Genomic DNA, 140,783 nt, shown 5'->3' with positions numbered 1-140,783 from the left:
CAACTACTGAAGCCCTCGCGCCTAGAGCCTGTGCTCCACAACAGGAGAAGCCACCACAATGAGAAACCCACACACCACAATGAAGAGTAGCCCCTGCTCGCCGCAACTAGAAAAGCCTGCATGCAGCAACGAAGACCCAATGCAGCCAAAAATAAATTAATTAATTAAAAAAAAAAAGAAAGACCATGGAAAGTATAGTTCCAGAGGAGCCGGACTGAGGGACAGAAAGGATACATCGGGGATAGAAAAGCTACATCGACCTGCTGAAGAGCCCAGAATGCCACATGCTGGTCATCTGAGATGTTCAGCAAAAATTATGTTACCTAGTCAGCCAGCAGTCCATACTAGTGACCCAGGAGGGCCTAACTCCTGTTTGCCTTCCACCATAAGCCTGCCAAAAGGCTTAACTCAACCACTCACTATACTTGAGGCTGGACGCAATTATTTGGAAATCTTTTGAGTGATTCAATTTCATTAAAATTACATCATGGAAATGTGACATTATGAAGGATTGCGAACTAATTACAGAAATACAGGGAAGCTCTGACAAGAGCACTCACATCTGAGTCACTTCCAATTCTTGTACACTAATCAGGAACTCTCAGTTCACTGGTGTTATGAATTAAAATTTTATCTCATAACAACAAGAAAGAGGAAGAAGATAGGAAAGAAGTACAACAAAGTGTTGACAGGACATTTTCAGATAAAGAAAGTGGACTGAAGCAGAATTAGACTTAGCCTTCCCCGATAACTGATGAGGCAAACACAAAAAATTCAATTGTTTTCAAAGCCAAAAATTCATCAGCAACAACCAAATAAGAAAAGGGAGACAAACTTATTCCAAAGATTCTGAAAAGAGTCAGTCAGGGAAAGAAATAAGAGATTCTTCTGCCTGTACTCCTGAAAAGTAGTAATCAGGAAAGGAGGAGTGTCACCCAGAGAATTCTCACAAATACCCTCCAATTTTGAGAAGCCAACAAGGGGAGTGGGTGAACAGCCCTGAAGAAGTTAAGGAGAAGCCCTTGAAGACAGAAGCCCACACACCACAGGCGCTCAGGAGTGGCAGGTCAGGGTAATAGCAACGACCACCTTAGTTAGGTGGAGGAACACAGGGCCATGACAGGGATCAGGACATGCTACTCCAAAATAAGGCACCCTGGCATAATGAGTATTTCAAGTTGAAGGAATGTGAGAAACGGCAGGTGCAGGAAGGACTTTCTGACATTCCCCTGAAGTGGGTCATAAGACTCTCAAGTGAGAGGTCCCCTCCGTATACCTGGAGGAAAGGAACATCTCTACTTTCATGAAAGAGGGACACCCAAGAGGAATCTGAACGAACAAGCCTTGCTAAGTCTCCCCTAGTTTACTACACTGAGCTTATACTCATACCCCTTTTGTCCGCTCACATTTTCCCACAACTTTCCACTCTTTATCAAACCTAGCCTAAAAACGCTCAAGGTAACCCCTTCTTCAGGTCTTCATTTCCCTATAAAGGAAATGTCATGCAGAACTTATATTAAATAAATTTGTATGCTTTTCTCTCGCTAATATGTCTTCTGTTATAGAAACCCAGCTGAAAACGAAAAAAGGTATGAGGCTCTTTTCCCTCTGCTACAGCTATACTCAGGGGCTACCCAGGGCCTGGGGTGGGGGTAGAGGGACACCACTGGCATGGAGTCTCGGAAGACAGAACAGAAGTCAGCCCTCCCACAGGGGCTCACTCAGCATGAGCTGAGCCGGTGTTCTCTCCCACACCCTCAGCAGGCTAGAATAAAATGGAAAGAAAGCAACCTAGCACTTGGGATGGGGAAGATGACTGGTCCCACAAAGGTAGGGAGAGTGACAAAGAGAATCCACTTAGTCCCACAAAGGTAGGGAGAGTGGCAAAGAGAATCCACTTACACTGTACCCAAGCAAATAAAAGGTAAGGTCAATGCAGGTTCCAACGTTAAGCGTGGATTTGACAACAAGAAATGGCACAGAGACTATGCAAACATACACAACAAATGGAAGGAGAGAAAGAAGGGAGAAAATATAATCCAAGAAGGGCTTCTCCATGGTTGTCTCAGCTATAGATGCTTCAACAGAAATAAGAATCCAAGAAAACAAGAGCTCAAACACAAGATAACAAATCAACAGAATAAGGTGAAAAGATTGCAGAGCTGAGGAAACAGACTGAGAGCCAAATGACACCAAGACAGCACTAATAAATAAATTAGAGCAGTAAAGAACAGAATAGACAGGGCTCAAAACTGAATAAGGCACAGAGTAAAGGTCTGAGATTATTTCAATGGATGCAGGAAAAAATCGAAAAACATCACCTCACTTACTCAGGAGAAATGTGACAGATATGGAAGGCAAAGGCAATGAAATAAAGAATAACTAGTTTCCTGAAACAGAAAATCTAGTAAGTGTAACAGAGAAAATATTCAGAAATACAAATAAAAAAATTTCCCTGAACTGAAGGAAGGAGTAAATCCGGCCTCAGTATTCTCCAAAGCCATGTTCAAAACCAGAAGGCAATGGAGCAGAATTGTCTAAAAAGATCTGAGAGAATTAGTCTGGCCCAAGAATAGTAAATAAGTCATGATCTTTTTCAACTATAAGCGTAACTGGCAGAAATTCTCAAACATGATTGAGTTTGAAAATATAACACACTCCAGCCCTTGCAATGAAAACCACTCAACAATATATTCTGCCTTCTACCACTTGTGAATAGAAAAGCCTAGTGGTGAGCACTGAACCCTCTGAAATGTAGAATCCACACTGTAACTGAGGGACTCACGGGTGCAGAATGGAAAATGCTGTAAACTCTGATAAGGAAAAATAAAACTAACAACAAAAAAGTGGGAGCAAGGGAGGGAGGACAGGTGTGAAATAATAGAAAAAAAGATATATCTATATATACATATATATATAGAGAGAGAGAGAGAGAGAGAGAGACATATAGATGCCCCTGGTTCCTGGCACAGAGCCTCTAAAACCCTTGTAAATTCCTAAGTGGTAAGAACACTAGGAGCGTCTCTTGTTCTAATATTTGGTCTTTGACCCTATCCCTGACACAGGGCTCCTGAAATCCTTATAAATTCCTAAGTGATTAGAGCACTAGGACCATCTTTTGTTCTAATGAGGTGACTCTGGGTGGAATCCTGGATGGGGGCTGGTCACCAGAAAGAGCAAGTCATGATTAGAAGCTTGGAATTTTCAGTGCCTGCCCCACCCCCTTCTCCAGAGAGGGAAGGAGGGGAGAAAGGCTAGAAATGGAGCTAATAATTGATCATGCCTACATGAGGAAGCCTCTATAAAATCCCAATAGCACAGAGTTTACAGAGTTTCAAAGCAGACGAACATATCCACCCTGGGAGGGTGATGCACCCCACCTCCATGGGGATAGAATTTCCCACTCTCAGCACCTTCCCAGACCTCACCTGAAGCATCTCTGTTCGTCTGTACCCCTTACAATATCCTTTAATAAACTGGTAAATGTAAGTAAGCACTTAGGTGTCCCTGAGTTCTCTGACCTGCTCTAGCAAATTAATCAAACACAGCTGGTGTCACAGGGAGCTCCTTGTTGTGGGGAAAAAATTCCATACATCTGGTGACCAGAAGTGTCAGTGAAGTGTTCTGTGGGAGCATATAAAAGTAAAGGAAAAACCCAGGAGGGAAGAACTGAGTTTTTCCCAACACAGGAAGCAAGTAAAACTAAGTTTTTCCTAAACAATAAGAATGGGTAGAAATTTAAGTACTAATTGCCTCATCTTTCATAGCAGGAAGTCAATTTTTCTGCTAAGTATATACAAAATTAAATAAAATACTTTTTGTTTTAGAAACAATAGCATGCATGACATAGCCTATTCTCTTGAAATTATTTCCATCTAGCTAGTTATCCATCCTTTTAACTAGGTATCTGAAAAGAAAGATGTCTAGAATAATGGCCACCAAAAGTTAACGTTCATCATTTCTGAGAGGTGGGACATTGGGGGAATAGCTAATGGTGGTTAGGAATCTTTAGGAGGTAAACTTATGAGTGATTTTTTTTTTCTTTTCTTTTCTTCTTTGGCCACGCCGCACAGCTTGCGGGATCTTAGCTCCCCAGCCAGGGAGTCCTAACCACTGAACCATCAGGAAATTCCCTCTTATGAGTGATTTTTTTGTTCTTTTTTTCTACTTTCCTCTATATTCTATATTTTGAAATGTGTCCATATATATTTAAAAAATAGAATGCCTCTTCGTCATAAAGGATAAATAAAGGACAACTGAGAATGACAAGGAAGAAAAAGACTGAGAAAAAACTGCCACCGAGAGAACCAAGCTTACTTAAAGGCAAAAGAGCAGGAATAGGAATTAGCAGAGAGAAAATGCAGACTGGAAAGCAAGGGCCCTTGAAACTTATAAATGTTGGCATCTACCAATTTCACTAATAAATCCCAACTAAACGATGATAACTCCCAAATTCATACCTACATCTCAGACCTTTCCATGAACTCCACACTCATATCCCATTAATCAACATTTCCACTCTCTTTCCAATCTCTTTCTCTCACACGCCTGTCCTTCCCGGCTTCCAACCTCAGCAAATCCCACTGGCTCCATTTCTATCAAAATGTAACCTGAATCCAGTCACTTCTCACCACCTTCTCTACTATCAGGCTAGTCCAACCACATATATCTAGACTGGATGACTACAGCAGCTTTCTAACTGGTTCCCAGCTCTCACTCTTGCCCCACATCATCTAGTCTCCAAACAGCAGTCAGAGTGATCTTTTTTTTTTGGCTGTGCCACACAGCATGTGGGATCTTAGTTCCCTGACGACCAGCGATTGAACCCGTGCCCCCTGCAGTGGAAGCACAGACCCCTAACTACTGGACCGCCAGGGAATTCCCAGAGTGATCTTTTTAAAGAATAAGTCAGATCATGTCACTCCTTTGCTCAAAACCTTCTAATGGCTCCCATCTTATTCAGAATAAAACCCAAAGTCTCTACTATGCCCTACAAGGTCCTACATGATCTCCTATGTAGGCTCCTGCCTCACAGCCTCTGGGTCTACTCTTCCCTCCATGGGAATGTTCTTCTCTCAGTCACAAGGTTCATTCCTTCACTTCCTTCAGATCTCTGTTCCAATCACATCTTTCAGACAGGACTTCCCTGACCTTTCTACTAAAGTCCCATCCCCACATCCTTTTCCTGCTTTATTGAGAGCAGGAAGTTTGGGTTTTCTTTTTTTTCGTCTAGGCACAGCCATATCCCAGAGCTCATAAAAATATATGACACAAGGCAGGTGCTCAGTATTTGTTAAATGAATGAATCAATCTAAGAACTCACTATTTTCTTTTCCTCAAAACACTGCAAATGTCCTTCTTTACTCCTGATTATCCAGACTACTCTATGCAGTACTATAATTCAGGCAAACATTATTTGCTCTTAGAAAGCAATACACAGAAGTTATGAGAAACTCTATAAAGTCCGGGAGTCAAGATTGGTTTCTGTTCAATTCCACTTGTGTGTGTTTGGGGAAGGGGGTGTGCTAGCAAGGGCAGGAGTAGTCACCAGAATCAACTAACCCAGTCCCTGGTATATGGAAGAGAGCCCTGACTACCTTCTACCCAGTTATAACAGGATGAGGCTTCAGAAACTAACGTTGACTTAACTGTACCTGTCCCTGTTGGGTCACCTCCCTGGATCATAAAGTCTTTGATGATTCTGTGGAATTTGGTGCCATTGTAGTAACCTCGACGAGCCAATTCAGCAAAGTTCTTACAAGTCTTTGGAGCATGCTTCCAGTACAGCTCCAGCACGATGATCCCCATGCTGCAGGGGGAGAGGACAGTAGAGCTCCAGTCAAGAACAAGGTCACAGCAGACAGAAACATTATGGGACTGCTCCATGACTCTTCCTTTCCAAGCTTATAAATCATGAAATTACGATAAATATCAGATTTCATGCTCAGCAAAGGAAAACAACACAATGCAAATAACATAAACACAGATACCTCCTTTGAGTAAAACATGCAGGGGCTTCCGGTACTTCTTTTAAGCAAAATAACCATGGACAACTAAAAATTCTAACACTTTGTACACAAGAAATCACTCTACCAATATAACCAATATAACCAACCCCTGAATTAGGGGAAAAAAATCTTACGCTTAATTTGTAATTTTTTTTAAGTTGGACATTAAAATATTGGGAATTCAAATTTATTTATACATACATAAGTTTCTGGGTGGGGGTGGAAAGTGGGTAAATGGGAGACAGGAAGGTTTTCAGTGAATATCTTTTTTAAGCTTTTGTATTTTTGAGCTATGTAAATTACTACCTATTCATTAAAAAATTTAATGGGAAAAAAAAAAAGGTACAGTTTGTGTGTATTTAGGAAGGGTACAACAAAGGCAAAATCTGATTACTTCAAAGCTTTACACCTGCCCAATGTGATGAGTGCTTTTCCCCTTGAAGTAGTGCTAAGGAAAAGGAAGAAGTAAGACTTAGGACAGGTGCCTTCCCCTCCATTTCATCACTCACCTAGACTTTAAGCTCCAAGAATGTGTGAGCTGAGTCAACTCTGTATAGCCTGAATACCCAGTGCCAAGCACAGTGTAAGCACTCTATTAACAAATGTAGTATGTGCTAGAACATAGTTTTCTAAAAGCCTTTCTACTGGCAATTCATCCTTCACACTCCTAACATTCAACACGGATTAACAACTACTCTGTGCAAGATACAGTTCTAAGTGCTTTTCCTCTCACGGAGCAACATTCTGGTGGATATTTGTAAAATACAGGGAATAACTTTTTGGAATGGCAACCAGAAAATACCTATACAAATTTGAAATGTGCATACCTTTTGACAGCAATTTCAACTTCTAAGTTTCTAGTCTATGGAGAAACTTACAAAAATGCTTAAGGATACAATATGTGCAAGGATGTTTATGCCAGTATTTGTCCTAACAAAAAAAAATATGAGAAGCAATTTAAGTCTTCAAAGAGGGAATGACTAAAATATGAAATATCCATACTACGGAAGGCTGCGTGTACTAGTGTGCGAAAGAAAAGCAAATTACAGAAAAAATATATATACACAATATGGTCATACAATCTTATTACTGTTTAAAAATAGAACATAAAAGAGATGCCTATGTGTGCAGAGAAAAAGATCTGGATGGTCATCCAACAAACTATTAATGGTGTTTTTACAGAGAGGACTGGCTTTCACTTCTTATTCTATACACTTCTACAACTGCTTGGATTTAAATTTTGATTTATGCTGTAATTAAAAAAACTAACAGGTGAGTTCAGAAATAACATACTTTCAAGTTGAGGCCAGAAAGAGTAGAATTTTCTCATTAAGAAGGTGGGGAAAATGGCCAAGGGGCAAGAGCAGCATCTGAGAGAACTGTGCTCTGATGGAAAAGCAGCATGGGCAAGAATAGAAAGATGCAAAAACGATGGCTGGACCTTGGCTGCTGGTGTGAGAACAGCAGATGTAGGGAGAGAGGTAGGCAAAGGCCAGGATGAAGATCAGACTACAAAATTTCAATTTTACACTGTTGTAGTAGTAAGAAGTTACTTAAGGTTATTTGTCCTACTTTGGAAAGATCACTTTTAACTTTTTCCAAGGAAGCAATGGAATGAATGGGGCTAAAGAACCTAGCACATAAGGCAGACAGACCAGGCTCCAAATGAGGTTCCCCTACTTACTAGCTACATGGGTTTAATCAAGCCATTTACTCTGTAAATTTTGACATTTCTCCTGCTAAAACTGGAGAGAAGCTGGAATTGTACCTACATGATCTGAGTTGCTAAGAGGATTAAACTAAATGTGATGCTACACATCAGGGGCATGGCACTAGCTGTTTGGTGCTCAATATTACCACTCTTCGATAGGAGAGAATAAATGTGCTTCTTCCTGTGTTCTCCTAAAAATCTGTTTATACAACTGTGCTACTTACAACCTTAATATTTACAAATCTGTCTCCTTCACTATACTGTAAGCTTCTAAAGGCAAGGCTGTGTTTTACCCACCTCTGACCCTCAGATCCTACGTCCCCGGCCTGTAGATTCAATACACGTTAGTTGAATGAAAGGATGAACGAACGGAGGGGTGAGAGGAAGGCAATCGGGCCTCTGTCGCTAAAGTCTCAGCGCGAGTCGGTGCGGAGCTCGGACGCGGGCAGTGGCGGTCCCCACTCAGCCCTCAGGCTGCCGCCACGACCGCGGCTCCACGAGGAGGTCCGCCTCCCGAAGGAGCGCGCCGGGAACCCAGCCCCGCGGCTAAGCCTGGGCTCCGCGTCGCCTCCGCCAGCCCAGCCCCAGAGGCCGGGCCCTCACCTGGTCTCCAAGTATACGTTGGGCGGCTGCCAGGAGTCTGGAGGGATCGCCGCCATAGCGAAGCTGGCGGAAACCTCCCGTAGCAATTGCTACTTCCGGCGATTCGCCTGGGACCCGATTCGCCGGGGACCCGCCGCCGCTGCACACACTTCCGGTTCCCGCCATTCAACTCTAGCGATGCTAAAATTTGGGGGCTTGAGACAAGGAAGGGGAAGGACCCCCACCTCCAAGGACGAGAATCTGGGGTGCAAGGCGAAAGCAAGCTGTCCGCAAGGACGGAGAAAAGTGCAAGCTCTATAAAAGGTGATCTCCAAGTGGAGAGATACCGCGCCACTCTCCGGACGCTCTGATTGTCTTTTAGGCGTGGAAGGCGTGACCAACTAGCAAATCTGCACTTCTATTGGCGTTAAATCCTAACCTTTCATTTGGAAGAATTCCCTAGTCCCACAATCTAAGGAGAGGAAGAGTGGAAGGGAATAGAGATGAGAGACGCCAGTAACTAACGCTTGTAAGGCGCTGTATATTTACAGAGCACTTGAACATTATAATCTACTCCGCAAAACAATCCTATAAAGTAGATGTTATTATTTCCATTTTTCAGATGTGAAAACTGAGACTTAGCAGTTAAATGACTTATTTGTCCATAGCCATACAGCAAATCAGAGCTTCTAGACTCCAAAGGCAGAGTCTGGAGAGACGGGAGAGGGAAGGACAGGGAAGAAAATGAGAGATAAGGAAAGGGAGAGACAGGAGAGTGAAGATCAAATAGATCAAGGCTAGAGCAAGGCTTAGAGTGACTGTGGCTGGGATAGATGATGCCCCAAGGTTATTAGAGTTTGCTCAGGATCAAAGAGAAGCAAAGTAGAGGCAATGTGATGAGGTTTGGAGGGAGGACAAAAAAGAAATGGGGTAAATAAACATATTGTAAATGCTCTGCACACCGCTTAATAATGATGGCTAAATGAATGCTTACTTTGTGCCTGGCATCCAGCTAAGGACTATTGTGTACTTTCACATTGTTAAAAATCAAACACAAATGGAGCCCAGACTTGGAAATTCTCTGAGCAGACAAATCAGTTTAGTCATACAAGTAAAACTTAATTTGGCTTATTCTGTAAAACAAGCAAAACTTAACTTGGGCCACTTCTTGTTAATGCCTCTGAAAATCATAAACGAAACTTAAACTTCCCCAAAATTAATGTGAGGTAACCACTTTTAACCCATTCCCTATCACTAGGAAAACTCTTAATAGTATAACCAACCACTGTGAAGAATAAACAACCACTGCCTTCTCACTGTGTAAGCTGCTTTATAAAAATATACCTTTGAGCCTCTTTCCATGTTCTGAGTGCCCCCAGTTTGCAAACTGTTTTGTGTGTGTGTGTGTGTGTGTGTGTGCAATAAACTTTTACTAACTACTATTCCAGTGATCCAGTGTTTTACTTCTGCTATTTCTGAACTTTTTTAAAAACTGAGGTACAGGGACTTCCCTGCTGGCACAGTGGTTAAGAATCCGCCTGCCAACTCAGGGGACACGGGTTCGATCCCTTGTCTGTGAAGATCCCACATGCCACAGAGCAGCTAAGCCCACGTGTCACAACTACTGAAACCCCTGCGCCTAGAGCCCATGCTCCGCAACAAGAGAAGCCACAGCAATGAGAAGCCCGCGCACCGCAACGAAGAGTAGCCCCCTCTTGCCGCAACTAGAGAAAGCCCGTGTGCAGCAACGAAGACCCAACGCAGCCAAAAATTAAAAAAAAAATTTTTTTAAACTGAGGTACAGTCGATTTACAATATTTTGTAAGTTTCAGGTGTATAGCCTAGTGATTCACAATATTTAAAAGTTTTACTCCATTTATAGTTATTATAAAATATTGGCTCTATTCCCTGTGCTATGCAATATATCCTTGTAGCTTATTTCTGAACTTTTGACAACACTTAATCTTCAAACCCACAGGAGGTAGATATCACTATCCCCTTTTTACTTTGAGGAAACTGAGGCTTACAGAGATTAAATAATTTGCTCAAAGTACCACAGCTGTGAGCCTGTGCTCTTGACCACAGTTCAATCCTAGTTTCCTTAATTGCCAAGCAGGAATAAGGGTATACAAGGTTGTAAAGGTCAAAGTAGACAGTGAGCTCCTTAAGAGAATAACTGTGCCTCCTTCATCTTTGTGCCCTCTTCGCAGAGGGCTGAACATAGGATGCTCTGGTTTCACTGAATGACTAATGGACAGAAAATAACGTTTTAGACTGATGAGTGCTGTGCTAATGTAAGGTATAATTAATTTTATACTTCCTGCAGTTTTGTGTTATGACCCTTGAGCTGGATGGAAAAGTTTTCATCGTTGGTCCTTTCTGTCTGTTATCTGAGTTTCCTTTCTTTGGACTTTATGTAGTTCCTTACTGTATATCTTGGGAGGCTTAGGGTACAGTGAGGATGTATTGGGGTTTAACGCAAGAATAAGACAGCGTCTTGCTGGCTCATTCCAAATCCTTCCTCAAGAGGCTCAGTATTTGTTGGCCTTTTTGTCCCCAAGAGAACATTAGGTGTCAGTGACTTCAGGACAGAGTTGACAAAGAGGCGTGGATTCCTTTTCTAAATTCACTATTAAATTGTAGCTTGTATAATACTTACTTCATTTATTCTGTATCTAAGCTTAATGTGTCTTCTGAATAAATGTCCCTTATTAAAAACAAAATTATAAACTTTTACAGAAACATCATTTTTTGAGCGGGAAACCTGAAGATCATCCTCTTTCTCTCTGCTCCCTATAAGTGACACATCAAGACGTGTCAGTTCTTTTTTCCAAAGATCCCCAAATTGTATCCCTTCCTTCCCATTCCCACTGCTGTTTCAGACCTTTAACACCAGGATTATTTCAGAAGCCCCTTTGCTGGGTTCCCTGCCTTTTGGCTTCCGCCCACTAATACATCTTACACACAGCAGCCAAAGCCCTCCTCCCGAAATACTACAAGATATTGCTATGAAGTATTAAATGGTTTCCCTTTGCCCATTAAAGTCCCAAATCACTTGGCCTGGGCTTGAAGGCCCTTCATCATTGACCACTCACTGACTTCTCCAGCCTGATTTCCTATTATCTTATTATCCAAGCCTTAAATGTGGCACCAGCATTCCCACTTCCAGACCTCTGCCCAAGCTAGTCTTTTTCCTTGCAATGCTTTCCCAAACTTCGCCCATGTCCTTGTTCCAGCTCCTTCAGAAAACCTCTCTACTCTTCCTGTCTACAGTAGACTCTCTCCCCTTCTCTCTTCTTGGTCTTTAATTCGGTGCCACCTTCCACCGTTGTCTAACTGCTCGTGTCAGATTTTCTTTTCACCAAGAAGATTGTTAACAGCCCATGTTAGGGACCATGTCCTAATTCAGTTCAGTTCAACATTCACACAGGGCCTGTTCCAGACCAGAATCTGAACAGAGGGAGCTTCCAGTGTAATCTCGAGCAATTTAACCTTTTCATAAACTTCAGCTTGGTTGGTATGAGGGTAAATGGAGGTTGTTGAAGCATTTTCGCGAATATAAAGTCCTTTGTAATGTCTGGCAAAGAGTAAACTCTCAATTAACATTAATGAGTGGGCCGTGTGTAAATCTGAGTGATTTGTTTGCCTGCCTTTCTTTTATTATTTTTTTTATTTTAATTAATTTTTTGTTATCAATTCTTTATTACTGCCTTTCTTTTAGAAAGATATTATTATATAAAGATATATTATATATATAATATATAAGATATAAGATATATAAAGAAAATATTATTTACTGCCTTTCTTTTAGATCCCAAGGGTAAGGGCCTGCCCACCATTTACGTTATCCCTCCCACTCCCACCCCTTAATGCCTAACACGCTGCCTGGCACGTAGTAGGAGGCTCAACAAACGCTCATTGAATGAATCAGTTCAGCTATGAAGTCTGCTGTAGCCCACGAAGAGGAGGAACCCTGGCAAGAACTGAAGAGGACCGAGGAGGAAGAAACGACGCCAGGGGGAGCAAGAACCCGTTCTCTCCAGATCTCGCGAGAGTTCCCGAGCGCTCCGAGTCTTTGTGCTGTCGGCTTCTGGCGGAAGCGTGGGGCGGGAAGAAAGAGCGCAGCCTCGCCTTTGGCGTAGGAGTTGCTTCCGGGTTGTGCGCCCGGAAGCAGGAAGTTGTCGGCCTATATTCCACGCCCGGCGGTTTACTGTCCCCGAGGCGGGAGGAGCCCGAGGGGGCGCGGACCCCGCATGTGAGTGACTGGGGCACGAGGCCGGGAGGGGGGAGGCAGCTTCGTGACAGCCTCGTCACTGCACCCGTCTATGACATCCTCGCGCAGCCCACCTTTCGGGGCCACTGCCACTCCTGCCCCTGCGCTGACCCCTTTTCTGAGCCTTTGGCGTTTTGCAGACTGACGGCATCCTCCAGCAACTCCCCCGGGGTCGATTCCCTTGTGACTTCTCTTTTTTTCCTTGGCTCTGCTGGGGAGAGCAAAGCGAGTTCGACCCTAACTGAACTTGTTTCGCGGGCGTCACAGCAGTGTCCAACACAGCGGCGCTAGCGAAGTCTGGATTTCACTGCCCTTTTGACAGATTTCTAATTTTTTTTCTTTTTGGTAGGTTGAGAGTAGATTCCCCGCCCCCTTACGAAACATCTTTTTCTAATAATTGTTAGGGAGGGAATTTTTTTTTAAGTGTGATCTTGGTATATGATAAACATGGCATCTCGGATTTTAGAAAGGAATATGACTTGGTTTATTGACCCAAGTAAATGAGCTGTTTGTAATCTCCTTTTAGAACAAGGAAATTTGCCTGCCTCGTGTTGCGCGTACTATTTTAAGACCATTAACTCTGCAAGCCACACTTTTTCTCGTCTAAGAGCCTGCATAGCCTTGGTATTCGCCAGTATACTTCTTTTAAAGTATTTGGTCGTCTTCTTATAATAGAGACTATTCCCAGATACTTATTATTCTGGCTTTTTCTGTTTGCTCATTTAGTTGTTCCCATGGTGAAATGTTCTTTGGGCATCTCTCCCTTAATAAGCTTGCTTATTTGAGTTTGAGTTATCACAGTTTCCCTCTAAGGAACAACATGCCTTAACGAAATTTAGCTTTGCTACATTGAAGTTTTGACTGAAGTTCACGTCGCCCAGCTTGAATACCACAGGCCCTGTTTGCCCTTTCTGCTTTGGACCAAAACAGTTTTCAAGACCCAGTTTGAATCCCTATTCTTCCACAGCTGCTCTAAAACTCCAGAAAAAATATCCAAGTGTAAAGTTCCAAACTTGCTCACCTAACCTCTTATTAGGCTGATGTATTTTTAAAAAATAAGAAGAAAAAGTAAAATAAATGAACCATGAGTTACATCAAATTAGTTTGAGAACAGAATGATCACTTTAGGTCCTTTCTATAAATTTGTTCAACAGACACTGATAAGGTTCCATGTCTCTGAGGTGAATTTCCATGTCTGTTATTTGTGTTGTTACTTTCTCCACTTATCTCTGCTTTCAAGAAACAACTTAGTGTGAGAGGAAGACAAGGAAATAGATGTAATACAAAATGATAGAGTTGTGTTTAAGGTTCATAGGGCAAAAATGAAGGTTGGGATAGCGTTCAGTCATTGGACAAAGCACTGGGGGCTACGTTTTGTAAGCAAAGGAAATTATGTGTACAAAAGCAAAAAGATGTGAAATAGTATGGCAGTGAAGACTGTGAGGGAGGAATGGGAAATGAGACTGAACAGGTAGGCAGTAACCAGATCATAAAGGGCCATGCTAAGTAATTTGGACTTCATCTTATAATAATTATTAAGTATTTAACTTGGGTATTGAGACAAATGTTTTCGATACATCACCTTATAATCCTTTAACAACATGGTTGGAAAGACACAATTATCCTCATTTTATAAATGAAAACTCTGAGGCTTAAAGAGGGTAAACAGTGACTCATGGCCACGCAGTAGATGGAGAATCCAGTATTTGCATTCATCTTTTTCTAACTCCGGTGACTGTGTTCTTAACCACCATGCTAAATTGTTCCCTAGCAGGGCATGGGAAGTCAAGGAGGGTGCTTTAAACAGATGAGCAATGTGCATCAATTTGTGTTTTAGAAAAATAACTTGTAGAGGATGGATCAGAAAGGAGAAAGAGGATTGGCAATATAGAGATTAAGTATATCTTTGTGATGGTCTGTGGGAGAGATGTTGAGGGCCTTGACTGCCGCTCATGTAGAGCTGAAGAGGAGGTGATGAATGTGAGAGCTATACAGGATGTAGAATTGAGGATTTGGTGATTGGTTCGTTAGTGGGGATGAAGAAGCAGGAGGAGAGGTTTTAAATTTGGAGAACTGGTGTTTCCATTAATTAAGAAAAGGAATATAGTAGGCGAAATGGTTTGCAGGGGAAAAATAATAAGTCAGTTAGGAACACATTACATATAGGGGACTATAGGAAATTTGGGCCAGGGTGTCTGGTAGGTAGTTAGATAGATGGGTCTTGAGTTTTGGAGAGAGTTATAGACTGGAGAAGAGATTTGGAAATCACTAATAGGTGGTGGTTAAAGCCATGGAGGGAATGAGACGGTCAAGGACAACCGTGATGAATACCGACATTCCGGGACATAGACTCAGAAGAGAACAAAAGAATTATGCCAAGGTTTGAGAGCCCTTGAGGGAGATAATGGGTAGCAATGGCAGCTGCTGCAGAGAGGTCAGATAAGGTGTTAACTGAAAAAACGTCCTTTGGACTTGGCATGTGTAGAAAGCCTTTGGTGACCTTAGTGGGAGCAGTATCAGTGGCATGAGGGGGTCAGAAACGAATGGTGACCTGAGAAACAAGAAGGTGAAGTGATACCTTTTTTTTTTTTTTTTTTTAAGGGAGCTTGGCTCTGAAGGGAGGAAGAGTATGAGCTCTGGAAATCTGAAGAGGAAGGATTTTTTTTTTTTAATGGTAGAAACTAGAAGTGGTGAAGATAGGAATAAGTAGAAATATGTTTAAAGATGTGGGGATTCCTGCTTCAAATATATCAATGTCATAAAAGGCCAGAAAGAAAAAAAAAAAAAAAACCACACCAGCATCTATTGTAGATTTAAGTAGACCAAAGAGACATGACAGCTCACTGTGATAATGTGATCATTGGTTGGATCCTAGACTTCTAAAAAGCTACATGGCTTGCCTTTCTTTCTTTCTTTCTTTTTTTGGACCTTTGGGGAAATTTGACTGTGGACTAGATATTAGGTGATGTTAGAGAATTATTCATTTTAATAGCTATGATTCTGGAGCAGAATCACCCCAGTTGAGATTCCACTGTTCCACAGCAATGTCTCCTAATTGGGGGTTGTGTCTGTAATCAACAGGGAAGAGGTTTGAAATCTTCTGCACCTGGGTCCCATTCCCAAGGTTCTGGCAATTCAGTATATCCAAGGTGGTGCATGATACCTTGATTTTTGCAACTCTGCAAGTGATTCTGCCTGTGCCCTTGCAGGTATAAGCCACTGTTAAGAGTCAAGCTCACTCATCGGAACTTCCCTCTGTGGCAAAGCTCATTTCTGCCAGAGCTGGACCTTCTTTCTGGAGGTAAAGGGATTGCCATCAAGCTTCAGCTGATTTCACTCAGTCTAAATGAGTATACTTGATGCTTAGCCACGACTTTGTGTTTTTCTTTAAGGGACAAGTTTTTTGTTTTTTTTCTTAATACAAACTGTCGTGTTGAGGGTTGACTTTCAGCAGATCGCAGCAAGGGAGCTGCTCTATAATCTGACCTAAAGGGACAAGATTTTTTTGTCATTTAATTAACATCATAGCCACTAGATGCCAGTAGTATCCTCAAGTGTGACAATCACAAATGTCTCCAGACTTTCCAAATATCCCCTCAGGGGCAGAGTTGCCCCCAGTTGAGAACCACTGATCTTACCAAAGGCAAAAGGAAGGCTTATTATCAAGACCTCCACGTGCTCTTGGAAACTTCACTAAATTATTAGTAACTACCCTTCTGATAACTTGAGAAATGTGTCAGAATCTCAGAGAAGAAGGATGTACAGCTTGCAAAAAATGTATGTATTCAATATCATATTATCATTGTGTACTTGAATTAAAAAAAAACCCTATTTGCAACACAAACTGGGAGTTTAATGAGATTTTTATGTGTATCAAAAGTGGGCAGAGGTTTACAAAGATTGTGAAACAGTCTTCAAAACCGATGATAGTTGGTTCTCCTTTTAACCTCACCTGCACTTCTTTCCCCTTAATGGTGCCCCTAAGTGCACACCAATGTGACGTTCTCTTCTCCCTGAGGATACCTACAGGTGCCCCCATCTCTCAAAACTTTAAAGTTTTTTACTGGAATTTTTTTCTAGAATTCCCACTGCTTTCCTTTTCTGGTCCTCTACTGAGTTTTAATGGATTTTGACTGGGTATTGTTGGATAATTTATTGTAGCTTGCTTGCTTGCTTGGAATATCTTTGTTCATTTAAACAGGAAAATGCTGTGTCTCTGGCAGTGAAAGCACTGAGTCCCAACCACTGGACCGCCAGGGAATTCACAAAACTACACATTTTAAAATAAGAGTTTTCACCATCCTTTTACCTGAACCTTGAAATGAAGGCCTTTGTGGTCTTAAAAAAATAGTTTGAGCAACGGCAGAGAGTTTGGAGAAAGGATGTGTCCCCTTTAATGTGGGGTTCCTCCCTCCCTCCCCCAATCCCCAAAGTCTAGATTACCTGCCTGTTAATCCACCATTAGAAGTCTGATTCTGATTTAGTTGGTCTTGGGTTGGGGCCCTGGTATAAGCATTCATTAAAAGCGCTCTAGGTGATTCTAATGTGCAGGCACAGTTAAGAACTAGTGAAGTAAAAGGTTAATAGTCAGAAAGAGGACCAAAGGGAAGGAGTCATTAGAGGAGGCATTGTTAGAAGAGGAGCTATGCCGGGATGTGTGCTGGTTTGTGGCAGTGCAGACCTCTTCTTCTGCTGGAGCTTCATGACTGTTGTCCTCTGTTCTACAGGGGGCAGCATCTCCTTACTGAAGAAATAGTTGTACCATGTCAGTGCTTTTTGATCTTAGCAACACCTTGGGGATGAACTATGTGAAATAAGAGGACCCTCTGCAATGTAAAAACAAGAAAATAACAACAACAACAAAACCCAACCAACAGAAGAGAGCATAGATCCCAAGCACTGCTTTTCCTCCTATAAATGAAGAAAAACATTGTTCCGTAGCACAAGCACTTTTTAAAAATAACTTTTTTATTTCATTTTACAAATGATACAGAGAGAATTCTATTTTGCCTTTAGTTTTCATCTTTTATTCTGTAGCCACTGTGAAACATGATACAGAGAGAATTCTATTTTGCCTTTAGTTTTTGCCTTCAATTCTATGGCTACTGTGAAACAATCTGGCTTTAAAATAACTGTGAGAATGCAAATTGAATTTTGAAATGAGTTATAGATCTTAGGCCTTTAAGTATGTAAAATACAAACAGAATGCCCTTTATTGTCTAAGACTGTATTTGCAGAAAAGCATGAGGACTGCAACCTGCTAAGTCTGAAGTGCTACCATGCCATGGTTTTGTGTTGTCTGAAATTCTTGCTCTGTCAGGAATAAAGCATATCAGTGTGTTCCTCAGTAAATCTTGCCTTCCGTGATAAGTTCCTCCCCTTGTGTTGCTAAAAGGTTCATCTGATGTGAAAGGAAAGAAATAATTGATCAACAACACTTTCCATATTCCATTTTTTTTTATTTTAGTAAATTACCGGTAGCGGATCTCCTGTGATTGGTTTCAGAAATCATTTTGGATGGCACTAGTGTTTCTGAGTCCCATTAGGGATTTATTGTGCTCTGGACAGGTATTCCTCAAAGTGTTTGGGAACCAGTGCTGGCCTGTGAACCATTTATTACTAGCCCACAATTAAAAAGCACTTAAATACTTGTATTGTATCTTGACATTGTCTCAATGTATTCATTGTGTTTTACAGAAGAATTGGTCCTTCCCCACAGGTGGTCAAAAAGCTGGTCAAAAAGCACTGTTCTAAAGGAAGTAACTTTGTGGAGGAAGTACTTTAAAGAAACCATCTTTCTTTTTGCATTCATTTTCTTTCTCTCTCAGGGATTTTGTGTTAGAAGACATGGATCTTGCTGCTAATGAGCTCAGCATTTATGACAAACTTTCAGAGACTGTTGATTTGGTAAGACAGACGGGCCATCAGTGTGGCATGTCAGAGAAAGCAATTGAAAAATTTATCAGACAGCTGCTGGAAAAGAATGAACCTCAGAGGGGGCCACCCCAGTATCCCCTCCTTCTAGCTGTGTACAAGGTAAAAATGTGTTCTGACTTGGAAATAGCTTAGAGCACAAACTCTTCAACATTCTCCCCAAATATTACTGTTGACTGATTCCACCACTGAACCTTGGTTTTTCTATGAATAAATTGGCCTTTACTCTTTGTTGCGATGTGTTATTAACAAATTTGACTACTTTGTTAAATGTTCTAGATGAAAGCTGTGTATTTGTCATTAACTGTATCTGTGTATATTTTTAAATGATGAACATAGCCCCTGGTCTGTATGATAAAAACTTGGTAAGCCTTGCAGTCCTCACAGTTCTCAAGCTTTAAATGCTTTCAGAAGTGAATGTCAGTGGCTTGTTTATGTAAATGGATTAGTTCTTAAAGCACACTGGAAATAGTAGAAGATGCCTGTTTTTTTTCCTTGGCCTAAAAGTATTTTGTTAGCTGTGACAATTATTAATCCATTTCCTGTCTTTCCTTGTAGGTCCTCGTAACCCTGGGATTAATCTTGCTCACTGCCTACTTTGTGATTCAACCTTTCAGCCCATTACCACCTGAACCAGTGCTTTCTGGAGCTCATACCTGGCGCTCACTCATCCATCACATCCGGCTGATGTCTTTGCCCATTACCAAGAAGTATATGCCAGAAAATAAGGGAGTTCCTCTGCATGGGGGTGATGCAGACAGACCCTTTCCAGGTAGAATACTGCATTTGTTACTTATTAGTTACGGCTTTCTTAGCAGTATATCATGAGAAAGGAAATAACATTTACTGACATCTAATGAGAGACACTTTCCCTGTGTTGCCTCATTTAATTCAATCCTTAGTGAAACTCTATGGGATGGGTTTTATTACCCCATTTTGCAGATTGAGAAACTGAGGCTCAGAGGATGAAGAAGCTTGTCAGAGAAACACACCGGGTGGAGCCAAATTCAAGCCCCTTGATTATAAAACACACGTGATGGGGATGAGTGTTTTTGCTCATAGGAGGGATTTGAGTGTATCTTACTCTACTGTTTTCTCTCCTGTGATCCCTATCCATAATAGATATTTTAATAAATAGCTATTGGTTTATTGAAAGCATCTGAGTCCATATCCTCTAATAGTCCTTAGCCTGTTGGCTAGGTTTTTGTCTGGGTATATCCTTCTCTTTCAATTGAGTCTTTTTTCTCTCTGTTTCACAGTTCACTACGTAGTGCTCCTAAGTGTACAATTTTGCCAATAAATTGAATTTAAGAAGCACTTAAATTTAGTAACAATGCATCAATGATAGCATAGGAATTCCTGGTCCAATAGACCATTTGAGGAGTTCCCTTTTGAGAATAGTGTAATGTGGTAAGATTCGAAATTTACTTTTGAGAAAGAATAAAGGGATATTATTTGGGGATTTTATTTTATTCATTTCTTATTGTTTTATCTTAGTCTTTATCTTATTTGCCTGTATGAAGGAATATGTAAGTTAATATCACAAATGGATTATAGAACTTTTTGTGTAACTGTGTTCTGAAACCTTTAGGCTTCAGCATAACTGTTGAGGAAGTATGTTTTCTCTTCAGTGTTGTTTTCAAAAAAAATTTAGCAGTTGAAACTAAGCTTTATAATCATAATGCTACTTTTTAAGCCAAGACCTAATCAGTCATAAAAATCATCACCTTGTTTGGGTCTCCTTTGAAAGCTATTTTTGTACACTTGAGGAAATCATGGAAAGGTTTCCAGAATTATATCAAAATCAGAGGAAGGGAACATTGTAAAACAAAAACCCAGCCTCGTAAGTTTTTTAAAAAAATCAACTTATGTATTTAAACTTTTAAATTCCAGATATATAACTTTCTTGTATTTACTGGGGAGGTTGTTTCTGAAACAACAAAGCTCAAAAAAATGAAGTTTCCAACTCCTATCAGGAAGGTCCAGAGCATGTAGGGGAAAGAGCCAGAGAAACGTGTCAGTCAGGCCAGCCTGTGCTGCTTCCTCGGATGCATCAGCCTCCTTTCCTGTCTTCCCCTCACAGCCTCCCTAAAGTCATTTTCTACTCTTTGGCACATGAGATGAAGTCAACAATTTTTAGGACCAGGTTGATGGCACTTTCTTTCTCCCCATCTTATAAAGTACATCTCCACAGACTGCTGAGTTAAGCAATAATAGTCAATGGACAGTGATTGCTCATTCTGTGCATCGGAGTTTAAAAAGTCAAGAAACATAGGTGTCTTGTCAACAAGCCAGGTTGTTTGGCCACTCCAAATGAATATTTTGCCTTGCAGGTGGAAATAAAAATGAGTCCTTAGAGCTCACTTGTAAAGAGAGAGCATTGGAAGGGTGTGGTTTTAGGTCTTTAATGTTGTTGATTCTATTAAAGTGCTGCTTTTACTTGTAAATGGAGATACTGCACCCTATTTTCCTATGTGTGATAATTCTGGGAAGCTGTAGACATGTAAAACTAACAGCATTTTACATAGCACTTGGAAGGAAACTTAAGAATGCATAATAATGTAAGTGGTGAATAGAAACATATTGGGGAGAACTAGGTATAAGAAGGGCAAACTGCTGGGCCTGAAAGAGGGCCAGAAAAGTAAAAAATATATAAATCATTCCTATTGTCATGGTACCCAAAAGCAGCTGCCTTTCAGTTAGGACTACTTAGCAATACCTTTAAAGTAAATGTCGAGGGAGAATGTAAAGTGAATGTAGCTCCCATGGGAAAGCCCTCCACCATATTGTTTCCTTAAGGGCTGTCCTAATGCTCCCGGGGATCATCTGACACTCCTTGCAGGGAGCAGCAGTGACCTACCAGATTCACCACCTCCAGTGCTGCTAGGTTTCTTCCTGACCACTGGTGGGTTTTCCGCTTGACTCTAACCAGGGAACAAAAGGCAACAGAAGTTGTTCTTTTTCTAAGTTTCAGCCTTGGGTAGGATACCCTGCCCCTAACTCCTCTTCATGGAGTGAATGAAGTGACTCTGCAGTGAACATCCCACTCTGCAGCAGAAAATAAATAAGCTGACTTATTTAGTACTTACCAGATGGCAGGCCCTGTTCAAAGGGCTTTCCATATATTGGTTCATTTGATCTTTACAATATCCCTATGCAGTAGGTTCTGGTTTTATGTCTGTTTTACAGATGAAGACACTGAAGTAGAGTGAGATTAGCTCACTTGCCTGATCTAATAAGGCTAGTTAGTCATGGAACCATGATTTGAACCTAGGCCACCCATCTTCAGAGTCTGAGCTCTTAACCTCTGATATGAGTAGTTTGTAGCTACATGGTATACCTGAAGAGTCTGGCTTTAAGTTTGATTTTGGAGTTCAACACTCTTTCTTTCAGGTCACCAGATGCCTTTTCTCTCAGCTCCCTAGTCCCCGAAGAAATAGGGTTCTTTCTGGCTGGTACTGCACGTCCAAAAATAAATGGTCCTCCAAGCCATTGGCCCTTTAGAATTTTCCTGAACTAGTCTTTTCTAGGCATTCAGCCCAGTTCATCCTCCCAGTCTGCATCCTTATAGGTAAGGTTTGACTTACTGTTTGACTAAGTCCTTTCTCTTATTAACCTGCAGTTTTCTCTTCACATTCACATTCTTAGTTCTTACCCACCCCCGCCCCTGGCCTCATATCTTTATATCTGCTTTGACCCTGCCAGCCACCCTCTTGGCTTTCACCCTTCCGTGGAATCATTGAGTCTTAGAGCTCAAAAGGAACTTTATAGAGTTGATCTGGTACATACCCCTGTTTTTGTTTTTGTTTTTTTAATTAATTAATTTATTTATTTTTGGCTGTGTTGGGTCTTCGTTTCTGTGCGAGGGCTTTCTCTAGTTGTGGCAAGCGGGGGCCACTCTTCATCGCAGTGCGCGGGTCTCTCGCTGTCGCGGCCTCTCTTGTTGTGGAGCACAGGCTCCAGACATGCAGGCTCAGTAGTTGTGGCTCACGGGCCTAGTAGCCCCGCGGCATGTGGGATCTTCCCAGACCAGGGCTCGAACCCGTGTCCCCTGCATTGGCAGGCAGATTCTCAACCACTGTGCCACCAGGGAAGCCCCATACCCCTGTTTTGTAAAGAGGAAATTGAAACCAGGAGAGGTGAAATAGCTTGCTTACCCAGCTAAACGTGACAGACTTGAACCTTAGTTTCTTTACTCTAGTCTAGCATATTACATTTACTGCCTGCTGCCTCTGCCCTCATTCAAGCCAGGTTCCAGAATGTTAGGCCCAACTATTTTGTTTACTTGGGGCATTTATAATTTGTAATTGTAACATCCATATATACTGAGGAGGCCTGGGACAGTTCTCACATACAATGAGAAGCTGCATCTCTGTATCTGTACTGCATAATTGGAACTTTATGTACCCATGAACTTTCAAGGGAAGGTTGAAGTGGATCTACCAATATCAAGGAGTTTGGGGAATAGCAGATCATTCACTGACTTAGAACTAAGGTAAGGACCTAATCAGAATTAGAGTCCAGGCCAGTGCTCAAAGTGAAATGCTAGGACCTGTTTATTTACAAATAAAAGAGTAAAGTGATAACAGCTCTGTCGGGCACTTACAGTATACTTGGCACTGTGCCGTATACTGTGCCGTGCATTCCTCAGTCTTCACAGCAGTCACGTAAGGTAGTTAATATTTTTATGTCCATTTCAAAGATGAGGAAGCTGATGAGCAAGGGGGTTGACTAACTTGCCCAAAGTCTCACGTTTAGAGACAAATTTTTATACAAGGAGAACTTATAAAAATAGATGGACTCTCTGGTTTGGAATGGTTCAAACGTGTTGCTTCCTGAAGGCACAGCTGTTGGCGAGATGATTTCTTGGGTTCCTTCCATCCCTACGGTGTACGAAAGTGGCTCTGGGCCTGTTACCACCCATGCAGGGGGCCTGGCCAAGGTCAAGACTTCACTCCTGCCTCATGCCCAGGATGCTAGAAGTGCTAAGCAAAACAAGCTGCTGGAGAGTAGCCTGATTAAATACCGAGCAAGTACCAGCGAAAGTCACAGAGACTTTGTCGTGGACTTCTGCAGGGTTTTCTTGGATACGTTTCTAATATGAGAAATCTAAGAAATCATGAGGTTATATTTATTTAATCCTTATTTTGAGGTTTCTCCAAGTTCAGATTACTTGTTTGATTTTTCTCCCCATGGACTTAATCCTATTGTTAAAGCTTCTGAAAAGTCAAGGTTTCATTCATTCATTCATTCAGTGAGTGTGTATTCAGACCCTGCTGTACACCAGGAACTGTTCTCAACAGAGCAGTGAACAAAACAGTCCCCCTGCTCTTGCGGAGCTAGTCTTGGCTTTGTGCCTTTCTTCTTCTCTATCCTTTTTACCCAGAGGGAGGTTTTTTTGGTCCTGGAAAGAAATCTGTTTTTTATTTTTTAATTTTTTGCTTTTTGCTTTTCACCAGATTAATAGTCTGTGTAAAAGGACTCTCTCCACTTAGAATTCTGGAGTATGTTATGGTTGTCCACAGCGAGCCAGCCTGAGTGCGTTTTCTTTGTAAACAACTCTCAGGCACCAGGAAGCCTCCTGACAGGCTTGGCTCACCATTGTTCTGCAGAGTGCCCAACTTGCAGAGAAGGCTGGGCGGTTACAGTTTCTGCCTTTCTTAACTTCAAGGCTGTGTTTTGTCTGCAAGACCGTTTTTGACACCTCAGACAGCAAAATGATTCCATAATCACGGTGAGAATTTGGAATACAGACCATGGCGTTTTATTGAACTCTTAGACGTGGAGTTTCACTTCTTTGTCACACATTTTTTTAGTATGAAATAGCTAGTATAAGAAGGATATCTTGCATAAAGAAGCCTTGGAAATCAAAAGAAAGTTAGGAAATCGCTATCCAACTTCCACTGGCCTTTCTGTCTGGTGCTGGAGGAGTGGATAGAAGCAGAGGAGGGCTGCAGAGAAGTGAGCTGCAGCATGTTAGGTGATTGAAGAAAAGTTGTGGCCTGGGGTGGCATGGGATGGTCTGCCGTGTGCTACTGGCTGTTTTCTAGCATGGGACTTTGATCACTCTGTGGTATGTTGGCTTCAGCCAGTTGTATAGTGCACACGTCAGATAAAACCTTTTCAGATAGATGGAGGCCAAGTTGAAGTCGGGGCACTTCTTGTTTTTGGAAATTCTGTGAGAAGGGGAGAAAGAGCCCCAACTGTACACTGCCCCCTACTCACTGCCTGGCCATTCCTCAGTCCCTCAGACCAAATATGAGCACATTCTTTATCCACCTTGAGGACGAAGCCTGCAGAGAAATCAAAAGTAGCTCTTCCTCTTGCAGTGTGCTCCCCTAATTCAGATGGATGGTATAAACTACCCCTTTCCAGTGATCCTTTTTCCTCATCACTCCCCTCTTCCTTGGCTGGCCGCCAGCCTAGCCACAGTGCCTCTTCTCCTGTCAGGTACCTCTCCAGGAGCCTGCCTTCCAAGATGACTGAACTCTACATTAAAAGTTAACAATCTCTGCTTGAGTTTTCATGGTCTCCAAAGACCTTTTTTTTTTTAAATTTAGTTTATATTGAAGCATAGTTGTTAACAATGTTGTGTTAGTTTCAGGTGTACAGCAAAGTGATTCAGTTATACATATACATATATCTATTCCGCCCCTCTCCCCCGCCATGCCGCGCGGCTTGCAGGATCTTAATTCCCTGACCAGGGATTGAACCCGGGCCCTCGGCAGTTAAAAATGTGGAGTCCTAACCACTGGACCACCAGGGAATTCTCTCCAAAGACATTTTTATTTGGAAAATACATAAAACATTTACATAGAGGAACTTCCCTGGCGGTCCAGTGGTTAAGACTGTGCTTCCAATGCAGGGGGTGAGGGTTCAATCCCTAGCAGGGAACTAGGATCCCACATGTCGCGCGGCACAGCCAAAAAAAAAAAAAATGCTTACATACAAAGACAAAAAAAGAGGTATGAGATTTTTGATTTTTAAAAATATACTTTTAATGAAGTGAATTTTCTCACCTCTATCCCTCTAACTCTTTCACCCAAGCAACCACTGGTAATAATTTGATATACATCTTTCTGAATTTTTCCATGGCTGTACAGATAGCTATACTTAATATCTATAAATATAAAATAGTTTTTGATTCACACATGCAAGAAAGGGCTTATGTCCATATTTTTGGCTAGACACATTGTATTAGTTTCCAAGGCTGTTGTAACAAAGTACCAAAGGCCAGGTGGGTTAAAACAATAGAAATTAATTTTCTCACAGTTTTGGAGGCTAGAAGTCTAAAATCAAGGTGTTTTAGGGCTCTTCTGCTTCTCAAAGGCTCTAGGGAAGAATCTTTCTTTGCCTCTTCCAGGTTCTGGTGGTTGCCATCAATCCTTGGCATTCCTTAGCTGTGGTAGCATAACTCCAGTCCCCATCTCTGCAGGGCCATCTTCCCACTGTGTGTCATTGTGCGTCCTCTCCTCTTCTAATAAGGACACCATTTAGATTGAATTTAGGACCAACCCTACTTCAGTATCACCTCATGTTTAATTACATCTGCAAGGACCCTATTTTCAAATATGGTCATCTTCTGAGGTTCCAGAAGGACTTGAATTTTAAGGGGGACGCTATTCAACCCAGTATACACATTTTTCAGGATTTTATATTATTCCATTCTGTGAGTATTCCATAATTGAACAGTTTCTAGATTTTTTACTATTATAAAAAAAAAAGACTTGGGACATTCATATACACACACTTTTATATACATATACTATTATTTCTGTAAGGTAGATTCTCGGAAGTAGAATAGCTGGGTCAAAGAGCATGCACATTTTACATTTTAATAAATACTAACAAATTATCTACATAAACTTACACCAATGTGTAACTTTCATTAACTAACATTAACAGCATGTGTAGATCATCAACACTGGATGTTGCCATTGTTTTGCCAGTCAAGAAACTGAGAAGTGGTATCTCACTTTAAGTCACCTTTTAGTGGAGTTGGATGTCTTTTCATGTGTTTCTTTTAGGCCATTTGTATTTATTTTTCGTGAATTACTTGTTCATATTATCTACACAGAGAGAGCAAAGCAATGCCCTTTCCCTCTAGTCCTGCCCTCCTCATGCGTGGCACAAAGAGAGGCTCGAGCTCTCCAGTGACCCATGAGCAGTCAGAAGTGAGGGTCCTCAGGTCCACAGTCTGCCCAGTGTCTGTCACATGAGGCTCTTAATATAGCCTCTGACTGTATCTGTGCCTGAGAGGAGTATCTGCTGTAGATTTTAAGCAGTGACCATACTTCGTGATTCATTTGTATTACCCCAGCATGCCTTCTGACACTTAAATATTTCCCAGAGTTAATTTGTCAGGGGGCGGGTTGTTGCCTGTTGCTATTCTCACACATTTTCTCTTCTAAATGAACTTTAGAATGCCGTCGTCACAACCCCACCCCATCCCCACCTTCACCAATAAGAGACTCTGATGGGATTCTATCCAAGTTGTATTAAGGTTCATATATGTATTTTTTGAATAGACTTGACATCTTTATGATATTTAGTCTTCCCATCGAGGATCATGGTATGATATGTTTATTTAGGTCGTATTTTATATCCTTCAGTAAAATTTTATAGTTTTACCTTTCTTGTTAAATTTATTGCCAGTTTTTATGAATGAGATCATTTTCCATTTCCATTTTTAAATGATTATGGTCAGCAGTGTCAGAACACTATTGATGTTTACATGTCTAGAGATCTCTATCTTGTGTTCTGCCACCTTGTTAAATTATCTGTTATTGTTTTCTCTTCCTTTCTTGATTTTCTTTGGGTTTTCTTCCTCCACCTGCTTTTCACATATCTCTACCTGTTAATCCCAAGAATATCTAAAGCTCAGAATAAAACTAAAATAAATTACAGTTAAAATAATCTCTTGATACCCTTAGGTTCAGAACTGCCTGCTATTAGCCCATGAAGCACCTTTGTATAAATTAGAAGAATTTCTCCTGACACTTTACTCTTATCTCCTGGGAAGATTGTCATCATTAATTGATTCATTTGGAATATGACACATTACTACAGAAAATTGTGATGATAAATATATGCAGCTCTCCAGTGTCTCCTTTAGATGAGGATCTCTTGCGCCATCTCAGCCTGCACAGACATTCTCCATAGTGCTGCTTAGAACCATAGATTGTGTCATCACTGCCTCTGGAATCACCCCTTTCTTCCCAAGCCCACTGCCTCAGTTAAAACTCTCGTTGTAGGGACTTCCCTGGCGGTCCAGTGGTTAAGACTCCGTGCTTCCAGTGCAGGGGCGTGTGGGTTCGATCCCTGGTTGGGGAACTAAGATCCCACATGCTGCACATTGCGGCCAAAAAAAAAAATTTTAAAAAAAGAAAAAAGACTCTCGTACTTCACTTCTCATCACAGTACAACCCCTCCCTCCCCCAAAAAAGGACAAAAACAAAGTATAACTGGGTCTTCCTCTTCCCAGCCTTTCTCTTCCAGGACACCCTAGTCACAATCCAGAATAACCTTCCTAGAAGGAAGCCCTAGAAGTCCTCATCACAGTCTTCCTCAGCAGCCTCTGTCCTCTTATCCCCGCCCCACCGCATCCTCTGTGCTCTTCCCACCGCACCCAGGTGCCTCGGTAATTCCTCTTGCCTCTCAGTCTCAGTTTGCTCATCTGTAAAATGAGAATAGCAATGCCTCCTCAGTAATTATGTGGTAAAGAGTAAACGATACATTACCTGCAAAAATGACTCGTATTGGGCTTGGCGCTGAGCACGTTAGTTTTCTTTCCCCTTCCTACCCCCTCCCTCACAAGTACTTTGGAAACGGAAATGCTGTATAATTGTAACATGTTGTTATGATTATTTATGCCTCATTGTATGTGCATTACCCGGAGTTCTTGTATTTTGGCAAGAATTCATCATATTTGACCTCTAATAAGGAACATTTGAAAATATTCCAGAAGGGAAAAAAAAAAATTAATTGCAGCCTGAGTATGCCACTGAAAAAAAAAAGCGTAACTGCAGCCTCAGTGTGCCGCTGGAACAGGTTCCACGAAAGGGTTTTCTGCTGCCCCTGGAGGCTCACGGTGAACACTGTGTGTGCCAAGGTGTGCGTAGTCCCCTGGATGAGAACAGTGGGTGGCAGCTGCCTCAGGGAAACACAGGCTCTGTCTGCAGGAGATGGAGGATTCTCAGGAGACGTGCTGAGAACAAACACAGCCCTCCCCCGATGAGGATTTCTCCTACTGCTGCCTTCTGCTGACTACAGAAAATGTTTTGTGCTTAAGAGTCGGTTTCCACGTGTGTTTATTGGTTTAAAGAACTGACTTCATTTCGGCCACATTTGGTTGTTGTCTTTTGTTGTAGGCTCTCTCCTGATTGGGTTTCCATTGGGTTGTTTTTGTTTGTTTGTTTGTTTTTATTTTTGGCTGTGTTGGGTCTTCGTTTCTGTGCGAGGGCTTTCTCTAGTCGCGGCGAGTGGGAACCACTCCTCATTGCGGTGCGTGGGCCTCTCACTATCGCGGCCTCTCTTGTTGCAGAGCACAGGCTCCGGACGCGCAGGCCCAGCAGTTGTGGCTCACGGGTCTAGTTGCTCCGCGGCATGTGGGATCTTCCCAGACCAGGGCTCGAACCCGTGTCCCCTGCACTGGCAGGCAGACTCTCAACCACTGCACCACCAGGGAAGCCCCCTCCATTGGGTTTTAATCAGAAACCATCTGGTGAAACATTTTGGATTCAAATTAGAGTTTATCAGAAACATCTATCTCAATTCTCTAGCATATTTTTTTACATGAAATGTTCTCTATTAACTATAGCAGATTCAACAAAACTGAGATGTTGGGATTCTGGGCAGTCAACGATGGCCACTCAAAAGACCTGCTATGTTACATTAGCCTTCCAGCATGTATGCTTCAAATACTAAAATTAAAGTGCTATATGGTTGTGTTGTATCTGGTCCCTTAGGTTTAGTTGTGAATAAAGTCAATCACAAACTCAATTATATGTAATGATTTAATATAAAGCAATTTAACATTAAATACCTCAGTTCTTTTACTACTAATCAAATGAGTAAAAATAGGAACATTTAAATGAACTAAAGGGAGATGGTGATTTGTTAGTTGAGGTATTTGAAAAGCCCCACTTGTTTGAAACACATGTGAACAGTTACAACTCTTTCTTGACCAATACAGTACTGTCTACTATACTTTAACTTTTATGTATGACTCAGAACGGGAACTTGTTGGTTGGAAAGCTACTACTTGTCTCTCTAAATCCCTTCTGTAAGCAATAAAGTAACAGTGATAGATATATGATAAAACTAGCACAGTAAAATATTAACGGTAGAACCTAGGTAGTGGATATACTGATATCTACTGTAAAATTCTTTCAGCTTTACTGTATTCTGGAAATCTTTCATCATAAAATATTGGGGGAAAATTCATCTTAAAAAAAAAAAAAAAGAAAGAAAGAAACATCTATTTCAGAGAACACAGGTGAAACCCAGAACGGAACAGGAAGCAAACAAGAAATAGTGTAATAATATTATGAACAGAATAGTCTCAACGGGAAGGAACGCAGAGAAACTGAGAAGAGCTGCATAGAAACAGAGCCAACCCCTCAGAGAAGGACCAGAGAAAGGTGTGGGGAGCCAGCAAGCTCTCACATCAGGGTCTGGGTGGGGCATTCTTCTAGTTCTGACCAACCTGCAGTCCTTGGGGCTAGAAACCATGGTTAGTAGCCACTACCCACCCTGAGCTCGGACAGAGTGCTAACGGGCAGATGCAGTTCACTCTACTCCAAAGACGGGCCCCTAAAAAGTCCTGTCTCTCCTTTCCATCCCTTCTGTCTGTGCCCTTTTCTCAGTTTTCCTTCCCAGAGCCATTCTGGCCTCCACTTGTACTTGTGAACCCAGAGCCTAGGGTGTCAGAAGACATGCGTGCAGAGGGGCTCATCACTGACGATGGGACCACCCTTCCTGCCTGCCCCTCCCCCATGTGCTGTAGCCAGGTCAGACCTATGGGTTGCAGGTTAGAAAATAGTGGAAGAACTGCATCTCCAACCCCATGTCTCCGAATATAGCTCCTCAAACTGTTCGACTTCAGTTGTTGATTTGACTTAGGAGATACTTGTATGTGTTAAAAAAATATTTTCCACAAAGCCTAGAAGAGTATACAGAGAAAAGTACCTCTCCTTTCCACCTCTGTCCCCTAAGCCCTCTGTTCCCTTCTCTGGGGTTAATGTATTTGATATGTACCTTTTCAGAGGTCACATGCGCTTATCACTGTTAGCTTTTACAATTGTTCTTATGTCTTTCTGCTTCCATTGCTGTGGCGACTAGATTTACCTGCTCTGTCTGCTTTCTCCATATCCCTTCCTCTCTCAGACTTTGACCCCTGGTGGACAAATGACTGTGAGCAGAATGAGTCGGACCCCATCCCTGCCAACTGCACCGGCTGCGCCCAGAAATTACCCCTCAAGGTGATGCTCCTGGAAGATACCCCAAGGAAATTTGAGAGACTCCATCCTCTGGTGATCAAGGTGAGCAGGAAGGCAGATTCTCCCACTGATCGACTACCCATTTAATGGCTAGGAAGCATCAAGCGCTGTGACATTCGTGATTAGTAATTCCGTGTTGTCTTGTTGCACTTTTGTTTTCTGCCTTGCCAAGACCGGACAACCCCTGTCATCTGAGGGGCTTCAGCGTTTTTTGTGCCAGTACCCTGAGGTGACAGAAGGCTTCACCGAAGGGTTTTTCACCAAGTGGTGGCGCTGCTTTCCTGAACGGTGGTTCCCGTTTCCTTACCCATGGTGAGTGTGGAAAGGGCCGCTCAGCGTGCATGTGTACAGAGAGGGGGCAGACCAAATGTCAAAACGGTACTATAGATAATTACTGCCAAGACGCTGCTATGCCCAGCACTGTGCAAGCACTTTACAATACACCCTTCAAGTCAAATGATACTCAGGAGTGCACTGTTGCAAACTTGATGAGAGAGAAAGTGGGTGAGTCCAAAGAGGTGTGTCAAGAGGGGCACCACTGTGGTGGACACCGAGATTGCCTGATAGACTCATAATTTACTTCTAAGTATGTGTTTAGCATTTGTGTTTATGCTGAGTGGGTCCTGAGCATTGAGGACTGCAGAGAGAGCACAAAGAATAAAAGGGAAAGTTATTTCTTGGCAGCCAGGCTGTGTGCCTTGGTGCTTAGTATCTGTTACTCATTGGTGATGCTCATAATAGCTCTGGGAAGTAGGAATTATCACTGTCGTTTTTCAGATCAGAAAAGTGGTAATCAGAGAGGTTAAGTACCCTGCTTAAGGTCACCCAGCCAGGATTGAAATCCAGGTCTATCTCCTTGTTCCTTGGTGTGTCCTATAGAAGACATGGTCTGTTTCTTCAGGTGAAAGTTGCTTTCTAGAAAGAAAAGGAAGGCCAGTTTACTTCTAGAACCATTCCAAAGAGAATTAAAACTGCTTTTTCAGGCCTTTTGTCGGATGATTTCTGTGCTTCTGCCTTTCTTTAAATTTGTCGTTTATTTACATGATCAAATACTCGGTGTAACAGGCTGATACAGGCTTCCTACTTCATGCTGCTCCACCTCAGAAGGTTCTCGATTTTTGCCTCCTCCTCCTCCCTTCTTCTCTCTTGCCCTGTCTGCTGTTACTTCAGTCTCTTTGCCAAGAGAGAATGAATGGAGTGTTTCTCTTCTCCCTCTATATGTTGTTTTAGCTGGATTTTATAAACACCCCACCCACACAGACAGATCATGGCAGTAGAGTTTGTGTGTGTGTGTACGTTTTACTATTAATTGATTTGGCATGACTGTTCTTCATGGACCTAATACTTCAGATATCGTCCTGACATTTTTCCCTCTTCACCCACCGCCCACAGTTTTCCCACCCTTGCCGAGCTCTCTGTTAGTCACAGAGTTAGGCTGGCTTGCCCAGTTTAACTACATTTTTCTCTTTTACACATTTTACAGGAGAAGACCTCTGAACAGATCACACCTTTTACGTGAGCTTTTTCCTGTGTTCACCTACCTGCCGTTTCCAAAAGAAGCCTCCTTGAAAAAGTGCTTCCTTCTTCAACCAGAACCTATTGTGGGGAGCAAGGTAGGAAATTTTGAGAGGACTTGGCTTTAGAATTTTTCTCATTTGGTACCTGGGCTGATGTCATAATCAAAGCCTTCCCTGCATGTCAACTTAGGGGGTGAATTGAGGGGTCACCCACATAATCTAAAGTTCTCTCCTCCTGCTGCTTGCCAACAGACCTGACTTTTTACTGAAGACATGCTTACAGAAAGTCTAGTGACCTTGCAGATATATTTCCTGCCCTTAACACCTGGGGGCAAGTTACTTTTCTATATTAAAGGAAGTAAAATCCTAAAATTTGAAGGGTCCTGAGCACCCCGTTAGTCTGACTTCCCTACCTCCAAGTAGAAAGCAGGCAGACTATGAATGAATAGTATGTAAATGAATAGTCCAGCTTACTCATTTTATAGAGAAGGAAACTGAGCCCCAGAGAGATTAAATCATTTGCCCAAGGACACAACAAGTTAATAAGAGGTCTCTCCTCACCCTCCACTCCCAGGTTGGCTTTCCCCAGAAAAAAACAAATGAGAAACTTCAGATAGAGAACCGGGAAAGCAAAAAGCTTGGGAGCATGGAGAGGTTTGGGAACAAAAGGGTTGACAAGCCTGTGCCTGAGGCAGGCAGCCCAGCGTGTGTGGCAGTGGTTCTCACCTCAGTCTGTGGCCAAGTACGCAGAGCCCGCATTTACCGTCTCTGGGGCCAGCGGACTGGGCAGAGCTGTTCTGTGTTTGTGTCTGTTTACTTTTCTCTGAATTGCTCTTTTTTTGAGTCTCATTCCTGAAGAAGGTTTTTGAGCCTGGATTGGTTTGGAATAATTAAAAGGATGAATTTTCCTTTATTAAAAAATTAAATTTGCTGAGCTGTGACCCCTACCAACTCTGGGTTGTGTCTTTCACCTCCTGACACTATTGTTTGGCTCCAGTTTGCTGAATCGTGTTAAAGGAATTTCAAAGCCTTTAAAAACAATCATTTCATCTAGAAGTAAGAACTTCTGTCTGCCAGCTGTAGGGTGGAGGTGCTGGGCTGTTGCCTCAGATTTTAAAGAAGCTTATCCTGCTGTCTTCGGCTAAAACTCGGGGCCCTAGTATGATTTCATCTTCATAATTATGATATAATTCTGGGTGAGGGCCTTGATCTTTATCTTGGGTTTTCCCACTTGAATCTTAAGTTAATTTCACCAGTCTGCTTAACAGGGACACCAAGGAGCCCAGCCAAAGGGGTAAATACACAGTTACACAGACGCCTGTCAGAGTCATCTCGTTGTAGTTCTCAAGGATGTTTGGGGAAGGGGAGTGGCCCAAATAGGCAAAAATCCTGAGAGTCTGATTTCTTAGAGCATCTGTTCCCCACCCTGGCCCAGGCTGTCCTTCCTCCACAGCCTTGTTACTCCGCCCTTGGTCCACATCCCGGTGCCCTGGACCCAGTAAAGTCACATGTCTGTGGGCCCAGAATCCAAGAGGCAGCCTTGGGATAGAAGATAAGCAGTGGGGGCTGATTGTTGAGAGGCCCTGGGGGAAGAGGTGAGGGGCTCCAAGGCCCACTTTACCCACCCCACGGTGTTGCCTGGGGCTGGCCCACTCCATCCTGTTGTCAGTTTCTCCTCATCCTGAATGTGGAGGAGCATGGTCCCACCCCCTCTCAGGCCTGTATGAAACAGAGATACATCCGCTTATTTTTGTCTTCTGGGATTTTTTCAAGACTGCATATGTCAGGGCTTCTGCCAGTGTTACTACCAGTCAGTCACAGGCCAGCTCAAGACACTAGTCCTCCGTCTGTCACTATAGCAGCAGTTGAAATGGCTGTAGCATTTCCACGGACACAGAGTCATGGCCAGGGCCTGTGGGAGCAACCGAGAGACCAGGGTTGGGGAGCAGGAGAAGATAGGGCCACATCCCAAGGCTCTAGAGGACCCAAGCGGTGAAGGAAAAACCAGGACGTGGCCCAGGGAGTCAGACTTCTTACCCCTGCTTTATAAGGGCATATAAAGAGTTTCCCTAGAGGGCAGGGGCTGGGAGGAAGGGGAAGAGGGGAGGGAAGGGGAGACCCTAGGGGTTTTCTCTCACCATCTAGACAGGAAGAGAAGCCTGAGCAAGACCAACCTCTCCCTTTATCTCTACTCCCTGCCCCTCCCCAACCCCAGGGTTCACGGCTCTACCTGGTACACAGCAGGTTGCACTTAATGCCTGTTGGTAGCAGTATTATGCCCTCAGCAGTGCAGTAGTTACCTGTGTAGCTGTATATCCTGGTTATCTCCTTAGCTTTCAAAATCAGAGGCTGATCTTACTGTCATTAGTTTTTAATCAGTAGCATCATATATCTGCTCACTTGAGTCTTGCCAAAAAGTATAAACTTGAACTTGCTGCTGTCAGAAGCCTAACAGTAAGTGATAATGTTCCATGGACCGTTGTCCAAAGGATATGCAAACTATCTATCTGGGTCAAACCAGACCCTCAGAAGATTGCCTATTTAGATCACCACGTGTTGGCCTCTGCTAGACTTTTGTTAAAATACAATTAGATATTTTGCCTTTGACCTACTTTGAAACTGTGGCTAGAAATAGTTGTGAATTATGAAGCTCGTGCCGTTTCTGCTACAGGGCTGTCATTGAGGATGCTGCCCACAAAACTACACGATGTCTCTTTAGGAAAAACCATAGAAGAAATCTTACCCTGGTCTCAGTACCAGGAGATGCCATACTTAGGAGAAACTAGTTTGTTTTTGTCTTTTGGACGTAACTGTGAATTGTGTTCTTGGTACTGTTTTCCTCTTTGCTTAGGCTGCGAGGAAGCTCAGAGCCATATGTGTAAGAGTTTTTGTGTATTACTGTCCCATGCTCCGGGGTTTTGTTTTGTTTTCCTTTCCTTCCTTTTCTTCCCCCATGTCTTTTCCTCCAGATGCATAGGATGCATGACCTGTTTACCATTGGCAGCGGCGAGGCCATGTTGCAACTCATCCCTCCCTTCCAGTGCCGAAGACATTGCCAGTCCATGGCGATGCCACTAGAGCCAGGGGATATTGGTAGGTGGAGCCCCCAGCGGGCAGGGTCACTGGAGGGTCTTTTTACTTTTTAACTCAAAAAACATTCTAAAAATTAAATATTGCCTTCACAAAGATTCATTAAGTAGAGTCAAAAATAGCATTCTTTTATTAAAAAGGTCAATATTTATGCTTAGATGTAATGAGAAGTAATGAGAAAATGTAGCAGAGAGAAATGTCTTATATGCACATTTAGAATGTATGTGTCCATTGGCTTTATTTATTTTTTATTTTGGCCACACCACGTGGCTTGTGGGATTTTAGTTCCCCGACCAGGGATCGAACCCAGTTCCTCAGCAGTGAGAACATGGAGTCCTAACCACTGGACTGCCAGGGAATTCCCTCCATTAGCTTTAGAGATTTCAATTTAGAAAGAATTACTATGGGGAGTATTTAGAGTGATCCTTTATTTTACGAATAAGGAGATTGAGATCCAGAGAGGAGAGGTGACCACCTCAAGGCCCCACCATCAGTTAGGCAAAGCATCAGTGTTAAGTGACTCCTTTCACTGAGTCAGGCCAGAGGAGGTACAGGTCAGATTTGAGGAAACCCTTTCTGTGCCCATTTTGCTAATAAAACAATGCAGGCAGTATGTAAGGGCAGCAGCCACCCAAGGAAATACTACCTTCCGTGTGGGTCCCACAGCCAGGTCACAGCCTCACAGTCGTCACTCACCCTTGGCTCCATGGTTTCCCACTGTGACTTGTTCTGTACCTGATATTCTAAAAATCCGTTCCAAAGAAACAGCCTTGAATCAACTGCTGTCAGTAGCCATCAGTTTGACAGTGGAATTTTCTTGGCAGAAGCACATAAATCAGCAAGCATCACCATCGCCCTCCTTGTTTTTCTTGCCTCACAAAACCTAGAGGAGCCCTGGAGTTCCTGGCAGAGCCCAGACTGGTTTTCCAGTTGATTTCTTTTAATTTTATCTATTTGGAAGACCCTAATCCCTAGAAACCTCTCACCTCATTTGGAGGTCGGATGCAGACTGCGAACTGCCAAACTTTAACCCAACCAAGTTACATAACTTTTATTTCAATTTAAAAATGAAAAAATAAAAATAATGCACAAATTAAGCATTAACCGATAATGGAGCACAGCTGCCCTGGCCCTTGAGAATTACTGCAGAAAAGAGGATTCTTATGTGGAAATTATTCCGAAACCATCTTCCTTTAGTGGAGTGACGCCGCACAAGTCTGTATGGCATTCTGGGTTCGGAGTGTGTAGTTGTGCTTGAAAAAGTTTCTGTCTTACGTTCTACAAACGCCTGACAGTTCAGACAACTACAGAGACGCTTTAGTTATCCAAATTCCATGTTTTCGGCTCCCAGAAGCATCCAGAATGCCAATTATATAATTAGGGAAAAAGAAAAAGAGATGGTGAGTGGCAGTGATCAAAGAAGCTTTACGCCTCAAAGGCTGCTGCGGCTGGTCCAGAACAGCTTAAAATCCAGAGCCTGATGCTTGTCGTGCTGTGACCGGCAGATTGCTGACCAGAGGGGAAGGAGCCGTGTGGTCGGCAGTGTCCATGAAGGCCAGCACATGACAGGAACGTCGAGAACTGATGGAGACCGACCAGAGCAAGGGGAAGCGGGCAAGTCAGGAGAAGAGTAGAGGTGGAGAGGGCGGAGGAGGACGGTGGGCACTTGAAGCAGCGGCAGAAATAGAAGCAGTGGCCGCAGCTGCCACAGTGAAAAATGAGGGCAGGAAAGCAGACCCTGACAGTGGAGGAGACTAATTTAGTGGCTGTAGGACAGGTGGCAGCTCCTGCACCTAAGAGACCCTTCAGAATAGCACTGTGACAAGCAGGTTCTGTGTTTTTTGACAAAATAAGCATTATCCTGTGAAAGCTGAGGGGAAGGGGATCACCAGAAAACCTGTGACGGGCGGAGTTTTCAAGAATGACGTGGGTGTCAGGCATCAGAGGCTGATGCTGGTGAGCCCTCACACCTGCCATGATGGTACAGTCACGGCTGGTAGTAACCCTTCTGGAGTCACCAAGTAGAGGGCACATCCGTTCAGCGCTCTCAGTTTAAAGATGGGTAGTATATATCATTCTCTAGAAATTTTTCCATCAGGAAGTTATTGAAGTGTTAAAATTGTTTAACTTTACCTTCCTAGCCTATTCCTATCGCTCAAATGATATAGGTCAGTGTTTCTTAATCGATTCTTCAGATCACTCATGACCCTAGGGGGCTAACAGGAGCCCCTTGGAAAGACCCTTGGCAAATAGGGCTCTTGAGTCATTGACTTTGGGAAATGCCTATCTTGTCGGAACATAGTATACATTAGTGTACAAAAGGCTCTGAAAAGCCTTGGAGAAATCCAGTGTTTTTCAAACTTACTTGACCAGGGAACCCTTTTTCCTTGGACTGTTTTATGGGATGCTACTGTCTGCAGAATACAATTTAGGAAATACTGGTTTGGGTTAATCTGGATGTTCTGTAATGAGACCATATTATGTATAACCTCAGGAGAATTGGATAGGGGGTCCTGGTGCCCCTCAGAACCCGTCCTATCTTCTTGCTGAAAAAAATGAGACCTGAGAATTGATGTCCCATATCAGCCTTATCTAGAGCATCCTGCTTTTGTAAACCTGCTGAATGGTGATTCACAATTACCCAGGTGAGGGCTGGTGATGAAGCACTTTGGTTCATAGTGGCTCCCATTGGATGTCAGGTTACAGAGAGGACTGATAATAACTGGGGATACTTATGCCAGGAAGAGCTAAAAGACCTCCAGAGCAAGCATTGCCTCTGAGTCTGTAGGTGAATCTGAGGGCAGCTCTGGCAGACCTGCCTTGCTCGTGCCCACGGGTAGGCCTGACATTCACATGCTTTCCTTGTTCATGTCTCCCTTCAAGGCTATGCTGGCGCCACCCACTGGAAGGTCTACATTATAGCCAGAGGGGTCCAGCCTTTGGTCATTTGTGATGGAACCACCCTCTCAGAACTGTAGGAAACAGAACTAAAGGAACAGGTTTGAGAGCTGAAGACCGGATCGAAAGGGGGAAAATAAAAACAAAAAACGATGAAACCACTTTCCAGGGGTTGGTTGCTTAGTTACCTGCCCTGTGCATGCGTGTGTGAGCCAGTTGTGTGCTGGAGGCAAAGGCCAGAGCCCAGCCCTCCCAACTCTTCCAGCCCAGCTGCTTGGCCAGGACTTTGCCAATACCCATCTGTGAGAGACAGGCCTCTTCCAGGCCTTTTGGCACCGAAACCTTGAGGCTGCCCTTCAGGCAGAGAGCACGGTTGATACCTTCCCTCACTTGCATGACATGATCCCCTCTGCTGGCTCCCTGGCCACGAGAGGGCAGTCACCAGGTCCTGACTTTAAAGCCATCCTCTACCAGGTGGGCCTGCCTGTCCTCTCTTCCTGGTCACACCACCCTGTACTTTTTTTGGAAAGCCATGGATGATTAAAGAAGTCATTGCCGTTTCCCAAGCAGAATGGAATCTAGAACCAGTGAAAAAGGTTCACTCAAACTGCACTCAGGAAATGCACTTCTTTCCCAGTGTCCATGGCTCTTGGAGTATCAGCGATGCCAGGTCGGAGTCTGATTGTAATTGAAATGGTAATTCCTAAGGTAATACTTGTCTCCATTCTATCAGTTCTTATGCCTCTCCCCTCCCTCCCCTTCTCCCTTGCCTATCTGGTTGGCTTCTCAGAAGTTGGGCTCCTGGTCCCCCTCCCTTGGATGGGCCAGCGCCCTTTACTGCTGAGGCAGCACTGCTCTTGTCAACTATGTTGCTTTTACCAAATGTCTTCGGAGGGGGAGACGGTGCCTCCCCGGGTTTGATCTTTAGGGTCCAACATTCTGCAGGAAAGATGTTTTACAGACGTGTCAAGCTGATGTTGTAATGTGGTTGGGGAAGGAACTCCAGACCCAAAGTGTTGGCCAGCTGGGCGTACGACTGTGTGACCCTCTGTCTTGAAATGATTTCTCTCTGTACTGGGAGCCAAGGTGAGGTGTTTTTATTTTTTGTGAAAATATAAAATTATGTTCTTTTGATTGGATGATTCACTATGCTCATTGTTTTCCCCAAGTGCTTTTAGTGTGTCTTAAGTGTGTAAATAAGGACACTCTTTTCTTGTTTCCTTTTTCCCATTATTATTCCTTTATCGACTCTGTTAAAAATCTGGCTTCTGATCGTGCCATTGCCGAGTTGAAGAAAAAGCAAACCACACTGCAGCCCTGGTTCTGAACTGCAGAAATCAAACAGATACTGGAGGTGTCTGTGTCGAGTTACAGACCAGAGGCAGACAGTGGTGAGGGAAGAGGGTGGGTGTGACTCCTTATGGGGTCTTCTTCATCCTTGGAGGCACCCCTGCACCTTGTCCCCAGGCCCTCTTTCTCTACACATCTCACGAGCAGCAGTGAGGGTCATCAGGTGCTTGAGTGGCCTGTGTGTGGGCTTGTAAAGGACAAGGAGGGTTCACAGAGTTCAGAGTGGAAAAGCTCAGAGCCTCCTCCACGGGCTTGAGTGAAACTAGGATGAATTGTACCTGAGGGAATTTTTCCTTAAAAGAATCAGGCCTTGTGTGAATTGATACAGGAAAAACAAAACTTTGTGTCCATATGAAAGTCGTGCTGCTAAGCAGTTACAATATAAGAGGTTTTAGATCAGAGAGATCATTTGGAGGCCAGCTTTGTGCAAGCTTTTCGAGCCTTTTCAGTGTCCTCACCCCGGCTGCATACGGGGAAGGTTTATACGTAAACAAGTTCTTTAGAGGCCTCTCAGCGTTTTTCTTAACTTAGGTCCTCTGGGTTAACAGAAGAGAGGGTTCCTTAGGAGCAAAGCAGCTGTTCTGTTGATGGAAATTTCTGTTTTTATGAATTACCCTATGTTCCTTTCCCATTTTACTCCAGCCCTTTCCATTTTACTCCAGCCCTTTATACCTTAAGTGTTCATAAAATACCCTCTTCAGCTCAAAACTGAAAAACCCTTGTATGTGTTGGTGTTCTGAGGCATCCTCTGGGAGGTTCCCTGAGCTGTCTACAGTTCAACAAAGAATGGTATGGCAGCAGATAAGTAGAGACTTTTTAAAATCATTTAAAAATCTGTCCAGTTCAGAATTGAATATAGATTTATGTTAGGGGAGAAGTTCTCCAGAGAGGTTTTCCGCTTTTAATTACTGGATACTGAGAAGTAATTCACCTTCTTCTCAAGGTAATTCTGAAAAGCAGAATCTACCACTGACCAGTCAGTGATCAATGGGTTGCCGGCCAATTCCTTTCTAGTTATCCAAGTCTTTGTGTGAGGGTGCCGCAGGATCTCCCCTGCTCACCTAGCTCTCAGCTCCTCCATTGAAGCAGCAAAAGTCCCTCCACATTTCCCGGTGTGGGAAAAGGGTCATAAAGATGAGGAAACAGGGTCGGGGGGCTGGTGGGACCACATAACTCCCCATCTCTACCACCACTGTAAGAGCAAAATCACAGAGCTTGCTGTAAACAGAGGGACTTGCTCTCGTGAATTTGAGTTGTTTACTAAGAGGTCACATGGCGGTGACCTCCGCACATGGGTTAGGTTCCCTTTCTTGTTGGTTCCCTTTCTTGTCATTTCCCAGAGCAGAGGCTCGTGTCCCCAGAATTCAGCTCTCAGGGGAGAAAGGCTGCTTTGGCACCAGTTTGAAGTATTATATCGAGGTGTCCTGAGGTCCCCAGAAGTCAGGTGTTGAACAGACACTACACCTGTCCTGGCTTATGAAGAGAGGTAGAACTTATCCTCTCCCCACTCTCAATTTCTTTGAGGAAGGGAGAGAGTGAAATAACTGGTTTATGAAAACAGAATCTGCCTCTTCGGCAAAATACAAAGCGGCTATGAAGTGGACAAATTTGGGGTCATTTTCTGAGAGAAAGAAATAGTAACATTTGTCCAGTCCATTCCAGCTTGAGTGTCTCGAGGGGTTCCCTGGTGACGCAGTGGTTAAGAATCCGCCTGCCAGTGCGGGGGACATGGGTTTGAGCCCTGGTCCAGGAAGATCCCACATGCCGCAGAGCAACTAAGCCCGTGCACCACAACTACTGAGCCCGTGTGCCACAACTACTGAGCCCGTGCGCCACAACTACTGAGCCCGCGCGCCTAGAGCCTGTGCTCCGCAACAAGGAGAAGCCACCGCAATGAGAAGCCCGCGCACCACAAAGAAGAGTAGCCTCTGCTCGCTACAACTAGAGACAGCCCGCACACAGCAACGAAGACCCAACACAGCCAAAAAAAAAAAAAAAAAAAAAAAAAAATAATTAAAAAAAAAAAAGTGTCTCGATATACATGATCTCTGATCTTTTGTCAGTCCTGTAAAGCAGGTATTAGATCCTCATTTTACAAGTAAAGAAACGGGGGCTGAGGACAGTTCATTACTGTCCGGTGGATGGCTGGTTCCACCAATAATGGTTCCACATTATTTTCCTGCTACAGCAAGTATGGTGCCCAGGAATTAAGCTGTGGGTTTAATTGACTCAGGTGTGCCCAGCCAGGTAGGAGAACCTAGGGGCAGGGTCAGCAAGCCGGGAACTCTTCAGGGTTTGTTTTCAAAACTGTTTTGGCCAGAAATGGAGAGAATCTAACAGATGACTTTTATAAAAAGCCTTTCACTTTTTCCCTCCCCATCTGAAAACTCTCTAAGAGTGAATGTGGCTGGAACACAACAATGTCCAGCCATCTTCCCATCACCACAAGTTCCAGATGTGTGACCAGAAGAAGGACTCTGCCCAATTCCAGTTTTGGGTCCCCTTGGAGTTTACATCACTTGTTTTTGATTTCTCGGTTTTCTATTCCCTTTTTCCAAAACCCAGCATAGACCTCAGCGTAGGAACAATTATTTTAAAACAAAATAGTTCCTCAGCTGCAGGTGATGGCTTCAAACATTTTAATACAGTCTAGTGATATTTTGCTCATTAACCAGTGCCTTCCATAGTGAAAATTCAAAACCTCAAAGCAGGTGTTTGCTTCTCATGTAATCCTTGTCCAGCAGAAGGCCAGGTCATAGGGGAAAGTGAAGTCTGGTTGCAAGGAGAAAGACGCTCTTGTCTACCTTTTGAGAATCAATTATTAAACAGGACTCTCTTAGGCTTTTGAGTTCTCCTATCGATGGAAGAAAAACTCTCCTGAGTTACAAGTTCCACACTCATTAACTTTCATTTTTAAACTTTTTCACCCACTAAAATTGGTTGAAGGACGGGAGTGACAGAGATGTGCTCTAAAATAGCATTTTGGTTTGAGAGTCTCTCCACATCTGGACCTGCGGATATTGGGTCCAGGGCAGATGCATGTCTGAGCCTGGAGGCTATGAAGGTCAGGCGCTTATGGAGAGAGCCCTGTCACAAATGAAAAATGGGAGGCTCTGGGAATGTGCTGTGTCGCCATCAGCCTCCCCATGTCTCCAGCAGCTTCTTCTGCAAAAGCATCTCAGAGAAGATGGACGGGCGGTCTCCCTTGTGCACCACATCCGAGTCCACCCACGGGGCGCGACGTGGCTTTAAGTGCTGGCCTTGGTGAGAAACCCTCCAGCCAGCTCGTCTATGGTCCAGGTCCCTTAGTGTCTGGTTTCCCTGCCCTGCATAATTTAAGCATTAGAGCTAAATCTGTCATTTCTCCCTCTCTCGAGACTGTGAAATGTCCAGCCCTCTTCAGAATAGTAGAGAGAAGAAATGTTAACGTAACTGCAAGCGGAGGCCTGGAACTGTCCAGACACGGTGGGGCTGCCCACAGGCCACTCCTCCTGTCTTCATGCAGCTGAAGTCTGCCCGTCAGACCGCATCAATCCAAGAGTGAGCCACAGCTGCAAGCACCCGTGCTGAGGAGGGAAACCAACTTAGAGTTTCAGACAGAAATTGGAGTGTCGGGACATCTGCTTTGTGCCAGGCATAATTGTCCTCATTATTCCTAACAACAGCTCTGTGGGCTAGGTGAGGTCAGCAGTGTCCCACCCTTCAAACTTCAGCCCCTCAGAGCACTTCCAACCTTACAAGGAACAAACTCTCACTTAACCTATGAGAATTGGTGATGGAAACTGACAGACCTGTGGCATTCCCAGAGAAGCCCCAGCCTCATCATAGGTGACTTTCCCTCCAAACTTCTCTCCATAGTTTCACCCTCAGAAAAGTGCTGGCTGTGGTCTCTTCCTCCCCCTCCCTCCTGGGGAAAGGTCAGTAACAGACGCCTAAGCTGGGGGAGAACACTGAAGAGGCAAAGGGAAGCAGGAACTGTGCTCAGCCTCTTCCCCGCCGCCATCAGGGACCGGAGCCAGGACGGCTGCAGCTCGTCTTCAGGGAACCAGGGTGGTGGGCCTGGGTGGTCCCAGTGAGCAGAGGAAGGGGGACACCTGTCCCGCCACGAGTGCTCCAGATGGTCTAAGCTCTTAACTCTCTGTTCAGTGTGGAATGTTGACCGTAACTTAATGTACTGCAAACTTGTAAAGAATGTATGTAAATTAAAGTTTTACGTAACAAAACTTTTTACTTTTTGCAATTAAAAGTGTGTATGTTGGTTGATAAGAACTTTCCTGTACTTGATGTCATTCTTTGTTTCCAGTTTTCTTTTCGCCCGTAACTAACTCGGAGACTTGTAGCCACATCCTACTCATGAGGCAGGCCTCGAGGTTCTTCTGTGGGCCTCCGGTTACCTGTCCACATGGGCCTTGGTCCTTCTAACACCTACACCTGGCTTTGTACTTGCTTGCGTTCACAGATTCTTCTGTTATCCCTGTTCTAACCCTTTGCCCACAATGACTTCTGATCTCCTGTTCCCATGAGTTCTCAAATCTGAGTCCTCCTGTTAATACTCTCCCCTGTTCTTGCACTTTGCCCAAAATTCAAATGAGACCCTCAATGCCTTTTTCCTTCTGCACACGGCCCAGGTGCCCTCACAGTGTCACCTCCTCCGTGGGTGTCCTTGGTCCTTGCAGGAGGACAGCCAGGCCCCCTTGCTGGCTCACCCCCGCTGCCACAAGATTAGGGCCACTCTCAGCACTCAACTCAATCGAGATTTGATTTAAGTCATTTTTGTGTGTTCATTTTTTTATAACTTCTTTTTAATATATGCACAGTTTTATATAAATGCATAAATATGGCCATTTCTTATATAGTGTTCAGTGTCCTGTTTTATTTTCTTTTATTACCTGCTGCACCCTTCTCCCTCTCCTCCACCTTATCCCTCCCCCTTCCCTGGTCAGGTAAATGTAATATATACACAGCCATACCCTGCCATGTATCTTTCCACACTTTCTTCCTTGTTCTCTAATCATAATCAGAAATCATAAGATTTTTGTCATTGCTTTGCCAATATTGGGATCATATTACAGGCACTTGATGTTTCTTGCTTTTCTTACTCAATACTCCACAGAGTTCTCTTCAAGTCAGCTGGCATAGCTCTCTAATCCATTCTTTTTAATGGCTAATATTCCATGGTATGAATTCAACCATTGTCTTGTTGGTAAATCACATCCTGTTAAATGATTATCTGGATTATAAATCAAGAAGTCTGGAGTTAATTTTTAAAATACTTGTTTTTACAAAATGTATATTCCTTCTTGTTTGCTCCAAGTCTAATGTAGGTTCTTCAAAACTTATCGCATTCCACAGTGCTATTCATTTACCTGCTTGAAAACTGCACTTCAACATAAATAGATAGATAAATAAATAAATAAAAGTAAAGCTTGATTCCATGTAAAAAGGTGGCAGAGTTGCCTGTTTTCAGTCCTCTTCTTTCTCAATCCCTCTATAGCCCTTGACACTGACCTGTGGAAAACACCTCCCTCCCTCGGCTTCTGTGAAACTCACTACTCCCCTCCTGAACCTCCTCTTTCCGCTTGTCTCCTCTGTAGGATCTTCTGCCTGTCTCTGAAACACTGGTCTCCCCTACCAGTCTGCCCTTGTGTCCTCCTCTTTTCTTTCTCCCTGGGAGAGATCTCAACTCTGTGCTTTACCTTCCACCTATGGGCAACCTCCGTGCCCGGCCCACTTCTCACCTGAGCTCTAGTCCTGTAAATCCAAGTGTCGGGAGCTCATCTCCATCAGCTGTCTCCCAAAGCACCTCTACTTCTGGTCAGGACCAAGCTCTGGAGCATTTGCCTCCTTGTCACATGTCCAACCCCCTGGCTGCTGCCTCAGTTTAGAATCTTGCTGTTTCACTCCTAGGCTTTGCCAGTAATTGCCTAATATGTTTCTCTTTTTTTTTTTTTTTTTTTTGGCTGTGAATTCATGACTATTTTTTTTCCAGTTTTTTTTTAATTGGAGTATAATTGCTTTACCATGTTGTGTTAGTTTCTGCTGTACAATGAAGTGAATCAGCTGTATGTCTACCTATATCCCCTCCCTCTTGTACCTCCCTCCCACCCCCCACCCCCCACCTCCTTTGTTTCTCATGCACATCCTACCATCCCAATTCACCGTCCACTTAGCTGCCGCAGTGGTCTTTCTAAAGCACGTGTCACTTCACTTCCATGCTCAGCGCTCCTCAATGGCTCTCCCTTACCCACAAGACAAGAAGTGCTGGCTGGCCGCTCCAGCCTCATTCCACTTCTTGCCTTTGCCTCCCCTCCTCATCTCCTGTGTCCCACCTCTACTGGACCATCCATAATTCCTGGAAGCATCCAGGCTATGTGTGTGTTTTGTGTGTGTGTGTGTGTGTGTGTGTGTGTTTAGAGCAGTTTTAGGTTCATAGCAAAACTGAACAAAAAGTTCAGAGAGTTCCTGTACACCCCCGGTCCCACACAGGCACAGCTTCCCCACCATTGACTTCCTGCACCACAGTGGTACATCTGTCACAGTCAGTGAACCTACACTGACACATCATCACCCAGAATCCATAGTCCATTTGCATTAGGGGTCACGCTTGGTGTTCTACATTCTGTGGGTTTGGACAAATGTATACTGACATGTATCCATCATTATAGTATCATACAGAATATAATATCATATAGAATAGTTTCACTGCCCTAAAAAATACTCTGTGCTCTGCCACTTCAACCCTCCCTCCCTGTTAACCCCTGGCCACCACTGATCTTTTTACTGTCTCCATAGTTCTGCCTTCTCCGGAGTGTCATATAGTTGACATCAATCACACAATATGTAGCCTTTTCAGATAGGCTTCTTTCACTTAGAAATATGCATTTGAGTTTTCTCCGTGTCTTTGCGTAGCTTGAAAGCTCATTTCTTTTTAGCGCTGAATGATATTCCATTGAATGTACCACAGTTTATCCATTCACCTCCTTGGTTGCTTCTAAGTTTTGGCAATTATGAGTAAAGCTTCTATGAACATCCATGTGCAGCTTTTTGTGGGGACATAAGTTTTCAAGTCCTTTGGGTAAATACCCAAACAGCACAATTGCTGGGTCGTATGAGAAGAGTAATGTTTAGTTTTGTAAGAAACTGCCAAGCTCTTATAAAACGGCTGTACCATTTTGCATTTCCACTGGTAATGAATGCGAGTTCCTGTGCTCTTCATCCTCACCAGCAGTAGGTGTTGTCAGCGTTCTGGATTTTGGCCAGTCTAATAGTTGTACAGTGATACCTCATTGTTTTAATTTGCAATTCCCTATAACATATGATGTTGAACATCTTTTCATATGCTTACTTGCCATCTGTGTATCTTCTTCAGTGAGGTGTCTGTTCAGACCTTGGCCCATTTTGTAACCAGGTAGTTCATTTTTTTATTGTTGAGTTTTAAGACTATGTATATTTTGGATAATAGTCCTTGATCAAAGGTATGTTTTGTAAATATTTTCTCCCAGTTGGTGGCTTGTTTTCTCATTCTCTTGACATTATCTTTCATAGTGCAGAAATTCAAAATTTTAATGAAGTCCAGCCTATCAATTGTTTCTGTCATGGATCATGCCTCTAGTGTTGTATCCAAAAAGTCATCCCCATACCCAAGGTCACCTAGGTTTTCACCTATGTTATCTTCTAGGAGTTTTATAGTTTTGCATTTTACATTTAGGTCCATAACCCATTTTGAGTTAATTTTTATGAAGGGTATAAGGTCTGGGTCTAGATTCATTTTTTTGCATGTGGGTGTCCAGTTGTTTCAGCACCATTTGTTGAAAATACTATCTTTGCTTCATTGTATTGCCTTTGCTCCTTCCTCAAAGATCAATTTGCCATATTTATGTGGATCTATTTCTGGGCTCCCTACTCTGCTCTGTTGATACTTTGTCTCTTCTTTTTCCAATACCACATTGTTTTGATTACTGTAGCTTTATAGTAAGTCTTGAGGTCCAGTAGTGTCAGTTGTCTGACTTTATTCTTCTCCAATACTGAGTTGGCTATTCTGGGTCCTTTGCCTTTCGTAAACTTCAGAATCAGTTTGTCGAAATTCACAAAATAACTTGCTGGAATTTTGATTGAGATTGCGTTGACTCTGCAGATCTAGTTGCATCCAGGTTGTTTTAAATTAGAAGTTATAATTCCTATCCCATGATAATATTTTTGCACTCCAATATGTCCTTTTGCTCAGTTTGAATTCCATTGTATTAGGGCACATTCCTTCAACATGACACATGTACTTTAGGCTTTCTTAATAAATCAGACTGACAAGCCTCTAGGTACCATGTTGAAGATAGATATTTCACCAATCTTATTTTTCATAATAATGACTTTATTATTTCTGTAAAAATGATTCATCTTATAAAGAATTGAAGACAGTTTGAGTGATCTTATGAAAACCTCCACCCAGCGATAACTACTGACTTCAGGTGAACAGAATTCTAGGTATCTCGAGGGTATTTCTAGTTAGAAGGCTAGATAGAAATGCTTTTATTAAAATGGGCCCAGTCATGCCATTTAAAGACTAAAAACACTACATCAATTTTATGTGAAGGTAACAGAAGAAAAAGAAAGTGAAGTAGACATTTCTTTCCCACAAAAAAAATATCAATTCCTAAAAGATCTCTGTGAAGTTAAGATGATGAGAAACATTGAGAAACTACAGCTGTTCTTAATAAGGTTTCCTTTTTGGATGGCATGGTTCAAGGCTCTGAAAATAAGGAAATAGCCTGCTCTTTTTCCAACCTTATCTCTTCCTCTACTTCCCAATTTGTGTGAATTATAACTGCATTGACATTATCAGGGTCTATTGCATTTCCTTCTGCTCTGAAACCATAATTCTCAGTTATTTAGCCTTCATTTTATATTTAAAATGATTTGTGACTCATCACCAGTACTTTTACCATCACTTCTTCATTCCTGAGTTGTTTTTAAACTCTCAGTTGGCTGAAGCATCACTAAGTTTTTCAAGGATGGCTCATCAACGCTGTGTTTTCTGTGTTTGAGAATGTTTCTGTGGTCTTTATGCTTGAATACGACTTGGCTGAGTAAAGTATTCTTGCATCACATTTCCTTTTGCTCAGAACTTTGGAGGCATTTCTCCATTGTCATTTGGCAGCATTGACTGTTGGTAGGGACAAGACAGGCCAGCCTAAGTTTCCCCTTTAAAATGAAGGTGCCTTTCTTTTTTTCTTTCTTATTCTTCCTCCCCTCCCCCCCCTTTCTTCTTCCTCTCCTTCTTCTCCTTTCCTCCTTCTTCTTCTTCATCTGTGTGCCTGAAGAATTCTTTCTTTCTTGTTCTTTATCAGGTTTCCTGGAAAAAGGTGTCTGCTTTTTTTTTTTTTTTTTTTTGGCCACACTGCACGTGGCTTGGGGGATCTTAGTTCTCCGACCAGGGATTGAACCCGGGCCCCTGCAGTGAAAGCGCCGAGTCCTAACCACTGGACCGCCAGGGAATTCCCAAGGTGTGCTCTTTTGAGTTGCAATTCCATTCTTCATTCTGGGGGAGGTGGTTTGTATTTTCTTTAAAATGACTACTTTTTCTTTTCCATTTGTTAGGTTCTCTGTTTCAGATTCTATATTTATTCCTTTGTTTCATTGTCTTGATCTTTTATGACTAGTGTCTTCTCTTTTTTAATACTTACCTTTTTTCTCAAAAGGAAGAAAAAAAGCCATCCTACGAAGTTCTCTCAATGGTCTGTGGTTCCAAAGAATGGAGCCATTTTCTGTGTTCATCGTGGGCGGAGGGAAGTGTAGGGGCTCAGCTCTGCCCGAGAAGCGCACGATTTACCCACAGCTTGTGGGCTGGCTGGAGGCTGGCCTGACCTTGGGGCCCCACTCTTGGCAAAGATAGTGAAGAGCAGCATTCCCTGATTGACTTTCACGCCTTCTAGGTTAAATCTCTTTAGAAAAATCTCAGAGTTACCCAAACAGAATAAAAATGTCCTTTCTTATTTTGGGGAATGATTTGCACCGACATCTAAAATAACCCCATTTAAGCTTTTGAAATGGTGTATAGTAGAACCTCGGTGTCTCTCCAGAGATCAATACCTGCGCTGTCATCACAGGGTAAAAAAAATATTCAGTATGTAAATAAAACAGGGAAAAAAAAAAAAAAAGATGAACTGCTTTCTCAGTTGCCTGCAAAGCAGAGGCAGAGTTCTTTAGCAGGCCTGCTTGCACAAATGCAAATGTTGAGATGACTTTTCATAATGTATAAAAGCAGACTCGGCCAGGCATTGATCATGAAATGAACTCACAAATGACTGTACACAGCTGGTATAAATCAGTGCCACCCGGCAAAACAGAGGAGCCCAATCAGGGCTTGGTCGTTGCTTTTCTTGAATTCTTTCTTAATATATCTGTTTTTAAAAAAAAAAAAAAAAGATTCTGACTGTCAACTGGGATTATTACACTGCATAATGATATTTTTTATGTCCAAACATATGAATAAAATTACTTTCTCACCATGTATATTATGGTTATACATGCTTTCTGAAAGTGAATTAACATAGAAATAAATCTGTGATGTCAAGAATATACATTAACCTGTTCGGGCCTTATAAATATGTAAAAATAGCATCTAGCTTTTTGCCTCTCTGTGGAGGTATACTATCTTACGCTGAATCTAGAACTGGACATTTTGTGTATTAGCATATACAATTATATTTACTTGATACAGTTTAACAATAATTTTTAAAATACCATGTGTTGGGTGTTGTACCTGGTGGTCTAGGGAATACAGTAAAAGGCTTTAATGTAGTCTTATTATGAATATCATAAAAAAAAACCTTACCTTTTTTCTCATTTACCATGATTATCTCAAGTCTTCCCTCCATATCAGTTTATTTTTCAGCCATATCTACTCAGTTTCTTGTTACTTCTGATATGTTAGTTTTATAAAAGTGCCATCAGTTTGTTCCCTTTTTATCTCGTTCTGTCATTTCATCTTTGCTTACTTCTTGAATTCATGTTGTTGTTAAATTGTTTTTAATTTTATTTTATTATTTTTGACTGCATTGGGTCCTCATTGCTGTGCACGGGCTTTCTCTAGTTGTGGCGAGCAGTGGCTACTCTTCATTGTGGTGCGAGGGCTTCTCATTGCGGTGGCTTCTCTTGTTATGGAGCACAGGCTGTAGGCGCACGGGCTTCAGTAGTTGCAGCACGTGGGCTAAGTAGTTGCGACACGTGGACCCTAGAGTGCGAGGGCTTCAGTAGTTGTGGCTTGTGGACTCAGTAGTTGTGGCTCGCGGGCTCTAGAGTGCAGGCTCAGTAGTTGTGGCACATGGGCTTAGTTGCTCTTTGGCATGTGGGATCTTCCTGGCCCAGGGATTGAACCCATGTCTCCTGCATTGGCAGGCGGATTCTCAACCACTGCGCCACCAGGGAAGTCCCGTTAAATTTTTCTGTAGTTCAAAATGCTGTAGGAAAATTTTTCTGTTCCTTGGGTTACATTTTTTTCTAGACTTGGTTTTCATCGATCACATACATGTTCCTTTCTTTCATATATTTCTGTAGCCACCCTGCCATTTCTTTTCAATGTCTCATGCTTAACATGGCAGCTCTGGCCAAACCTTTTGTTTGTTTCTGTATAATCTGGCTACATTCTCAATTCTAACGGCGTCTGTACCCACCACTAAGATTTTACAAATGCTAACGTTTTACCATATTAACGAAGTATTGACTTATGCAACCCATTTAGCACTTGCCACAAAAGCCCCATCTTTGCACTTTCTTACCTGAGGATCCTCCTCACCAGGGAGACAGCTGAGACTCTCTCTCCCTGTCTTCCTAACCTCAAGTCGACTTTCTCTGTCTTCACTCTGTCTTGATCAGGAACTCATATTTTCTCAACTTCCTACCATATTCCATCTTCTCTTGTTTAAAAAAAAAAATCCTTATTTTCCATCCCCACCAAGTGAAAGTACTGAAAACTAAGTTAATGAAAACCTTGTAAATGTAAGAAACTACAGCATTAGTCTAAAAGCCAACTCAATAGTCCCTTCCTTTCCAGCCACTCAGGCATATCCCCACACACAGGGCCTCCTTGCCCCTCAGGAGCCTCCCGCTGAGGTGGAAGGGCCAGGGACTCAGGAGCCAAAGGCCTCATTAGGAATCCCACTTCTGGCTTGCTGGGACACTGACCTTGGGGAGTTCCACTGACCTCTCTGGTTTTGGTTTCCTCATCCCTAAATCAATGCAGCTAATCCTGTCTTCAGAGCATCAGTATAAAGATACCTGAGACCAGGTATGTGAAGGGCCCAGCTCTGTCCCTGCACAGATCAGGGACTTGGTGTGTTCTCCCACTTTCCTCTCATCCTCAGCCTGTGTCCTCTCTCACAGTTAGCTTCTGCCCTCCACTGTGGACAGTCCTCCTCCAGCCTCGAGAGCCATCCTTAAAATCACAGGCAGAGCTAGACCAGACCCCAAAGGTTCTCTGATCACCCCTTCCCTTTTTATGAATAGGTAAAGCTGAGGCCCGTAGTTGGTGGCTGAATCAAGAGTGGAAGAACCCACCCAGTGCTCCCGACCACCAGTCCTCTTAGGTTGATGGAAATACTGTCTTTCTGCTCCCCGCTACCCTGCATCGTCACAGCCTCCCACCAAGCTCAGCCTTCATCCTCTTTGCTGGCTCCCAGCATTTAATGCTTTCCTTCACCCTGTCTGGCCCGGGTTTGTGGAACAAGGACAAAGCTCATTCTTTTCAGCTGAATTCATCGCCAGCTCCTTCAGAGGCTGGGTCCTTCAGTGTTCTGTCAGAGGCCCCGTGCTTCTCTCCTGCCCTCTGGTTCCCTAAGGCGGTTCATGTGGACAGAGGCAGCCACATTCTCCTTCCACCCACACAGATCCCTTCCTGGCTGAGGACAAAGCTCTACACAGATGTGCAGCCAACAGCATACTCAGGAGGCCTCGGAGAGAACTGTCTTGGCCCAGAAGATACTTCTTGGCCCTCAGGCTCCCCAGCTCCTGCCTGACCCGCAGTGCCTGGCAGGTCTGTCCTCTGCCAGTCTCCAGGCATCTTGAGTCGAGCTGTGCAGAGCACCAAGGGCTGGCTGTACGTGTTAGGTTTTAGTCTAGACATCCTTGGGGTTACAGAAAAGAACATGGTCCCAGCCCCTTGAGGTTTAATAATCTTGTTGTGGCGACATGGGGGTCCAATGTAAAGTGCACTTTAAGAACTAAATACTGGGAAGTAAGATGCTCTCTGAGAATTAAACCATATCAATACAAGATGAATTAGATGCAAAGCCACCTGAAGGAATGGTTTCCAGACTTGACTGAAATCAGAACGGAGATATAACACAGAGAAACATTAATGTAAAGATTGTGCCCATCAGAAGATGGAGGGAGTGGCCACCGGTGGAAGCCCAGAAAAGGGAGAGCCTTGAAGGCAGAGGCTGGTGGTGCCCATCTGACTGGGGAGACAGTGCCCCCCAGGTGGTTGACATAACTGGCCTTACCCACACCTCCCTGCATTCCAAAGCTTCATCCATGCTAAGCTGCCAGGGGAGTGCAGAAAGCTGGGAGCAGGGGGTGGGGGGTCAGGGGTGGACCGGAGTCGCTGGTGAAAGCCAGGCTGTGAGCTCCATTTGGACACTGCTCTTCACGAGCGTTTCCTGAATGAATGCTGCAGGATGAAAACTACCCCAGAGAACGTGAGGCCTGAGCTGGACCCTCAACGATGTTAAAGGACTTAGGTATGTGGACCAGGGGCAGGAAAATAGATATTCCAGAATGGGTGCTTTGCATGGAAAATGAAGGCACAGAGGTAGGAAGAGCACGATGTGTGCAGAGGACCAGAAGGAGGCTGGCAAACACAGCGAGTCCTAGGGTAGGGCCAGGTTGTGAGATCAGATGCAATGCAGTGGGAGCCATTGAGTTCCTCAGAAGGAATGACACAGGATGAAAGTGGTGTTTGAGAATCATCAGTCTGGCTGGGCGGCTGACAGGTGCCAGGAGAGGAATGGGAATGTGTGGGGCAGAGACCGGGGCCAGGCAGTTAGCTAGGAGGCTGTGGAATAACCCAGATCAGGGTCATGAGACTATTTGCCACAGCAGGCACTAGAAATAAAGTTGGGAAAGACAGGCAGGGATACGTACAAAAAGGATTGCTGCAGCATCGTTTGTATTATTGAAAAACAAAACAACAAAAAGGAAACAACCCAAATGTCCATCAGTAGGAAAACAGGTAGATGGCTGTGTATTCATACAGTAGAATACTGTACAGCAGGGAAAATGATCAGGTAGCTCTACATGCCTTGATGTCAAGAAATCTTAGGAAGGAAGGAGGGAGGAGGGAAAGAAGGGAAAAACAAGTTTTAGAAGGCTCTAACCCATGCTGTCCAATGCAGTAGCCACAAGCTACATGTGGCTATTTAAGCTTAAATTAATCAAAATAAAAATGCAATTCCTTAGCCCCACTAGCCACATTTCAAGTGCTTGATAACCACATGCAATTAGTGGCTACCATACTGGATGGTGCAGATAAAGAACATTTCCACCATCACAGAGAGTTCCTTTGGACAGCGCTGACCTTTTAAAACATACGAAACAATATTACATATTGTGCCTGGATAAGGAATGTATAGTAAAAGTATAATGGAGATCATGCAAATGTCAAACAACAAATTCAGACAGCGGTATGCCTGGGAAGGCGAGTATTCAGGATCAGAGAAGGGACATTAGGGGCTTCCATGTTTTATCTCTGAAGCCAGGTGGTGGCTAGATGAGTGCTCATTATATTATCATCTATACTTTTCTATGCCTTAAGCATTTCATAATAAAAACATTTTTAAAGAAGATAGACTGGGACTTCCCTGATGGCACAGTGGTTAAGAATCCGCCTGCCAATGCAGGGGACACGGGTTCGATCCCTGGTCCGGGAAGATCCCACATGCCACGGAACCACTAAGCCCGTGCGCCACAACTACTGAGCCTGTGCTCTAGAGCCCGCGTGCTGCAACTACTGAAGCCTGCGTGCCTAAGAGCCCATGCTCCGAAATAAGAGAAGCCACCGCAATGAGAAGCCCACATACCGCAATGAAGAGTAGCCTCTGCTCGCCACAACTAGAGAAAGCCCGAGTGCAGCAACAAAGACCCAACGCAGCCAAAAAAAAAGAAAAAATAAGATTGGACTGGACCTGAAGGACAATGTGATGGAAACTGCGTACAGGCCAGGCAGGAGACCAAAATGGCTTGAATTTTTTGCCTGGGAAATGGTAGGAGGAAGGGGGTGGTGCTGCCTGCGGGGATATCTGACCTTCCTCGTCCTGGTATCCACACCGTCCCACGTGTACCATTCAGCCACTCCCTTGTTGCCATCACCATCCTCCATCCTCATAGACACTCTTCTCTGGTCCTCGTTGCCCTGGTTACCTGGCCTCCAGACAGCTGTGACGGGGGCAGGCACAAACACCTGTAGAGGCTGGCCCCCTGCTGGTCACACACACACCTCCAGGTGGCCCTTCTGGCCCAGACTTAGCCCCCACAATTCTGACCACAGGCTCCTTCACCCCAGCTCCAAAACCAAGCTGGCCCACACTCCTACAGAGGGCCATTCATGTCCCATTAGTGTCCCAGCAAGGCCTGGGACAGCTGTGCTCTGTCAGGAATTTGCACCAGGAAGCCAGTGGCCCAGGGGAGGTCTGGGCCAGGCGCCCAGCCCTGCTGAGGCCAAGAGTCTCCTGGATGCAGGCTTTGGGCCTTAGCTGAGCTTGGTATTTCAGGGGAGAGAGGGAGACTCCGACCCCAGTTGGCTGGGCGCCGGGACCTGGTCATGATTCGGGGCTGGCTGGGTCAGCTAGGCTCTCCTCTTTGGAGCCATTTGTTGTGGCCCCCACTGTGGTGGGGATGCCCTCTCCTCAGAGCCCCTAGTCCCTATTCCCAGAGCCAAGAAACCCTAGACCAGGAAATTAATTAGCAGATCCCATTCTGCCCCTGTTGAGGCACCTGGGGACCTCCTGCCTCTTTCCACTGATTCAAAACAGCTACCATTTTATCAAGTGCTACGTATTTGACATTAATTTTATTGAATCATCCCCGCAAGTCTCTGAGGAAGGTGGTATTATCCCATTTTACATATGAACAAAGTGAGGTTTGAGTGGGTAAATGATTTGCGCAGCTAACGTATGACAGTCATGCTTAGAGTGTGGATGTGTCTGACCTGCTTTCACCTCTGAACTCTCTTGACCCCCTTTTCCTCTCCCTTTCTCTGGCACTCACCCTGCCTCCGTGCCCTTCAGTCTGTCTCTTCCTCCCCAGCCTTTCTCTGAACTTCTGTGTGACTCCCTCCTCTGCTCCTTTCTCTTTGCCCCATTTCCCATCTCCCCTACTTCCTCTCCTTCCCTGACCCAGAAACACAAAGATAATTCACTATACAGTGAATTGTGTACCATCAAGTGGCTGGGGCTGCAAAAGCCAGGCTTCCAGGGTTTGGATTCAGTGCTGGTGACCTTTCGTTTCCATGAGAACACGGAATGTGGCATCCAGCAATCTGACCTGAGCCTGACGTGTAAATTCTAATAAAAGAGCAAGCTGAGCTACAATGGTGAGAATAGGAACTAAGAAAATAATATCCACAATATAAAAAGCCTTGCGCCCAAAGGCAAATGATTCACCTGATGTCTAACTTTGAGAACGGGATAAGTTACACCACAGCTACTCTGTGGAATATTTTGCAAACATTGCTAAGTGGCAGTTAGAAAGATATGAGCAAGTTAGATAAATTATTTATGATATAACTACCTAGAAAAAAAAAGTCACAACCCAACATTGTACATGTGCTATTCCTTCATTAAGGAAAGAAAAAGGAAACATACTAGGACTGTGCTTCTCAAGTTGTCAGTGGTAAAGGATGAGTTTGTGTTTGTAAAATTTCCAGTCCATTACAAACCAATGGTTTTGTAAAATACCATAAAAATAAATGACAAACATGTATGCGTCAAAGGACTAGCATCTAAAATGATACTTTTTTAAAAACTTGCAAAACTAAACAGTAAAAAAACACACAAAACAATCCAATTCGAAATGAACAAAAGACATGAACAGACACTTCACCAAAGAGGATGGCAAATAAGCACATGAAAAGATGTTCACTATCATTATCCACTAGGATATGCAGAGTAAAACCACAATGAGATCTCACTGCACACCGATTAGAATGACCACATCAGTTTCCTAGGGCTGCATAACAAATTACCCCAAACTGGGCAGCTTAAAACAACAACATAAAACATTTAAAAAATTAATTATTAGAAAAACAAAATGAAAACTAGATATACAAGATGCAAGCCTCAATTTTTGAATAAGATGTTCAACAGACATAAAACAACTATGTCAAATTGCCGTAAGAGTTCCTCAATGCCCACTCTTGTTTTCTGCACCTGTTGTGCTGAGAAGCAGTAGCGAACATCTGGCAGAATGGCACCGGGCCGTTGACCACACTTTGAGTAGCACCTGCTCAAAGACGAGAAGCAAATACTAGAGGTGGAATTTTTTTCCCCCTCTTTGCCTTAATTTTTTGCTGTGGAATTATATTGCTATTCAAAATGAAACAATTTAAGGAATTCCCTGGCAGTCCAGTGGTTAGGACTCGGCACTTTCGCTGTGGGGGCCCAGGTTCAATCCCTGGTCGCGGAACTAAGATCCTGCAAGCCGCGCGGTGCAGCCAAAAAAAAAAAAAAAGAAACAATTTAAAATATGTATAGATAGTAACACAGAAAATAAATTTCCCCCGAGTTCTGGTTAAAGAGAAAAACACAGTTGATGTAAACCACAGCCAATCCTGCATGTGCTTAAATCTGTCACCACCCCTCCCTCTCCTCCTCCCCTAACTTCGCCTCCTGTCCTCCATTCCTTTCTCTCCCCAGTCTGCTTGCCCTCAACCTCCCTGTCTCCCCAGTGGCAGGTCCCAGGCTCTGGTGCACCCCTCCCCAGCCCCCAACATTGAGGAAATCACTTCATGCTCTCTGAGCATCAGTCTCCTCGTGTGTGGTGATTATGAGACCCACCTCAGAGCTGTCCTATGAGGAGTAAATGAGGTCACCCACACAGCAAGGACTCTGAGCACTGTGTGGGAATGTGCGTGTACAGAGTAGGGCCCTCTGGCTGCGTGCAGCGCTCCGCAAACACTCGGGCCAGCTCTGGTCAGCCTCCCAGTCTTGTTCCATCTCACCCTCCCCTCTCAGGCAAACCAGGCTCCTCCTTCTCCACCTCCTCAGTCTGCATCCTCTGCCCTCCAAGGGTGCATGTCCTCCCCGTCCAGCTGTGAGCTCCCCCAGGCCAAGGGGGTTCCTCCCCAGAGGAAAAGCCAGGCCAGGCTGCTGTATTTTTTTCTCTACTACAACTTGAGACCCTGTAATTTCTCCCACCTGTAATAATAATAATAATAATGAACACATTCATACTGGCTAACTCAATGAGCATGTAGTATGTGCCAGGCACTATCCCAAGCCCTATTGGTATACTAACTCATTTAATGCTCATGACCATCCTATGAGGTAGGTTCTGTTCTAAGCCCAATTTACAGAAACTGAGGCCAGCAAGCAGGGAAATAGCTTGCCCAAGGCCACCCAGATGATAAGCCCCATACACTTATCCACAATGTTGTACATGTTTCCTGGCAGTTTTCCTGCTTCGTGATGGTGGAGACCAGATCTGTCTTATTCACCCAGCTCAGTGCCTGGCACAATGGAGAAGCTCTGTAAATCTTTGTTGAATGAACAAATGAATGAATAGGTGAATAAATGCTGCTCATTGTGCTATCTTAACCAGTTTTATGTGTGTAGTTCACTGAAAGTGCAGGCTTCATGGATCCCAGCTAAACTCAAGAGTAATGGTTCCCACTTCCTACCTCATGCAAGGGCAGGGACCAAGGCCAAGACCTTGGTCCCTGCCCTTGCATGGTCATTACAATGCAAGTGCTTGGCCACTGGGCCTATTTCCCTTCCAATACACCCCCCTCAGAGCTCCTGCTATATCAACTCACTCACCACTCTGCTTTTCTGCTCTCTCTTGATGTCAAAAACAGACACATTCTATTTTCTACATATTCAGAGCAGGAAGGGTCCCAGCATCCCACTTCCAAATGAGCACCTCAAGCACATGCATTCACAGAGGGCACACAGAAGCCACAATTGTATCCATAGTGAAAAGCCTATTCCAAGGCTGGGTAGTTGTCGTCTACTGTTACTGAGAGCCTACTATGTGCCAGTTACTGTATTGGGTGCTTTTTACATATTTGATCTCACTTAATCCTCCTTCCAGTTCCATTAGGTAGGTACTATTACGTAGTCACTGGTTCAGTTGAGAAAACTGCCAAAAACACAGCTAGAAAAGGAACAGAACCAGGAATCAGACTTAGGTTGGCCCAACCTTTGCCAAATACATCTTGTCTTCCTCCATCCTGCCACACGCCACCTGTTGCTTCCTCACCTTGCCCAGTCCTCTGGGGGTAGGATCCATGTGACTCCCTTCTTGTTACCTGTCCTCAGCACCCAGTGGGTGTGACCTGGGATGCAAGCAGTCGTTGCAGAGGTTACTGTGACTTTGCCCTTGGATGACCTGTCCACAACTCAGGAGGGACTGCAGAACTCACACAGCTCTTGGCCTGAGCCCGTTACCAAGCGAAAGGAGGCTTTGGCCAAGGACTCTGAGGGGAGATAAATGCTGAGAGTGGATTCAACTCTGGTCGGGACCCAAGCACCCAGCCCTCCCCGAGACATTGTTTGAACTGGGCCAGGCCTCCAGACACAGCCCCTCCCGCCCGCCCCAGCCAGGGTGGTGCTTGTGTGGGAAGGACTTTAACTCCAGCTGCCAGACCCCTGAACGGGAGAGGCAGAGAGGACTGGCCAACATGCACAACTTCCGCAGCCTCCTGGCCCTTCTGCTGCTGCCGCTGCTACTGCTGGGGGCTGCCATGGGCCCCGCCGGAGCCCTCAGTGATGATGAAAAGCACGTGATGGTGGAGCTGCACAATCTCTACCGAGCCCAGGTGTCCCCGCCGGCCGCCAACATGCTGCAAATGGTAAGTGTGACCAGGGCCCCAACCAACCCCTTTCACGCCGTGAGTGTAAGCTATCTCAGGGATTCATCTCTCTGGCAGGAACAGAGTCCCTGACACTGTAGAATTCACAGGCCCCCATAAGCAGCCTCATTATACAGATGAGGAAACTGAGGCTCAGAGGGACTTGCTGGTCCCTCAGGGGCTTGCATGTCCCATAGCTGGTAGAGCCAGGCCTGGAAGCCCTGCTCCCTGATCCAGTGACCCCTTCCCAGCACTTCCTAAAATGCATGTGCCCCTGGGAGGGGGAACACAGGAAGTTCCTGACACCTTGGTGAAACGATCTTTCAGATACCTTCCAAGGAGATGAGAAGAAAAAACAGGGCAGCAGGATGAGTCCCAGCACCCAGAGTAGGAGGGATGTACTAAGGAGGTGGGGTGAGAACAGGAACCAGAAGTAGACAGGGCTCTGAATCACACAGATCAAAATCTGTCTCGACCACTCACAAGGCCTGTGATTTGGGGTGAGTCCCTTAACCTAGTAAGGACCCTCAGTTTCTCATCTGTAAAATGATGTCATAATTAGAGCTACATAACTATCAACATGGACAGAATCTCACAGATATAATATTGAATAGGGGGAAAATGAAATATACATACATATATTTTTAGTATAGTAGGGTATATTTACATGAAAGAGATAAAGTGAGAAATTCACCCCCTTCCTGCCCTCCCTGAGGGCTACACTGGCCCTTCTTCTCCAGTCACCCTTAGGTGAGGGGCAGTGTCCAGGGACCCCCTAGCTGGTGCCTGAGAGCAAGGTTGCACCAGGGGTCCAAGACCAGAGTTCTAACAGCTCTGTCCAATCAGCTGAAGTGACTCTGGTTGGACCCTTTACCTTCAAAGGTGTCTGTTTCCCGATCGCATGGTGCGGGCAGTCCCTGCCCTGAGGGTCAGACAGGATGACCTATGAAAAAGATCTAGGAAGGGCTCCACAGATGCACCCAGCACCGCCCTTCACAGCCCTGTCAGCTTTGGCAACCAGGAATTGCAGACAACAAACTAGGAGCTCACGATTCTGTTACCAGCTCTGCCAACAGTTCCCCAGTTGAGGCCTGGAACTCATTGTTGGGCCTCAGTTTCCCCATCTGTAGGTCCCTGATACCCTAGAGTCTTGCTGGCTGAGGCTGGGGGCTACACAGGCTGCAAGCTGCTTTGTAGACAGCTAGAGGTGGACCTCAGGAGTGGGGCAACGTTCTAGGAAGCAGTTCAGATACTGATGGGATATGCTGCTGCCTGGTAGGAAGTGATCTGAGGAGGGGGAGATAAGGCTGGACTGGGACACTAGGATAAATTTGGGACAAGGCTTAGGCTCAGCTTCAGCAGTGGTAAATACAGAGACTCTGGAGTCAGATGGCCTGGGTTCAAATCTTGACTTTGCCATTTATTAGCTGTGTGACCTCAGCCAAGTTACTTAACCTCTCTGTGCCCCAACTGTAAATCGGGGATGATAACACTATAATAACTCTCTTGTAGAGTGGTTGAAAGGATGAAATGAGTGACTATGTGTAAAGCATTTAGAACAGGGCCTGGCACACAGTAAGTGTGCAATAAGTGTTTGATAACAGAAGAGGGAATGGATCCAGGGTGAGGCAGGTGGGGGTTATCACAGATTCTTCTCTCTCCCTCAGCCTCCAAGTCTAATCATCACCACTTTTACCTACCAGAAGGTTCAATTTTTCTTGAATCCCATCTCCCCCCACCCCTCCACCATCTCTTTGACACAACCCTGGTTCAGTCTTTCATTTCTTTTCCCACGGAATTCTAGAACAGCCTCTACCTGCTTTCTCAGCCTCTGGCTTCTAACTACCAGAATGAATGATCCAACACACTGGCCTGACCCTTTTCAAAACCCTTCCATGGCTCCCATTGGCTCCCTGCTGCCTCCAGATAAAACTCCAGCTCCTGAGAAGCCCCACTCTGTGTGTCTGGCCCTGTCTAGCTCTCCAGCCTCCTCTCCTTCACACTTTCTCCTCGAGTAACCCGAGCAGCTTATCTTTCCCCCACCAAAACGTTTCCCATCTCCATGCCTTTATTCATGTTTGCCCTCTGCTCAGGATGCCTTTCCCCTCTCCACCTGGCCAATGCCTCATCTTTTAACACTTAGCTTAATGTCTCCTTCTCCATCCTCAGGTTGCACTAAATGGCCCTCTTTTGGTGCCCCTATACTACCCATTGCATATCTGTCAGTTACCACATGGTGGCCCAATTAATGGTTTATGACACTGGGAACTTGGGCTTCTTAGTCCTTGCTGTCACCCCAGGGCTGGCATAGTGCTCAGGACTGTTGAATGAATGAGTGAGTGAGTGGATGAATGAATGGACTTGCTTTCAAATGGTGACCAAGTGGCCAGTGAGGGTGGGTACCGTGACTCTTGAACCTCCACAGGGGTCTCTGGACAACTGAGAAGCCTTAAGACTTACAGGAATGACTCTCTAATGGTGGGACTCCAGGCATCCAGTCAGGATGGAAATTACAGCCGAGCTCTGTAGGAGAGACTGCTTTAGGCAGGGCTGTGTCTCAGTCATCAACAGCTGAGAAATGTCTGTTGAGCACCTGCTCTGGGCCAGCACTGTGCCAGACACGCTGAAGGAGCTTACAGTCTAGTCTGGAGCCCCGAAGGTCGTCCCAGACACCCTGAGCCTGGTCTCCAGCACCCTGCCCCTTTCCCACTCCCTATCCTCCACTACTACCAGTTTGAGAGAGCCTCAGGGACCAGTGACTTGGGACAAAAATACCCACAGAGGGAAAGGGATTCACCTGAGTTTACAGCATTTTACTATCCCAGCCCACTGCTCCCATCCGCACTCCAGGCAGCTGCTCCTGAGAACCCTGGGATGGAGGGCGGGTGTGGCCACACAGCCCCCTCCCCTCAGGGTCACCCAAGCTCCTGGCACTTTATGGGCTGTCTGGCTCCCGCAACTGGCGGGCCCCCAGAGGGTGGAGCAAGAGTTGCTGCCAGGCCATCCATTTCTAGGAGAGGCCAAGGACAGTTTAATGGGATCCAGGCCTCCCTCCTCAATCCTTTGGTCAGATGCCTTGTTAATCTGTCTTCCCACCCACACTGGGCCCATCCTTCCAGCCTGGGACACAGAACCTCAGAGGCCCTCTAACCTGAAATGCCCCCTCCCACCATCTCACCTGAGGTCCTCCCTGGAGAACACTGCCTTTGGGACCTGACAGCTCTTTGGGTCACCAAGTCTCTGAAAATAGGCCTCTCAGCGAGGGTCACACAGACACACTTAATTTTCTTGGGGAAAGGGGTTGTCCAGTTGACAAGAGTGCAATTGGGAGGGAAGCCCAGAGCTGGTAAAGTCATAGAGGCTGGGCTATCCCAAGGGGAGAGTGGGAGGTTAAAGGGGGTGCTGGCCCCTCAAGTCAGACTTCTGGTGGGTGGGTAGAGGGAGTGGAATGGCTGAATAAACAACCCAGCCCCAGAACATCTCACTGGACATCGTGTGTGCTTCAGAACAGTTCAGGCAGCCCTGGCAGGGGCATCACCACCCACCTTGCAAATAGAATGATATTAGTATTAATTAATAATCCCATTATCAAAAACATCATCTCATTTTTTCTTCCCGAAGTCCTATGAGAGTTCAGAAAGTTAGGCAATACGTCTAAAACCACACAGCTGGTGATTGGTCCCAAGTTTGCCTAACTCCATGGCCTGGGATGGCACCCTCCCACCTCCCCACAGAAGCTCCCCATCAGCAGAGCTGTGTTCCAGATCATGGCCACGAGTCACCCCACAAGGAGGGGAGGGTCTTCGGCCTCCAGAGGGCCCCCAAAACACCCTCCACCTTCTTTTCTGATCCTCACCCAACTGTGGACATCCTCACCTCCCTCTCCCACCCTCCTTTCCCGCCTCCACTGAGCCCGAGGCGTCCTCACCTCCCCCTCGCAACCTGACCCGCAGAGGTGGGACGAGGAGCTGGCCGCCTTCGCCAAGGCCTATGCGCAGCAGTGCGTGTGGGGCCACAACAAGGAGCGCGGGCGGCGCGGCGAGAACCTGTTCGCCATCACGGACGAGGGCCTGGACGTGCCGCTGGCCATGGAGGAGTGGCACCACGAGCGCGAGCACTACAACCTCAGCGCCACCACCTGCGCCACAGGCCAGATGTGCGGCCACTACACGCAGGTGCGAAGCTGGACGGGTGGGCGGGGCCACAGGGCAATGGGCGGGACCGGGCTGGGCCACCTCTCCCTTCAGAGCCCGGGAGTCCGTAAGCCCCGCTTGCATCCTTCATAAACGTCGTCTCTCCAGAGCAATTCATGTGTTGTCCAGGCCCCCAACGAAGTCTGTTTCTCAGACTGTCTAAACCATTTTCAGTTGTCTCTTTAAAAGCCACAATCTTTTGAAAACCTAGGCGGCCCCTCTCGGCCTCCTGGTCCTGAAGAGACCTGAATTAGGTGTCCCAGAGCCTTTTTCCTGGAGGGTAGTTACTGTGCCAGGCGATCCTGATCGAGCTCTAAGCAGTCTTGTCCTCTGGGTTACACACAGCTGTTTGCCCCAGCAGTGAAGCGCTTCCCCCCGCCTTCGGTCTTCTCTCCCTCACTGTCCCTCTTGTCATTTCTCAGCGTGTCTTAAGTTGCTGCTTCTAATCTGCCAGGGACTGATAAAGCAAATACACAATTTTTCTTTTGCCTTGAAAAACTACATGCAAAATAAGAAAGCAAGCTGTCACCAAGTGAACGTTTCGGAGAGCCTTCTGAGAGCATTTCCTGCCTCTTGCAGTCACTCTTTGCTATGTCAGAGTTTTACTGCATTTTGAAAGTTTTGAGCTTGCAGACAAGGGGCATAGGGGTGTGTGTAGGGGAATTAACATTAGTGTTATTGAATTCTTTTTTTTGTCCTCCCAATGCTTATTTGTTGTTCAAACAATAACATGACAAATTTTAAAAAAAGAAAAAGGAGGGCTTCCCTGGTGGCGCAGTGGTTGAGAATCTGCCTGCTAATGCAGGGCACACGGGTTCGGGCCCTGGTCTGGGAGGATCCCACATGCCGCGGAGCAACTGGGCCCGTGAGCCACAACTGCTGAGCCTGCGCGTCTGGAGCCTGTGCTCCGCAACAGGAGAGGCCGCGATAGTGAGAGGCCCGTGCACCGCGATGAAGAGTGGCCCCCGCTTGCCGCAACTAGAGAAAGCCCTAGCACAGAAACGAAGACCTAACATAGCAATCAATCAATGAATGAATCAATAAATAAATCTTTAAAAAAAAAAAAAAAGAAAAAGGAAATGAACCATCTTCCCACCCATATCCACCAATTCCATTTTCCAGTGTTTCTTTTGGGTGGTATTTTTAGTGCTGATCTTTAGAGAAGGAAATCCCAACATCACCCACCCAGATCAGGAAGTTGTGAGGCCCCAGCCCTCCCTGCCCCCTTCCCTCTGTTCCCTGCCACCTCTCACACTCCCCGTACATACATCCTCCTGCAGGAATTGCTGTCAGTGCCCAGCAGGAGTCGGGCTGCCCCATCTCCACCCCTGTATTCTCTAAGGCTGAGTGCATGTGCACTCTGGGGTCATTTCTGCCTGGGAGATGCTCGACAGTGGTCCCTCGGGAACCCTCAGCTGATTCAAGCAGCAAGACCCCAGTCCTGGGGAGTTGTGCAGAATTAACAGCGAGAGCCAGATCTCACAACAAAAAACGGGCCTCAGTTTGAGTGACTCCTGGGCAGACTGGGCCTAGAAATAGCAAAGGGAGGCTATATTGGCTTGTCTCAGCCAATGGCAGGGCACAAAGTTTGTTTTGACTTTTTAAAATTTATACTTAAGACAGAACGCCTTCTACCAGTTAGGAGACCCACACTTAGAAATGGCAGGGCAGGTCCCTGCTTACTTGTGATTTGGGGGGAAGTTTTACTTCCAAAATGGCTCCTCCTGTTCCCTTCCTTGGCCTTTGCTTGTTGCTGATGTTTAAGATTCTCCCATTTGAGATTCATTCCTTTGTTATATCCTTTGTTTAAAATGCAAGGGCCTCTAGGAGGAGCCCACAGGAAGAATTCATGAGGGTCTATCAAAGGGGAAGGTTTTCAGAGGGAGAGAGTCCTAGTGAAATAGTGTGTGTGGCTGGTAGAGGAGAGTAGGCTGCTTGGGACAAATTTCCCCCCAAGCCCCCTGTTCAGAGTTTTGTCCTGAAGCTGTGTGTCCTCAGGGACTTGGATCTTACATATAGGGTTCCTCCTCTCCTCACTCATAGAAGGCTGATGTAGAGAGACACTAGCTAGGAGCCATCTTGCCCAGGCTAAACTGTTGGGTTTGCCCTCCTTCAGGTGGTCTGGGCCAAAACAGAGAGGATTGGCTGTGGTGCCCACTTCTGTGAGAAGCTCCAGGGCGTTGAGGAGACCAATATCCACTTGCTGGTTTGCAACTATGAGCCCCCGTGAGTGGGGAGGGAGCCCTGGGGGAAGGGGGTGGGCAGAGCCAAGGGGAGGGCTGAGCTGGACACAGTCTAAGGAGGAGGAAGGGGGCCAATCTGGGGACCATACCCTATACCCTTGGAGGAGCTGCGAGGGCACCCATGGGAGTCTGCTCTTATTGGCCCAGCAAGTTAGTTCAGGGCAAGTAAGACCCAGGGAGCGCTTCCAGACTAGGTGTGTGTATGAGGGATAGGGACAGGGGTTGGCAGGGGCCCCCTCCCCCCAGCATCCTCCTCGCCTCCTGCAGGGGGAACGTGAAGGGGCAGAGGCCCTACCAGGAGGGAACTCCATGCTCCCAATGTCCCTTGGGCTACCACTGCGAAAACTCCCTGTGTGGTGAGTCCAGGGTGGGGTGGGGCGGGGGGAGGAAGGTGAGGCAGGGGACGCCTACTGGATGGTCTGGTGCCTTCCAAGGCTCCAGAGTGGTGCATGGGCCAGGGGAGGAACCCTCAGCGGCCCCACCTCATCTGGGTTCCCAAGCCTGCTTTACCTGCTTTGCCCTCCTTGTGCACAACTTTGGCGCCCTGGCATTCCAAGTGACCAGCTTTCTACCCTCCAAGCAGAGGGTAGAGGAGAGTTGGGGGCTCCTGAGCACAGGGGGTGGGGGGGGTGGAGGTGGGGGGCGTGGCCAGATGGTTGGTCAGAGGGACTCCAAAGGCCAGGCCTGCAATGCGATGGGTGTTTTAGGAACAGGAATCTAGCGGGAGAAATCCCCTGAGAAAGTGGAAGTGCGTGTGTAGAGAGGGGAAGACTTGGACAAGGAGGTGGATGGAGGGGCAGCTGTCAGCCACAAGAAATAACATGTATTATCAATGAGGGACATATTCGCTGGAGAGGGTGTGTGCGTGTGTGGGTGTGTGTCTTCGTAGGACATTTGATCACCTCACCTTGATTGTGGTGGGGTGAGGGATGCGGGGTCCTGCTTGCAGCACTAATGCCAGGCCTTGTCTCTCTTATCAGAACCCATCAGAGGCCCAGAAGAGGCTCAGGATTTGCCTTATCTAGTAACTGAGGCCCCATCTTCCCTGGCAACAGAAGCCTCAGGCTCTAGGAAAGAGGGTATCACTTCTTCCTTAGCAACGGAAACTCCATCCTTCTTGGTAACAGAGGTCTCAGGCTCCCTGGCAACAAATGCTCTACCTGCTGTAGAAACCAAGGCCCCATCTTCCTTAGTAACGGAAGACTCCCCTTCCATGGCAACAGAGGCTCCACTTTCCTTAGCAACTGAGGTCCCTTCCTTTTTGGCAACTCACAGCCTACTCTACTTGGATGAGAGACCAGCTACCCTCCCCAAATCAACCCATGATCCTACCCCCAAATCAGCAGACAAAGAGGCCAGCAGTACAAGAATGCCCTCCAGGAGCCCAGAGAGTTCTCTGCAGCCCAAGATGTCCTTGACGGGGACATGGGAGCCGCTACCCAACTCCCAGGAGGAGGGCGAGGCTGAGGCCGAGTCGCCTCATTCCAGTGAGATCTTGGCCTCAGTTTTTCCAGCGCAGGACAAGCCAGGTGAGCCGCAGGCCACACTGGAGCACAAGGGGCACACCTCCTCCAAGTCCCTGTCCAACTCCCCCAGTGCCTCTGCCACCGCTAATGCCATGGGTGGGCGTACCCTGGCCCTGCAGTCTTCCTTGCCAGGTAAGGCCTGTAGCGCCCATCCTACCTTCCCTCCTGGCTCCAGAATGTCAGCACCCTGCCTGTAGTATAGACGATATAGGCACGGCGGGGCATGCACCCTCCGAGTAGGAGCTTCCTCCCTGGCTGCTGGGCCCCACGTGCATGCCTTGGTAGGGTGGGTGGGAGGTCAGGTAGACCTGTCTCCAGGCTGAGGCAAAGCCTCTCCCTTCCTGCAGGTGCAGAGGGCCCTGAAAAGCATGGCATCAAGTCAGGGTTGAACTCGAGCCCTGGGCACGTCTGGGGCCTCCTCCTGGGACTGCTGCTACTGCCTCCCCTGGTGCTGGCTGGAATCTTCTGAAGGGGTCACCACTCAAAGGCAAGGCCTCATGGGGGGGGACCCTAGCCTCATGCCCACTCTGGATTGTCTTTCTCCAATAAGAGACCACAGCTTCCTGGAAGGTCCTCTCTGTGGCCCAGCAGCCCCCCTTCACCCCAGCCAGACTCCAGGCCAGAGGCTTGTGCCCTCAGGAGGCCTCGACAGGGACAACCCTTGGCACTGCCCCAGGATGCCTCTGCCTTTGGGGAGGTCCACCCCTCAGCCAGCTGCAGATTGTTCTGAGCAGTGTTCCTGTGGCCTGTGCCCACTCTCCAGCTGTCCTGTGGCCACAGTCCTGCTCTTCCAGGGACAGAAGATCTCAGGGCTTCCCAGGAACCCCTCGGCCCCTTCCAGTCCCCTGGCCTCTTCCTTGAGCCATTGGAGTCTAGGGCTGTTCCCAGGAGTGCTTCCTGCCTTTCCAGGGTGAAGAGGTCAGCTGTCCTCCTGCCATCTCCCCCACCCTGTCCCCAGCCCCCCAAACAAGACGTTTCTTGGCTGAAGTCCCTCTGGAAGGGAAAGGCTGCAGGGCATGTGCCTCATCCACAGACATCTTTGGGGGCATGGGGCCTGGCCACTGCGAGCTCAGGTTGCTGCCCGCTGACTGCACGTGTCTGGACCCCTTCTGCTCCTCCCATCTCAGTCTGGGGGGTGGGGGGGGTGAGTGAGGACTCTGGGGAGGTCCCTGCCTGCCTGGCCTTGGGTTGTCTGCGTAGGCAAGGTAAGGGTTCTCCCTGAGTGTCCGGTCCCCTAACTTTCCTGTTTAGCTGGCAGCGGGTGTCGTGAGGGGCAGATGAAGGACAAGCCCCATCTGAGAGGGGTTCTATGGGTGGGGCAGGCAGGGACCAGGGAAGGGAGGCAGCCCCTGACTCCCGAATAAAAGCCTGTGTAAGAGGACCAGTCGCCGTGCTTGCGAGCAACAGAGGGGGCAAGGGAGGGCTTTTGGGCGGGGGGCCCTGAGAGGCTCACCTCTTCCCCTACTGACTCATGGCAACTGTTCCTTCTCCTTCACACGCCCTCTCCCCCAAACACTCCATTTAGTTCTTTGAGGCACTTTTCCTTTCCTTCCTAACCCCCGCCCCCAAATCTTCAGGTAGCCGGCGGAAAGGGGCTAGGGCCAAGGGTTGGCGAAGGGTGCTGGGCTGACTCTCCCAGCTCTGAGAGTCACTAGTGGAGCCTAGCTGGGTTCGTGACCCAGGATCAAGGAGTGGCATACGACCTCTTCACAGGGGTCCTGCTGCCCACGCCCACCCAGGACACAAGGTCTGAAATGTACCTCAGCATGGCTTTGCCAACCCTCGGTGCTTGGAGGAGCCCTGAGAAAGGGCTCTGGGGTCCCAGACACCCCCCCAGGGAAGCATAGGATTGTCCTGAAGTGCTGTGGGGCAGGAAAGCACAAGTGTGTGAGTAGGGCTAGCAATGGTAGGTGATGAGGGCAGCCTGGGACCCAGCTGGGGCTGGTGTGGAGGGGCAGCTAAACAGGAAGCATCCAAATCAGTCCAGGGCTGAATGCTGTGTGTGTGTGTATGAGATGACAGAATGTATCTCCATTAAGGTATAACTCATATAACATAAAATTCACTCATTTAAAGTGTACCACTCAATGGTTTTTAGTATATTCGCAGGGCTGTGCAACCATCACCACAATTTGGGAACATTTGTATCACCCCAAACAGAAACCCCACACCCGTCAGCAGTCATTTCCCATTTTCCCTCCACGCGCCCCAGCCCCTGCCCTAAGCAATCACTAATCTATTGTCTCTATGGGTCTGTCTATTCTGACATTTTGTATAAATAGAATCATACAATATGTGGCCTTTTGTGTCTGGCTTCTTTCACTTAGCATATTTTCAGGTTCATCCATGTTGTAACATGAGATAGTACTTTATTCCTTTTTATTACCAAGTAATATTCCTTTGTATTGAATATATTTTATTTATCCATTCATCAATTGTTGGACACTTGGCTTGTTTCCACATTTTGGCTATTATAAATAATGCTGCTACAAACATTCATGTAAAAGTTTTTGTGTGGCAATATGTCTTCATTTCTCTTGGGTACATACTAGGAGTGGTATCATATGGCTACTCTGATCATACAGTAACTCTATGTTTAACTTTTTCAGGAACTGCCAGACTACTTTCCAAAGTGGCTGCACTATTTTACATTCCCACCAGCAATGTACAAGGGTTTCAATTTCTCCACACTACCAACACTTGTTACTGTCTTTTTTGATTATAGTCATTCTAGTGAGTGTGAAGCAGCATCTTGCTGTGGTTTTGATTTTCATTTCCCTGATGGCTAATGATGTTGGGCATCTCTCCATGTGCTTAGTGGCCATCTGTATATCTTCTTTGGAGAAATATCTACTCAAGTTTTTTGCCCATTTTTTAATTAATTGGGGTATTTGTCTTTTTATTATTGAGTTGTAGGAATTCTTTACATATTCTAGATACAAGTCCCTTATCAGATATATGATTTGCAAACATTTTTTCTCATTCTGTGGGTTGTCTTTTCAATTCTTCTTGATATCCTTCAAACACAAAAGCTGTTAATTTTGAGGACTTCCGACTTTTTTTCTTTTGTTGCTTGTGCTTTTGGTGTTGTATCTAAGAAACCATTGCCTAATCCAAGGTCATGAAGATTTATGCCTATGTTTTAAAAATTTTACAGTTAATTGTCTGAATTAAAATGTGAATGTTTATTTCTGGACTCCCAATCATATTCCATTGATTTATGTATCTATCTTTATGCTAATGCCACACCATCTTGATTACTGTAGCATTGTAGTTAAGTTTTGAAATTGGGAAGTGCAAGTCCTCCAACTTTGTTTTTTTTCAAGATTGTTTAGGCTATCATCCCTTGAATTGCCATATAAATTTTAGGATCAGCTTGTCAAATTTCTACAAAGAAGTCAGCTGAGATTTTGATAGGGATTATGTAATCCACCATTTTAGCAATGTTAAGGCTTCTGATCCATGAACATGGGATGTCTTTCCACTTATTTAGGTCTTCTTTACTTTCTTTCAACAATGTGTTATAATTTTCAAAATATAAGTTTTGTAATTCTTCTGTTAAATTTGTATTTTATTAATTTTTATGCTATCGTAAATGAAATTGTTTCACTAATTTCATTTTCACTTTGCAAGTGTATAGAAATACAATTGATTTTTTGTACATCAATTTTATATCCTGCAACCTTGTTGAATTCATTTATTAGTTATAACAGTATTTTTAGTGGATTCCTTAGGATTTTCAATACAAGATCATGTCATCTGCAGAGACAGTTTTGCTTCTGCCTTTCTAACACAGATAATATTTCATTTTCTTTCCCAGTTGCCCGGGCTAGACCGTCCAGTACAATGTTGAGTAACGGCAAGAGCAGAGCCTTGTCTTGTTCCTGATCTCAGGGGGAAAACATTAGGTGTTTCACCATTTGCTATAATATTACGGGTTTTTCATAGATGCCATTTACTAGGTTGAGGAAGCTCTCTTCTCTTTTTAGGTTTTTGAATGTTTTCATCATGAAGGGATGTTGAATTTTGTTAAACACTTCTCCTGTGTCTATTGAGATGATTGTGTGGTTTTGTTCCTTCTATGGACAGAATGTATTACATTAATTGATTTTCAGATGCTGACCCTGCTTGCCTTCCTGAGGGGGGAAGGGCGTCCCTCCCTTTGTGGGCCTGTCTTTGCAAGCTAGTCCCAAGTCCTATGATGTGGTCAGGTGAGGTAGCCTCTGGGCAGAGCCAGACTGTGGAGGCCCAAACCCATCTTTCTCAGTTTTGGGGTGGGATGTGCCAGCCTCCTGCAAAGCAAGAACACCTGTTTCCAGCCCTTAGGTTCCAGCCCAACCTGTCATATAAGAAAACCTACTAAGACCAGCAGCAGGGATCTCTTTGGAAATTTTTTTTGGGAAATAACATAAGCCAAGACATGGTATCCCATAGTAGTCAGGGAGGGGATGAGAATGGGAGGGCATGTTCAAAAGGAGGGCGGGGGGCTGGCACTCTGAGGCCTCGAGGACCAGAGTAGGGCAGGTCTGCTCCTGCACTCTGCTGCATGACTCCCAGGCATCTGGGCACTGGCGCAGCAACAAGGGCTACAGTAGGGCCCTGCAGAGACCACCACTGCCACCTCGGGCTTCATCACAGGAGGTCCCAAAAGGCCTGTCAGAGGACATTCCAGCTTTGTCCATTGGAATTAGGTTTTCCAGGAGGGGAGGGAGGTAACTGGCTCCCTACAAGGACATTCCCACTCCTGTCACCCCTCCTTTTGCTGACAGCTCAGCTCCGCCCACCCACCCCCCAAACCCTCCACCCCCCCACACACCCCTCCCCTGCCAATTCAACCCAATCTCCTTTCTCAGATAAGGACCCTGTCACTCTAGTTTCCAGGACTGAGAGGAAACATGCCAGGTGCTAGGGGGGCTTGGGGGAGGGGAGCAGGTGAGGCTTCAGCCCTCAAAGAATGGAAGGTTCAGGAGACAAAGGGAGCATTTACCATACACAACACACGCACCTTAATACTGAACTGAAAATGGTTAGGAATAAAAACCTGTACTTTGCTCAACTAAAAACCGAGACAGAGCATCAAAGGTGATTTTCTTGCTGTTTCTGGGTGGAAGATAACCTGGGAAATGTAGTCAAGATCCTGAAATTCAGAAATCCCAGGGTATTACCTGGGAATGGCACTGCCTCTCCTCAAAGTGACTCGACAGGCCCACCCAGGCTGGCTCTTTACCTTGGTGGCTTCTCCAGACACCTAGGAGGAGGTGGCTGTCAGAGAGAGGGGCTCTTCAGGACCGGCTCAGCTCAGACTCCTGAATCTGGGGGACCACAGGAAGGAACTGCTGCAAAAACAGGACTTGAGGGTGGAGCAATGGGAAGAAAGTTACCCCAGGGCAGTGGTCAGTGCCATGGGAAACCACACTGGGCTAGAGAAAGGTCATGTGCCATGTGGCAGACATGCCTCTAAAGGGCCTTCCTCCTCTACAGAATTGGTGCCAGCGAGGCCTGGCCTGCTCACCTTGCCATGTGCTTTCCCTCCCTGCCACTTCAGCTGTCTGAAGTGAGTGTGAGATCTTAGTAACCCCCACCAATGTACATTTACAGGATACCTGCACAGGCATGCTCCTGTGTTCCTGGGGAGCAAGGATACGTAAGGAAAACTGGGGCAACTGTTACTAGGCCAATGGGGAAAACCAGTTCTGCAAAAGCATCCCAGGGCCTTCCCTGGGCATGACCCAGCCCATACCTGTGAGGAAGTATGACCAAAGTCCCAAACCCCAGCTCTCCGAAGCCATCTCCCCTAGAGCAAGGGCAGAGAAACGTTTGGGGAACCAAGCTGGCCCTCAACTGGTATTAAAACCTCATCAGCTGGAAGCCCACGGTCTCTAGGGGCCAGCATGTTCCATTTGTAAGTTCTGCTTGTTCATAGGCAAAAGCAAATGTTGGGCAGAAGCAAATGAAGGGAGCTTTGCCTTTTCCAGAGAAGGTCAAGCTCAATGGTTCAGCTGGGCCTGTGTCCACTCCTTCTGCTGTAACCATGGGACTGCTACACCAACCGACTTGGTAAAACCCGACAAAGTCATCTGCAAACAGTCTGAGAGGACAGCTGGGGGTTTGGGTGGAACATTTTCTGAAGCTGGGAGGACCTTTAGAGCTCCTGTCTCCCTGGGAAGAGGCCTAGGCACTAGCTGTTGCTCTGTGAACTGGAGTCTCGGCTTGTCTAATTCAGAAAACCACCCAATGACCCGAGCCTTCGCCCTGCCTCCCTCAACACCCCCCGGCCTGCCGCCCGGCTGATCTACACCAAGCCCGGGCACCTCTCATGCCCAGGCCAGGCTGCCCCCAGTCCTGTCACTTTACACACAACCCTTCTCACACAACCACAAAGGACTGAGAAAGACCCTGCAGACAGTTAAGCTCATAAAAATAAGGGACTCCCCACAAAGCTCCAAATCACCACCAATGCATTTATTTGAGGGAGAAAGGGTCAAATCTTATTAGGAACTTCAAACTGGATAGGAATAGACACTGATCTGCCAAACATCTGGGTGTTCACAAGTGCACAGGTAACCATATCCTGCACGTAAGGCATCACCATTAAACCAATGAACATTTGACGAGAATGACACGTTTTGAGCAGTCACATGATTTCCCTTTCAGAAGGTGCTGCCTTATCAGAAAAGTAGTGTTGAGAAAAACGAAGACAGCCTCCTAGCAAAGGCCTGGACATGATGGTGGCCTCGTGAAAGGGGATCACACCTTATTTACAAAGAAAGAGAGTGAAACTCCCAGCTGAGCTGCAGGATGAGAGCTGGGGCTGACTCGAGGGGTGTGAATGGGGGTTGGGACCTGACTTCATGAGCCTTTGCCCATCCAACGTGGGCCTCCACAAGCCATTCTTTGGCCCCCTGCACAAGGCAGACTCAGGAAATCTGCAAAGTAAGGGGATTCTGCCCCAATTCCCCAGCCCCACCCCACCTTCCCCAGGTCTAACAGTGACCAATCCACTGGACGCAGCCTCACCCCCACCCAACCCCTACTTCTGGACAGACACATGGCATATATGGAAACCGAAGCCCAGCTGTGCTGGAGCACATCTAGGTGTTGCTGGGTTGGTTGTCTTACAGGTGCCCCGAGATGATCAGGCCTCACCCACGGTGGCCAGGCTGAGACAGCGTGTTTTTTTTTAGGTGATTCAGGTTACTCCAGGGCAAAGCATGATCCTGATGACACTCGGCGGAAAAGCAGGCTGGAGCCTCGAAAGAGCTGGCCCTGGATTGGAAGGAGCAGTAGGGTCAGTGAAAGGGAGGCCACGCTTCTCATCCCACCCCAGAGCCAGGCCAGCGAAAGGCAAAGAAGGGTCCAGTAGCTCAGAGACCCCAGAATCGGAGATAGAAGGCCTAGGTTTGCATTCCTGAGGGCAAGGTCAGAATCTGCTCTGTGCTGAAGCACAAGGGAGCAGTTTATTTCATGCCACAGGGTGTCCAGTATTTTTTTCTTTTTTATTTTTTTAATTTTGGGCTGTGTTGGGTCTTCATTGCCGCGCACAGTCTTTCTCTAGTTGTGGAGAGCGGGGGCTACTCTTCGTTGCGGTGCGCGGGCTTGTCATTGCGGTGGCTTCTCTTGTTGTGGAGCACGGGCTCTAGGCACGCAGGCTTCAGTAGTTGTGGCGCACGGGCTCAGTAGCTGTGGCTCGCGGGCTTAGTTGCTCCGCGGCATGTGGGATCTTCCTGGACCAGGGCTCGAACCCGTGTCCCCTGCACTGGCAGGCGGATTCTCAACCACTGCACCACCAGGGAAGTCCGGGGTGTCCAGTATTGACCAGGCTACTGAGTAGGAAACCCCCAGTGGAGACCCACTGCCCTCTGGCTTCAGAGCCCAAGTGGACTGGGGCTCCTCCAATACTAGAGGACGTGATGGATGTAGGACCAACTGGATTCGCTGGAAGGCCTGCGTCTGTCTCTGGCCTCCCTGCTTTCCTCCTATCAGTCCTTTTCTCAACCTTGAGGCCAGTCAGTGTGCTAGCTCCTCCTGCCCAAGCCACTGCCCCATTTTACTCTGAAGCCAACCAAGGCCAGGAAAAGGCAGGGATCTGTCCTGGGCCAGCCACCTGGTTCCTTGACCCAGAGCTCCAGCCAGCAGGAGGGTGCTTGGGCATAGAACACAAAGACTTCAAGACTGGCACCCTCGCCAAGCTCACCACATGGCCCAGCTCCCCCCTCAGGCTCTCCTGGGCACCTGGGGCATCCTGCACGGGTGGAGGGAGGGGCCGGCCTCCAACATGCCAGGTGTGTTTCCATTCCAGGTTACTTGAGGTATAAGAAGTTCTTGGGCTTCACCACCTACCCTGTGGGCTTCCTCATACTTGTTCTAAGAGTATTTGAGAGTTGAAGAAAAGAAGACCTTGTCTGATGTCTAATTCTTAAGCAAATTCAGACCTGACCACCTCAAACCCCTTCTACAGGTTACAGAAAACAACCGAATGAACTTTTTGGCCAATCAAATAAAATAAAGTGAACATTTAATTTAAATGCCTCAAACCAAAAGTCTACATTCTCTTTATCCTCCTTACAACATCGGATTCCATGACAACCCCTTAACTTTCCATGTAATGAAGAGTCCACAAAACCTTTCCATCCGACTGATGTGGTGGATAAGTGAGAAAAACCTCCCTGGAGAGCAGGCTTACCTGCACACTCAGGTACTTCCAGCAGTGGATCCAGGATTTGAACACTGGGGAATAAGGGGGTAGCCCGGCCTGCAGCCTGCAGGGAAGGAGAGCATGTTAGATCCAGAGAACAGCGGGAGACAGATCAGCTAAGGAAAAGGAGCCCTCATGAAGGAATGGCCTGGGGCTGCCACCACCCCCATACCAAACCACAGATTCCTCCCAAAGGGGTGCGATGAATCCCAGAGGAAGCCAGGGGGCCTGGTGGGCCGAGCCCACACATAGAGCAGGTGGGAGGGGGCAGGGCACTGGACGGACTCAGCCAGGTCCCCCCAACAGCCTTGGCAGGGTGCCTGCAGAGGGGCACACACCTACCCACAGTTGTTCACGGCCATGAGATCACCGACCAGCAGGAAGGGGTAGGTCAGCATGCTCACTGCAATCTGCAGGGAGACCTGAGGGTCAGTGAGCCCACCTACCACAAGCCCCTGGCCCAGGCTCCAGGAGCAGGCACACCCTAGACCGAGGCCTGCGTCCAGCCATCTCCAGAGCTGGCCTCCGAAGCCCCGCCCAGGCCCCCAGCTCAGTGGGAAGAGCAGCTGGCCAGACTTACCCCCATCACAAATTTAGTGTAGCTCCGGATGGCCAGGGCCTGGCTGAACTGAAAAGACAAAAAGGGAGACTGGTTTGCCCCAGGTACCTCGAGATGCAGACTTCAAACATGCAGGCCCCGGCCCCGTCGGCGCTGCCTGGTCTGCACCCCCTTCACCTCGCCCTCCGCACTGGCCTCACACCCCCTCTGCACTCAGCTCCTCACACGCCCACCCGCTGCGCTCCCTTTCAGGGCCTGCCAGCGGCTTCTGTGGCCTGGTAGTCAGAGCCAAGAGAAGATCTGGGAGGCAGAAGTGGGATATCCGGACTGGAGGGCCTTCTGTGACCCAGTCAGGGATGGTGAGCGGGAGACGAGGTAGGTGGGATCACGGGCTGTGGCCTGCGTAACCTCCTCTGAGCTGTAAGCTGCGAGGGCTGGGCCTTTGTTTGCCTTGATCAGTGCCTGCCCAGGGCTCAGCGCACAGTAAGTGCTTACTGAATGGAAAGTCAGGCACCCATCTGAACTGCACACAGAATCCTGGGTCCTGTAGCAAAAGGTGAAGGGCAACCCCGGGCTTACTGCCACCCTACCTCACCAAACTCTCGCCCCCTTCAGGCCCCAACTCCTGAATTCAACTTTGCCCATGAAACAGCCCCGAACTACAAAGGGTGACTACCTATCCCTCAGCTTCCTGTGACATGGCCATCCCACCGGATGGATGCCCTGCAACCCTGGGCGGAGATTTGCTCAGCCCTCTGCCTGAGTGGCAGCCTCACCTTAGAGCCTTCAAGCCACACACAGAAAAGCACGTGAAAAATACTTTCAGTGAAGTGTCGACTGCTGTTCTCAGTGAGGTAAGTGCAGCAGCCCCTGGTCAAACACCTGCCCACTTGGACTGGAGGAACCAATCAGCTGTGGGACACCCCTCCCCCTCAAGGCACCCCAGCTGTCCCAGGCTTGTTCTGTATGTGACACCAGCAGTTGACCAACCCATAACGCCCCTGAGAAAGGGGCATTGTTGTGCTACTGTAATTGCAGGTGGGAGCTGCTCTCTATGGAGCAACTGGAATCTGCTCACATTAAAAGGCCAATAAGACTCACCTACCCAATTCAAATGGCCAGTTTCCCTCTGCCCCAGCTGCGAGCTCTCAGAGGCACCCCTCACCACAGACTGTGTCCCAGACCACCCCCACCCCGGAACTGCCATTCTGGGGCCCAGACACAGACACACGGAGACTATGAACCCCGCCCACCCCAACAAGGTGATTCTGGCAGACAGGTCCCCAGTCCCTCACCCAGCCTCCGAGGGTGGCTGATTCCCACTGTTAGAATGTCTGGCTCCCAGGAACCCCTGCCTATCACTGCTCCCCAACTCTTATCTTGGGTCAGGCAGAACCAGCTGACCTATCAGATCCCCAGAAACCTTTCCTCAACAAGTGCCTTTCAGAAGGACCAAGGCCTCCCCGTGCCTGACCCAATCTGCTGAGGTCTGTGCATACCAGGCTGTGTAGAGCACTGCTAACAAGAGTCGGGTGCACCCGCATGGTACACTTCCTAGCTGACTGAAGCACCCTCAGCCTGGCCCAGGGAAAGACCTAGTCCCAGCCCTGTCAATTCGCAGGCAAGGGCCCCAGGAGAGCCCTTCAATCTCTGGGTCTCATCTGTCTGTAAAACAAGATGTTATACCTGCTCTGCTCCTTTCACAACTGAGGTCCTGTCAGGATCAAATGTCATAATGTTCACTAAAGGGCTCGAAAAAGCCTAAAACACCGAGCGGAAGTTCAAGGGTTATTATTAGCTGGTCTACCTCCTGATTTACCACGGATCCCTAGTTTGGTTTGGGTCACTGCCTCAAACTAGCCGTGGATAAGCTAGGGTCTGTGTGACCTAAAGCTGCCCAGGGACGGGCATTCCATAAACCCCTCTACGTCTCGTTAGCAACCTCCTCTCTCGAGGCCGTTCTCCTCGGAGGCAAAGCTGACCCAGGGACAACCAGAGTCTTCTCCTCAGACCCCTCCCCGGAGGCCCTCTCCAGCCCCAGGGGCCAGTACTCAGAATCCCAGAGTCCTCAAGTCTGCCCCTGACCCCGGGCATCAGCCGTACATTGAAAGATGGACAAGTCCTTGTTCCAACCAACCTGGGAACCTGGATTCTGGTCGTTCCCCAGCCCCCCTGGGGTGTCACTCACGCTGTCATCCACCAGGTAGGCATTGATGAAGTGGGCCAGCAGGTTACAGCCCCACAAGAAAACCACATCTCCCAGGAGGTGAGGGATTAAGCCGCTAAAAAACAAGGTGAGCAAAGGTGAGCAGGGGAGGGAAGAGAACAATTCCTGGGGGCTCCACACCCAGGAAGCAGGCAAGGATGTTCCAAGCTCAAAACTTCAGCATGTCCACCAGCACCACCTCGGGAAGGAAGCCCGCAGGGGCCACATGGGCCAGCAGCTATCCACAGCAGGAAAGCAGTGTTCCTTTCTCCACGGGGAGTGAGGGGTGTTATGTGTGTTATATGCTACATCTGACAGCACAAGTTAAGCTTAAGCTCTGAACACTCACAAGCGGTGTTCAAACCACAGAAGCTGGGCCTTAAGACGTGAATGTTGCAAAATCCGGGATTTTCCAATGCAGATTATGAAAGAGTACCTACACGTTAGCAGTCTTCTCCTGGCCTTTTTACCCAATCCACTCTCACAAAGCACTTTGCTCACTGCACCTGTATTCACCCCTGGAATGTTCCACTAAAAACATTCCATACAAGCTTTTACAAGGAGGGCTGACTTTTAAAGTGATGGCCTTTAGAATGCGCATCTCTACACGCTAATGTGAAGTTTCCCTAAGATACAGTGCTGAGGGAAAAAGCCAGATTGAGACCAGTGGGTCCCGTGTGATACTTGTGGGTTCTGGGGTTTTTTTTCTTTTTCTTTTTGGCTGCGTTGGGTCTTTGTTGCTTTGTGCGAGCTTTTCTCTAGTTGCAGCGAGCGGGGGCTACTCTTCATTGCAGTGCGTGGGCTTCTCGTTGCGGTGGCTTCTCTTGTTGCGGAGCGCAGGCTCTAGGCGCGTGGGCTTCAGTAGTTGTGGTGCACAGGCTTAGTTGCTCTGCGGCATGTGGGATCTTCCTGGAGCAGGGCTCGAACCTGTGTCCCCTGCATTGGCAGGCGGATTCTTAACCACTGCGCCACCAGGGAAGCCCTTGCGGGTTTTTTTTTAAATGTGTTTATTTGCTTGTTTAGATATAGAAGGACATGGAAAGATCTCCAGGAGAACGGCTGCCTCTTGGAGAGAGGACACAGAATTATGATTTTTGAATTTTCAAAAATCTTATTTCAAAATATTTGAAAGTTCAAAATACCTGTAATACATCTATGATATGAGAGATGTGAATAAAGTGAACCTTCATGAATGCAATTTCCAATCCTGTGGCTTCCACCTGTGCTCAGACTGACTTTTCACAGGTACACTCAGTGCTTTCTGAGTACGTACACCACCTGTTCTACAAACACATGAAGAAAAAAAAGAACCCAATGGGTAAGATATCTGTTGTGTGGGAATCCTACTCACACACCAGAAAAGAATGTATACAGTGAGTGTGAAAAACACCAGAGGTGGTGATATGCAGTGTTTTAGGGTCTGAAGCACCAGTCACACAAGCAAATATTTATTCACACACATATATATGCACACCCATACATACGTGTACATATAGAGAGATATGAATATACATATGAATATGTGCGTATATAAATCAAGGTTTATCAACCTTGACACTGTTGACCTTTAGGGCTGGATGATTCTTTGTCGTGGGGGCTGACCTCTGCACTGAAGGATGTTCAGCAGCATCCCTGGTCTCCACCCACTAGATCCCAGCTGTGACCATCAAATGATGTCTCCAGACATTACAGATGTCCCCTGGGGCAAAATCACCTCCTCGTGAGAACCACATACATGTACACACACACACACGCCTACACATAGAACACCTGGCCGATGATGAAACCACGAGATGAGTTAACATAGAGCCCCATGTCTAGTGTACTGTGCACTTAACAGCACATATGTCTCTACCTAGACCTTAAAAAAGCAAAACAAAAAATATTTGTCAGGCCTGGATTTTGGGTTCTGTTTGTAGTTTACAGTCTTTTCGGTGTGAGCTTTCTTTACAGGTGGAGTAAGATGGGTGTGAGACACCAAGGAGGGCAGGGGGTCCGGGGCCCTCAGGAGATTGTGTGCCCTGAAGACATCTGCTCTGCAGAAACACAGGCCCAGCACGGCCAGGTCTTGACTTTTTAAGAGAAGCCAGAAATAGGGATTGTTATGTGAAACATCCTAAATGTTGAATATGAAGAACTAATTTCTCAGAAGTGCTATGTCAAACAGGATCCATCAGCTGGAGTCAGCCTGTGAGCTGCCAGGGCTTGACCTTCAGCCCAAGTCACAGATTTTCAGTGACTTTTCAGCAGTGTAACCAAGGACGATGGAAGACCTGAAGACCAGCCTCGTGCGCACCCCCAGCCCTGGAGCACATGGACGGGGACAGTGGGGTCGGGGGTGTGGTTTTGGCCACCCCCACCCCCAGCGTGCTGGACAAACAGTACCATTTCTGTGTAAGCCGCGATGTGGACGGGGCTGGGCAGCTTTGTTCCCGATGATCCGTAGCTCGCATAGGCCATGGAGCTCTACGGGCCAAGGTGCAGCTGCTCAGGCAGGGACAGAGCCCTGTGGTTAGTCTGAGGCCAATAGCTGTGGCCTGAGGGTTGAGAATGCGCCTGTTAGTAGAGCCATGCTCCGTGGCCAGTTATGGGGTGTATAAACTCACGTACACAAAGAATCCCAGCAGCCCCTCTTCTTTGAAAATCTTCCCAATGGAGCTCAACACGCCGCTGTGGAGAACACAGGGATACAACGTCACCCGGGCACCTTGGAGAAGCCCGTGCCCTGGTGTGGAGCAGAGCCTGCCACCTTTGCTCAGAGCCATCCAGTCCTGGCCGGGATGGGGAGGGGGCATTCTCTGTCACCAGGCAGAACCCAAGTGGAGATGATTACAGCTCTTGTTTGGGAGTGAGAGGGCGTCTACGCAGTTTATGGAGACTGGGGAAACCCAACCACCCACAGGGGCAGAACTCCAGTTCTCTACTGCTTTTTTCTATGGATCTGGAATGTAGGAATGAACCTTCTAGCCTGGGCTGCTGCAGAGGCGACGGGACCTTCTCCTGCCTGGCCCTAGTGCTTACTTCTGGCTGAACAACCTTCTGGCAAAGAAGCCTGCATGTCCCACAGAGAGAGGAGGAGAGGTGCCGAGTGGAGAGAAGCACCTTCCCAGAGGGCAGAGAAGGAATACAGGGCCCTGCAGCAGAAGGCCCTGCAATCAGACTGCACAGACGCAGCTTAGGAAAAGGCATCTGGCCCTCCGCAGCAGGGAACTCGGGGATGCGCACCCTGCCCACTGCAGCCTGTTAGAGATCACGGGACAGGCTGGGATGCCTTAGGTGTGAAATGCAAAGGAGGCTCAAGTGCAACCTCTGTGACCTGTGACAATGCCAAGTGACCTGTTCTGCATAGAGGTTCTGCGAAGCCGAGAGGGCCAGGGTGGCCTAGGAGAAAGACGGTGGGAGCCAGAGCCCTGCCAGGCCCCACTACCCTTCTTCTCAGGACAGTGGCTCAGCCCACTGGGTTCTAAGCCCAATGGGGGAATGGGCCAATTTCCCATTAGTGAACTCAAAATGAGGCACCATGGCAGCCAAGCTTCCTGGGGCGGTGGCCCCAAGGACAGCAGCAGCAAACAACTGAACCCAGGAAATGAGAATCTGAGTGAGGAAGGATAACAGATGCATGTACTCCTGCCACAAGCCTCCAGGACCCACCTCTTGTCCTGCACTGAGCCTCAGAGGGGCAGGGAGGGCACAAGTGCCACAGGGAAGGACTGTGTCAACACACCTATGCCCCTACAGACCCAGCTCAGTGCCAGGCATGGCAGGTGCTGGGTAAATATTTGGTAAACAATGGAAGGGCCAAGCCCCAAGGCCATGGGGTGGACGGCCGCTTAGGAGAGGATGAAACGAACTCTAAGCTGGCTTCTGTGACAGCTGGAAAAAGGGCTAGGGCATAACCTAGGGGGTCTAGGAGGGAACCCCACCAGGACTCCTAATCCAACTGGACTCCAATCCCACTCACCCCTCTGTAGGGCATCTAGGCTCATCCAGGGCTGCCCCAGACAAGAGAGGGAGAAAATACCCCTGGACCCAGACTATGGAAGCCACTACCCCATTCCTCTGAAGCTGGCACATAAGAAATAGGGCAGAAACGGGGCAGCAGCTGACCCCAGTACGGCCTGTCCTGGCAGACTCTGAATAGTGACAGGGCCACTCCTGCCAACCCTGAGAAGAATTACCCACCTGTACTTGGCCTCCCGTCCCACAAACTGGACCATGCAGCGCATTGAGATGACTGAGGAAAGAGAAAACACACACAGGTGACATGGTGGCCAAAGCCCAAGACTCCCCAGCTGTGGGTGGGGTGCCCGGCACAGTGGCCATTGCACAACACGGCCCGTGTCAGAGCGTGGGAGGGGAGGAGGGCCCCTGGGATTCCCCATCACACCCCATGACCACGGCATCCCATTTCTTCTGCCTGGGAAGAGCCCCAGCTCCCTCTGGACTGAACTCCCGGCCAATTCCAGTGATACTACTTCCCAGTAATTCTACTGCTGCCCGTCTACAGCCCATGAGGGGTCACCCCACGGCTGAGATGCAGTCTCCAATGGGGCGGCTCACCATGCAGGGGGTGGGCCAGCATGCGGGACACGCACTGCATCATCATCTCATAGGAGGTCTGCAAGAGAGCAGAGGGCGGGGACTTGGTCTGGCCTGTCTCTGGAACTGGTGCTCACGGGGAGCTACAAGCATTTACAGGGGAAAAACTGGGATCCTGCAGCACCCATGTGGGGTCGGTCTACCTCAGATGGCCCCCCTTGTCACCCATGCAAAATTCCCTCTACCCAGGACTGCTGCCAGTTCCCAGGCCAGGTCCCGTGGCGGCTGAGAGGCTTTCTGTGATTCCCTGCAGTGGCCCTGCTGGGGCTCCTTCCACATCCCACCCCACTGTGCACACAGCAGGCCCCAACTGTGACTCTTCAATGACCTGCCCAACTGGGCAGTGAGAGATAATCAGGCTCCCCTCTCTAATTCCAGGTACCCACCTCCTTCACCACTTTCTTCAGAGAAGTCTTCATGTCATCTTTGTTGGCAACCTGTTCAATCTCATCTGGAGGGAAAACCTGAGATGCAAACAACAAAGGTGGATCAAAAGCAAAATACAGGTGCGCCTCTTCGATGTAACTTTGAAGGGATGGAGAGGGCAGGAAACAGCTCCTACTATTTTCTTGGCCATGTCCATTAGCTGGGCCCGCCTCGGGTAACCCCCTGGGGCTGGAGCTAGCGGGGAGAAAGTCCCCGCCTAGTGTCACATTTGTAAGAAAGCAGACAGATGGTGAGGCAGGGACCTTTCCAATTGAGGAGACTTGGCGTTGGACCACCAGGGCTTGGAGTCTGCCTTTGGTGCTGGGGTGGAGCCCTGACCAGTCTGGGAACCGAGAAGCAGGACCAGTGCACATGGCTGCCTCCACGGGTGGCAGGGGGCTCAGGGGAACCTCGGGCAACCGGTCCTGGCTTCGCCCCGGGCTCACCTTCTTCATGCTGCCCCGGGTCACGGTGGAGAGGGCGTTGGACATCAGCCGGGGGCTCAGGCCTCGGAAGAGCCCTATCTTCCCATCCACTTGCACAATGTACTTGGCTACAAGAAAGCAGAAGTGGCAGCGTCACGTCCAGCCCAGACGCACCCACTCCTGGGTCACATTCACACCCAGACCAGACGCAGCTTGTCCTTCTTCAGTACCTGCTGACTTCAGTCACAGAAGGGAGCACTGTCCAGGACCCCGGAAGCAATCGGGCCCCACTCCCAAACATCTTCTCTAGCCCATTTCTTTTTGTAAAACCTTCAAAACATATTTTTCTGATGAACAAGTTCATATGTTTTTCTTTTTGTAGTTTGGAAAATCTACTTGGCAAACTTAGCTACAGTTTTTCAACTCAGCAACTTAAGTGCTGCAACCTAGGAACCAATTCTGTTGCTTATAAAAAATGTTTTTTTCTGGGAAAAGAAAAAATGGAAAAAGGCAACCGCAAGCGGTGATGAAGTTTGCAACCTAAGGCAGGGGAAAAGGAAAAGGAAGGGCTCCCAGGGGAAAGGCTCAAGAGTGTCCTTTGAGCATGCCACGGAGAGGGCCATTCCCACCTCGTCACTGTGCTGCATCCAGGATCCCACCGGGCACCTACTGGCATTTATTAATTACAGGAGGGAAAGCCAGTGGAGAAGTAACTAAAACAGAGGCACCAATGAACTATTCTATAGAAAAAAACTTAAGTGGTCAGGGAAGCTGGACCCTGACCCTGTTTGAGTCAGTGTTTTTTTGTTTGGGTCTCTAAAAGGATACTTTCTTAATGTTTTGCTGTTTTATTCAATATCAACTTTTAAATGACGTTCAAAAAGGAGACGTATTTTTATAAACCTGCATACCTGGAAGCTGGCAGAACATTCCCTCAGACAATGTGCTCCCCTCGAGCCAAGACTTTAGCTCTCCAGCACCGCACAGTGGCGGGAACCAGCAAGGGAGGGTGCCGTTCTCTCCTCTGCCACATGTCTGCCAACAGCAATTCCATGTGGCAGCTGTATGGGCTTCCCCTGGTCCCGAGAACACCTGGTACCTGCATGTTTGGCTTCCTGAGACTGGGGTGGTGCTGGAAAGAGAGGAGTAGGCGGAGAGAGGACACTGGGCGACGTGGCCAGGATGCCCTGCTTCACAGAGTGAACAGGCAGAAGGAAGGTTTATTTTGGGGGAGGGGAGAGCCAGTCAGCAGAAGGGAGAGCTGGCGGGATAAAGCCTGAGTGTGGTCTCCAGCAGGACACTTAACCTCTTTCCATCCAATTTCCTAGCCAGAAAAAAAGGGAGTAAGGACCCCTACTTCTCCCCATCTCAGAGCTGAATTACGAACAAGTGAGAGCAGACAAAGGTATGCAGAAACGTCTACAGAGGCCTTTGTGGGCCCAAAGGGCCCCCTGGCTGGCAAGGGGCTCCATCATTCCATGGTTTCTCTGCAGTCCCTGAAAACTCTCCAGGAAGTTCTTTCCGGGAGAACACCAAAGAATGTCATGGCAGCTGTGGCGCTTTTCATAGCTGACGGGGAGCAGTAGACCCCGTCCAGACAGTCGTTAGACAGTCAGACAGCTGAGCCCCCTCCCCAACACCAGGAATCTGCTTACACCATCTGCACTGAAACAACATTTATATAAATGGCGGGGGGCGGGGGGAGCACCTCAGAACTCTGCTCATCTTTGCAAGAGGCAGTAAGATGATTGTCAAGACCCCTCTGCCCTGAGTCCTTTCGGGAATGACTGTGTGACATGAACAGAGATGATCTGGGTTCCAACCTCTCTATGGCTAGAGCCTGCATAGTGGTGTATGGAGGAATCACACGTAGGGGCTGGCAGCCCGCCACCCTGGCCTCCCGCAAATCCAGCGTCGCTCTGTATACCGGCTTCATTGCACTACAGTGGGGGGTGCCTCCCTGATTCTGTGACATCCTCCTCCCCCACTGACAACTTTTAAGTGAAACAAGTATGAACAGATTTCCCCACAAAATGACATGTTCCACCTGGCTCTATACTGTACTCAACAATGAGGTGGCAAAACTGGAAGAGAAACATGACGTCAGATTCTGCCAGCAGGGTGTGAAGTGAAAATAAGGTGACAGGAGGCGAGGCCCCAAGTTATTTGGCAGAAAGAAAGATTTTCAGAGAACATTCTAGACTGACTGAACAGATAAGATGAGCAGAGGTGGAGGAAGCATGAGAGGGTCGGCCTGGCTGTGAACACAGAGAGCAAAGGCACATTTAAAGAAGTCTGGGGAGTTCCCTGGTGGCCAGTGGTTAGGATTCCAGGCTTTCACTGGCGTGACCCGGGTTCAATCCCTGGTCAGGGAACTGAGATCCTGCAAGCCGTGTGGTGTGACCAAAAAAATAAAAAATTTAAAAAAAAAAAGAAGTCTGGGAAGGGTGGGGACTGGGAGAGGGACAGGGATGGTGGGTTTGAAACGGCCTTGGCCAGCTGGGGGTCAGGGGATGAGCAGCACAGGCAGCCGGTGGGCTTTGCTGGCATCAGGGAAGCTCCACCGTGGTGGGCTTCCTGATGGAGAGACCCTCTGGCAGGCAAGGCTGCAGGGGGCGGAGGGGGTGGGTGCTTGTATGGAGGGCCTGGGCATGAAGAAGCTGATAAGGAGTATGGGGCCAGAGCAGTTAGCAGCCTTCCTGAGCTCAAGCAGCTCACGAGGGCACACCAGGGGTGAAGCCGAGACCCACCATGTACTGTTCTACACCCAGGGGATGGAGATGCCTGAGTGAGTAGGCACCACTGCCTGAGGAATGCAGGGGAACGGGACAAAAGAAAAGAACCCAGGAGGCCCCAATGGGCCTCCTGCTGGAGGAGCAGGAAAGCAAAAGAACTGCTAAAAGGGCAGCCAGACTGCTCAGAAGGCCAAAAAAAAAAGGAAAACCACCCCCTACCCCCGCTTCCAGGCACAGCCTGGGGTAGCCGGGATGACAGGGACCATTGTCCTGGACTGCCCTCTCTCAGGTACCTGTCTGCCTATCCTGCTGCCTGGGCTGACAGCTGGCAGCTCACACAGAGGAGCCGGATGAAAGCTGTGTTGGTCACCTGCTCCCATCCTGACACCCTGCTGCCTCTGACCCCTCTTCCATGCCAGCTCTGACTCTGGGTGCCCCATGCTGCCCGGCGTGCTCCCCAGGGCCACCTGGGCCTGTTCCGTGTTTGACGCTTCTTTTTTGTCTCTCTCGGTGTGGGCTTTCCTGCCTGGGAAGCACACTCACCGTAGGTGAAGAAGCTCGGCAGGTAGAGGACCTTCCTCCCCAGCACATTGGTCCCAATGGTGGGGGGCATCGGCTCATGACCTACCTTCAGAATCAACAAATACAAAGGGAAAGTCAGATTCTACTGTTGATTCAGTCTCACTACTTCTCACTTTTCCCAGGCCTCTAACTCTTCTCCCACAAAGTCTAATGCTATTTCTGTTGATGTCTTCCCCATCAAAACGTACCCAAAATTTCATCAGTGTCTATAACTGCCAACATCGTGTAATCTCCCAACACACAGAAATGTCCAGTCCCAGATACCACCCTTACCACAATCCAAGTCACCCCATCCCTCAACATTCTTACCTTCCAATTCCAGATATTTCCAGTGCAGAAACCCCCATGTTTATGTACTTCAAACCCCATACTCATCTCAGAAAAAAATCTCAGTTAATTCTCATCACCAGGTTAAAACATCAGTCCAGTCTCAATCCCAAACGTGGCAACACCAAAACACATCACACCCAAATCTCAGCCCCAAACTTCAGATAGCTCATTCACCCCACACTCAAATTTCTTACTGTACCCACTGCAGATGTCGACAAATCTGTCCCTCTCACTCCCAGCCACCTCAAATCCCAGCTGCTCCTCAAACAATTCCTCAGCTGTGATCTAATCTTGATCACCCCATATCCCTGTGACAGAATGACCCTGTCATTTCTGCAGGGTTATCATAATTCTTGCTGTATAGATGCTGGTTATAATTAAGGTATGTGTTAAACTCATGGGTGGGTGAAGGACCAAGCCACCCAAACCTCTGTGAGGAGGAGAGGCTTCTCCTGAGGGGTGAGGCCATTTGTTATGCTGCCGATTAATGAGAAGATTCTCTGCTGCCACACAAGGGGCAAGGTGTCTAGGAGACCAGCGCCTTAGTGGGGTGTGAGAAGGCCCTTCCCTGGCGGGGGACCAGGGCCGTAGCCCTGTCCCTCAGAGCAGGCCAGACAAATCCATGGACCAGAGGAGCTCCTCTTGGATGTGGAAGAGGGTAGAAACAGCAGGGTTGGGAAGCTCTGCCTTAAATAGAACTAGGTATGCTTCCAGCGTTTTCGGGGCTCAATTTCCTTTCTTCCTCACCTTAGTCAAGTGTTTTGAAGTTCAGGCTGTCCGTTATGGATGGGATTCTGAGCTACATGACAGATTACTGATCATAATTAAGAAACTCCCTCCACGATGGAGAACTTCTTAAAAGAAAAACATCTAGCCCAGGGGAGTTGAAGGAAAGGGATGGCCAGGTGACCAAGCAGTTAGCCCTCCCCTTCCAGACCTTTCCCCTTCTGGGTTAAAAGCTCGAAGGTTCTGAGGCTAGTTTTGCTTTGATTTTGTTCTCTCATACAGGCAGCATTCCATTTACACCCTCAACTCCAAGTCTGAGCCAATGTTCTTTTGCTGCCTTATCCACTCCAGTCACAACAACTGGGGAGGCCCATCGATTCCAATTTCACCCTTAAACCTGCTTGTTCCCTTCATCCTGTATCCCCATGGCTCCCAAATCTGTTGAGTCTATTTTCTTAACTTCCACCTGTGTTATCAAAGGCACGCTGACCCTATCTCACTCCTATTCCCTTCACTCTCAAGTTCTAATTATTTGTTCCCAAGTGTACTCACCCAATTTCATCCCCAAATCTGTTAACCCAGTCCTAACCACAGCCAAAGCTGTGGTTCTATACCATATACCGGCAGAGCCAGTCCCTCAAATCTCTAACACCCATGAGCCCTGATCTCAGGCACTGCATTCTTACTCACTTAATCGGGACAACCCCCAGATCTGCCAATCCAGTCCTGCCATCCAACCCCAAACTGGGATCTTCCTTTTTGCAAGATGTTATCTCTGATTCCCAAGCTATACCCATTAAGATTTCACCCTCAAGGACTTCCTGGTGGCACAGCGGTTAAGAATCCGCCTGCCGGGCTTCCCTGGTGGCACAGTGGTTGAGAATCCGCCTGCCAATGCAGGGGACACGGGTTCGATCCCTGGTCCGGGAAGATCCCACATGCCACGGAGCAACTAAGCCCGTGCGCCACAACTACTGAGCCTGTGCTCTAGAGCCCGTGAGCCACAACTACTGAGCCCACGTGCCGCAACTACTGAAGCCCATGTGCTTAGAGCCCGTGCTCCACAACGAGAGAAGCCAGCGCACTGCAACGAAGAGCAGCCCCTGCTCGCCGCAACTAGAGGAAGCCCGCGCGCACCAACGAAGACCCAACACAGCCAAAAATAAATAAATAAAAATAAATAAATTTATTAAAAAAAAAAAAAAAAGAATCCGCCTGCCAATGCAGGGGACACGGGTTCAATCCCTGGTCCAGGAAGATCCCACATGCTGTGGAGCAACCAAGCCCATGCGCCACAACTACTGAGCGTGCGCTCTACAGCCTGCGTGCCACAACTACTGAGCCCGCGCACCGCAACGAAGAGTAGCCCCTGCTCACCGCAACTAGAGAAAGCCCGCGTGCAGCGATGAAGGCCCAGCACAGCCAAAAATAAATAAATTAATTTTTAAAAAAAAGACTTCACCCTCAAATATGTTACACTCAGCACAAGCTGCGTTCACATCAGGTAGACCACCTCAGTCACCCCAACTGGGCTCACCCATCCTTATCCTCCCCCCATACAGTTCTTCTCACCCTCTGGACTTCCTCATTCCCCAATTCCCTATCCTCCCTCATTCTCCATTCTCTCTCATTCCTCAATTGCCTTTCCAAGTGACCCTTATTTCAATTTTCTTCTCCTGAAAACCAAACCTACCAAGGTCCAAATGATGGAGCCACTTCCAGGTTCCTTCACATGGAGCACTCCCCCCATTCCTTGTACTCCAACATCCTCCATTCCACAGACACTCCCATCAGTCACCCTGAAGTCCCAGCCCTCACCCAATCTCACTCCATCATCCTTGCTTCTCATCTCAGGTGCCACCAGTTCCAAAGCCTCAATTTCTCTCCCAAAGCTGGAATCTCTATTGCTGCAAATACAACCTGAATTTTTATAAGTAAAGCAGCCCTCACTCCCAAATCACAACCAAACGCCAGTCTCAACCTTCCCCCGTCAGCCATTTCCAAATCTCAGTCACGATTAGATTCTAGTCAGGCACCGTGATGTCCCTGAAGGAATCTCCTCATTCTTTGTCACAGTCCTTGTCACACTCCAAAATCCACTGCCTCCATTCCTCAGACCCCAGATTTCAATTACTCCTATTCTCAAGTCCCTCTCATTCCAACTGTATCTCCCATTCTCAGTCCATTATCAGGACAGTAAATCTGATACCCATTTGTCTCAACTCAAATCAAATCTCAAGTTTTGGTTAGGTCTCCATCTCAAACCCTCCCCCCCCTTAACTGAAAATTCTAGGCTAAATCTTCAGATATTAGTCCAAGCCCAAACTATCCACATCTACATTGTGTTCATCTCAGTCATGCCCACCTAATTCTGCCAAATGCACTCCCTCCACCTCAGCTCGGGCGCCCCCTTCCAGCTCCATCTCTCCCTTTCTCAAGCAGTCCAATTCATCTGTAAGGCACTGCTGGTCCCACCAAATATGCCAAGTGCCCCTGCATGCCTCGATTCCAGAGACATCCTACCTTGGCCTCATTTTCTGCCAGCCCCTACACATCCTGCCACCCTGTGTTCCAACTGGCCCTTCTGCCCAATTCCACTACGCCCATCCCCCTCACCCCATCCCCCCATACAGCTCCCAGCCCCAACCGTGAATTCAATGTTCTCCTCCAAATGCGTCATCCCTTTCCCCCTAAAAGCCTCCTGGCTCCCCTTTCCAGACAAATCGCCACTACCCCTCCCCCACTGCGTCGCCCTATCTGTTCCCCTCCCCCAAAGCACGTCATCCTGTCCCCTCCTCCCATCAAATCTGTCGTCGCCATCAAATCCAGAGCCCCCATCTCCTGTAACCCGATTCGCCTCCGCCTCTCCCACCAAATTCCGTCACCGTTAAATCCAGTGCCCCCGTCCCCTCCTCTCTGGAGTCTGATGCCCCTTTTTCTTTCCTAAATTTTTGGCCATGACCCCCAGTCCTTTGTTCCCCCCCCACCCCAAACCGCTTTAAATCCAACTCTATCAAATCCAGAGCTCTTGCTTCCCTTCACCCTAAATATGTGCTCATCTTCTGAATATTCTGCCTTGGCCCCCAAACCTCCTCCCCACCCAATCGCCAAAACTTCCCACCCCTCCCCCAATTCCGTTGTTTCTTCTTTCACCCCAAAATGCTGCCACTTCCCTCCTAGTCCAAGTCCATCGCCTCCATTCTTTCGTCTCCCAAACCTATCTCTCCGTTCCATCGCCCCCTCCCCTGCACCCCCAAATCCCTTGTTCCTTCCACCCTCTCCCAAATCTGTCGCTGACCCCTTTGCCCCCTTCTCCTGCATCCCCAAATCCCTCACCGTTTTCCTCCTCTCCCGCTCCTTCTGCGCACCAACCCGCCGTCCCCGCCCCTCTCCTCAAATCCGTCGCCATCGACTCCCCCACCCCCATCCTCCTCCAGATCCTGGCCTGTCACCTTCTTATCAGCCCCCACCTCCCTATGGCGCCCCTGGCCCCACACCTGGATGAGCAGCTTCACGTAGAGCAGCGGGTGACTGAGCGCCGTCACTCCGGCGCCCAGCGCCACGAAAAGAGCCTCGGTGGTCGGGGCGTTGTCCCCGGAGCCCAGGCCCCCGGATGCGCCGTCCATCCTGCGGGCCGAGGGTTGCGCCGCAGGCCGAGGGTGGCGCGGATGTGCGCGGTGTGCAGGCGGCGGATCGCGAGCCCGGGCCTCGACCCCCGCCGCCGCTCCGCCGCGAGCTCCAGCTCCTGCTCCGGCTCCCGCCATCCCCGCGGCACCGCCGCGAGCCCAGGGCGCCACTTCCGGGTCGGAAGCCCCCATGGCAAGGGGCGGCGAGGTCACTCCCCCGTCACGTGACGGGACGGGCGCCCTGCCCCTCGCTGGCGTCAGGGGGCGGGGCCGGGCCGCACCACTCGCGGCGGCGGGGGAGTGCAGGAGGTAGGCGAGGCGGGCGGTAAGCGACGGATGCGGTCCCCGGGCGGGGTCGGGTCCTGGCTCAGCGCCGGGCTGTGAGCCGCGGGTCAGTGGTCGCGGGCCACCGGGCTGTGGGCTCGGAGACTATGAAGGCGGCCGCAGGCCCGGGCGCTCCCCCGGGAGCCCCGGAGAGCGGCAGGGGCGGGGCTCGGAGGTTCTGGAAGCCAGATGCCCCCAATATGGTCTGAGGCGCTTCCAATCCCCCTCCCAGGCTTCGGGAGTTTTCTCCGCAGTTCTGGGCCCGCCTTTTTGCGGCCCTGTTCCCGGGCCCCGCTGCCTGCGAGGCCTCCCGCTGCAGGCCGAGTCCCTTCGCGCTCGCCAGCCTTGTCTCACCCCTTTGCCCTCCCCACCAGACCAAATCCAGTTGCACCTCGGCGGTTGTGGTCTTCCTCCTTTGCAGTTGACCCTTCGCCAACCTGCCTTAGAGCTCATGGTTAGAAAATGTGTTTTGCCCTATTTACTTCACTGGGTCTGAAGGTTTTATTTAGTCCTTCAGTGTGAGCACACGCAAGCGTTCTGCTAGGCGCCGATAGTCGTTAGGTAATAAAAATGAGTAATAACTGGCTTTTAAATCGCACTTATTTGTGCCACCTTTTGAAGTGCTTTGCAGCAAGATAACTCAAGTATGATCCTCTCGGCAGCCCTGTGAGCAAGGTGTTTATTCCAGCACGTGCCCTGTTCATGTTTGTCAGCGTGCCCATCCCCTGCAAGAACACCTAAAGCCTGCTAGTTGTGGAGGTGCTCAATAAAAGTTTCTGTTTCAACGGAAAGAAAGCGAGTATCCAAGAGTCGGCAGGGACACAGCAATGGGTGACCTGATCCCTTTGTCTGTATTTATCCTGTGTTCATTGTGAGAAAGTTCTTTAGAACAGACATCTACCTTCTGACCCCTTAGTCCGGATTTGAAGTCTGCCCTTCCTGCCTCCCTTCCTGCCTCGCCTCCTGAAAGGCCACCTCCCGGCTGGCTACTCCTGACAACAAATACTCTGTACACTTTCCACATCTAAATCCTGTCAGTCCGCCTCCCTCACTTGCTCTCTCCCCGACGCTGGCCTCTCTAACCCAGGTTTGTTCTGGTCTGAGTCACTGGAAAGCCTCCTAGCCCTTTCAGGTTACAGTGTTTGCCTCTTCAAACAGCTTTCATCAAACCTACCTCCCACCCCCAGGAGCACTTTAATTGACTTCCTTTTGCCTGGATTCTGATTTAGCTTTCTTAACAGGGACCCTAAAGTCAGCTTCATCCACAGCCTCATCTAACGTTACAGCGCCTTACTAACTCCACCCAGAAGAGTGGGGTTACCTTCCTTCTAAAACTTCCTCACGCAAACCTTCTCCTCCTCTGGACTTTTCCTCCCCATGTTTCTGCAGCTCTCTGTTTTTCCTTCTGAACCCCATAGTGTGTCCACCATTAGGCCCTTTACTCTGCCTTACGTAGTCACCTTACTTTTTGTGTGTATTTGGCCCTTTCAAACTGGTTCCCTGTAAAGCAGGTACATTGTGTTGCATTGTTTTGTATCTTTGCACCAACTATGGTGATATACATAGAGTAAATGTTCAGTGAATTGTTTTTAAGTAATTGAACAGTTTAGCCCAAGAAATTAAAGTAAAAATAGGTCAGTTAAAGCTGTTAGATCCCTAGGGGAGGAAGTGGAAGCAAATGCAAAACTGCCCTGTAGCTATGTTTCCACAACTCAGGGCTCATAGGGACAAAAAGAGGAAGAAAAAAAAATCCTCACTATAAAAATATTACAAACCACTCAAAAACACATTCCATTACAGAGTAAATGCGCAAAACAGGAGGATTAATACTCGTGGGAACTTGACGTAATAAGCAATCTGAAAGAAACTTTAAGGGGAAAACGGTAGTTTTCAAATGAAGGCAAAGATAAAGAATAGAAAGTGCTGAAAAAAAAAAAGAAAAGGACATTGTGAAAAAAGAAGAGGTATATTTGAAAAGGAATCAAATAGCTCATCTAGAAATGAAAAGTATAGTCCCTGAAATGATTGAGTGAAAGAAAATCTTGCTCAGCATTCCCTCTACTGAGCAACGTGGCAGTATGTACTCAGAGCTATGAAGCAGTTAGCTCTGGACTGGTTAGCGCCTCCCTGTGTATGCCTCCCATTACCCTCTGTGACTGCCTCCTCACAGGGCTTACCGTGCAACACTGTGGCTGCCTGCTTTCCTGTCAGTCTCCTCATTAGACTGTAAGTTCTTGGAGTCCAGGGACTATCCTATTCATGGTTGGCACAGTGCCTGGCACGTGGTAGGAACCCACTAAATATTTGCTAGAAAATGAATGAGCAAATATACTTTTAACAGTTGTACAAAGTTATTTATGGTAGCACCACTTAAAGAATGAAAACTTGGACTTCCCTGGTGGCACAGTGGTTAAGAATCTGCCTGCCAATGCAGGGGACATGGGTTTGATCCCTGGTCCGGGAAGAACCCACATGCTGCAGAGCAACTGGGCCCGTGCGCCACAACTACTGAGCCTGCGCTTTAGAGCCTGCGAGCCACAACTACTGAGCCCACTTGCTGCAACTACTGAAGCCCACGCACCTAGAGCCCGTGCTCCGCAACAGGAGAAGCCACTGCAATGAGAAAACCACGCACCGCAACGAAGAGTAGTCCCCGGTCACCGCAACTAGAGAAAGCTGGCACGCAGCAACGAAGATCCAATGCAGCCAAAAATAAATTAAAAAAAAAAAGAATGAAAACTTTAGGGGGCTTCCCTGGTGGCGCAGTGGTTAAGAATCCGCCTGCCAATGCAGGGGACATGGGTTCAATCCCTGGTCTGGGAAGATCCCACATGCCGCGGAGCAACTAAGCCCGTGCGCCACAGCTACTGAGCCTCTGCTCTAGAGCCCGCGAGCCACAACTACTGAGCCCATGTGCTGCAGTTACTGAAGCCCGTGCGCCTAGAGCCCGTGCTCTGCAACAAGAGAAGCCACCACAATGAGAAGCCCGTGCACCGCAACGAAGAGTAGCCCCCACTCGCCACAACTAGAGAAACCCTGCGCACAGCAACAAAGACCCAACGCAGCCAAAAAAATAAAGAAAATAAAGAAAAAAAGAAAAAAAAATGGAAACTTTAGGAAGACCCATATGCCCCAAAGTAGGATCAAACAAACAGCAGAGAATTAACAAGAAATATTACTCTTGGGAATTCCCTGGCGGTCCAGTGGTTAGGACTTGGCCCTTTCACTGTCGTGGCCCAGGTTCAGTCCCTGGTCAGGGAACTAAGATCCTGCAAGCCTCGCGGTGCAGCCAGGAAAAAAGAAAAAAAAGAAAAAAAGAATACTGTTGAGAATTGCCAGGTATATAGATCCCAGTCCCCGGGATCCTGTGGGGGAACTACTGTTACAATGAAAAGAGAGAATACAAAATAGTAAGTACACATTATTGCAACTAAGTTGACATCACACTAACCAGGTCAGGAAGGAACTTGAGGTGATGCCAAGCCCAGCATGAGAGTTCAGGCCTCACCTGGGGAAGCGCAGGTGTCAGAATTTATCCTGGTGTAAAGAAGATGGGTTTGGCTGGATGCAGGCTCCCTGTTTACTAGTTCTGAGCAAGAACGTTCTGGCTGCTGCCTCTGTTCACCTGCTTGCCTGGGGTAGGGGTGGGGAGCACTGGCCTTCCGTCTGTACTGAATTCCTGGGGTCCCATACTCACCTTAACTCAGGAATCACCTCTTGTCCTAATTAGGCTAAAAGAAGGTACATTATAACTGTCATCATCTCAGGAATTCTGGCATATCATGCAGGTCACCAGATGTATTGGCATGCGAGATCACTAAGCCTTCTGGGAGAAACATGGAAGACAACTAAGGGACTAATAGGTCCCAAGGCCTTGGGATGAAGCCTACAAGAGTGAAGACGGGGAAATGGGGCCTCTACACCCTGGGGAGACATGGTGTGTCACGGTGAGCACAGTACTCAGCCCAGGGTCAGAAAGGATCAAGTGCCTGGTTGGTATTCTGCTCTATCATCCTCCTCTTGGTGGAGAAAGGTGAGTCCATTTAAATCTCTTGTGCCCAATGTCTGTTTATCCTGAGAGGTGGGAAGAAGTTTTCTTCTCCTGCAGTAAAAATCAAACATTAATGGGCCATTGCCCCGAGTCTGGGTGAGTTTGGGGATTTAGACGATATCAAGACTTTTCATTCAGTGGAAGAATATTTAGCACTGAAAAGGCATGAACTATTGATATGGGCAATGACATGGGTGAGTCTCAAAAACATTATTCCAAGTGAAATAATCCAGACACAAAAGAGCACATGTTGTATGATTCCATTTATATGAAATTGTAAAACAGGCAAAATTAATCTGTGGGGATAAAACTCAGAACAGTGGTTACCTATGGAAGAATGACTGGAAAGAGGCATGAGGAACTTTCTGGGGGGAATAAAAGCATTCTTCATCTTGACTGGGGTGGTAGTTATGTGAGTAGGTACACTAGTAAAAGCTCACCAAACTGTACTCTTAAAATCTGGGTATTTTCTTGTAAGACCATTATTCCTTAATTAAGGAAGAAATATTTCAGGACTAAGATTCTTGTTGTTTCCTTTTAGTGAGTATCTAAGGGCTTTAAAGGGTCAAAATGTCTATTGCACACATGCATGTGAATTCTTACATAACTAGAAAAGCAAAACTATTCCCTTCTCCACTGCTTCCCTATCAGCCTGTGGCAGAGTCTGAATCCTTATGTGCAGTGGTGTGCTGGTAAGTGTTCAATAACTGGCCCTCTAGGAAAAGAAAAGCCCTGATTCGTAGCACTTGCTGATTCACGTAGTGTAAATATTCTCACCATGGCTGATTTCATGCTGCTAGTGAGATGTCACTGAGCACAGACTTGGGAAGAGATGGGTACAGTTGACTTTCACAAGCCAGTAGGAGCCAGCTCCAGCACACCCCTGTGGGAAGCCTTTATTGCAAAGCTTCCGGGGAGTCTTGGCGGAGCTGAGGGAGCAGCCGTGAAGTGGTATGAGGCTCTGGGGTGAGCAACCATTTCCTGTTAGCTTGAACGTGAAGGATGGCAGGAAGGAAGGGACACTGCTCTCAAGTGGTCGCGTAAATACAGCCCCGTTGTAAGAGGGGTCAGCCTTGCAAGATATGGCAGTTCGGCAGCTGTATAACTGGGGTTGGCAATCTGCTGGCAGCTTTTGGATTTTCAAGTGAAAATATGGGTTATTTCACTTAAAATTCCTGAGTTCTCTTGGGGAGAACAAAGAGCAAAATCCAGTACCAGAGGGCCTGCACTCCCTCCTGACAAGAACAGGTCATAACAGGATAAAAGCTGCCCCCGTGAGAAGGGCATGGATTCTCCACCCATCTCTGCATCTCAACAACACACCTGCTGCAACCGGGGCTTTGCCTACATGGCTCTAGTTGGAATCTGAGTTTCTAATCCTGGTTTAGATTGTGCAGTCTCTAAGAATTAGTTTGGTTTCTGGTAGAACGGTGTGTGTGTGTGTGTGTGTGTGTGTGTGTGTGTGTGTGTGTGTGTGTGTGTGTGTGTATAGACTGTTACCTGCTGGGTGAGCTGAAGAATATCCATGCACAGCTACAATCCTCCCAGTTGGAGGAACCAGACTTGGCATCTTAGGGTACTCACGTTCACTCTGGGTGCCCTTGAGACACCAACGGACAACAGAACCTGGCCAGGGCATTGCCTAGACCCCTGATTCCCAGTTCTCGCTGAACATTAGAATCATTAAAGGAGTTTAAAAAAAAAAAAAAAAAACCTCAGGCCTCAGCCTAAACAGTTGACTAAGAATCTCTGGGGATAGAGTCTGGAAATTAAAATGTTTTAGGGAAGCTCTACAGATGATCCCAATATGTTTTTTTGGGTTTTTTTGTTTTTGTTTGTTTTTTTTTAATGAAGGCACCAGTTAAAGGTGCTTTTTCCTTGGACCAAAGGAAGAGTCACATGTAGCATCCAGCTTAAGTTCTCTTTCCTCCTCAGGTTGTAGTTCCCAGTTCTTCCTCTAAGAAAGGGGCAGGACAGTGAGAGAGGTGTGGCTTGCTCCCCCCCAACCGCTGCTGGGGACCAGGTAGAAGTTGCATCTCGTTCAGAAGACTAGGGCCGGGGTTCCAGCAGGCACTAGAGGTAGAATGAACTTTGGCTCACAGTGAAGCTGGGTGCCCTGTGAGAGTTCAGAAGGGACAGAAAGTAAAAATGCCCCTTGAGTCCTTCAACCAATATTTATTGAGCACCTACTATGTGCCAAGCACTGTTGCAGTTACTGGGGATATAGCAGTAAGCAAAATAGACAAAAATGCCTGCTTCATGGAGCTGGCATTCTAATGGGGGAGACAATAAACATAAGAAAGAAATCAGTATATCAGAAAGAGATAAGTGAGAAAAATAAAGCAGAGGAGGGGGACTGGGAATATGCAGTGGTATAACAATTTGGGGAGTATGTGGGGATGAGGAAAGCCCTTGGTGAGAAGGTAACACTTAAGCAAACATTTAAAGGAGGCGAGAGGGTGAGCCAGGTGAGTATATGGCAGAAGAGAGTTCTAGATCGAAGGAATGGCACATGCAAAGACCCTGAGGTGGGAGTTTGTCTGGCAGGTTGGAGGGCAGAGAGGAGGTCAAGTCCCTAGAGCAGAGTGAGGGAGGGATAGTGGTAGAAATGAGGTCAGGGAGTTCGGCCTTGTAGGCCATTGTCGGTGGACTTGGCTATGACACCCAATGACACATAAATTGGAGAGATCCCTAATGTAGACCAGACAAAGGTGGCCCTTGAAAAGTGTGGGGAAACTGAGGCTAGAGTCACGGACATTCAGTCAGCTTTCTTTCTGATTTGCCCTATAGGGGCCTGGGACTGTGATGGGGGGGTCACTGAACCCTGAGATGGGTGGAAAACTGCAGGGTGTATGTATGTGTCACCCTGAGGGGCCGGGGCCTGGGGGAGGAGGCGGGACAGGGCTGGGGCTTGTTGGAACCTGGTCAAGGTGGAGGGCAGACGATGGAGGAAAGAGAACCCTACACTCTTCCATGATCCCTTCCTACATGCTCAGAGTGTCCTACTCCCTATTCAGGAAAGATTTGTGGAGGGCCTGCTATGTGGCAGACACTGTGCTTACTTCTGGGGACACAGAGACACATAAGCCAAGGTCTTGTCCCCTCAGGGTCTTGTAAAGACTACAGCCTCTGGCAAGATTTTAAGAGTGTCATTTGTCACATTTCCCCACATTCCTAGCACTGGGGCTATTTGCCGAAAGGAAAGAAGGAAGAGAGAATCCTGGCGGGAAGAAAGAAGGAATCATGCAGCTCTTTGATGGGAGAAATGGATTTTAGTGGTTCGTTATGTAACAGTTCTCCCAGAAGTATGCAAAAGAGGAGCTTTGTGACAGAGAAGATGCGCTGATGGTGGATCTCGGGCGGGTGGATAATAAGTCCTGCTGGCGTGTGGGGAGATGGGCAGCAGTAGCTCAGGTGGGGAAGAAGGTCACCGGTGGGCAGGGCAGCTGGCTGCGTGGAAACAATCTGTTCTTTCTCCACTCGAAACCTGTCGATTCTCTCCAAGCTGCTCATGTTTCTCCAGCAGGCCTCAAGAAAGGCCCACAGCTGTTTGAAGATAAAAAGAGCCTGATCTAGGGTGTGAGGCCCCACCTGCTGGCCGTGCGCTCGCCCTCTGGGCGCCTGAGAAGCCGCTGCCTAGCACCATTCCTGGGCTTGGGCCTTGCCTTGCTGGCTCCCATCTGGCACCTCCCTGCCCGGACCCCGTTCTGGGGGTGTGGGCGTAGCTCAGCCTCCTGCATGTTCCCTGTTAGGCCAGCCCTGCTGCTGCTTCACCCACCCGGCTGGCCCTGCCTCCTCATTCCGGCTTTCCCAGGACGCCACCCTAGGTCCCACCTGAGGCCAGTCTCTGGTGACCTTGAGGCCTTCTTGAATAGCAGGGCGGGGCTGGGGCCTGGCACAAGGCTGGCCCAATCCCTGAGAGTACCAAGTCTGAAACTAGATCATTCACACGCCGAAGAAGAAGAAAGAGCGTTTATGTTCTTCACTGACATCCTCCCGGCCACCCACGGCAGGACTGACACATTTGCTGTCTTGTCTTTCAGGCCTCTGCACCCCTGGAACGGACCCTCCCCTGGCTCACGTGGAGGGAGGTTGATTTTGCTGCCCTGTGTTCCTCAAAGTGCTAATGGGCTCTGAATAATCACACCCCACGGACTGACAGTACAAATTAGGAACACCCAGAGCACAAAGGGGCAGGGGGCACACAGAAGGGGAAATATGGGAAGCTTCCTGAGAAGGTGAACAGCAGGCAGCAGGGCTGCCTGAGCCTGGCACCCAGGCCGGCTGATGGGCAGCCGGCAGCACCAAGCTCTCCCAGAAGATAGGAAGATAAATGCCGGAGGGACTGAACGGGAAAATTCTGGCTGTTTGGAGGAGGGGACAGAGGAGACTGGTCTATGAGGAAGGCGAGCTTTTTTCATCCCTCCTCCTCCAAGCCGGGGACTGCTGAGGAAAGCCCACCCCTACACTGGCACTGGTGGTGTGGCCTCTGCTCATCACATGACTACCCAGACAGCCCACACCCCCAACCCCTTCAGGGCCTCCCGGAGCCGGAGCCTCGTAGGGGCTGGAAGACTGAGGGGGAGGGAGAGGCTGCGAGGGGAGGAGCGGCAAGGGCTGCACCAGACACTGGCGCAGGTTTCAGCCAGCTGCCGGCATCTCCCCTGGATCCGCGTCATCCCTCACTCACAGGCCTGTCTGTCACAGGCCATTAAGTTCTTGGCAGGTGCTGTTTGGCTGAGGCTGCAGGCCAGGTTGGGGGCAAGGGGGTCCCAGGGAACATGCCAGCCTGTCCTCTATGGGCCTTGGCTCACTGGGGATACATGCTCCTCTGGGGAGTCCTCACTCTCCCCTGAAAAAGCCACACCCTCACAAACCCCTGGAGATCACACATGTGTCTCTCTCTCTCTCTCTCTCTCTCTCTCTCTCTCTCCCTCCCTCTCTCCCTTTCTCTCTCTCTCTCTCACACACACACACACACACACACACACACACACACACACAACATCCAGGTCCCAAATGTTGACATTTCCTCCCTGGCAGCCCCCAAATGCCCTCTACTGCCCCAGCGCTGCCAGTGAGAGGCCCTTTGGGTGCCCCTAGTATGCGCACAAAGCCCCATTTGCATCCCAGGGCAGAGCTTTCTTGCCAGCCAGCCAGCTTGTCTGCCGTGTGACTGCCCAGCCCTACAGTTCCTGCTTGGACATCCCTCCCTCTTTCCCTCTGTCTGGGCTGCAGAAACTGAGCTCTTCCATCCTCCTTAAGGCTTGAAAGCAGAACTAAGAGAAGAGAAAGCATGAGGCTTATCTATGTCAAGAACCCCAAGAGCCCTGAAATGGACGCCCCCACTCAGAGAGAGATGTGTTCACGACCATTGAATCAGGGCTTACTCTGCATAAATAAAATTCAGTTCATGTGAAAGCACCTCAGCTCAGCAGACAAAGCCTGCCAGGGCCAGGCTCCTGGGGCCCCCTCAGCCCATGTCCTGCCATTCCCCAGTCCCTAGACACTCCAATGTGCTGGACTCCCTGCCCTTATTCCTAGTCTCTCCCTGGTCTCTCAAGCCCACACCACTTCCTTCTGCTTTGAATGCCTTTTCCCGCCTTCTCAACCTGGAGAGTTTACTCATCCTTCATCCTCAGGCTGCCTCTGCTAGGAAGCCTTCCTTGATAGCACCCTCTGCTCTCTGCAGACTTCAGTGCCCCTTCTTTGGGTGTTCACAGCTTCCCTGTTCAAAGCATTTCCCACGTTGTATTTCAGTGGTTAACAGGCCCGTCTTCCTCCTTAGACTATGAGCTAGGGGGCAGGGGACAGTGTTTAATCCATAACCTCTACCATAGGGCTGACATATAGTAGATGCTCAAGAAATACTTGCCATCTGAATGCATGACTTAATGAATGGGGCAGAAGAGATCCAAGTAAACAGAGAAGAACACCAGGTCTCTGAGGAGGGAAAGGAATGCCAGCAGTAGATATCAAGGAAGGCTTCCTGGAGGAAGTAAATAAGCTGTTGACAGGGTGGAGACATTCCAGGCAAAAGGAACTGATTGGTCGGGGGTGGGGGGTGCAGGGGTGCCATAGAAAAGGTCTTCTGTCAGGAATAACATTCAGTGAGCACCTTCTCTGTACCAGGCCCTACTCTAAACCCTTACACATGGTATTATTTAATCTTCAGAACAACCATAGGAGATTGGCACTGTAATTATCCCCATTTCACTGATGAAGAAAGTGAAGTTCAGTTACTGACCCAAGGAGTTTAGGTCAGATTTGATGAGAGAAGCAGAACAACCAGAAGTGGTACAGAATATGGGATTTGACCTTATACAATGGGGCAGCTACTTAAAGAATTGATGCTTCTGAGTCTAAAATCCTCATAGCAGGCAGTGAGGAAGGGAAGATGGATGTGAAATTGGGGAGAACAAGAAGGAACTGAACCAGTGAGGAAGGGCTGGGACTCTGGAGGATGAACAGGCAGCCACACCGAGACAACTTCGGTGACACAGGTGACACAGGTGACCTGCAGAAGAAGCTGGCACCCTTTGTCCTGGAGCTAAACACACACCCAGCCTAGGACTAGACAAGCTGAAGGAGGTCGGTAGAGAACCCACAGATCTGCATCAACACGTGTGAACTGCAGCACCGCAGGAGCCCTGCACCAACCACAGGAGCAAGCACGGCTGCTGTGTCCCCTCCTGCCACCATGGTCAGCTTGCAGGAAAGGGAATTCTGGAACTGTGGTTCAGCTTAGCTCAGCTGACACAGCACAGAGCTACCACTCAAGGTCCCAACCCAAACCTGAATGTGTATAAGGAAGAAATGGCTGGGAAGTTGATCGGAACCAAACCAGGGGGTCTTGGCAGCACTCCAAGGAATTTGGGATTCCTTCTGTGGGATAACAGTGCTGATTTTCGAGACTGTGTGTTGAGTTGGAAGCGAAGGTGGGACGTGCCCCTGGTGATGTCCTGAAGGTGTTGGGCATATTCAGGTTGGGGTGGGAGACAGGAAGAGATGCCTGTGGAACCCTGGGATAGATTCTGAATTGGGTGGAAGAGGCTGTGTGTGAATGAGGGAACCAGAAGCTGAGCCTTGGGTGGTGCCTACAGGCGAGAAGCAAGTCAGGCAGAAAGGCTGACAGAACTGTGAGGGCCGAGGTCAGGGAGGTGGGAGGACCAGGGAAGCAGAGCCCTGGAAGACTTTTTTTGGGTGTAGGCATCTTGGCCCTCCTTCTTGGGCAGATGCAGCTCTGATGGTGCCTGTGCCATGTTTGGAGTTGGGCATTTAGTGTGGCCTCCTGCTGGTGCCCCTACCTACTCTCCCCCACCTCTGTGAGGGGCAGGTCCAGATGCTGCTCTGGAAGCCCAAGGCGCTGGCAGCTGAGGGGTGAGATAAGCCTCTGGGCTCAGGGTGTGATGTTTGTCCATCCTGCATGCCTTCTGAGGCCCCACTGTGTGCAGGACACTGGGCTTGGCTGGGGACCAGCCAGGAAGCATGGGCACCTGGGCCCTGCAAGCAGGGAGCTAGCGTACAGTCTGGTGGGAGGCAGAGGAGGAAACTGGGCCCTGCAGTGGAGGAGAGAGGAGCACAAAGGAGCGAGGCCTCCCCAGACTTGGGAGGAATCCAGGAAGAAGTGGCATTTAAAGACGAATCCGATCAAGCCCCTAGTCTAATCACATCGACAGGAAATCCAGGGACCAGTTCTGCAGTCAGCAGACTGTGGGACCTGTAGGACCAGGAACCCAATGTCCTCATAGCCATATTGTGTGGGAAAACAGAAAGAACAAGGTGAACCTGTGGATGAAAAGAGACTTAATAGACAGAACAGCCCGTTGTAACATGTGGACCTTATTTGGATCCTGATTTTTTTAAAAAAGTGGTGATCGGTTAGTCTGCTCAGGCTGCCATAACAAAATACCATAGACTGGGAAGCTTAAAAACAACAGAAATTTATTTCTCACAGTTCTGGAGGCTTGAAGTCCCTGATCAAGGTCTGGCAGGGTTCTGTTTCTGGTGAGGACTCTCTTCCTAGCTTGTAGACGGCCACTTAGTCTCAGGTGGCCTTTCCTCGGAGTGTGCAAAGGTGTGTGGGGGGGTGGTGTGGAGAGAGAGATCTCTTCCCTGTCTTATAAGGCCACCAACCCTATCAGATTAGGGCCTCACTCTTATGACCACATTTAGCCTTAATTACCTCCTAAAGGCCCTCTTTCCAAATTCAGCCACAATGGAGATTAGGGCTTCAATATGTGAATTTGGGGGGACACAATTCAGTTCATAGCAGATGACATTTATGAAGCATTGGCACTTTGCTGACTGGGTATTTGATTATATTGAGGAATTACTGCTAAATATCTCTTGGGGTATGATAATGGTAACAGTGTTTCATATATATACACATACATGTATATAACGTGTATAAAATATATATATATGTATGCATGTATAGAATAATATTGGCATTATATGTACTGTGATATGTACACAGTACATTATACATACATTATGTGTACATTTTTGCACACAGGAGTATATATATTTCCTTATTTTTTATTTACTTATTTATTTATTTATTTTTGGCTGCACTGGGTCTCCTTTCCATCCCAGCCTCCAGTTTACACTCAAGAGGGCAGTCCTTTTTCCTAGCTCCTATCATATCCTTTTGGAGATATTCTACACACGACACACAAATGTACGTGCAAAACTACCTTTTTTTTCTGTAAAATATAAATGGTAGCGTATAATGTTGTTCTGCATCTTGTTTCTCTTTTTTCTACTTTATTTTTAAAATCATGTCAGATTAGTACATAAAATTTCATACTGTGTAATGGCTCTACTGTATAAACGTACCGTAAATTCATGTAACATTTAAGTTGCTGCCAATTTATGTGCTATCATAACCAAGGCTACACTGAATACTTTGTAGACCTAACATTTATGCACACAGGAATAAATATATTTGTATAGGCAACAGGAAGAAATGAGAATGCTGGATCAAAGTGCACGTGCATTTAAAAATTTTTTTAATTAATTAATTTTATTTTGGCTGTGTTGGGTCTTTGTTGCTGCGCGTGGGCTTTCTTTAGTCGCGGTGAGCGGGAGCTACTCTTCGTTGCGGTGTGCGGGCTTCTCATTGCGGTGACTTCTCTTGTTGCAGAGCATGGGCTCTAGGCATGCGGGCTTCAGTAGTTGTGGCTCGTGGGCTCTAGAGCACAGGCTCAGTAGTTGTGGCGCACGGACTTACTTGCTCCGCGGCATGTGGGATCTTCCTGGACCAGGGCTCCAACCTGTGTCCCCTGCATTGGCAGGCGGATTCTTAACCACTGTGCCACGAGGGAAGCCTCGTTATTTTTTAGATATGCACCAAAATATCTGTGGGTGAAATCATCTGATTTGCTTCAAAATGGTCTGGGAAGAGGAAGTGAGTGTGGCTATAGATGAAGCCAGGCTGGCCATGAGTTGATGGTTGTTTGTTGGGTCTGGGTTATGAGTTCATGGGGGTGCATCATATTATTCTGTCTACTTTTGCATATGTTCTAAATTCTCCATAACAAAAAGTAAAAACAAAAAGTGAGGAGGATTATTGAGATTTAGGGTTGGGGGGAGAAGCCAGGCATCTGCTAGAAGAAATTGCTCAGGCAAAGCTCTGAGGGAGTGAGGCTTTTGGGTGTGTGAGGCCCCAGTGTTTCACAGGCGCTGGAGCGTGAAGCTGTGCCAGGCGCTTCGGGTACCAAGATGACTGAGGCTCAGTCCCTACCCTCCAGGACAAAGACCAGTCTCAATGGAGGGCCCTGGCTCAGGGCAAGCGAGACCAGAACCCAGTAGGGGAGCCCTGAAGGGCCTGTGAAGCTTGAATAAGGGGAACAGAAGCAGTTGTCATTGTTCTGGAAGTGCTGGGAGACCAAGTGGTAAAAGGAGGCATCAGGCAGAGACCACCCAGTGTGCTAGGAATAGGGAAGCCTGAGGATGGAGCAGCAAGAATGTGATCATCCAGGCTCCCAACCAAATCTTTGCTGGAATTGTAGGAAACTGACCTTCGCTTTAGAAATCTGACTTCTTTTTGTGTTCTTACTGGGTGACTTTGGGCAAGTTACTTAAACCCTCTGATCCTCAGTTTTTTCTTCTGTAAAATGGGGATCATTATAGGGCCCACCCCATAAGGTTGCTGTGGTATTAAATGAGAAAATATTTGTAAACCACTGAAAAGAGTTTGTGTTAGTTATTATTATCATCGGAGTTTTCAGGGAGGAAGTTGCCTTCCCTTGGGGCAAGAAGGTGGAGACATCAGTTATTAAAATGAGAGAACCCCAAGTGGGAGGTGGGAACATCATATTACTCTTCTCTGCCAGCCCCTAATAGGTTGGTGATTTATTTTTAATTAAAAAAGCTGTTTTCTACAGTGGTGAGCAGGGTCAGATGCAGAAAAGAAGTTGTAGAGAAAAGACTAATAAAATCCACTGGACCTTGTGAGAAAGTGTGGTTGGCCAGAGTGGTGAGTGTCTCAGGCCAAGAGCCCAGTTCCAGAAAACTCCCTCTAGGCCCCCGTTTGCCCTCTTGAGGTGGCTTCTGGAACAGGGGGTCTACAGGAGTGAAAGGTCAGGCCCCGTGGGGGTGGGGTGGGGCCCAAGCAGGCTCCTCCCGCTGGTGGGGAGCACCGGCCTTCCCCCTTCAAGGCTGTGGCTCTGGGACCACTTCCTCTTTCCTCACTCTGAAGCAGGGAGCAGGCCTGCTGAGGCCTCAGGAAAAATGGGACTCCAGGATGCCTTAGCACACCTATGACCCCAGGTGGGGGTGGCTGAGTGTGCTGGTTGGGAGACCTCTCTCCCTGCTTCAGGGGTAGCTGAGGGCCACCCTGGAGGCCTGCAGGATGGAGGGGGCGAGTAAGGAGAAGCTGTCATCTGTATCCAATCTGTGACTGTGTTTGAGAATAGCAGGTACGGGGTAGTGGAGGTGGGAAGGGTCAACCATGGCCAACTGGCAGTCTCCCTCGAGCTCCTCTGCCCACCCCTGGGCCCTTGGGCAGCCCAGAGCCTCCCAGTCTCTAGGCTAAGGAGCAGGGCTGGGGCCACCTTGGACCCTCACAGTGAGCAAGTTCTCTCTCTGCGCCCTGTCTGCACACCTCCTCCTGTCTGGGCAGTGTCCACGTCCCTCGGCCATGGGTTCCTTGGAGCATGGGAGAGTGTTGTTGGGGCACCAGGCCTGGGCAGGGGTGAGAGCGTGTGTGTTGATGTGTTGGGGAGAGTCCAGACGTGTGTGTAATTATAAGTGAGCGTGGGTGGACCAGATGCCGTGTTTGGGCTGCAGAACTCCAGCAGAAATAATAGCTAATACTCTCCTGCAGAAATAATAGCTAATACTTATCAAGTGCTTACTCCCTATGAGTAGGATAACCATACAATTTATCATTTAGACCAGGACACAATGGAAACTGAAAGTGAATGCCATTAAATTTTTTTGGTGCGAGGGAGGGGACAATAGGAAAGGTTGAGACTGTCACAGGCAAACCAGGATGTGTGGTCAGCCTACCTATAGGGCACTGTTCTAAGTGCGTTTGCTACTTATTTCATTTAATCATCTAACAGCCTATTGGGGGTAGGTTCCACCTCTATACCCATCTTACAGATGAGAAAGGGGAGGCACGGAGAGGTGGGGAGGCTTTAAGTGCTTTAAGTTCATGGGCAAGGAGCAATGCAGGGGCTTCCATCTGAAGGGAGAAGGCTGGACCGGATGTGTGGAGGTCATTGTGTGTCTGTATGTGACATTAATCCATTCTGCAGGCATTTCTTAAGCCCAGGACTGTGTTAGGGATTGTGACTGTTGTAGGTAGGGTTCTCTGGAAATAGACTCCGGGGTAGAGATTTGCTTCAGGAAACTTACTGGGGAGGCTTTTGGGAACAATACCTGTGCGGGTGAGGGAGGCAGCTTTGGGTACAGGGAGAGGTTGAACTGCCGAGCACTTGCCACAGAGGCTGCAGCCTGTCCCAGAGAGCTCTGGAGCTGGAGGCCTCTCAGGCTGTTCCAGATGAGGCAAAGGGCTAGGTCTTTGTACCCCCACATGGACTAGTCATTGGATGTGGACTTGACCTTAGATGAGGTAGCTCTCTTCCAGAGAGGGCAATTCCTGGGGAGGGACTCAGTCAATAACCTGTCAGCCACCATACCACCAGCAGCTAGGGGAAGAGTGCCTCAGTGCTGAGGGGGTGTGGGTGGCACAGCACAGCATCGCACAGGAACTGTATCGGATGCAGGAGCCTAAAGAATGATCCCTGCCCGGAGGACTTCTGTCTTTGGTGCTAAGCTCATGGAATGACCATGATGCTGGGTCATAGACAGTAGATATCCTGGGAGAGGCCTTAACGCTCTGCTAAGTGTACTCAGAGCAGGCAAAGCCTCCTGTGGGCTTCATGGTGGAGGGCAGCATAGACGTGGACCTAGAAGGGCAGTTTCAGCTTCCTGAGCGGGTGACCTGACCCTGCCTCTCCCAGAGGGCTTTGCCGGGCACTTCTGTTCAGCACCGAGGACAGCTCTAGGCAGCACCTTCCTGGACCACCACCCCACTCAACACGCCAGGCATGCCCAGTGGAGACCCTCGAGCATGTGTGCTCTGCCTAGGCAGCACTCCTAGCAGGAGGAGGCAGCCCTCAGACCAGATGGGGTCAGAGGAGGTCTTGTCGGGAGGGTGGGAGTCACCCCTTACTGTGTGAGGGGCCCCATGCCAGCTGCCTTGGCCTGGGCTTTCTTGTAAGGCACTTCCTTTCAGTGCCTTAACTGATCTGAAACTGAGGGGTGAAGAGGAAACAGAAGCTGGCCTGGGCACTTGGACAGAAATGCAGAAGCTGAAACCAAATGTAAACGGAAAGCCTGAGACTCAGCTATTGCCACGAGCTGCAGACCAGTGGCTGAGGAACTGTGGTGCACTGGAGTGCCAGAGAGGCGTGGAAGAGCCAGTGAGGAGCCATGGGGGACTGGGTCCAATCCTGTCTCTGCCACCAACCAGGGTGTGACGTGGGGCAGGTCACGTTGACTCTCTGCACCTGTTCTCTCCTTGACTCACATGCGGAGGGGCAGTTTAAGGCTCAGGCTCGGGAGCCAGCCTGCCTGATCTGAATCCCACCTCTGACCCCCTCTTGCTGCAAGATCCTCTCTTTTCCTAGCTGCAGAATAGGGGTAATGAGAATCTTTCTCACAGAGTTTTGAGATTTTGTACCTGTCTGGTCCTCCATTTCCCGCCTGCCTTCTCATAAGGATGCCCACCCTGTGCTGTCACCACAAGCCTTTCCACACCAAAGGGAATGGGTCCCAGCCCAAGTCGTTGGATATATTCCTTGAGGGTGACCTCTGTTATCTAAAGAATTTAACTGGCTGACAAATCCAATAGGTAGGATAACAAAGCCACACTACGAAAGCTCATCCCTGGAGGGAGAGGGAAACTGATCCCAGGCTGGCTTTTCCCACCACTAGAGGTGTGGAGGGCGTAGCTCACACTGAAAAGCCCCAGCTTTATCAGCTCTGCCCTCCCTTTAGAGTGTTCCATGGCTCCCACCTTCCCTCGATATATCAGTTACTGGGGTTTTAGGGGATTTCCTGCTTACAGAGACTTAAAACCAGGGATGAGGTCCACAGGCGAGGTGATCTGGGAGGGCACTTAAAACCCTCTATGTGCAAAAAGAAGGGTTCCTAGCTGCATTTTAAACAGGGAAGTGTGTTGTTCCCCAGAAAACGAGACACAGTCTACGATGACTCATTTTGAAGACCGGAGTTCCCTCCAAGAAAGGTGTTGGGGAGGGAAGTAGAAGTCTCAGTCAATTCTCCTGTGCACCAGGTACTCAGAGGCCAGTGAACATCTGTGATTTGCATTAATTGCCCCAAAATCCCCACCAGAGAGGTGCTATTCTTCTCCCTACTCTGCAGGCTGGAAACCCTCAGGTCTGCTGTCTTCTCCTCAGGACCCCGAGAGCAGCATCCAGAGTCCACGGCCTGGAGGCCGGGCATCACCACCCTGGGTGCAGGCCTCCTTCGCCCACAGGGCCATGGGATAAGCCCGCCTTGGAGGAGGCCGTGGAGTCCGGGCCCAGGACGGTCAGCAGGAGGTATCTGAGCTCCCTGAAGAACAAGCTGTCCAGCAGGGACTGGAGGAAATCTTGCCAGGCTAGGACCTGCCCCGGCCCAGCGACACAGGTGCCCGAGGGGTAGAAGTGAGGAGCTGGGTGGGGGCCCCTCCACTGACCTCCTTCCCACACATTCTCTCCCAGCCAGAGCCAGCACTTCCCCAGGTGGGGTCTTGTGTGACCAGAGATCAGCTGAAAGTTAGATTCACACCCACCCCACCCTTAACAGCCTTTGATTAAGTGTCTACTATGCACCCTGCTGCTGGCATTATTTCTCATACCCCTCACTATAGGAGTCTTTTAGGCATGGAAATTGAAACTCAGACAGCTTAAGGAACTTGTCCAAGGCCACACAGCTTGGAACCTAGTACCTTTCCCAGGGGCGGGCCTCTGTTCAACCCACTGAAGGGGGCAACAGTGCCAACTAGACATAGAGGTCAGCGCTAATTCCTGCCCTTAGACTCATCCTGGGCAGGTCACCTCCCTTCTCTGGGTTTCAGTTTTCTTGTCTGTGGAATTTAAGGGCTCGGCTGCACGAGGCTGTGCACCCTGGAGCCGGACTACCGGGGTACACGTCCCAGCTCTTCTGCTTACTATGTGACCTTGGGCAAGTCTCTTTAACCCCTTTGTGCTTGTTTCCTCATTTATAAGATGGGGATGGTGATCATAGTAGTACATACTATGTACACTGGTTATCAGTTGCTGCATAACAAACTACGGGCCCAAAATGTAGAGGCCAAATAGTTATTATTTCTGACAGTTTGTGGGTTGATTGGAATGCTATTGGATGGTTTTTCTGTTGGTCTCACTTGGAGTTTGTCTTAGTCATCTCGGGATGCCATAGCAAAATACCACAGACTAGGTGATTAAGCAGCAGAATGCATTTTCTCACAGCTCTGCAGACTGGACATCCAAGATCAAGGTGCTGGCAGGGTTGGTTTCTGGTGAGGCTCCCTTCCTGGCTTGTAGATGGCCACTCTTCTCACATGTCCTCACACGACCTTTTCTCTGTTCACATGCTCTCCTGGGTCCCTCCCTCTTATAAGGACACCAGTCGTAATGGATTAGGCTCTACCCTTCTATCTCAATTAACTTAATACTAAAGGCCCTATTTCCAAAATATAGTCACATTGGAGGTTAGGGCTTCAAGGTATGATTTGGGGACGAATTCAGTCCATAACAGGGTCTCTCACGTGCTGCAGTCAGATGTTGGCTGGGGTGGGAATGCCCAAGATAGCTCATCTCCCAAGCCTGGTGCCTGGGCAGGGACAGCTGGAAAGCTGGTGCTCAGCTGGATGCTGGCACGGCTGGACCCCTGTCTCCCTCTCACTGTAGTCCCAGGCCTCTCCTTCCATGTGGCCTCTCCATCGGGCAGCCTAGACCTCCAGATGTGGTAGTTCGTGGCTCCCAAGAGAGCACTAGGTGGAAGCTTCCAGGCCTCTTAAGGCTTAGGCCCAGAACTGGCTCAGCTCACTCTGCCCATTCTCTCAGTTAAATCGATCCCCAGCCCAGCCCAGATGATTTCAGAGTGCATGAATCCGGAGGTATGTTTCACTGGGGCATCCTTTGGATACTGCTCCCCATCAGAGGAGACCAAAGCTCTGCTTCTCCCTTCTCCTCCCAACTCCCCTGCAGAGCCTGAGGACGAGAGGATCGTCCAGAGCTGCTGGAGAACAGAGCAGGCCTATGTGGCACGCCTCCACCTGCTAGACCAGGCCAGTGGCCAGGACGCCCCCTCCTGAGCCCCAGCACCTGGATGTCCTCGCACCCACCCCTGCTCTCCCTTCTGACCCACCTCACAAGAGCTGAGAGTTAGGACCTCGGGGTTTGATTCTAGGAAGCCTTAGTCTTTTAACTCCATTGTGCCGGAGTTCAGGCAGAAATCGGGATTTAGCTCATTAGCGCCACTCCTGGTTCCACCGTTGGTGCCTGGGCTGTCTCACGGAGCAGAGAAACCTTCCAGGCCCCACACAGCATCCTCATCTGTCATTCCAACTCCCAACATCCTCACCATTGTTAGCCCTTCACACTTTCTTAAGGAGCCCTAAGGCGAGAGGGTTAAATCACTGAACATCAGCAGTGGGATCTTGAGCCTGGCAAAGTCCAAGACTTGACAGACACGAGACAGGCCCATTTCTGACATTCATCAGCTGCCAGCCTTTGGCCAAGTCCCTGTGTCTCTAGGCCTTGGTTTGCCCATCTGTGAAGTGGCCAGAATACAATCTTCCCTGCTTCTCTCTCTTCCCAGGGTTTTTGTGAGGTTGATGGGAGATTAAGGAGGTGGAAGCATTCAGCAAGCTGGGGAGGGACCCCAAAGCCCCTGGGACTGTGCTTGTCTCCCCCTGGGCTGGTGTTGGGGGTGGAGGTCCTTCTCTGCCACAGGCCCAGTGACCCAGCGCCGGCTGTAGGTGTTCTTCCAGGAGCTGCTGAAGGAGGCCCGCAGCAGCAAGGCCTTCCCCGAGGATGTGGTCAGGCTCATCTTCTCTAACACCTCCTCCATCTACCAGTTCCATGCGCAATTCTTCCTCCCAGAGCTGCAGCGGCGGCTGGACGGACTGGTGAGGTCCAGCAGAGCCCCTGAGGCCCCCTGACCACAGCCCTGGTCAGGTCCGGTTGCAGCCCCCAGGGAACTGGGTTTGGCCTATTATGCCCCTGCCCTTGCTGTGTGGCCATGACTCTCCTCCTCTGGGCTTGCTCTGTCTGCACAGTGAGGGGCTTGGACAAGGCATGTGTGTGTGTGTCCTGGAGAAGGGGATGGATCAGGTCCTCACTAGGCTGAATGACTTAGGAGGCAGTGGAAATAACCGGCACTAACTGAGGGTTTCCTACTTGCCTTGCCTTGGGCTTTACACCTATTAACTCGCTTAATCTTCACATCAGCCTGCTGTGTGATGATGGCATTGTGGTTATGCAGGAACCCCTCTCTGTTTTCAGAGATGACCACTAAAGTATTTAGTGCTGAAATTAGTATCTTGCCAAAGAAATACCATGATGTCTGGGATGTCCTTTAAAATTCTTTGTTAAAAAAGAATCTTAGTAATTGTAAAGTCCAGGGACGCATATATAGGGGTTCGTTATTCTTTTTATTTTATGATTGCTTAAAATTTTTTGCAATAATTTTTTTTTAAAAAGACAACCCTGTGAGGTTGCCTACCATCATGCCCAGTTTTTTCAGATGGGAAAATTAAGGAATAGAGAGGCTAGGTGACTGGCGCAAGAACACACAGCTAGAGTAAGTGGTGCAGTTGGAAATCAAACTCAGGCAGGCCAGGTCCAGATGGTCAGTCCTTACCACTCTGCTGTAACAGTTCCTGGGTCGAATGACCTTTTCTTACCTCTCTGAGCCTGGATTTCCTCCTCTCTAAGATGGGCCACTGACTGTCCCTCCTCCCCCACGCAGGGTTGTGAGAATTAAATGAGATGAGACATGCACCGAATCTTGGGCAGTGCTTGGCATGTGGCCCTTGTTATTGTTACATGAACAAGCATCCGGTGGTTATTGAACGCCTGTTGTGGGCCTGACACTGTACTGGGCTTTTGGAGGAATCCAATCCGTGGGAGAGAACAGCATCTGCCCTCAGGGGGTCTCACAGTCTAAGGGGGAGTGAACCACACACATGTGTGAGGATGACACGCCCCCCTATACCTGCACCCAGAAGTGCCGCATAAAGGCTGTGTTGTGGGGGTGAGGGGAACCTCACCTAACCTGACCCTGTCTGGAGTCAAGAGAAGAGGTCCCCAGACTGAGGGCAGTACCTTGTGCCCCTCCTGCAGGACGACCACCCCCCGCATTGGCGACGTGATCCAGAAGCTGGCCCCCTTCCTGAAGATGTACAGTGAGTATGTCAAGAACTTTGAGCGAGCTGCCGAGCTGCTGGCCACCTGGACTGACAAATCTCCACCCTTCCAGGAGGTTATCACCCGCATTCAGGTGAGGTTGGGGCGGGGGCGGGGCAGAGCCTGCACTGCCACCCCCAGTGTGCAGTGGCTCAGGTTCCCCAGTGATTTTGGGTACCTCCCTGGCTCAGTTGCTGCGCACTCCCCCGACCCTCAGGGGCAGTCTGACCCACCCCTTCCCCCTCTCACCCCCACGCTCTCCCTCCCCCCTCCCTCCCCAAGAGCAGCGAGGCCTCGGGCAGCCTGACCCTGCAGCACCACATGCTGGAACCTGTGCAGAGAATCCCACGCTATGAGCTGCTGCTCAAGGAGTATGTCCAGAAGCTGCCAGCCCAGGCCCCAGACCTGGCTGATGCCCAGAGTGAGGACACCCCCAGGGAATCCAGGGGGTTGGGGAGGTTCGAGCCGCTTCCATAATTTATGGAGCACCTACTAAAATGGTTATTATGACCATCAGCCATCAACATTGACCGCTGGTACTTCGTAGACATTGTCTATAGCATCAGCCACTTTTTTATAGACATTAAGGCCCAGAGAGGTTAAGTGACTTGCTCAAGGTCACACAGCCAAAAAGGAACAGAGCTGGGATTTGAAACCATGCCTTCACCCTCTGGATCTGGGGGGCATTGAAAGTCACAGAAGCCAACGGCCTAAGCCCTGTCTTTTGGTGGCTTCTAGTCTCTCCACTCTGGGTGGGAAATGGCCCTCATCATCCAAATACCTCATGTGCCAGGCTACAGGGGAAGGCTGCTCCTGGGGGTGCTCATGGCAGGCCCTGAGGCCGCTTGGTTAAGCCTCAAGGACCTCCTGCCTCAGCCACAAGCCCCATATTTTCAAGGGGTAACTCTGGCCCTGCCCCCATTTCAGAAGCCCTTGACATGATCTTCTCAGCCGCTCAGCACTCCAACGCAGCCATCACTGAGATGGTGAGCATCCCAGCCCTCGGAGTAGGAGCAGTGGGCATCCCCAGGGGCCCTGTCACCTCCTCCCTGCAGCTCTCAGCCTCCCCCAACCCACCCAGGTCTCTGTATCTCCTCATCCCCTGATCCTTCCTCACGACACCTGGCCCACCTCCCCCTCACACCCTGTCCCTGTCCACACAAGGCAAACCTTCCAGAAGCAGGCAGGCCCTGCCTGGCCTCGGCTGAAGGTGCACCTCCTGTCCCCAGGAGCGGCTGCAGGAACTGTGGGAAGTGTACCAGCGCCTGGGCCTGGAGGACGACATAGTAGACCCCTCCAACACCCTGCTGCGCGAGGGCCCTGTCCTCAAGATCTCCTTCCGCCGCATCGGCCCCATGGAGCGCTACCTTTTCTTGGTAGGGGGATGCTGGGGGGCCTGCCCCACACTGGGGAGGGAAGTCCACGGGCCCTCTGCCCCAGGTTCTGTCTGCCTGGCATCTACCCAGCTGGCACTGCAGGACGAACAGGGACGAGCCTGCTTCTCTATCCTTCTCTGCTTTGGCACCCAGGTGACTTGGGACAAGTCACGTGCTACCTCCAGGCCTCAGGAATTTCTAACTGAGGGGGTTCCCAGACATGCCCTGGGAAGAAACAGAGTCAGAATTTGAACCCAGTCTGTTTGGCTCCAAAGCCTGTGGTATCAATCTGTGCTCTAGAGAGTGTACAGCAGGAGGGAATTAGCTTGGCTGCTAGGAAGAATTGCCCTGGTTTGCACTGAAGAAGCCAGGGTATCTCCTGGAGATCTGGAAACTGGTCCCACCTGAAGGTTTTGGGGAGGGAGCTACAATCTCTCATAAGCCCCTGCCACCCTTGGCCCCTGTGAGAAAGGCCTCGTAGGTTTCTGAGGTCTGATGAGGTCCCTTGATGCCCACAGGTAGGGCAGCCCTTCAGTGACCTACCTGTTGGATTGGGGCTAGACAACCACTTCCTCATCACACCTGTGAGGTCCTGTGAGCTGGCCCAGCGGGTGGCGAGAGGGGAGGGAGACCCAGTGGGGCTCAGCCCACGCCCAGGGAAGCCTGCCTGATTGTCCTTCCTGCCCTTGCCACTGTGCACACACTCATGCTTGTGTCTCCTGCAGTTCAACAACATGCTGCTCTACTGTATGCCCAGGGTCATCCAGGTGGGCGCCCAATTCCAGGTCAGGACCCGTATCGACGTGGCCAGCATGAAGGTAAGAGGCACCCCAACCACCTTCGGTCTTTACCCCCAGGGTGGGACCGAGTATGGGGAGTAGCAGGAGGGGCCAATCTGGGTCTCAGTCCAGGAACCCAGGTGTGTCAGGTCCGGGGCAACATGAAGGTGGAAAAGTTTTGGGGTTAGATCTCTCCCACCTGGCCTCCCAGCCTTCCTGTCCAGGGCCCTTCCCAGCTCCCAGCTTTGCTCTGCTTTCCCTACTATCTGCATCAGTATTTTGAAAACTTTAATACGTGCATGAATCCCCTGGGAGTCTTGTTAAAATGTGGGTTCTGATTCAGGAGGTCTGGAGAGGGGCTGGAGATTCTGCATTTCTAACCAGCTCCCGGGTGATGCCAGTACTGCAGCTCCCCAGGCCACACTTTGAGTAGGAAGGGTCTCCACTTTCAGCTCAGCTGCTGACTTGAGTGTGTCCCCATCCAGAGATGGCCACAAATGAGCGGAGACAGCACAGCAGTCCATAGTAGTGCCCATCGACTGGGCGGTCACTGCGGGTTGGGTTGGGCCCTAGATCATCCCACTGGATCCTCTTCACAGCCCCGTGATATAGGGGCTGTTATTATCCCCTGCATTTTTTTGGTTTTTAAAAATCTTTTAAAAATAATAACTTTATTACCTAAAAATATAGATAATACACATTCCAAAATCAAACTATATCAAAAATATATGCAATATATATTGCATATATATGCACCCCATCCCCTAGTTCCCCTTCCTGGAGGCAGCCTTTGCTTCTTGTGAGGCCTTCCAGAGGTAGTCTTTGCATACACAAACTAATAACATATTCATTATGGCTTCCTTACTTTTGTTTCACATAAACAGTGAGACTGTTTTTCACATACACTATTCTGCGCTTGACTTTTTTAACTAACTACTAATTCTGGAGATGCTTGGAAGTCAGTTCGTTAGGAGCTTCCTCATCCTTTTGCATAGCTGCATAGCATCCCGGCATGTGGATGTACCGTAATTTGTTCAGCCAATCCTCTACTGACAGACATTTAGATTGTTCTCAGTTGTCAGTGTCTGCAAATGAGACTGCAGTGAATAACTGTGTACAGTATGCCTGTGTCTAAGTATATCTGTAGTTAATCCCACTTTTAAAAATAAGGAAATAAAGCGGTACATCCAGACAATGGAATATTATTCAGTGATAAAAAGAAATGAGCTATTAAGCCATGAAGAAACATGGGGGAAACTTAAATGCATATCACTAAGTGAAAGATGCCTATCTGAAAAGGCTACATATATACATACATACTATGTACAATACTATGTGATTCCAATGATACGACATTCTGGAAAAGACAAAACTATGGAGACAGCAAGAGGATCAGTGGTTACCAGTGGTTGGGGGAAGGGAGGGATGAACATGGAGGATTTTAAGGGCAGTAAAACTATTTTGTATGGTACTATAATGGTAGATAACAGTCATTACACGTTTATCCAAACCCACAGAATGTACAACACCAAGAGTGAACCCTGATGTAAACTATGAACCTTGGGTAATAATGATGTGTCAGTGTAGATTCATTGATTCTAACAAATGTACCATTCTGGTGGGGGAATGTTATTAATGGAGGAGGCTGTGCATATGTGGGCTCAGGGAGTATATGGGAAATCTCTGTACCTTCCTCTCAATTATGCTGTGAACCTAAAACTGATCTTAAAATAAAAGTCTCTTTTAAAAATAAAAAAAAAACCAAGGCCCAGAAAGGTTAAGTAACTTGCTTGGGGGTCACACAGCAAATCCTGGTTTGCATGATCAAACTCAGGTATAACAGAGTCCAGAGCCTCTGTACCTAACCAGCATACTATACAATCTCCTACTAAGGCTTCAACCTGGAAAGATAAAGCATAGCGCGGAATTGCAGGCATAGTGGAGGAAATGGGAGGGGAAACTTCTTGATAGCCCCTCTCTGATCCCTCCTGAGTCCTGGTGGCTGGGGCTGGAAGAAGCAGAGGTCAGATCTGGCCTATCTTGGTACCCTTCCATCTCCCCCTTCCTTATCCCTATTGACTCCCCCTCCCCCCACCCATCTCCCAGGATCTGCTGCAGGCAGAACTCGAACCAGGACACTTCTGCCTCTGGAGAACCCCTGAGCCTCTGAGAGCCCCCAGCAGGAGGGCCTTGCCCCTGCTGCTGACTGGGCTTGCCTGGCATTTGGGGCTGAATCAAGGGCTTGGGGGTGGGGTGTAGCCTGCAGGTGATGAGGGCTGATGGAGGGACTTGGGCACCTTATGGGGCTTCACAGCCCGTCCCCCATACCTCAGCTGACTGAGGTCCTCTAGGAATGCAGCCCCCCCACCCTGCGTCGTCCAGCTTTCCTAACTGAAGTGGCCAGAATGTCCCAGAGGCCAGGGTGCGTGCAAGCTTGTACGTCTGGGAGCCTTGGTGAGTGAGACTGGGAAAGGCAGGTTATGGAGAGTTACAGACAGAGAAATGGAGACAGGCAGCCCTGTCTTAGGACTGGCAGAGACCCAGGCATAGAAAAAGAGAGGCAGACATTGACAGATAGAAAAGCCAAGAAATATGGAGACCACAACAGACTACTGTAAAGAGAAAATACATAGAAATGGGCCTGACAGTGTCAGATGCTCAGGGTATGTGCCGAGGGCTCCCGGGCCCAGTGTGTGCTGAGTTCCCGGCGTCTCCAGTCCCAGTGAACATATTCCCTACAGGGTGTGTCTGGTGCTCTGGTGGCTGCACAGCGCCCACTCCTGGATGGCACGAGCCTGGCAGGAGCAGAGCTGTCCACCTACCCGCATTTGTGCAGCAATCATTTCCTGAATCTAAGGTTTGGAGGCGGGTCTGACCTTTGACCAACATGATGGCTCCCACTGGCCACGACCCCCTGGCCTCCTCCTTCCTGAGTGTCAAGGAGGCCTAGTTCTCAGCAGCTGATTCGCCCCCCAGGGCCTGACTTGGTCCTATCGTTGTACCATCCTGTACAGGGCCAGCCTAGGAAGAAGGAGAGGGTGAGGGTACATATGTACTCAGCATCTCCATGGACACCTGTGCAGGTTGTGCACTGTACGAGCACACCTCAATTAAGATGAGCACACCTCATCCACAGACGACAGCATAGATTGCATATTTACAGTTCTCAGTGTCCGGCAGATGGCAGTCAAGTGTCTGGTTCAACAAACCAGACACTTGACTGAATATTACGCCAGTTTGCCAACAGATGTCAGTAAAGTGTTTTAAGGAAGGGGTGTCTTTCTCTAATTAGCACAAAGGCACTGTGTGGGCTGGCAGGGGCCTGAACCGGCCAAGTCTGGTGGTTGAGCCTGGGTATGGCGGAGCTCGGGGAATTGTCCTCTAGAAACCTTCATCCTGCCCCTCTTCAGAGGTGGTCCCTCAGGTCAGGGGCTCTTCCCAGTTCCCCTTTTTCTATTAAAAGCATCATGTTTCTTCCTGGCTGTGGCCTCCAGACCTTAGATTTCTCCCTTCTTTCCTCTTTCCCCTCTCCTTCACCCAATCAGGCATGGAGTCTTGCCAGATTCCTGATACTGTTCCCCAGGTAGAAACCTTTTCTCTCTCCAGGCAGGCATGGACCATTCAGGGTATCCCTCCCTAACTGACCTCTGGGCTGCTGGTTTGTCCCATTTTCCCCAGCCCTTCGACCCTTATACATAGCTGCTGGAGTGGCTTTCCCAAACACCTCTCTCCACATGAGCTTCTCCATTTATAAACCCTTAGAGCCTCCCCATTGTCAAGGGTATCAAGTGCAAATCACATCAGGCCCCTTCTAGAGGGAACGGACTGGTTCTGTGGGCCCGAGAGGTAGACTAGGCCTAACACGAGGAAGGATGTGCCCAGAGTCATGCTCTCTGGGGTGTGGTGGGACGCCTGAAAGTGTGCCAAGGCCTGGTCACCTCGTGGCAGGGAGCCAGCAGAGGGGCCCAAATGTCAGGTGGATTCAGTGACAACAAAGTTCCTCCATGCTAGGCCCTTGGGCTCTAGGTCTGTATCTTAGCTTCTCTTTGTGAGTGTCTCCACATTGCCTGGGAGAGGTCTGTGCTTACTAGGCTCTGGGAGTGGGGTCTGCTTTACCCCTGGGGACCAAAAACCTGAATTTGAATCTTCATTATGCTCTTTAGGTGCTGTTTGACCTCAAGCAGGTCTCTTGCCCTCTCTGATCTTCATTTTCTCATCTCCCAAATGAGGGTGATAATATCTACCTGTCCAGACTGCTGTGAAGATTTTCTTTAACTTTTTATTCTGGACACTTTTAAGCTGAGAAAATGGTACAATGAACCCCCATATACTCATCACCTGGCTAAAACTGGTTTCCTCAGCAGTCCCCCTCTTAATCCCCTTTTCCAATGGATTATATAAGAGCAAATCTCAGACACATAATCATTTCACCTATAAATACTTCAGTATGTCTCTTTAAGAAATAAGAACTCTTTTTTTTGCCCTAAAAGTTGCCAACAGTACCATTATTACATCTAACAAATTAATGGTAATTATTTAATAACATTAAGATCCCTTGGTTTTCCTTGACTGTCTCATAATTGTTTTCTCACAGCTGATCTGTTTGAATCATTTGTAATATGCTTCTTACATCCCTTTTTATCCATTATACCTCCCTCTCCTAGTTTTTCTCTCATTTATTAGTTGAAGAAATCAGATCATTGCTCTGGTAGAGTTTCTCACAGTCTGGATTTTGCTGACCGCACCCCTGTGGTGTCATTCAGCATGTCCCTCGGTCCCCCATATTTCTTGTAAACTGCTAGGTAACCATAGACTCAGCTGTGCCAGGGGACTGTAGCTGTTGACAGGCATTGCCCTCAGGGGCACATGATGGCCATTAAGCATTAGAATTGATTAGTGGGTTCAGCAGTTGTGCTGATTAAATGAGAACATGTGTGGGGTGCTCAGTGGCTGTCACATAGTAGGTGCTCTGTGATGGGTGGCTTTCATAACGGACTTGGGACCTGTGGAGTTCTGGGACAAGGATGGTAAAAGACAAGAAGTGGGGGGTCTGTTGGATCTGTGAATTGGGTGGTCAATTCCTTCATTCACTCTATGGGGTAAAAGGGTCTTGTTCTAGGCCGTACGTCTGGTCTTGAAAAAGCTGTGTCCCCAAACCCAATTTGTGACCCAGTTTCCATTTTGGGTGACTCCTTTGTCAGGCGCATTTGCTTGGCTTGATGGGGTTAGGGAGCAATTGAACAAGCTCCCTATCCTTGTCTCTAATTTGAATTGTCCTTGGGGCACAGTTCACCTACCTCCCTGCCACAGTGCCTGGGGGGCGGGTGGGCAAGTCTGAACAGTCTCTCCCTCCCATTCCGAGCAGGTGCGGGAGCTGACTGACGCCGAGTTCCCCCACTCCTTCCTGGTGTCCGGGAAGCAGCGCACCCTGGAGCTGCGGGCCCGGTAGGCAGGCAGGCTGAGGGCCGGGCAAGATGGGAAAACTGGGAGGGGCTGCTCTCCTCAACACCTGTGTTCACTTTCCAAGCAGGTCCCAGGAGGAAATGATCTCCTGGTTGCAGGTATCAGAATGCTCCAGGGCCCCTAGGATTCTGACCTCCCTACCCAGGCTGTGGGGGAGGGAGGGATGCTGTGTGTGTGTGTGTGTGTGTGTGTGTGTGTGTGTGAGTGCACACCCACCTGCTTGCTCCCTGTTCTTCCTCAAAGTTGCTCTGTAGTAGTTGGAGTCAGACCTGGGTTCAAATCTTGCTGCCTCTCACTGCCTAGCTGGGTGGCCTGGGGCAAGTCACTTAATGTCTCTGAGCCTCAGTTTTCACATCTGTAATCTGGGGCTAATATTTTCTCCTCCCTTAAATCAGGCAATGTACACTTAGAATATAGCGCCTAGCACCCAGTAGGCTTTTAGCAATGTTTGTGGAATGTGTAGATGGATTCACAGATGAGCAAGCCCTTCCTGCCGCCCCCACTAACCACCTCCCTGTGCCCCTCCCCCTGCCCCAGGCCTGCCAAGCCGCCATTGACCAAATCGAGAAGCGGAATGAAACCTTCAAAGCTGCGGTCCAGAGCCCTGAGGGAGACACCCAGGAGCAGGAGGTAAATGAAGGCTCTGTATCCCTCCTGGAGCCGCCAGCCTTACACAGGAATGATTCCCTCTCTTTGTTCTACCTAGGCCAGTTTGGAGGGCTGGAGGGTGTCACCCACCATGAATGATTTGAAGGGATCAGGGGAAGCTCACACAAGCCAACATCACCCTACTCAGAAACTCAATGCCAAAGATTCCCCCATTAGCAAAAAATTCCTTTGGGAGGCTTTATATGCAACTACCCCTAGGAAGGATTTTACATCTATATGTATAACTCGGGCTGTGGGGGTGGTGTGTGTGTGCAGGTTTGGGTTTTTCTTTTTTTTTTTTTGCTATCTTCCAAGAGTTCTTTATTTATCTCTATTAATTCATACTCCAAGGGCAGGGACTGGTCCTCGGTTTGAAAGAATCAGAATTGACTATGTCAGCAAATAAAAGCAAATCAGTCTCTGAATCTTTTATAATGTGCAGTGAGCATGTCTGCCCTATGCTCTAGAGAGACAACATCTATTTTCAAGGCTGATTGCTTTAGGAAGATTCTTGAAAAGACAGTCCAGAAAAAAGGAAACACAAGAGACCCTAGGAGAACTGTCTCCCAACATTTATCTTTTTTTTTTTTTAATTTTAAAATTTAATTTTATTTATTTTTTATACAGCAGGTTCTTATTAATCTATTTTATACATATTAGTGTATACACTTCAATCCCAATCTCCCAGTTCATCCCACCACCACCCCCCCACCCCCGCCACTTTCCCCCCTTGGTATCCATACCAAGTTTGTTCTCTACATCTGTGTCTCTATTTCTGCCCTGCAAACCAGTTCATCTGTACCATTTTTCTAGGTTCCACATATATGCATTAATATACGATACTTGCTTTTCTCTTTCTGACTTACTTCACTCTGTATGACAGTCTCTAGATCCATCCACGTCTCTACAAATGACCCAATTTCATTCCTTTTTATGGCTGAGTACTATTCCATTGTATATATGTACCACATCTTCTTTATCCATTCGTCTGTCAGTGGGCATTTAGGTTGCTTCCATGACCTGGCTATTGTAAATAATGCTGCAATGAACATTGGGGTGCGTGTGTCTTTTTGAATTATGGTTTTCTCTGGGTATATGCCCAGTAGTGGGATTGCTGGGTCATATGATAGTTCTATTTTTAGTTTTTTAAGGAGCCTTCATACTGTCCTCCATAGTGGCTGTATCAATTTACATTCCCACCAACAGTGCAAGAGGGTTCCCTTTTCTCCACACCCTCTCCAGCATTTGCTGTTTGCAGGTTTTCTCATGATACCCATTCTAACTGATGTGAGGTGATACCTCATTGTAGTTTTGATTTGCATTTTTCTAATAATTAGTGAGGTTGAGCAGCTTTTCATGTGCTTCTTGGCCATCTGTATGTCTTCTTTGGAGAAATGTCTATTGAGGTCTTCTGCCCATTTTTGGATTGGGTTGTTTGTTTTTTTAATATTGAACGGCATGAGCTGTTTATATATTTTGGAGATTAATCCTTTGTCCATTGATTCGTTTGCAAATATTTTCTCCCATTCTGAGGGTTGTCTTTTCGTCTTGTTTGTAGTTTCCTTTGCTTGCAAAAGCTTTTAAGTTTCATTAGGTCCCATTTGTTTATTTTTGTTTTTATTTCCATTACTCTAGGAGGTGGATCAAAAAGATCTTGCTGTGATTTATGTCAAAGAGTGTTCTTCCTATGTTTTCCTCTAAGAGTTTTATAGTGTCCAGTCTTACATTTAGGTCTCTAATCCATTTTGAGTTTATTTTTATGTATGGTGTTAGAGAGTGTTCTAATTTCATTCTTTTACATGTAGCTGTCCAGTTTTCCCAGCACCACTTATTGAAGAGACTGTCTTTTCTCCATTGTATATCTTTGCCTCCTTTGTCATAGATTAGTTGACCATAGGTGTGTGGGTCTATCTCTGGGCTTTCTATCCTGTTCCATTGATCTGTATTTCTGTTTTTGTGCCAGTACCATATTGTCTTGATTACTGTAGCTTTGTAGTATAGTCTGAAGTCAGGGAGTCTGATTCCTCCAGCTCCGTTTTTTCCCTCAAGACTGCTTTGGCTATTCGGGGTCTTCTGTGTCTCCATACAAATTTTAAGATTTTTTGTTCTAGTTCTGTAAAAAATGCCACTGGTAATTTGATAGGAATTGCATTGAATCTGTAGATTGCTTTGGGTAGTATAGTCACTTTCACAATATTGATTCTTCCAATCCAAGAACATGGTATATCTCTCCATCTGTTTGTGTCATCTTTGATTTCTTTCATCAGTGTCTTATAGCTTTCTGAGTACAGGTCTTTTACCTCCTTAAGTAGGTTTATTCCTAGGTATTTTATTACTTTTGTTGCAATGGTGAATGGGATTGTTTCCTTAATTTCTCTTTCTGATCTTTCGTTGTTAGTATATAGGAATGCAAGAGATTTCTGTGCATTAATTTTGTATCCTGCAATTTTACTAGATTCATTGATTAGCTCTAGTAGTTTTCTGTTGGCATCTTTAGGATTCTCTATATATAGTATCATGTCATCTGCAAACAGTGACAGTTTTACTTCTTCTTTTCCAATTTATATTCCTTTTCTTTCTTTTTCTTCTCTGATTGCCGTGGCTAGGACTTCCAAAACTATGTTGAATAATAGTGGCGAGAGTAGACATCCTTGTCTTGTTCCTGATCTTAGAGGAAATGCTTTCAGTTTTTCACCATTGAGAATAATGTTTGCTCTGGGTTTGTCATATATGGCCTTTATTATGTTGAGGTAGTTTCCCTCTGTGCCCACTTTTTGGAGAGTTTTTATCATAAATGGGTGTTGAATTTTGTCAAAAGCTTTTTCTGCATCTATTGAGATGATCATATGGTTTTTATTCTTCAATCTGTTAATATGGTGTATCACATTGTTTGATTTGCATATATTGAAGAATCCTTGCATCCCTGGGATAAATCCCACTTGATCATGGTGTATGATCCTTTTAATGTGTTGTTGGATTCTGTTTGCTAGTATTTTGTTGAGGATTTTTGCATCTATATTCATGAGTGATATTGGTCTGTAATTTTCTTTTTTTGTAGTATCTTTGTCTGGTTTTGGTATCAGCGTGACAGTGGCCTCATAGAATGAGTTTGAGAGTGTTCCTTCCTCTGCAATATTTTGGAAGAGTTTGAGAAGGATGGGTGTTAGCTCTTCTCTAAATGTTTGATAGAATTCACCTGTGAAGCCATCTGGTCCTGGACTTTTGTTTGTTGGAAGATTTTTAATCACAGTTTCAATTTCATTACTTGTGATTGGTCTGTTCATATTTTCTATTTCTTCCTGGTTCGGTCTTGGAAGGTTATACCTTTCTAAGAATTTGTCCATTTCTTCCAGGTTGCCCATTTTATTGGCATAGAGTTGCTTGTAGTGGTCTCTTATGATGCTTTTGTATTTCTGTGGTGTCTGTTGTAACTTCTCCTTTTTCACTTCTAATTTTATTGATTTGAGTCCTCTCCCTCTTTTTCTTGATGAGTCTGGCTAAAGGTTTATCGATTTTGTTCATCTTCTCAAAGAACCAGCTTTTAGTTTTATTGATCTTTGCTATTGTTTTCTTTGTTTCTATTTCATTTATTTCTGCTCTGATCTTTATGATTTCTTTCCTTCTACTGACTTTGGGTTTTGTTTGTTCTTCTTTCTCTAGTTCCTTTAGGTGTAAGGTTAGATTGTTTATTTGAGATTTTTCTTGTTTCTTGAGGTAGACTTGTATTGCTATAAACTTCCCTCTTAGAACTGCTTTTGCTGCATCCCATAGGTTTTGGATTGTCATGTTTTCATTGTAATACGTCTCTAGGTATTTTTTGATTTCCTCTTTGATTTCTTCAGTGATCTCTTGGTTATTTAGTAACGTATTGTTTAGCCTCCATGTGTTTGTGTTTTTTACGGTTTTTTCCCTGTAATTGCTTTCTAGTCTCATAGTGTTGTGGTCAGAAAAGATGCTTGATATGATTTCAATTTTCTTAAATTTACCGAGGCTTGATTTGTGACCCAAGATGTGATCTATCCTGGAGAATGTTCCGTGCACACTTGAGAAGAAAGTGTAATCTGCTGTTTTTGGATGGAATGTCCTATAAATATCAATTAAATCTATCTGGTCTACTGTGTCATTTAAAGCTTGTGTTTCCTTATTAATTTTCTGTCTGGATGATCTGTCCACTGGTATAAGTGAGGTGTTAAAGTCCCCCACTATTATTGTGTTACTGTTGATTTCCTCTTTTATAGCTGTTAGCAGTTGCTTTATGTATTGAGGTGCTCCTATGTTGGGTGCATATATATTTATAATTGCTATAGCTTCTTCTTGGGTTGATCCCTTGATCATTATGTAGTATCCTTCCATGTCTTTTGTAACATTCTTTATTTTAAAGTCTATTTTATCTGATATGAGTATAGCTACTCCAGCTTTTCCATTTGCATGGAATATCTTTTTCCATCCCCTCACTTTCAGTCTGTATGTGTCCCTAGGTCTGAAGTGGGTCTCTTGTAGACAAGATATATATGGGTCTTGTTTTTGTATCCATTCAGCAAGCCTGTGTCTTTTGGTTGGAGCATTTAATCTATTCACGTTTAAGGTAATTATTGATATGTATGTTCCTATTACCATTTTCTTAATTGTTTTGGGTTTGTTTTTGTAGGCCCTTTTCTTCTCTTGTGTTTCCCACTTAGAGAAGTTCCTTTAGCATTTGTTGTAGAGCTGGTTTGGTGGTGCTGAATTCTCTTAGCTTTTGCTTGTCTGTAAAGCTTTTGATTTCTCCGCTGAATCTGAATGAGATCCTTGCCAGGTAGAGTAATCTTGGTTGTAGGTTCTTCCCTTTCATCACTTTAAATATATCGTGCCACTCCCTTCTGGCTTGTAGAGTTGCTGCTGAGAAATCAGCTATTAACATTATGGGAGTTCCCTTGTATGTTATGTGTCATTTTTCCCTTGTTGCTTTCAATAATTTTTCTTTGTCTTTAATTTTTGTCAGTTTGATTACTAGGTATCTTGGCGTGTTTCTGCTTGGGTTTTTCCTGCCTGGGACTCTCTGTGCTTCCTGGACTTGGGTGGCTATTTCCTTTCCCATGTTAGGGAAGTTTTCGACTATAATCTCTTCAAATATTTTCTCAGGACCTTTCTCTCTCTCTTCTCCTTCTGGGACCTCTATAATGCAAATGTTGTTGCATTTAATGTTGTCCCAGAGGTCTCTTAGGCTGTCTTCATTTCTTTTCATTCTTTTTTCTTTATTCTGTTGCATGGCAGTGAATTCCACCATTCTGTCTTCCAGGTCACTTATCCGTTCTTCTGCCTCAGTTATTCTGCTATTGATTCCTTCTAGTGTATTTTTCATTTCAGTTATTGTATTGTTCATCTCTGTTTGTTTGTTCTTTAATTCTTCTAGGTGTTTGTTCTTTCATTCTTCTAGGTCTTTGTTAAACATTTCTTGCATCTTCTCGATCTTTGCCTCCATTCTTTTTCCGAGGTCCTGGATCATCTTCACTATCATTATTCTGAATTCTTTTTCTGGAAGGTTGCCTATCTGCACTTCCTTTAGTTGTTTATCTGGGGTTTTACCTTGTTTCTTCATCTGGTACAAAGTCCTCTGCCTTTTCATTTTGTCTATCTTTCTGTGAATGTGGTTTTCCTTCCACAGGCTGCAGAATTGTAGTTCTTCTTGCTTTTGCTGTCTGCCCTCTGGTGGATGAAGCTTTCTAAGAGGCTTGTGCAAGCTTCCTGATGGGAGGGACTGGTGGTGGGTAGAGCTAGGTGTTGCTCTGGTGGGCAGAGCTCAGTAAAACTTTAATTCACTTGTCTACTGATGGGTGGGGCTGGGTTCCCTCCCTGTTGGATGTTTGGCCTGAGGCAACCCAACACTGGAGCCTACCCGGCTCTTTGGTGGGGCTAATGGCGGACCCTGTGAGGGCTCATGCCAAGGAGTGCTTCCCAGAACTTATGCTGCCAGTGTCCTTGTCCTCACGGTGAGACACAGCCACCCCCCCGCCTCTGCAGGAGACCCTCCAACACTACCAGTTAGGTCTGATTCGGTCTCCTATGGGGTCACTGCTCCTTCTCCTGGGTCCTGATGAGTACACTACTTTGTGTGTGCCCTCCAAGAGTGGAGTCTCTGTTTCCCCCAGTCCTGTTGAAGTCCTGCAATCAAATCCCGCTAGCCTTCAAAGTCTGATTCTCTAGGAATTCCTCCTCCCGTTGCCGGACCCCCAGGTTGGGAAGCCTCACATGGGGCTCAGAACCTTCACTCCAGTGGGTGGACTTCTGTGGTATAATTGTTCTCCAGTTTGTGAGTCACCACCCAGCAGTTATGGGATTTGATTTTATTGTGATTGCACCCCTCCTACCATCTCATTGCGGCTTCTCCTTTGTCTTTGGATGTGGGGTATCTTTTTTGGTGAGTTCCATTGTCTTCCTGTCGATGATTGTTCAGCAGTTAGTCGTGATTCTGGTGTTCTCCCAAGAGGGAGTGAGCGCACGTGCAGGTTTGGGTTTTGAAAGTCCCTGAAAAATGTGAGACCACGGGAAGGTGGAAGGCAGGTGGGGTGGTAGTTATGGAGAGTGTCTGTGACTTGATTTCAGATCTGAGCTCTGAACTCTGGCCTGCTGGGTGTCTTTGCTGAGTCCCTTGACCTCTCTGGGCCTCAGTTTCCTCACTGTAAAATAAGACTCATAGTAACTGACCTCCCCTATACGTGGTCTTCATCCGTCTAGTCTGCTTCATGTGGAAGCCACTGGGAAGCATAGCACACATAATCTCTGCCACAAGCAGGTGGGTACAGGGGGTCCTGAAGTGCCCACCCTGCCGCCCCACAGCTGCAGTCCGAGGAGCTGGGCCTCCGGGCACCACAGTGGGTCCGTGACAAGATGGTGACCATGTGTATGCGCTGCCAGGAGCCCTTCAATGCCCTGATGCGCCGCCGCCACCACTGCCGGGCCTGCGGCTATGTGAGTACCCACCTCGGCCTCTGCCTTCCCAGCTCAGGCCCTGCCCTCCCATCCCTGCCAACCCTTCCCACTTCAACCGGTACAGCCAGAAGTGCTGGGCGCTAGCTGTGCCAGGTGTGTGAGTTACCTGGTTTGGACATCATGGTGCCCACGTGTGAAGCAGGTCTGCTGTTCGCCCCGTTCTGCAGGTAGGACGCGAGGCTCAGACAGGTTAAGCGACCTGCTCAAGACACTCCCGAAAGCTGACCCTATTCATTCATCTGCTTCCTTACCACCATTTCCCAAGACCCCCAGGGCCCAGCACCAGGAAATGGTCTCCAGTTCCAGGGTGGGGGCACCCGAATCCTTCAGCCCCTGTCGGACCTTTCATCCACCACCTCATCAGCCCCACGCCTGTTACTCACCCACCCCTCACCGTCCTCTTTTCTTGACCGACCTCAGCTAACTGTCCCCTCCTCTTCTTGGCAAATCCTCAGCACTCCAGCACCTGCTCGGTTCTGCTGCTAACTAACTCTGCCCACCAGGTTCAGCCTCAGCTTCCTCCCACCTGTACAATGGGGATTAGTAACACCTGCCTCCAGGGTGGTAGTGAGACTCACAAAAGAAGGTTCACCCCCTTCCCTCTCCTTGTCCCCCTTTCCTTCCCCCTCCTCAATCACTTGGGCAGCCTCACTCAGAGCAACAGCCACCAGCTGATTGAGGAAGGAGCCACTCCTCCCTCTTGTCAGCTCGGGCCCAGTTATCAGAGGCAGATCTTGCTTTGCTTTTTAAGCACTTGCTGTACTTAGAGCTGTTCTCTGTTGACATTCAACCCTCTCCATTTACTCTGCAAACAGAGAAGCCCTTTAATGAACCTCCGTCTTTAATGACCTCGGGGGACAGGAGGAGACCAGCTGGCAGGTTGGGGCCAGTCAGCAAGGCGTCCCCAAATGTGTTAAAATTGCAATCAGGACACAAAGTAAATTTCTAGGACTGGGACACACCTATGTTCAGGCGTAAGTGAGTTTCATACCAGAGCCAAATAGAAAGGATCTGGGGATTAGCTCCCATTTTCGGTGAGTCACATCAGTAAATAAGAGTTGAGTCTACTCACACTTGTAACTTTGTAAGTAGTTTTCTAAAAAATTATTTTAAAATAGTTAAGAAACGCAAAGAGGCACAAAGAACAACATAACAACACCCGTGTACCTGCCTTCCAGGTACAAAAAGGAAATAAAATATTCTGAGAACTAAATGAAATGTATGATCCTTGATCGAATCCTGGATGGGAAAAACAGAACCAGAAACAGAGTCATTACTGGGACCATTGGGGGGAAATTTGGTTATGAAGCATGTATAGGTAACAATATTGTATCGATGTTAAATTTCCTGTGTGTGATCATGACATCGTGGATAGGGAGGAGAATGCCCTTGCTCTTAGGAGACACCAGCTACATATTTAAGGGTGGTGTGACATGATGACTGTAATTTAAACTCAAATGGTTCAGAAAAAATACATATATGTATGTGTGTGTGTGTATATATGTATATATAGAGAGAGAGAGAAAGAGAGAGGGAGAAATCGAAAGTGGCAAAAATGTTCACAATTCGTGAATTTGGTGGTGGGGGTATCACTGTACTATTCTTTCAACTTATCTTCAGGTTTGAAATTTTTCAAAATAAAAAGTTGGTAGAGGAGAGAGGAGAAAATAAATACGTGCTAATTGTATTTTAAAAATTTAAATCTCAATAAAAAACAAAATTAAATATTCCCAAGGTAGCTGAACCCTGTGTGTGGGGCTGTGTGAGGCACCCGATTCTGGGGTTTTCTCCTGCCCGTGTGACCGTTGTACTCTGTGAGTCATCCTTTCTGTGGTTGGGTGCCCAGTTTCCTGCCTCCCCGCCTGCCAGACGGGAATCCTGGTGACGGTGGGACAAGCCCAGGCCTCCCCTGTGGCTCCCTCCCAGGCCACGTGCTGTGCTGGGCACACAGACCGGCTCCCTGATGAATAACCCTTCGTCCAAGTCTCTACCTCTTGCCCCCATTTCCAATCCCACATCCTGGACTCACTGTGACACCCCAGTCTTCCTGGAAGTCACATCCTGCAGCGCCTGTTGTTTTCTCCCCAGGTTTTCTCCATGCCTCTTTCACCCGATCCTCCCCAGCCTGATCTGTGACGGCCTTCTTGGGACGTCTCCGTGGTGGGCTGGGGGACGGGCGCCACTCCACAGCCTCCACGTGGCGGGTCTTCCTGGCAAAAACAGCCAGCCCGTGATTTTTGTATCAGAACACGTTTGACTCTAGGATTGGGTGGACTGCAAAATCTGCATGACTCTTAATGCTAAACCGTAGGACTGTAAAGACGCCTTCCGTTTGCGGAGGGCCGGTTGCTGCCAGAGAGCTCTGTGGCCTTCGTCAAGCCACTGTCCCCTCGTTGCAGGTGAGAGTAAAAGTCCCAGGGCTGGTCACCTGGTGGGGTTGCTGGGAGTCAGGTGAGATGGCAGAGGGGAGAGAGAGCACTCAGAGAAGTGATCAGATGCAAGGGGTGTGCGCAGGTCAAGCCCCTGGGGATCGGTAGCTGCCCTCACAACGGGGACGTGAAGGGAGAGAGGTCGAGCTCCTGCAGTGGGGGCCAGGCCTCAAGCCCCCAGCTGAGGGCGCTCTCCCCCGCACTGCAGTCTCCAGGCGGCTGGGCCTCTGCCAGCGCAGGGGATGCCCCGGCTCTGCCTCCATCCCTCTCCTGAAGCTTTCTTTTTCTTCCTCCGGTCTCCGGCTGCTCTCACGTCCCCACCTCCTGGGCCAAGGCACGAACGGGGATCTCCATGCCTCACCTCAGCCCCCAAGCCCCTCCTGCCTGTCCTCCCCCAGGTGGTGTGTGCCAGGTGCTCCGACTACCGGGCTGAGCTCAAATACGATGACAACAGGCCCAACCGAGTCTGCTTAGACTGCTACACGTTCCTCACCGGAAACATGCTCCCCGAGGACAAGGAGGACAAGAGGCGCGGCATCCTGGAGGTGAGGGCCGGTTTCCTCTACTAGGCAAATGTGTGCACGGCCTCACCAAGTGCTGGCACTGTCCTCGGTGCTGAGGAACAAGCCTGCCGTGGTCACACTCCCCGTCCTTCTCTCTCTGCCCACAGACAGCGCCCCCGGCCCCCCACGGAACACCCCCACCCCTGGCCCGGCCCTGGCCAAATAAAACAGAGCTGGGCCTGTCACCAAATGGAAGCAACTTTTGGCTCCAGGCTGTGGCCCAGGCTCTCCACCTTTCTTCTGCATCCTCATCCGATAATCGCACGGCCACTCTGGACCACTCCTGTTCACATCCCCATGCCCTGCCCCAGCAGTCCCAGGAGGTGAAGAGAGCTGGTGCGGCTGATTCCATTTTACAGATGGGGATACTGAGGCTGCAGGTCAGGGTCCCACTGCAGGGAAGAGGCAGCCTGGAGGCTCCATTGTAATTGGAAGGGACTTCAGGGACCAGCTGGTTGGAGACCCAGGCCCAGAGAAGTGACTCATCCAAGGTCACACAGCGAGTTAGGAAACCAGCTCTCTGATCTCTACCACAGATATTCTCTGCTGTCCTTAGGGGCTGAGCCACTCCCCACCCCCCAGGCGCTCCAGGCTGCTCCCACTGCTGGTCAGCACCTCTGGGGCACTAGCACCCAGCCCAGACACTGGTTACCGACCACCTCATCCCTCTGCCACTCCCTCATTAAAGCCAGGTTGACATCCCACTGTCCTTGGGAGGTGGGAGAAGACCCAGCCTATTCCAGCTGAACTCAGCTCCAGGTTCAAGTTGATTCTTCCACTGACATCTGCCCACTTTCCAATCCTCCCTCATTCTTTTAGGCCCCGGCCCTGCCCACGCCCTCCCCAATCACTAGGCCACACCACACAGCTTTTGCTCCTGGAGAGAGGGAATGGTCTGCCCCTTTTCAGGCTCCAATTCTGTCCCCTGGGGCAAACTCTCAGGGGATAAGCCCTCCCAGCACCTGTGGCAGAGGTCAGACTGGCTGAGGTTTGGAACTGCAGCTCTGCCACTGGCCAGCTCTGTGACTGCAAGTCCCTGATGGGACTCTCTCTGAGCCTCAGGGGCAAATAACACCTCCTTGCAGGGTTGCCGTAAGGTTTGGAAAGGGTGATTTCTAATGACCAACATCTGTCAGGTAGTGGGTGCTCTGTTCCCTGGCAGTTCCTCTCTCTGGTTTCAGAAAGGAGCTGCAGCGGGGTCCGAGCAGAGGCCTAATGTGCAGCTTCCTACAGCTCCTCGGGGACAAGTGGGGCAAGAGCGGGTCCCGGGCTGGTGCGTGATCCCCCGGGATGACCCCCTCGTGCTCTATGCCTACGCTGCCCCTCAGGTAATGCCACACCCCGCCCCTCCTCACATATGTGTGCGTGTCAGGGGTGGCGGTGGGGTGAGTACTGTTGGCCCCATAAGTCAGATGAGGCTCAATGAGGACCTGGTTCCCTCAAGTCACAGGGTTAGTGGGCTTTCAGAGCTGGGCCCAGACTCCAGGTCGCGACTGCTTTGCCATCAGGGGGCGACCAGTCCTCTTCCTCAATGCCCTCCTGCCACCCCACCCCACTTCATGGGTTTTTGCGGGGCAAGAGGCAGGTGTGTGCCTGGGTACCTTCCAAACAGCCGTCTGAGGCAGTGGCGCCGAATGGGAGGACAGCGGCCACACAGCTCTCCCCTCCCCTCCCAGGACATGCGGGCCCACACCTCCATCCCCCTGCTGGGATACCAGGTGACCCACTGGGCCCCAGGCGGACCCCCGGGTCTTCCAGCTGCAACAGTCAGGCCAGCTCTACACCTTCAAGGCCGAAACGAGGAGCTGAAGGACCGCTGGGTGAAGGCCATGGAGGCGGGCGGCCAGCGGCTGGAGCCCGGGGAGCCCAACGACAGGGACCCTGTCCTGACTGAGCCACAGCCGGCCCCCTTCCCCCTCAGAGCCCTGCTCCTGCCACGCACGCACGGGCTGACACTTCAGCTGACCCACCACCCCAAGCTGAGCTTTCAAAGAATCGATTTCCAGTCGTCTGTGTTCAGACCGTGTGTCCTGATTGAGATTCAGAAAACATGGGTTCATTCCTTTGGGGAGGGGATGACGAAGCATCCCAGTTTGCCCAGGGCCGAGGGGGTTTCCTGGAACATGGACTTTCAGTGCTAAACGAGGAAAGTCCCTGTAACCCAGGACTGTTGGTCACCAATGTGGTTCACAGCCTGGCTGCACATATGTATCACCTGGGAACTTTAAAAGATACCAACAAATAAGTAAAAAAATAAACTAAAAATTCAAAAATACAATGCCTGGATCCATCACCAAAGATTTCTGATTTGACTGTCTGGGATGGGGAGGCATGGGTATGTTTTAGGAGTACCCACATGAGTCTGATGTGCAGCCTAGGTTATCCGGATGAAGAACAAAGCAAGCAAACTACCAAGTGCTTGCTAGGCATGAGATTAATAATAATAACAAATATCAAACATCTACTGAGGCAGGCACTGTTCTAAGTGGTTTTACATGGATTATCTCATTTTACCTTCAGACTTATAATCCCATTTTCCAGATGAGGACACTGAGTCTTAGAGAGGTTTAGTCATTGGCTCAAGGTCACACAGCTGGTGGATGCCAGAGCCAGGTTTTAACCTAGTGCACTAAGGTGAAGGCTCTGTCCATCAGGTAGCAGAGCAATTGGCTGAGCAGAAAAGGAGAGGAAAGAGGGAAGAAAATGGGGAAAGGCAGGAGGGGGAAGGTAGGAGCAGGAGGAGAGGGCAGGAGCATCTCTGGCCCCCTGGCTGGTGGGTGAGGCTGCTTTTTCATAAGAGACCACCAGGGGGTGGCAATGACCAGCAGGCCACATCCAGGGACCCCAGCTGGGGCCCTGACACCCGAAGCCACTTCCATCAGGCCCAGCTGCCGCTGGGCTCTGCCCCTGAAGAAGGTGAGACAGACCAGTCATAGATCTTTGTCCCCTTCTAGGCCCAGCAGTTTGCCTACCCCCACCCCCTAACCTGAGGCCACCTCCCTTCTGTAGGGTATTTTTTAAAGCCCAAGAAAACCTAATTGGCACGATCTCTCTGGGGACCAGGCTGGCCTGGCCATAAGTTCATTCCTTCATTCAACAAATACTTGTTGAGCTCTTCTTTGAGCCAAATGCAGACCTACACTGGGGGTAACAGCAGTGAAGGAGACAGACAACATTTTCTTCTGCCTTCATGGAGTTTATATTCTTATCCAACAAAATAAATGCATAAAAGATAGAACATATCAGATGTGATGAGTGCTCAAATAGAGTGACAAACCATCCAGACTTTCCTAGTTTTAAAAGTAAAAGTCTTAAGTCTCAAGAAACCCCTCAGTTCCAGGCAAACCAGGATGGTTCATCACTCTAGTGGAAGAAAAAAAAGCAAGAAAGGGAGCAGAGTGAGAATAGGATGTGTGTGTGAAAAACACACGTTTGAAAAACAACCTCAAGGAAAGAAGAAAGGGAGGGAAACACACAGATATCTGGGGGAAGAGCATTCCAGGTGGAGGGAACAGTGAATATGGTGGGAGAGAAGGAGGGAGCCAAAGGTGACTCTAAGGCCTCTGATCTGAGAACAAGGTGGTGGGGTGCAGCTGCCACTAACTGAAATGAGGAGACCGTGGAAGGGGCAGTTTGGGGGATAGCGACACACCAGGAGCTCTCACGTGGACAAGTTATAGCTGAGGTGCCCACTCACGGCCTTGGCCAGTAGTCAGGTATCTGAGCTCAGTCACCAGGTCTAGGCTGGGGCTGTAAACATGAGAGCTGTCATCCAGAGATGGGGTTTAAAGCGTGTGTGTGAAACAGAAGGAAGGGGTCCAAGGACCGAGCCCCGTGCACCCCAACATTTGAACTGTGCACATGCCCAAATTCTAGGCGTTAGCACCCTGACATTCTAACTGCACACACTCCAACATTCTAACACTTTGACCTGCAGTTACAATTCTGAGAATTTACCCCAAGGAGACAAATCAGTGTGACAAGACTCACGCACATTATTTACAATAGTCCCCCAAACTGGAAACTACATAAATATCCATCCAAAGGAGACTCATCAAATAAACTTACGCCCATGGAGAGGGAACTTGTGGCAAACTGCTGCGTACACACAGTGGAGAACCCTGCTGCTGTTCAATGAGAAGGCTTCAATCTTAATGAACTCACCTAGGAAGACGCCTGTGAGGTGTTAAGTGGGCGATAACTACAGAAGGAGCTAACATTTTAAAACACTCACTGTGTGTCAAGCACTGAATTAAGGCCTTGGTGGAGATTATTGCACTTAATTCATAATAACATTAGAAGTAGACACTATACCAAATCCTCATTTTACAGATGAGGAAACCGAAGCAACGATGGTTGAGTAAAACTTGCTTGTGGTCACATAACATGGGGTAGAAGAGGTAGCATTCCAAACCACTGGGCTGTGGATGAAGATATTTTACAACTGCACCAACTAAAGGGGTACACAACGCATTTTACAAGTGGTTGTTTTGCTTTCTTCTTTATGTGCTTGTGGTATTTGAATTTCTTTTCAATATGAGGTATTATTCTATAATCACAAGAACAAAAGTGCCTTTCCTGTGTTAAGGGAACAATAAAAGAAGGACCAAAGGAAAACTCACCCGCCCTGCCCTCCTTCCCGGGGACCTGACCTGCCACCACGTGGGATCATTAGGCATCAGTGCCAGAGCCAAGAGGCTAGGTACCCCAGCGGCCGCTGGGAAACGCAACCTGGAAGCACCGGCCGGAATGGAGTGCTTATTCCACGAATGAGTGTGAAGATGTGGAAACGTGCAGTGACCAGAGGGTAGAGCAGAGCCTGGACCTGGCAGAACTCAGGGTCCCACCAGAAAGCCACGGACACAAGAGGGTGCCATCCTCAAGGCTCCTCTCCTGGGAGCTCGAAGAGGCCTGTGTGACCTGGGGGAGTCCCTGACCTTCCCTGGCTGCATCTCACCCTGGCTTCGCTCACACAATGACCCTATTTGTCCCAGGCTCGTGGTCTACATCAGGAAGGGAAGACTCTAAGGGGTTCAAATTTTCACTCCTGAAGCTCACTTCAAAAAGGCTGGAGGCTCCCCCTAGCAGTCTGGTGGCTCTGGTGCCCACGTGCCCTGACCCTGGAAGGGGAGCTTGGGGAGGGGGGAGGGAAGGCTGGCATTTGCCAGGGTGGGGGCATCTCTGGAGGGCCTCGTGGACCCCGAGTCAGCCTAAGACCTTGCCTCTCCCTGCCTTCCCTCCTGGTCCTGGGGCTCTGGGAATGGCATTCACTCATTCATTCACTCATTTCTTCCCGCATTCATTATTGCTAGAATTATTGAGTATTTACTATGCAGTCAGCACTCGGCACACGTCATCTCATTCATTCAGTAACAGCCTTTTGGCATCAGTTCGACTGCCCACGTTTTACATACAGATGAGGAAGGTAAAACCAGTCAAGGCTAAATAACTCGTCCATGGTCAACCAGGCTGTAAGTAATGAACCCAGACTCAAACCCTGGCTCGTCTTATTCCAAAGTCCGCCCGTAGCCAGCACTGGGGGGCAGTATCCCCAGTGGTTAGTGGGTCCAGGCCTCCACACAGCTCTGCCACTTACTGGCTATATTGTCTTGGGTGAGACTTCATTACTTTGGGCTGGGGTTTCCTCACCTGGTAAAGGGGGTTAACCATGGTCCTACCTCCCTGGGGACTGTGGGGGAGGGGGGTCCAGCACTCAGAGCAGTGGTGGCCACACGTGATTATTACAGGCATTCACCGTTTCACTCTGTCCTGTCTGCCTCTATGCACTGCAATGCACATATTTATGGAGTATCTGGGATACAAAGTGGAGTAAATTATAGTCCCTGCTCTTAGGGAGCTCAGTGTCTAGGTCATTTAAATCACCTGGGAAGCTTTTGAAAGACTCCCAATGCTCAGGCTGCACCCCAAGGCCATTAAATCAGAACCCCTCATTTGGCTGGGCTGTGACATCAGCATTTTAAAGCTCACCAGTGGTTCTGATGAACAGTCCCTTCAGAAAGGGCAGGACCAGTTCTTGAGCTTGGGAGCCCTGGCTCTGGTCCCCAAGGGTTCCCTACCAATGGTTAGTCTGAGTGGGGAATGGGGGAAGTGGCCTTACTATGGCACTAAATGAGTTAGGATTTATTGATGTATAATTTACATACAGTAAAATCCACCCTTTATAAAATAGTTCTATGAGTTTTGGCAAAAGGTACAGTCACGCAACCACTACCACAATCAAGACATAGAACAGCTCTATCACCCCAAGAAGTTTCCCTGTGCTGCCCCTTTGTAGTCACCCTCTCCCCTCACCCTCTGGTCCTTGGCAACCACTGCTCTGTTCTCTGACCTATAGTTTTGTCTCTTCCAGAATGTCATATATTTGGGATCATACAGTACGGAGACTTTTGGGTCTGGCTTCTTTTACTCAGCCTCATGTATTTGAGACTCATCCACGTTGTTCATGGACCAGTACTTCGTTCCTTTCCATTGCTGAGTAGTATCCCCTAGGTGGGTATACCGTGGTTTGTTTACCCTTTACCAGCTGAAGGACCTTTGGGTTATTTGTGGTTTGGGGCTATTATGAATAGTGCTGCTATGAACTATAAACATTCATGTTCAGGTTTTTTTTGTGGTCATACATTTTCATTTCTCTAAGGTAAATACCTAAAATTGGATCACTGGGTCATATGGTAAGTGTATGATTACCTCTCTCAGAAACTGCCAAGCTGTCTTCCAGGGTGACTGTACCATTTTGCATTCCCATCATCAGCGATGAGAGTTTCCCATTGCTCGCATCTTTGCCAGCATTTGGCACAGGCAGGGTTTTTGTTTGTTTGTTTAAATATTTATTTATTTATTTATTTAATTGGCTGCCCCAGGTCTTAGCTGCGGCAGACGGGATCTTTAGTTGAGGCATGTGCACTCTTAGTTGCAGCGTGTAGGATCTAGTTCCCTGTCCAGGGATTGAACTCGGGCCCCCTGCATTGGGAGCATGGAGTCTTAGCCACTGGACCAACAGGGAAGTCCCTGTTTGCTTTAAATTTTAGCCATTCTGGTGGGTGTGTAGTGCTTACAACTTTTTAAGTTTATGAATGTATCAAAAACACCATGTTGTACATCTTTAATCTATACAATTTTTAATTGTCAATTATACCTCAAAAAAGCTGGCGCAAGTTTATGAATGTAATGAAATAAGGGCCTGTAATAGTAAATATTTTGCAAACATAATCATTTAAGGTCCTATTATGTGTCAGACAGTATCCTAATCCTTCCAAAATCCTAGGGGCAGCTGGTATGATGGGAAGGGCACCCATGACAGTCTAAAAGGCTCAAATCCCAACTCTGTGGTGGGCTTGCTGTGGGACATTGGGCACATCACTCAGTGTCTCTGAGCCTCCATTTATTTATTGTAAATAGATTGAGCAATGCCCCCTTGCATGCTTGGTGTGAAAA

General features: G+C 47.8%; 5 protein-coding genes across 14 annotated transcripts in view; 3 read left to right on the top strand and 2 right to left on the bottom strand.

Annotated features, from left to right (window-relative positions):
• The window catches only part of PPIL1 (peptidylprolyl isomerase like 1), an 18,232-nt gene extending 9,723 nt beyond the window's left edge, over positions 1-8,509 (bottom strand). The window contains exons 1-2 of one of the 2 annotated variants that reach the window (XM_036870506.1): positions 8,323-8,509; positions 5,655-5,809 (exon numbers count right to left, since the gene is read on the bottom strand). In XM_036870506.1, coding sequence (XP_036726401.1) covers positions 5,655-5,809; positions 8,323-8,378 — 211 coding nt within the window. In that variant the 5' untranslated portion in view covers positions 8,379-8,509. The other variant, XM_036870507.1, reaches the window with a different exon arrangement.
• Positions 8,510-12,455: 3,946 nt separating this feature from the next.
• Positions 12,456-39,647, top strand: C11H6orf89 (chromosome 11 C6orf89 homolog). Of its 4 annotated transcripts, XM_036868821.1 has the most exons (9): positions 12,469-12,556; positions 15,784-15,875; positions 18,403-18,610; positions 19,067-19,280; positions 30,896-31,050; positions 31,181-31,320; positions 32,492-32,621; positions 35,495-35,618; positions 38,499-39,647. In XM_036868821.1, the coding sequence occupies exons 3-9, from the start codon at positions 18,422-18,424 to the stop codon at positions 38,591-38,593; spliced, it is 1,047 nt and encodes a 348-aa protein (XP_036724716.1). In that variant the 5' UTR covers positions 12,469-12,556; positions 15,784-15,875; positions 18,403-18,421; the 3' UTR covers positions 38,594-39,647. The 4 variants fall into 4 exon arrangements, with proteins under 4 accessions (XP_036724715.1, XP_036724716.1, XP_036724714.1 ...); XM_036868820.1 differs by lacking the exon at positions 15,784-15,875 and having other exon boundaries at positions 12,456-12,556; XM_036868819.1 differs by lacking the exons at positions 12,469-12,556; positions 15,784-15,875 and adding an exon at positions 15,918-16,351.
• Positions 39,648-59,694: 20,047 nt separating this feature from the next.
• On the top strand, positions 59,695-70,750 carry PI16 (peptidase inhibitor 16). 4 transcript variants are annotated; one of them, XM_036867763.1, is made up of 7 exons: positions 59,733-59,919; positions 63,873-64,094; positions 66,229-66,338; positions 66,623-66,711; positions 67,336-68,013; positions 68,229-68,368; positions 70,491-70,750. In XM_036867763.1, exons 1-6 carry the CDS (start codon positions 59,749-59,751, stop codon positions 68,348-68,350), a joined length of 1,392 nt encoding a protein of 463 aa, XP_036723658.1. In that variant the 5' UTR covers positions 59,733-59,748; the 3' UTR covers positions 68,351-68,368; positions 70,491-70,750. The 4 variants fall into 4 exon arrangements, with proteins under 4 accessions (XP_036723657.1, XP_036723658.1, XP_036723660.1 ...); XM_036867765.1 differs by having other exon boundaries at positions 67,336-67,884; positions 70,491-70,526; XM_036867764.1 differs by lacking the exon at positions 70,491-70,750 and adding an exon at positions 68,791-70,204.
• Positions 70,751-74,322: 3,572 nt separating this feature from the next.
• Positions 74,323-93,034, bottom strand: MTCH1 (mitochondrial carrier 1). Of its 3 annotated transcripts, none has more exons than XM_036868599.1 (12): positions 92,662-93,034; positions 88,070-88,154; positions 84,813-84,919; positions 84,327-84,404; positions 83,902-83,959; positions 83,524-83,575; positions 81,952-82,011; positions 79,273-79,417; positions 77,157-77,204; positions 76,919-76,986; positions 76,565-76,640; positions 74,323-75,147 (listed from the first exon to the last, which is right to left on the bottom strand). In XM_036868599.1, the coding sequence occupies exons 1-12, from the start codon at positions 92,980-92,982 to the stop codon at positions 75,076-75,078; spliced, it is 1,170 nt and encodes a 389-aa protein (XP_036724494.1). In that variant the 5' UTR covers positions 92,983-93,034; the 3' UTR covers positions 74,323-75,075. The 3 variants fall into 3 exon arrangements, with proteins under 3 accessions (XP_036724494.1, XP_036724495.1, XP_036724493.1); XM_036868600.1 differs by having other exon boundaries at positions 74,980-75,147; positions 79,324-79,417; positions 92,662-93,012; XM_036868598.1 differs by lacking the exon at positions 74,323-75,147 and adding an exon at positions 75,689-76,245 and having other exon boundaries at positions 92,662-93,004.
• Positions 93,005-135,328, top strand: FGD2 (FYVE, RhoGEF and PH domain containing 2). Its single transcript, XM_036868597.1, is given in 23 exon segments — positions 93,005-93,115; positions 96,903-97,147; positions 111,103-111,334; positions 112,899-112,979; positions 113,673-113,816; positions 113,818-113,822; positions 115,039-115,195; positions 115,384-115,522; positions 116,029-116,087; positions 116,331-116,477; positions 117,203-117,295; positions 122,622-122,701; positions 122,787-122,817; positions 123,257-123,349; positions 130,184-130,315; positions 133,164-133,310; positions 134,510-134,536; positions 134,538-134,592; positions 134,595-134,656; positions 135,005-135,052; positions 135,054-135,123; positions 135,126-135,163; positions 135,165-135,328. Coding segments are annotated over 22 exon segments (2,019 nt in total). The 5' UTR covers positions 93,005-93,115; positions 96,903-97,022; the 3' UTR covers positions 135,219-135,328.
• Positions 135,329-140,783: the final 5,455 nt, after the last annotated feature.

Source organism: Balaenoptera musculus, chromosome 11 (genome assembly GCF_009873245.2).
Source record: "Balaenoptera musculus isolate JJ_BM4_2016_0621 chromosome 11, mBalMus1.pri.v3, whole genome shotgun sequence".
NCBI lineage: Eukaryota > Metazoa > Chordata > Mammalia > Artiodactyla > Balaenopteridae > Balaenoptera > Balaenoptera musculus.
Note: the sequence above shows the minus strand (reverse complement) of the source record. Positions and strands in the feature narration are given on the sequence as shown.

Bases quoted from the DNA above. Each gene is read 5' to 3' on its own strand.
- C11H6orf89 (XM_036868819.1), top strand. From the start codon at position 16,332: ATGTACAGCTTGCAAAAAAT. The intron at 31,321-32,491 runs GTGAGTGTGGAA...CACATTTTACAG, and splicing joins TTCCCGTTTCCTTACCCATG to GAGAAGACCTCTGAACAGAT. The intron at 32,622-35,494 runs GTAGGAAATTTT...CTTTTCCTCCAG, and splicing joins AACCTATTGTGGGGAGCAAG to ATGCATAGGATGCATGACCT.
- PI16 (XM_036867763.1), top strand. From the start codon at position 59,749: ATGCACAACTTCCGCAGCCTCCTGGCCCTTCTGCTGCTGCCGCTGCTA. The intron at 59,920-63,872 runs GTAAGTGTGACC...CCTGACCCGCAG, and splicing joins CCGCCAACATGCTGCAAATG to AGGTGGGACGAGGAGCTGGC. The intron at 68,014-68,228 runs GTAAGGCCTGTA...CCCTTCCTGCAG, and splicing joins CCTGCAGTCTTCCTTGCCAG to GTGCAGAGGGCCCTGAAAAG.
- MTCH1 (XM_036868598.1), bottom strand. From the start codon at position 92,982: ATGGGGGCTTCCGACCCGGAAGTGGCGCCCTGGGCTCGCGGCGGTGCC. The intron at 84,405-84,812 runs GTGAGCCCGGGG...TTTGCATCTCAG, and splicing joins CCCGGGGCAGCATGAAGAAG to GTTTTCCCTCCAGATGAGAT. The intron at 79,418-81,951 runs GTACGTGAGTTT...CTTGTTTTTTAG, and splicing joins GGGCTGCTGGGATTCTTTGT to CGGCTTAATCCCTCACCTCC.